This window comes from Corvus kubaryi, unplaced genomic scaffold (assembly GCF_017639235.1).
Source record: "Corvus kubaryi isolate FWS band 111438036 unplaced genomic scaffold, C.kubaryi_AGA036_p1.0 37385, whole genome shotgun sequence".
Lineage (NCBI taxonomy): Eukaryota > Metazoa > Chordata > Aves > Passeriformes > Corvidae > Corvus > Corvus kubaryi.
The window spans coordinates 30456572-30600750 of NW_024581127.1; the positions used below are offsets into that span (position 1 = coordinate 30456572).

General features: G+C 38.5%; 1 protein-coding gene across 3 annotated transcripts; it reads left to right on the plus strand.

Annotated features, from left to right (window-relative positions):
- Nucleotides 1–20716: 20716 nt before the first annotated feature.
- KHDRBS3 (KH RNA binding domain containing, signal transduction associated 3) lies at nucleotides 20717–112640 on the plus strand. Of its 3 annotated transcripts, none has more exons than XM_042035915.1 (12): nucleotides 20717–21232; nucleotides 46959–47077; nucleotides 58218–58334; nucleotides 60437–60583; nucleotides 66754–66893; nucleotides 75853–75963; nucleotides 77347–77539; nucleotides 89986–90068; nucleotides 104902–104960; nucleotides 108307–109417; nucleotides 109829–109885; nucleotides 111899–112640. In XM_042035915.1, exons 1-10 carry the CDS (start codon nucleotides 21145–21147, stop codon nucleotides 108396–108398), a joined length of 1149 nt encoding a protein of 382 aa, XP_041891849.1. In that variant the 5' UTR covers nucleotides 20717–21144; the 3' UTR covers nucleotides 108399–109417; nucleotides 109829–109885; nucleotides 111899–112640. The 3 variants fall into 3 exon arrangements, with proteins under 3 accessions (XP_041891849.1, XP_041891850.1, XP_041891851.1); XM_042035916.1 differs by having other exon boundaries at nucleotides 108307–108456; XM_042035917.1 differs by lacking the exon at nucleotides 75853–75963 and having other exon boundaries at nucleotides 20718–21232.
- The last annotated feature ends 31539 nt before the right edge of the window (nucleotides 112641–144179 follow it).

Sequence of the window (144179 nt, forward strand, 5' to 3'; positions counted from 1 at the left end):
AGTCACTGCTCGTACAGATTCCCCTCAAGGCCCTTTGCTATCTCTGCAGCCCTCCTTTGGACACCCCTTAATAGCTTTTTATCCTTATATGCTTAAGAACATGAAATAAACATCATTATATAACAATAGGTATTTAACACTGTGGGAAAGCTGTCACCAGGGACAGTTCCAGTGAAAGAAAACACAACAAAGGGCCCTGCCCTGGCAATATTCACACATCTTCATAGCACAGGATAGATGCATGCACACATACTGACATAGAGAGATCAGAATGAGCCTGTATCCAGCTGAACCACCCACAGCTTCAGGATATTGACATCAGCACTATCTGAGGAGACAAAACAGTGCAAACAGTTCAGGACTCCCACATTCCTATGCTTGTAACTGTCATCTACCTCTGAAACTGCTGCTGATACAGACTCACACTGCCTCACATTTGTTTCCTGTCTTTAAAGCTGCTCCTAAAGCCATAGTTACCTGTTGATGCTCAGTCATGAGTCATTCAGACAAAAGCCACCAGCAATTCTGGGCTCTTCAGTTTCTGAAACCCAACCTGAGACATGCTACAACCTACAACATCTCTACTCACCTCTGCAAACCTCTGCTAATTGGAGGACACAGGGGCTCGGCCATATTTTTTGACAGAGGTCCACCCAGAAAAAGAAGATGCAGCCAATAATGGGTACAAGGCAGCCACGGATTTTAGACTTCCATGCGCAAAATGGCTTCCTAAAATCTGTAACTATTTAAAACAAATGTTGCCTGTAACTTTTATAGGGCCTGGAGCATTCAGGGCAGGTACATTCTCATGGTCATATGAGATCCCAGGTGCAGTACTAAGGTGAGAAAGAAAAAAACCCATCAAAGCAACCCCCAAAACTACACCTCCAAAGTGAAATACACTTTAATTTCAATTGAAAACTAAAATACTAATATAAAAATTCATAATTAATTATCTTGTTTATTTCACTTTCAATAAAAGGGAATTGTTTCACAGTCAGAAAAACAGACATTTAATTAGGCTTTGCAATTCACATACAATTGAATAAAATACATGGAAAAAAGGAATAACTGCCTCAGCTCATTATACACTATTGTTTGAATGAATACAGCTTGGCCCCATAGCCCCTGAACAGTGACTTTCCTCGAATCATCTCTCTGAGGGCTGAGGGATTGAGTGGGCTTTGTGAAGACAGGTCAAGTGGACCTGTGTATTCTTGGAGAGTCATAAACAACACAAAAATCTAGTGCACGTAATTAAGTTAAAGGACACAGACTCATTAAGTCATTTCTGCAAAACGATGAGAAATTTCCAGCAGATTGCCCAGAATGCTGTAAAAGGAATTGCTCTGGATGCAAATTTGACTTGAGGAATAGAATGCTTAGTGCATCTTCCTTCAGAATCTTGCCAAGGCAGAATGAGAAGAAAACAGTGTGTTGAGGTTTCCAGTCTGTCTCAATTACTGCAACTATAGTAAAATAATCATACGAAAAAGTCAGGAAAAAGCATCCTGCAAATGCAGGTAGGGAGGTGGCTGCAGCTTATTGCACACAATAAAAGGAGGGTATTTGTGTGCATTTAGCATTCAAAATACAAAAGGAACAATATGATTTATTTCAGCCGAAAACCAGCTGTAAGATGCAAAGGCATCGGGGATGAATGAGACGGGAAGCCACCGGGAGGCACTGTTGCCACTCAGCAAGTGCGCGATCAAAGCCTCTCCTGCTGCCGCCGGTCCTCGGCCATCAGCGGAACAGCCTCGCGAGCAGGTCAACTTAGGAGCGACAGCATCACTATGCAGACAATGCACTTATTTAGAGGCTGGTGCATTTTAACCTACCTTGAATGGTGCTGAAAATGTATGCGATAAAAGTGATGTGCGAGCTTTGCTAGTTACCGGAGACTAAAATGGTTGTGGGGTTTTTTTTGTTTGTTTTCTTGTATACCACCATCTAACTTTATCCTGAAGAAAAAAGAGGGCTATAATGAACAAACCAAAATCTTAAGGGATTATGAACAAACTTCTTTGTAAATTAGAAATCTAGGAATGTCTGCAGAATGAATACTTACCTTTCCAAACTGCAAATTGCTATGAAAATAAAGGAAAATGAAAGTAATGATAATATGACTCTCAGTTGAAAAAACCCTCTAATTTTGCATTTTACTAATTTTTTACTGTATCAGCCACTTTGATTTTAATCGCAGAAGAAAAATACAAAGCTGAGTGCAGTACAGATGAAAAATCAGAAACCACAGAAGTCTGAGACAACCTGTTCTTATACTGCCACTCATCAGAATAAAATTCCACAAAATCCAATTTCTTTTTTCTCCCAGGTACAACTAAGTAAAACCTTATTTTTCATGTAATTAACAATCCTTTGGCAATTTGATGGATATTATACATCTTTTTAAACTCTGCATTCAAATACTTTGAAGGAACTTCATAAAAAGATTTGACTCTCACTTATATAGTATCACAGTCAGGGAAGGGCTTACTTAGTATTCTTGTCATGCATTTACTGTATGTTTAAAAGTTGCCATAATCTGGAAAAATACAGCATTATTTAGGATTTTTGCCATTTTATAATGAAAATAGCATATGAAAAATGCCATTTAAAAGTAATGCTTAATTATGTCTATTGATTCATATGTACAAGAGTTTAATTCCTGAAGAAGATCATGCACATCAAATTTTCCTTTTCTGCTGTTATCCACAATATTTCAGATGCAAGATATTTCCCCATTTTCACTTCAAGGTAGAAACACATCTTTAATTATTGATAAATGTGATATCAGCTGCCTTGACTGCCCAACAAGAATTAACCCAGAAAGATCTGCTGATAGCATGAAGTATAGAAATACTTACAATGCAAAGAACACAAAATGAAAAATTTTAAGGCACATTATACTTTGAATTATTTAATTCACCACACAGAACTCATTCAGAGAAACACAATGTACATCTCAACTAAAACTCCTCCTTAGTGCAGAGGTTTAATGTTAAAGTGAGTCTGGTAGGTTAATCCACGGGAATATCAGATCTTGTCTGGCAAATTTGCCTGTGCCAAGAGCATGTACTCAGGCAGGTGGAAACATCTGGCTTAAATTTACTTTGACTCAAAGCTAGAAGAATGAAAATCAGCTCCAGGTTTGATAGCTGTAGTCCTGTGAGAGTGGGTCACCTGAGATGATGGTGACAGCAGAAACCAGAGTCAATGACACTGAACAGTTTTGATTTTATGGCACAGCCACACACCTGGCTTGTGCTCTGCTGTGCACACAGCAGTTAGCCCAGATCAGAGGATGATGGGCACCAGAGGAAGGTGGTTTGCTCCATGAGGTGCCAACAGAAAACTAATTGTTGCTCTGTCATAGCTTATCTTTGGACAATTTTCTGTGCCTTGGATCTTCATCTCCAAAAGATTAATTCTCTAATTATCACAATATTGTACAGATAATACAATTTATGACTGCCATGCTCTTCAATACTGTTGCAATGAGGCTCATATAAAATACTTCATAGAGGTCCTTGGAGCTATCCTTTACATAAGCTGGAAAAGCAGAGGTTACATGCCTCAGGCACAAGATAACCAGCAGCTTCAAGAAGAGCAAAAATATCTGTTTATTTGAGGTATTTATTTAGTTCTTATTACTGGACAAAGGAAACAAAGAGCAATCATTTAGTTCTACTCCAGGGAGAGAGAAAAAAATGCCAAGTTCAAGAATTTATTCACTGAAAGAGTGGTCAGGCATTGGAACACGCTACCCAGGGAAATGGAATCATCATCCCTGGAAATGTTCAAAAAATATGGCGATGTGGCATTTGGGGACATGGTTTAGTGCTGGACTTGGCAGTGCTGAGTTAATGGTTGGCCTCGATGATCTCAGAGGTCTTTTGCAACCTTCAGAATTCTATGAATCTATGATAATATTCTGCCTGTTTTCTTCTACCTTTATTAAAAACACTTGTGAAATTATAGTCAAGTTAAATGTGGGATTCAGACCCACTTGTCTTTATGGGAGATTTCAACTTCCCAGACAAAACTGGGAATATCATTCTGCTGTGACAAACTGACAGCTCTTGAAAATTCTTGAAGTTTGTTGTTCTTGTCACAGGTACTCAGTGAGCCAGCCAGGAAAGGTGCCCTCCTAGACTTGTTGTTTGTGAATAGAGAAGGATTCATGGGGGTGTGATGGGAGGTGGCTGTTGGCCACAGAGATCACAACATGGTTGTGTTTAAAATTTTCAGTGCAATGAGAAAAAAGGGACAGGAAAGTTGCTACCGTGCACTTCAGGAGAGAAAACTTTTAAGCTATTCAGCAGCTATTTAGCTGATTACCCTGGGAATCTGCTTTTGAGGACACTTGGAAGTCCTCAAGTGCTGATCAGTCTTTAAGAAAAACCTTTTTTGAAGCACAAGAGCCGGCAATTCCACTGCATCCTAAGTTAAGCAAGTGGGAAAGAAATCCAGCTTGGCTGAACAGGGAACTCCTCGTGGAGCTCAGGAGGGAAAATAAACTGTATGATCTCAGAAGTGAGGTCAGGCTTTTCTGGAAGAATACAGAATTTTTGATAGTGTCTATCACAGCATCTTCTGGACAAGTTGTCCAGCTGTGGAAAGATCAGGTACATGGTGCACTGGGTGAAGAACTGGCTGAAGGACAGATCTGGAAGGGTTGTCACCAATGGTGTTCCTCTGGGTTTGTTTCTAGGGCCAGTCCTTTTGAATAAATTTATCAATAGTCTGGATGTAGGAGTTGGATGCACCATTAGCAAGCTTGCTGATGATACTAAAATGGGAGGGGTGGTTTGCTTTTTTGAGAGACAGGAAGCCTTGTAGAGGGATCTAGACAGATTGGGGAATTGGGTTATCATTAACAGGATGAAATTTAGAAGCTGGAATGTTGGATTCTGCACCTAGGATGGAGTAATTCCCAGCAAAAGTCTAAATGGGGAGAGGAGTAGATGGAGATCAGCCCTGGAGATCAGCTCTCCAGGAGCCAGCAGTGAGTCCTGGCAGCCCAGAGGGAAAATCCCATCCTGGGGTGTGTCAAACATGGCACAGCCAGCTGGGAAAAATGAGGATTATCCTGCTGTGCTCAGTGTTGGAGCCCTGAGTGCAGGGCTGGGACCCATCAGGTGAGGATGTGAAGGTTCATGACTGTATCCAGAGGGAAACAAAGCTGGTGACGGGACTGGAAGTCATGTCCTGTGAGGAGCAGCTGAGGGTTCTGGGCTTGTCTGGTTTGGAGAAGAGGAGGCTGAGGGGTGACCTCATTGCTCTCTAACAGCTTCCTGAGGGGGGAGAGGGGAGAGGGAGCTCTTCTCCCAGGGATCCAGTGATAGGACACATGGGAATGGTTCAAAACCGTGCCTGGGAGGCTTAGACTGGACATTAGGAAGGACTCCATTACTGAGAACGTAGTCAAAAAGTGGAACAGATTTCCCAGAGAAGTGGTCAATGTTCCATACCCATCAATGTTTAATAGGCATTAGGGCAATGCCCTTAACAACATGCTTTAACTTTTGGTCAGCCCTAAATTGGTCAGGCAGTTGGATTAGATGGTCTTGTAAGTCCCCTCCAACTGAAATAGTCTATTTTGTTTAGTTCTATTCTTGTGATTTACAGACAGTGATTAAAAATCAGCTTTGCCCCCACACTGCTCGCTGTGCGGAGAGTCCCTTGGAGTCCGCTCAGGAACCTGTGATGACCTGTGTGTGTGCTTTCATCCCTGTGCTAATGAGAGTTAACAAAATTACAGAATCCATTTTAAAAGCTGCCATTTTCAATGCTGATGTCAGAGGTAACCTGCAGGTAGGAAATAGTTTCATTTGTTTTATTTAACAATTTAGTTGTTCACTTAGCCTAAGCCTTCTGGGGTTACAGGCAACCAGAACAGATTTCTTGAACCAGTTGCACCCAGTACATCACCAGAGAGCATTTAGAAGATTATATTTCCCATGTTGTTATTACAAATTAAGCCATTCAGGGCAGACAGTTCCAGAAAAATCTAAAATTTGACCAAATGAAAATCACCTACTTTCATTATTTGGAAGATCAATTTGTACAGGACTGAGGATTCTTTTTTCTTTTTCCCTAAAGGATAATATTTTTTCTACAAGCCAGTAGGAGTGGAAAGCTATAAACAACTGCTGATGGGTTGTGAATAGAATAGAATAATCATCATAATTAATAACTTAGTAATATTCACTACAATGTCATGACCTGGCAGAAACTTGCATCTATAATTAATTACAGTCCTCATTTTGGATAAGCTTCTTTTTTTTTTTTTAGAAAAAGGAATGACAGTACTTGTGCTTATCTGTTTAACTGCTGACATGAGTCTAATTTCATCCACAGTGAAATTTTGGGTTTGATTTGCAACAATGAAAACTCAGATGCATAAGCCCTGAAAATTACCTTAAAACTAACTAAAGCTTTTCTTGCTTTTACCGAGGTACAGAAATAGAATTTTTTCATAGAAAAATAAGTTAAGAAAATGTTCACTTACTTACCCTTATTGTCTGGAAATTGCTGTCCATTTTTTACCATTTCAATAATGTAGTAGCTGTTAGAGCTAAAAGATAGGCTTGGAGGACATTTGTTTTAAAATTTACTCCATGGAGAGTCTCTGGATTAATATGCTTTTATATGGGATAGGGCAAAACAAAAACAATGTTGAAAACTAGGTTATATAAATAGACCATGCACCTAGTTATGTACTATAAATCATGCACATGAGTATTTTTAACTGGGGGAAGGAGACAGAAGAACAATGAAGAAATATAGCTGTTCCTAAAGCCTAAGGTGATGATACTGTCTTGTTCTGGAGACACCAGAAATGCACGTAGCCATTGAGCTTATTTCTCAAAGAGAACTGATAAATGAGGGAAGGCATCCCAGAGGGTTTCCTAGGTTCCCCAAGTTCAACAAAACCAAAAGTACTCTTCAGTACAATGCTTTTTCCTCACGTCTTTCCTCAAATAAAATGAATTATTCACACAGATTGTTTATTTCAGTTTGGATGCTTTGGAATTTCTGTTGTAGTAAACAGGGCTCTGAGGACTTCTCTGTAAATGCTTTTCCTGTTTATTCACGTTGTTTTTATCAACACAAACACTTATCTCAACCCCAATATCTTATCTCCCCCCCAAAAAAACCCCACAAACCCAAACATTATTAAGTTGGAGATGCTGAGATATGTTTAAGTTGCTGCCTTTCTGCATCTTTCCATCTACAGAACAAATGGAATAGGAAAGTTTACATCCCTGAAGGATCGATAGTAAGATTTTTTTTTACATTCATTATATACTTAGAAAATAGATTCTCTGGCTGTTTAAGTTAATTTTATAACATATTAGTAGTAGGATTTAGGAATAATCATGCACAATTAAAAAGAAAAGTGCATATAAAAAATCAACCTTAGGATATTTTTTATGGTAACTCCATTCTTTATACAAGTATGGCATTTTTTTTTTTTCAAACAGATGTAATTCTGTCTTCTTTCCCTCACAGCCCAAAGCATGAGCTCTGTCAGGATCCAGGAAATATGTAGAGCAATGCCTAACACTCAGACACCCAGTCTGGAAGATTTCTTCTGAGAACAGTCAGGACACATTCTCAGAAGGACAAATGCTGCCAAAATACACTTGTAACTTTTTTCTGTATAAAAACTGAGCTGCAGAAGTATCTGTCCTTATATTAGCCCAGTAGCTGCAATATTTACACAGAAACTCTTGAGGACTAAGTTGTATGCTTTGGGAAGATTTTCCTCTCTTGGAATGCTGCTCTAGTCAGCAATCCAGTCTTTCACATCCATTCTCCTCTTGCCATATGAATCTTTCCTCCTTTTCAACACAGGCAAGCACTTTGAATGTACCCACAGGCTCCTATGTTTTGCATTCAGTAGACATTGTACTTAAACAAGAAATAATCTTGAGGGCAAGCTGAGACTCCAGGACTCCACACTCTTAATTCAAGGCATCAGGCACTGGTGTCAAAGGATTTCTGAGTGTTAAACCCAGCAGGTTATTTTGCACAAGGGTATCACAATGATTTTAGCACAATTTTTTTTCCATTTTTCAGATTAGACATCATACCTCAAAACTGGTTTTGACTCTGGACTCTGAGAAGGTTGTCTAGGATCTCCTTAACAGAACTCTGTGTGGTGCCTAAATTGCAGAGGACACAAAAAATGGATTTCTCCCACACTCAGAGTTTTCCTCTGGAAACTGCTGCTGCGGTACCAGCAGCTCCCTAGTGAATCTGATTGTCTCCTCAAGGGAACTAGTTCTTCTCAGAGCATTGCAGAGAAAGCATATGGTAGGCTCTGGCTTCCATTTCTTGAGACTAGGCATCTAAAAAAATAACCATTGCAAAAAATCACTGCAGTCCTTTATCCATCTGTCTTTAGTGTGCTGGTGTGAGACAAGTTCACGCCAAGTTGTTCATACTGAAGGAGCTCTACTTAACTGAAGTACTGCCGTAGAAAATAGCTGAGCAGGTCAGCTCTTCTTGGAGGAAGTCTTTGCTCACCGAAGCAGATGATAGTCCTTCACAGACTTACACAATCTTGAAAAAAGCAGGAAGATGCAGAAGGTTCATTTCAGCTAAAGTTTTGGTGGCTCTTTGTTCCCATTGTAAATGTGCTCATTAGAGTTCATCATAAGAGGTCTTCACATATGTTTGAAGTTAAACACCTGCACAACCTTTTGCACAATGAAGTCATAGCTATTACCAGTTATGCTGGTACTTATTTTTATCTGCTCTTATCCTAGTTTGTTCTTAAGAGGTTACCAAAGAACTGTAATGTCATTAAATACCATCCAGACATGAAAAGCTTGGTGAAGAACTTAAATTCCTACAGGAAAGAAAAATTGTTAAACCACAGAGGAGCAAGTATTTATATTTTTTAAACATTTTTTAAATCACTATTCTTACAGAGTAGACTTAATCTGTGAAAACAAATCAGATTATGATAGATTTCTTTGGGGTTAACATCAAGGAAACGTCGTGTTGCTATTGGATACACCTCAGCCATTTAGAGGAGAAAAAATATTGTCTGAAGTCAATATATTTGTGTCCTTAACCGAGATGAGAAATCCCAAACATTCCAATCATTTTTGTCTGTAAAAAGAGATGGTGTTTTTCAAGGGCTTTCCATAAGCTACGAAGAAATTCTCCACGGATGGGAAAGGGTTCAATTCAGTTGTATAAGCACAAGCATCCAGTGCTACTAAATGCTAAGGTGTAGATAGATAGATAGAGAGATAGAGAGAGAGAGAGAGATCTAGATATATATGTGTGTGTGTGTGTATATATATATATATATAGACACACCTTAGGGAATATGTATAAATTATATGTATATATTCTATATATACATACAGCTGGGGGTCAGGTGTGCTATTCCAGATTTGCCATGTCACATCAGACACGTGTTTCCTCCCTGCCTCCCTGCCAAGTGAATATTGTGCCACCTTTCTGCTGAAAGAGAGCTCAGTCCTTGGTGTGGACTCAGTGCTGAATCACAGGTGGTGGCCTAACTGCCCACCTTTACTGATGGTCAGTAATTTAAACAAAGAAGCCAGAACTACACTCATGGTTTTCAGCAATTCTAATTCGCCCTCTATTGTCCCTCCTTCACCTCTATAAGATGTGTTAAGATCTTAGCTAGAGGTAATTATTTTTCATACACGAAATTTAAGCTATACATTCTTATTTCTTAGACACAGTTCATGCAAAAACCAGTTTAGGAATGAGTGTTTTGATTTAAACATCCATTAGTAGGCTCAGATTGATAGCATAAAGAATTCATTGAGAATTTCTAAAAAAAAGTCACACAGTTCTGATGACCCCGTTATAAAAATGTAGGAGATTGCTGTTTCACTAAGTAAATAGCAAGCCTCATTTTCCAAGAAATTCTCCTCTCTTCAGATTCAAGGCACTAAAAATGTTCTCCAGTGGTAGAGCAACACCTGCCTGCAGGGGGGCATTGCAAGAAACTGACTTCTACAGTGTAGAAGACTACATCTACATCCTGCAGATAACAGAGGGGTATAAACAAAAGCCATGTCACCCCACTGAATATTGAAATAGTGTCATAAAACTGAGGATTCCAACTACTACTACCAAAAAAAAAAAAAAAAAAACCAAAAAAAAAAAAAACCAAACCCCACCAAAACCCAAAAAAGCCACTGATCTTAACAGATGATTTATTGCATGTTGCTCTCAGACCCTATTATGAAGGAAATAATGAAACCCAAACAAAATGGTCCTAAAATATGTTAATAAAAAACATGTCTTCTTTGAAGAAAGAAATCAAAACACAGGCTCTAGACCCATCAGATAACCCAGACCAAATAGAGCACAAACGAGGTTACAGACCCTTGTTGCACTCTAACACTCCCTTGCTTGCACCACGGTGCCTTTAACTGTAAGATACAGTTTTACCACACACTACCAACTCTTCACCCCCTTTTCCCCAGGGTGTTAATAAGGTTTAATTAGCAAAATAAGCATTTTCGGAGTGGTTTTTTTTTTTTGTTTTTTTGCAAAGAAGTTATTTTTCAATACCTGTCAAGATCCATATAACAGAGAACTTTCTTCTTGAACCTTTGTAAGAGAATGGATTTTAAGACCCGATTAAATCAGTCAATACAACTGTTACTGTAGAGTTGTTCTCAGTTCAGGGTTTTCAGGTATTGGTAAACAAAGACAAAAGATTAAGTTTTTACAGGGGCCCTATCTTGTCTCAGCTTACTTCACTGTTGCATCTGCACAATGTTTGATATTATAACTCATTTCTTCATAACAAAATTTAAAAGAAGAATAAAATTTTCTAAGAATTTCCTCCGCCCAGGAAGTGTTAGATGACATGTGGCACAGGAAACATCTAGGGCTAGATTGTGAGCTTTCTTTTTGGGGACTTAAAAAATTTTAAAACATACAAAATATTTTTTAATATGAGATAATATGATTTTTCACATTTTTAATGCACATTTATTTTTATTTGTTTCAAAATTTCGTATATTGTAGCCAATGCCCTTTTTGGTGGGTTGGTTCTAAGACTCTGGAGGATCAGAAATGGATTCAGAATTCCAGGGCTGCTTTTTCCTAAATTTGGATAAAGAAACACTTTATAAATAGCAATAGCTGTGTGTGAGGCCTTAGGGTTTTGTGGATTTTAAGGGTGGACATTGATGGCTTTTGTTAAACCAGGTTAGAAATTATTCCAGTAAAGACTCCTGCTGTGTCAGCAGATCTGGAAAAAAGTAATCAGTACAAAGTGATGTATGGGTTTCTTTTCTTTAATAAAAAACCTATACCAAACCAAACCAAGCCCCAAAAGGAAACAGAAGTTGAGAGCTCAATGTAAATAAGTAAAAGCTAGCTGCTGCTGCCATGAATGAGTGGTTTAGGTTGCTTAAAGAATCACCAGCAAGGGATCAGAAAAAGCAGGTTTGATATAAATTTGCAAAAGCACAACCAAGTTTGATGGCAAGGTTCACTCTACTACTTACTATATAAATAAAGCACACACACACACACACACACAAATGTTTGAGGAGTAACATACAAAGACTTTTGCTGAGACCAGGGACACAAAAAGGTAAGGAGGGAAATGAGTAAGGGGTAACAGAGACCCTTCTATTTATTCCCAAGGTTCAGAGTGGACCCCCTTGCCAAACTTAGCCTCAGACTGGATCAGCAGTTTAGGTCTAAAGGATTTAGCATCACTTTATCATAATAATACCACAGAAAATATTTTCCATATAGAGTGAGGGGTACTGCAGTGGGGGGTAAATTTAGCCTTTTATCTTTTGTTTAATATAAGAAAGGGTAACTGGACACTTTATAGAGACTAAGGTTTGAAAAATGTCACATCATTATTCACATTCTTTAGGTTGGATGAATATTACCAAGCATAGGATCACCCTGCACAACCTGAACAAGTGGGATAAACTGTCTATACATTGTCTTACAGTTTCAGGGCAGAAGCTCAGGTCCTGCAGCAAGCTCTCTCCTGGCACACTTGCAGCCCACCATGCTTTACATCAACTGAGGTGTCTGAACCTATGAGAAAAGGCCATTACTGGGGGCATGGTATCCAATTTTTGGCAAGGCAGTTCAGCAGATATTAGTGTTCCCTGGACTCTTTCCTTGGGCAAACTGTTGGATTAGATGACCTTGTGGAGTCTGTCCTCCTTTTCTTTGGTTTGTATCATGCAGCTCACTGTAAGATTGTGCTGTCTGTGCTATCAAGAAAAAAAATTCATGTTGATATTTTTTCCTGCATGTAGAGGATAACAGTATCTGGCAAAGAAATCTTTAATAAAGCTGCACTTGACCACTAACCTGTTGTGTTAAGGAAATTTGAATATTCTTCCATATTGTAAAACCAGCAAGACTTAAACACTGCTATAGATAAATACCATAAATCTTGAAATGAAAGCATATGTTTCTTTCACACATTCCCACTTTTCTGCTTTAATTTGTCCCAGCCTACCTGAAGTGTTTTTACTGAAATTAGATCTGTTACTAGTATAAATTTATAGCTGTTCTATTTCTGTGATATAAAAACAAAGAAATAGAAATGTATCTGGTTAGACGTAGCATTGGATATTTTTAGTATTGTTTCCTAATCTTGCTGTGGAAATCTAATGTAATATAGAACATAAGAGATCACATTATTATACTTATAGCTATAATATAAGCAATCAGGAATTACAAAAAACCCAACAAACAGTAATGGATATTAAAAATCTAATTATTTGTGTCATTTAGAGCATAGTATTTGTTTTGTAATACAACCATGAATATGGCACATTTGTGTAACACATTCTGTTTATTGAAAAACAAATGAAGATGAGATAATTTTAACTGCATATTGTATCATGGGAACAGGAGATCTGTGGCAAAAAAGAAGTAACAGAAAGGAATGAAAAGAACAGTAGGTGAGAAACATACAGCAAGGGACCCATTTCTTCTTTAGGATGGGTATGCTAATTTTTGGGACTTGCTGGAGCAGCAAAGTAGAGATTTTAGGATGAAGGCATCAATTACTAAATACTAATGCTATAAAGATATCATTAACTTCTCAAGGTAATTTCAAACACCCATTCATACCCTACTTTTCAAGTGCTGCACTTTTACTTGAACTCTGTAAGAGGTAAAACTCTTTGAAAGTCAATAAAACTTAACAGTTTCCTTAAGAAAACAAAAGTGGTTTCCTTGGGAAATATTATGTTCTAATCCTCCACTAATTTGAAAAAAGATAATAAACTATCTAGAGGCCCCTAAATAAGACCCAGAATTGAGATATTAGACTACTGATGTACTATTTTTAAGGAAGTGTATGCTTGGATGCATTTTAAGCCTTACTAAGCACTTCTTACCTGAGCTTAGGTTTGCGGCTGTTCCCTGACAAAATAAGGCAGTGCATGAATAAAATTCAAACTATTGATTTTTAGTAACTTATTTTTGACAAAAACATACTTCTCAATTTAAGTCACATAACTGCATGAAGTCAGAATCCCAAATTATTAAGGAAAATGACTGGGTGAGAGAGGGACACTGCATCTAATGAAAACATTCTAGCAGGAAAGCAGACGTATTTTTGCCTTAACATTTCACTTTATACATTGATCTATAATGAAATAGTCCTGCTTCTTACTTTCCCTCATTTTGCTGAAACTTAATACATAGATGGAAGTGCAGCAGTACTTGTGAATGTATGGTCAGGACTATTTTCTTTCCATTTGAGTTCTAAATTAAAAATCTGAAATCAGGCCATTATCACCCATTGAATTCTCAGGCATAGCTTACAGAAACAGGTGTTTGGGGGTTTTGTTGCTTGTTTGTTTGTTTGTTTTGTTTTGTTTTGTTTTCCTAGTGACTTTTCTTTCTCTTCTCACAGCCACATTTCCTTTAACATCCCCCAAAGCAGCAGCTCTCCCAACTCTTCTTGCAGTGTCTTGCAGTGTCAGCTCTTCTTGGGGTGTCCTGTGCAGGGCCAGGAGTTGGACTCAATGATCCTTTTGGGTCCCTTCCAGCTCTGAATATTCTGTGATTCTATGATTCTGTCTGCCTTGCTATCTGAGGTATTTTTTTTATTATTGATAATTATCAATATATACACAGCTGAAATATTTTTTAAAACAATTGTTTTGCATATATCATCATATATCATCATATATATCATATATCATCATATGGCTTTGTGATATTAAAGAATTAAGCAATGAGATACACATGCAACAGTCACATCAACATTGTGGAGGTGGTATTCATGGGTGGGTTGAAAGCACCAGACTTCAGAAAACAGACCTACTTTGTGTTATAAGTGCAAATGAAATTATTTGGAGCTGGACATAAAGACACAACAGCCTTCTCAGCAACTGCTGTTGTACTGAGCAAACCTCTGAAGGCAAAGGTTGATGATTCTCCTTCTTTTCCTTAACTCTCTGCATCACAGCAGATACCAAGAACAGGATGCAGAGAACATTTTGCACTGCTTGATCCTTCCATTGTGGCCTGGCAGAGTGGGAACATGTATAAAATCCATGTTTCACAGACTGATTTGCCTGTGTGCTTTGAGCAGGAGCTGAGTCTTCCTGTCTTACATGGTGAGTTCCTCTTTCACCTGTTGCCTTGTAGAAGGTACAGAAGGAGCATGGTTCCATTCCCAAACAGAAAATAAGTTAAAATGTTTTATGCCTTTTTTTGTTTGTTCCTCCCCCCCTCCCATCAGTTCCTTTTGGGCTCTCGTACAGCTGCTGCTTTGCTTCATAATCTCACTTCAGGTATGCAGACTCTTGAAGGTCACTTAACAGCAGCATGACTTTTGCATAAACATAGTCTGTGAAGTTTTCATGAACTGTGTTCTGGCTTACCCTCCAGCATTTTAAATAAGATTTTTTATTCCAAGAGAAAAATGGATATTTTACTGCTATCCCTTCTCCCTCTTAAGAGAAGCTTAAGAAATGCTTTCTATAAGACTGCTTTATTATTACTGTTTAGAGTTAAAGTTTAAAAGCAAATGCAATAAACCACCATCACCAAATGGCCTCTATTATATAATAACTTTAATTTACTCTGACTCTCTGAGGATCTGAGCAGTCTGAATAATGTTATTTTCTGATATATTATCAGAAGAAAAGAAACTGTGGTTTTCATGCAGAATAATGAAAGAAATGGGCCATGGGTAAATCAGAAATGAAATATCGCAGAAAACAGTGGTATATAGGAGATATTAATGCAGCAGATTTATTTCAGAGTTGGAGTAGCTAATATTCTTCACCTTGGTTCCACCAGGTGACAAGGAAAACAGCACTGATATTTTCAAAGATCAAGTATCCAGTAAACTCATACAAGCAGACAGAAAAACACAGATTGTAATTTTGAATGGAGTTCCGTTTCTTTTTCAAGAAAACATTACCATACAAAGATAAATGTTGTGAGACACATCATGGTCTTACCAAGACAACTGATAACTTATGGCTGATGAAGCCTTGGTAGTTAGGAAAGACAGTCTGTGAAAGACAAGTTTTTAATGGATTGAATATAAGAGGAAAAAATTAGCAACAAACAATTTCACTCTGTAAAAAGCTGTCTTAAGAACAAAAGAGAACATTCATTAGCACACAACACAATGTGCTAAAAGATGTGAAAGCAGGAAGAGGACAGGTGCAACAGAGATAAGGGTATACGGATTTGGCATCACCCACGTTCAGAGCAATAAAAGAGGCATGTGGGAGGACCAGATGCATCAAGGTTTGTAATACACATTGATTGTCCCAGCACTAGAGAAGGCAGTCACAAAGTACTCAAAGCAAACCACTTTTGTAAGCATACTAGGCAGGAATATAGGAAATTAAAGAGCATACAATTTTGCAAAAGCTCCTAGCAGAGGAATTTAGCAATAGTACAACATTCCTTTATAGCTACAATATAAGGTCAAGAAAGGAGTACTAAAAAGTTATTTATATTCAAATATGACACAAGAGAAAAAGAATAACCAGAAAAAGTTTTTTGCCATGATAATATCTTTTGCATCATTGGAACTATAGGAAGTGTGTATTAGCAAGTACATAATAGAAATTACAAAATCTAGATTTTTAACAAATACTTGTACAAAGCAAATAACAGGCTATAAAATCATTGTGCCTTATTCAAAACAAGATTAGAAAAGACTCTTTTAATATGACAAAATGCTTCAGAGCAGAGAATACAAAGTTCATCAAGATGCCTACAGGCACATCATATGACCGAGGCACATGTGTGTGCAGCTCCAGGACTGTGCACACTGCTACAACTGCCATTAGCAAAATGCCTACAGGAAACAAAAAAACCCTTCAGATCATGGCATACATGAATATAGTGACAAAGGTGGTGAGTTCACTGCAATGTATTGCCTCAATTACTGCACTAGAAATGGGAGACACTGTTCTGATACAGTGTGCTAGCCTTTAAGACCTAGAAAGAAAATAAAGTGGAATAAAGTGGATAAAATTTACCTGCTACAGATGATGTAATAATTTTGTTTTACAGGTCTCGTACATTCTATGTACTATGTTCTACCTTAACTTGCCTGATTACCTTGATTAGGTCCAAAAAGAGCCTAAACTTTGAACTATGAGGCAAAGGGTATAAAAGAGAAAGCTGGGAATTTTTAGAGAAAAGCTTTTGAAAACAATTTCTTATGGACGTCTTGTATGACAGTATACTCTTATCTATTTTTTTTTTTTCATATTTTAAAACACATGCATGTTAAAAAAAAAAGAAAAATAAAAGCCAGAGGAATATTGGAGAAAAGAGCACAATGTTACTTTCGTCATGCCTAATAGAACTTGGCAAGTAACACACATATTAGGGAAGCCAGAACCTACTTAGCAACATGCTAGTCAGAACTGTGGTGAGTCACATCAATCACTAGATGTGGTATTTGTGACAAACTATTTCCCAAACAGACCCTGCTTCTACAGGTCTTCAGCTATGTGCATTTTAATGAGTTGAAGTCTCAAATAAATAACGATTCTGTAACAGTCTGTTGTGGTTTGCGATTTAAGTCAGGAGCCCAGGAGTTAATCAGAGGAAAGAACTACATTAGAGGCATGTAAAGTCTACCACAGAATTGTAAACAACCCCAGCAGGATGACAGCCTGTGAGTGTGATGCCTTCTGTATCTGGAGTGAGGGTGCTGTGTCAACAGACTCGCGTTGATCGGGCGCCTTGTTGTAGATCCCAACCACAAGGTTGATTTTGCCTAAATTACCATCCACTCAGCTGGGTTCTTCTCCTGTGACAAGTGTTCCATCTATTCACTGATCACACCAAGCTGCCACTGACTGTGGTGCACTTGTATCCCACAAACCCAACCCTTCCCTGGGCAAAGCCCCGTGGGCAGCAGGTCTAGGGAGGGAATTCTGCCCCTCTGCTCTGCTCTCGTGAGAGCCCACCTGCAGTGCTTCATCCAGCTTTGGGGTCCACAGCACAGGAAAGACATGGATCTATTGGAGCAGGTCCAGAGGAGGCCACAAAGATGGTCAGAGGTCTGAAACACCTTGCCTTTGATGACAGGCTCAGTGAGTTGGGGCAGTTCAGCCTGCAGGAGAGAAGGCTCTGGGGAGACCTTATAGCAGCATTTTGGTACTTAAAGAAAAGAACAAACATTTTAGCAGAACATGTTGTGATAAGACAATAATGGTTTTTAAGTAAAAGAGAGTAGACTCAGACTAGATTTAAAGAAGAAATTCTTTACAATGAGGGTGGTGAAACGCTAGACCAGGTTGCCCAGAGATGTGGTAGATGCCCCACCCTTGAAAACATTAAAGGTCAGTTTTGATGGGGCTCTGAGCTACCTGACCTAGTTGAAGATGTCCCTGCTCATTGCAGTGACAGAGTTAAACTGGATGACTTTTAAGGCCCCTTTCAACTCAAACCATTTGATGGGTCCATGGAAATGACAAATATTTAGCTGTAATTACAGTATTAGGAACAAAGACTTAATGGTGAAATTACTGCTTGTTACGTTGATCCAACAAATAAATAAAATGTAAGTTCATTAATTTGTACAGAACCCATATTCCAGTGAGAGGACATAGTTCAGTTTCTGCCTCTTTACAGATGGTCCCCTCACATCCTGTTGGCACAAGAAAGTGAATCTCACTCCTGAGAGTGAAGATACCAACACAGCCTAATGGTTCTAACACATGAGTATTAATTTTGGCACCTACAATTTTAGCTTATAGATATGCAGGCACACTGTCAGGTCAGATAACTGGTGCCTTAAAAGGAGCAATGGATATTAGTCTGACATGGTTCCTGACTGATGTCCACCTAACAAACCAACTTCCTGAGGCTACCACATGCATTAAACAGCAAAGCAGACGTGTACTGTTAGAGAGCAAACACATTTAAGTCATGAGTTTTAGAAGTTTAAAGTCATGGCTTTTCAATATTCATGAATCCCACAGCTAATACTTACTGGGCAGTTCCTTGAGCAAGCTGCTTTTCAAGCTTTGTATAGATTTTGGCAGTAAGAAAGCAATCAATCCTTAAGAAGATGGTGTTTCCTGCCTTTCCTGGACAGTAAAAATGATGCTCAGCAGACTTTTCCCAGCTAACCACATCCTGGGCTGCTTTCTAGGGCCCAATGCTCGTCATTTCCCATCCTTTCTGCTCTCCTCTTGTTTTATTGCACTGTAGTGAATTTCATTGGAGAAAACAATATCCTGCACTTGTTATGTGCAGGTTTGAGTTTGAACAATAGGGTACAATGTGGATAATTTTATAATTCCTATATTATTACAGACCTGGAGAGAACCAAGTCTTCAGACTTCCAGTAAGTCTTTCTCTGTTGAAAGCCAGAGGGAATTGGTATAATTTGGGAAGAAATACTGTGGTTTCTTGAAACACCAAATGTTTATTTAATCAGTTACCAGGGAGAATATGATTCTTTCCAAGAAAGGTACATTGTGTTTTACACAATTTGTAATAACAGAGCTACCTTTCTGTCTGAGGTCCTTGATGCTTTAGTGGGACTTTAAGTACATTTAGGCTTTAGCGGCAAACATAGGGATTATTTTGCTCCAGGTCATTCAATAAAGATTACACTCCTACACATTGTTCTGTGTCAGAGTTGTATGTGCCTGCCTGTTTCACAACAGATGGCTGCATTTCAGTACTTTTATATAGAAGATGTATATGGAAGGTTGAAAAAAACATTTGTTTTTAATTCAACTTCTTCCAGCTGCTTGTATGCTTTAGTTGTATCCATCAAGCTTGATGTCATGCAAGAGAATTTTTTAAATAGAACTTTGCAAATTTGTTTCTGCTCATTCTGGATCAAGATTTATTTGGAATGGTTGTACAGAGAGTGTACATCGAGTATGTTTCATGTTGTAGCATACCAGGCATTGTTTCATGGGATATTGCAATCTGTGAAATACAACAAGGAGTAAGATACCTTAAAATATGGTCTTTTGGTTTTCAGGGTGAAAGAGCACTTGCAGTTCTGAGAAGGGAGCCTTAACCTCTGCTTCCAGGCTTTGAGTGAGCATTTCTCATGCTGGTTTACCTTTTCAGAGCTTTTTTCCTCCCTGTATTGCAAGGATATCAGTAAGATACGTTGCAGGTTTGTTTTTTTTTTTTCCTAATACAAAAGTAAATGTATGGCTGTTCAATTTACAGATAGAAGAGTGTTTTCAGTGGCCTTTTAAGTCTAGATCATCAAAGTTTCTTACTGGATTTTCCAGTAAATGTTGATTTAAAATGCTACTTTATGTGTTCGGCTTCAGTGATTTAGTAATTTTCCTCTACTTTGCCCTTGTGCTCTGTGACAGAGAAGAGCTGGTCTGGCTTCCTCCGGGCTTTTGTCACCCAAGATTCATTGATGAGACACCTAAGGACGAATAAGGAACCGATGTAAAGTCTCAAAGCTAAATATCGGAGTGAATCATGATCTAATATAACAAATGCATCCCCTGAAAAAATAGGAAAATAGGCTAGAGCAAGGTCTTCTAAACTTTGCTTCTCTTTCCTGTTTTAGAACAGGGTGAACCCCAAATCCACTTACAGCCGCACATCAGGGCAACTCATCAGAAATATGGTTTTCTGACTGGTATTTATGAAGTGGCTTGTATTACTAGAGGTGCAAGTACAGAACGCGGGATAGAGGATACCGCTGTTTGGGGCAGTGGAAAAAAAAAAAATCCCCTTTGCACTCCTTTCAACACAGTACTTGTCTTTCTCCGCAAGGTCTGACAGGGACGAAGAGGACGCCGTCCTGGATCTCCAACCCCTCTCACAGATCCTACACCCCGGGGAAGGCCCCGAAGGGAATCGTGTGTCGGAAGGGTCGCTGGGGGGGGGGGGGGGGGGGGGGGGGTCTACGATCCTCGCTGGCCCGAACTCAGCGCGGCTCCCACTCCGCTGCCGGCACAGAGCCGCTCTGGGAGCGCTCCCTCAGACCGGCCCCGCACCGACCGCGGGGAGGCGGGGCCAGCAGCACCCACCAATGAGAAGCTGCGATCCGCACTGACTGACAGGCCACGCCATCCAATAGGAGCCTTCACTTTGGCAAGGGCGCGGCGCTAGGGGAGCTCTGCTGTCCCCGCCCATTGGCAGGGGTCGGGGTGGGGCATGGCTCCTGGGCGGGGCTAAGCGCCGGCGGGGCGGGCTCTAAGGCCCGTATATGAGCCTGGCGCGGCGCAGCTCCCCCGCTCAGTCGGCGCAGCGTCGCCGCGGGGCTTGTGCGTGCTGCGGGTCTGTGCGCCGCGCCCGCCGCCACCGCCTTACGGTTCCCCTTTTATTGTGTGCGGGGCCGCCGTCCTGCCTGGGTCAGCGGCTCCCGGGACGCCTCTCTTCCCCCTTTCCTCCTTGTGCGCCTCCGCAGAGTGATTTCTCAGCGCCCCTTCCCCGCTGAGAGGGGGTGTCTCCCCGGCCCGCGCCCCTTTTCTCCCCGCTCCTGGCCGGGGGCTTGCGGCGCTTCCTTCTGGATGCGTCCCCGCAGCCCCGGGCGGGAGGCGGCCAGGGGGAAGCGCTGCCTCCGAGGATTTACCGCCGCCTGGGACTCGGACCCGCTCCTTCCCCGCGGGTGCGCCCGGCACCCCGGCTCCGTTGCCGCTCCGGGCCGCTGCCATGGACGAGAAGTACCTGCCCGAGCTGATGGCGGAGAAGGACTCGCTGGACCCGTCCTTCACCCACGCCTTGCGGCTGGTCAACCAAGGTGAGGGGCGGCGGGGCACGGCGGGGCGGAGCGGGGTCGCCTCATCCCGCGGTGGGGTCCGGCCGGAGTGAGCGGCGGCCACCGAGGGTGCTCAGCCGGAGGTTCACCCCTCCCACTGCACCGCTTGGAGGGGTTTGTTGTTCTCAGGCTGTCGGTGTTTGTCGGCGCCCGGCGCCTTCCCCTTTCTCTGCCGGGCAGCATCGCCCCGGGCAGCCGCGCACGCTGGATGCCTTCTCTCATTGCTCCTCTTCCATCGGTGTTTTCTCTGCCATCGCTCTCTGCTCGAGTTACAGATTATTCCGAGTTGAATGGCCGTGTAGGACCGCTGGGTCTGCTGTCCTCTGCTCGGGCTGCGCGTCATTTAAAACCCCAGAAGGTCTTGTGTTGTACCCCGTTTCTGAACAATGAACAACCGATTGTTTACATGTGCGTGAGCCTTCTTAAGAATGAGCCGACTACCGATGTTCTTCCTGAGAAACTTTGGGCTCTGCAGCTAAAATATTAAGGAGCCAACAGTACATTTTAGTAAACCTTTAAAAAAGCCACAAAGCATATTTTGTTTTGCAATTATATAACTCCAGCTAATAAATTACTCTCACCCCTTCTGCATCTGTCATGTCAGATGTGCTTTAAAGTGCTGGCTTTTTGTTTCAGTGATGCAATACTGGCTAAAAAAGTCATTCTGTGTGAATTAAAGTATGAATTACTGTACATTTGGAGATACAGTATAATTGGCAGGTGACTTTCAAGTACAGCTCTGGAGAGCTAAATGCTTGATCCAGTCCTTAGGATGCTGAAGTGAAATAAGTTATGAAGCGATCCTCTTAATATAACACAGTGACAGCTAAAATTATTTTCTGCTTCAATTGCAGTGATTACAAAGCTGTGCTTGATGTACTTTACATCCTATAACAGGAACAGGTTTAAATTGATGTGGCTTCTTCTAATGTGTTGTAGATTTTGATGTGTAATAGATGCAAATGCCCGTTGCAGAATCGGGAGAATTACTGTTGTCTGAAATACTCTGGAGTTAGGGGTTGCTGTCACAGCTTCAGCTGTGGAATGCATATGCCAAGTGCGTTGTAGCTGCATGTCCATGGGTGGTTGAGGTTTTGCATATTTTTCCTAACTTTGAATCCATAAAAATGCCACTGTTGATAATGGGAAAAGGAGAATTATGTTAAAGACCAATTATTTGTTCTGTTTGCTGTAAATAAAAAAACTTACAGAAATTCAACTTGATGGCTGCATATAATGAAGTTCCTCTCTAGGTAGTGAAGAATCTTCTTGCATGTGTAAATTATTCCAGGGAGTTAGAGAAGTATGTGATTTACTATTTTGTAAACAGTGTTAAAGGAAGTATACCTGACTTTTTGACTTTTATGAAAATAGTGCTTTTTTGAATTTGATACTTTTTGAGGTTCTCATTGGAGTGAGAAATTGGAGGACTGAAACTTTTGCCTTTCATCATGGTATCTGCATGCGTACATTCAGCTCAAAAAAACCATTGTCAGTGAAAAAATGTAAAAGTATGTGAATCCAATCTCTGTAGTCTAGTAGGTATCTTGATTTTTTTTTGTTTACTTTGAAAGTGAAGTGTTTCACATGTTAGAGATGGGAAAAAGAAAGATTGAGGGTGACTTACCAACTGGTTAACTCTAGTTGAGAATGGAAATTTGTATAATACCTATGTAAAATAGATACTTTAGTTGTAGAATCACCAAAAAGCCAAATAAAATGAAGTAACTGTGTAATACAGGTAGGAAATGTGACTTCAGGAGGGGGTGTTTTACAAACCTATCCTGCCATGACACTAACTTTATCAGGGGCTGTTGGTTTTTTTCCTCAATTGTAATAATTCTATGCACTTAAGTGAATGGAAATTATTACTGGAAATATATATGGAAATGTTCTGGCTTGGATTTTGTGTGCCAGGTCCACTGAGTATTTTCTATGTTAGTTCATCTGGAGGCAAATGAAATGGCTTGTCTAATTTTTTTAACTGGATTTGTTTGTCTTTTAATTTTAGAATGAAACAGGTTTCCAAGTTTGGCTTCTTTTTGGTGTCTCTGAGAATGTCTTAGCAGAGGTTTTAAGTGCTTTAAATAACCATCTTAATTATGTAATAGCATTTTGGTGTCTTAGTAGTATTAAATTTGCTATCTGTATTTACTTGAACTGAAATACTGTACATCAGCCAGATTTCTTCAGAAACTCAAGATTAATTTGTAAGAGTTGTATGGATGAAGCAGAATCTTTCTGAGATCCTGAAGTAATTCAGGTGTGTTTATTGCTCAGACAGAAGAGCCAAATTGCTAACAAATTCCCAGGCATGTTGAAATTCGGTTTCTAGGGAAAATCCTGGGTCTAGACTTCTGAAATTTGGTAATTATAGTTTTCAAATGGAAGTGGACAAATTTGCGTATTATGCTTATAATTACACATTTACACAAATTACATAATTTTAAATTTAAAAAGTGGAGCTTGACCTGCTTCAAGTTCCTGGGTAACATTTCATTTAAAAAAGAACAGTGTGGAAGTAACTAAGGTGCTGTAGGAATACTTTATTGAGCAGTATTATTAACCTGTCTTTCTAAATTAAGATATGACAGAAATTTCTCTGCCTTGAAACCTTGTTTTGAAAGCACTAAAATCAAATATCAATATCCTTCAATGTTCCTGCATAGTACCTGTAAGTGCTGATTTTTCTTGTTGAGAACTCTGCTCAAGGATTTGATGCTTTGTCTCCTTGGGACACAAATACAATACCCATTGCTTAAATATTGTTTTAAAGAGTCATTGAAACATTTAGCTGCTGCTTAAATTTTAGAACAGTGGGAGTCTTTTCCAGGAGACTAGACTTTATCCGCTTGATCTAATTAAGAAGATTTATTTGTATACCTGAAGATTAAGCCATCCTAAAAAGGGGATTTTTTTGCCTGTAAACCATTAAACACGTTATAGATTGGAAGCAGACTTATTTGCATGTGTAGTAAGATGACCATGCTAATAAGATTAATTTGTAGCTGGTACCAGACAGTGGGAACTGGAACATTTTGTCCAGTTATTAGCTTATAGTAAGTTCTGTAAATGAAGAACCTTGAGAAAGATGAGGTTCTGTGAAGAAGCAAGAGCTTAATACATTTGTATTTGTGTTTTTCCTATTTTCAACTCTCATGTGCTCATCTTTATACAAAATCTGAAAAATATTTCTGTCTGTGGAAGTGATGCTAGTCATGAAATCAAGCCTTATTTCGAAGGCTGACTTTGCAGTAGTGGTTGTATGTAAATGTTGGTAAATGTGCAAGTGTAGTGTTGATTGTCACAACTTGGTTCATGAGTGATGCTCTAAAAATACTGAAAGATCTGTGAGAAAGTTACCTTTTTTCACATATATTTATAGTAGTGATTCAAGACGAGTGGTTAGTGAATGTTGAATGAAGTATGTGAAACTGCAGATGGAAGAAGCTAACTGTAAATAAAACATGTTGATACCAGACTCATTTTGTAACAGGGGAGACATGGAAGTGTGCTTGGCAGTTGCTTGGTTTGTGTAAAATAAAATGTGTAGGTAATGAAAGTTAGGGCTGCTGAAATCCTTATGTCAGAAGGTGATGAGTCCTGCTGCCGTTGCTGAAAGACAACTCTCTTGTGCAGACTGGAGCTCTGGAATTCTTCCTTACAAGCTCATTTTAGTGGCTTTGAGATTTGGGGTAATGTCAGAAGTTGGCAAGGCTTCCTTTAAAATGTCAATGAGATGATGTACAGGAATACCAAGCCTTCCTATCAGTAGATGGCTGTATGTGCTAACTGTGTGTTGAATGGTCTCCCTGAGCCACATGTCTAGTAGTGATCAGCAGGAGCTTGCTGTTTGTTGTGTCAAATTTTGCTTAGGAGTTCAATAATCAGAGCAGTATCTCCCTAAATTTCAGGAGAATGGAGCGTGAGGAAGTGTACTCACTTTCTGCTTTGTAGAGGATATTAGTGGTCTAATTTTTTTTTTCAGCAGGTAAGGGATGGCTTTGTAAAAATGGTTGAAGTAGGAGTTCAGTAATAAATTAGGGTTCCATATATATTACTGACTTTTCATGCTTTAAGCTCAGCTTGGTTGGTAGGTACTGTGCAGCCACTTGTTTCCTGTCCCCCGGTAGAATGTGGGGGGAATTGAATAAAGGTACTACCTGTGGGTTTAATGACTGAAATAATGTAAAATATAATATTTGTATTGAAAAGGAAAAAGACAAATAAAACCCAAGAGAAATAAGTGGTGCAAAATACAGTTGTTCTTCATCTGCTGACTGATGCCAGGCTGTCCCTGAGCTGCGATCAGTAGCTCTGAGTCAACTCCCCCCAGTTTATATACTGGGCATGCATCCTGTGGTGTAGAATATTCCTTTGTCCAGTTCAGGTCACCTCTCCTGGCCGTGCTCCCTCTGGGCTTCTTGTGCACCTGCTCCCCGGCAGAGCATGAGACACTGCAAAGTCCTTGATTTAGAGTAAGCACTACTTAGCAACAGCCGAAACATCAGTCTGTTATCAACTCTCATACTGAATCTGAAGCACAGCACTGTACCAGGCACTAAGAAGAAAATTAACTCTATTCCGGAGAAAACCAAAACAACTTCCAATAAATCCATCTAGGTATGCCAGGGGTTTTGTGCTTTTCTTTAATATATCAAAAATAAAGTTGATTATTTGTAGTGACATACATATGCTGTAATGTAAGCAAGCATTTTGCTGCTGAAGCATCCACTTTCCTGTGTGGACAAGTTTCATGGCATGGCACAGACACATGGTGCTGTTTGTTCCCAGTTTCTGATGGTGTTAAGTGTACTCCATCAGTGCAACCTCAGACTCTCCTTTTTCCGATTGTAGTCTCAATCACAGGAACAATAATTGTTTCAAGTGTCCTACTCTTTGAGGATTTCAAAGCACTTCATGAAGGTCATAGGTGTTTTGAAAATGAGATATAACTGTAGAAAGCTGACAGCGTTTTAAAATTACTTGGAGCATACTATTAAATATAGTAAATTTTGTGCTCCTCATATTTTTTCAGACAGCAGGTCACTTTTAGTTGTTGTTCTTAGAGGTTAACCAGAAATAAATTATTCTGGTTTTAGTCTGATTACTAGAAGACAGCAGCGTAAGAAAAACATGTTGGTGGAATTGGATATTTTCCAGGCCAAGTGTGATGAGAAATTTAAGTGGCAGTACTGGGAATGGATATGATACAATGGTTGCACCATCAAACCAGGGAAGGCTGACTTAGGTTCTATTTCTGTCTTATTAAAGCAGCATGAAAAGTAGTAAGTCTTGGAGGGGAGAAGGGATATAGCAGAGTCTGTCCCTTATCTCAGCTATCTGTATTTGGTAAAACTTCAGAAGTTCACATTTTTGTCATAGTTGCTCTTTGCTTTTACTGCAGTGAAACCATTTTGGGACAGTCATAGGGCTAACTAAAAATTAGATTTCAGTCTTGCTCTCTTAAAAGGCTGGGGAAGTGATTTATCAGATATTCCAGTCATGTTAACAGGGCTTCTGTGAAATGCAGCTCAATATAATCATACTTTCTTCAGCCCTGGGCTCATCTGCTCTGAAGCCTGACTGAGCCTAGAGCCACTCACCGCGATCACAGTTGGTCTAAAGCTGACTCGTAATTCACTTGCGCACTCACTTTGGCAGTCAATGAGAGAGATCGAACTTAAAGGTTTCAAATGCAGGCTGACATGGTTTGTCACTTTCAATCCTTTTTGACACCAGCCATGCAAATTAAAACTGTAACCTTCTGAGTACTTATTTACTGGAGGAATCAGAAAGGAGGTCACAGCACTGTTCTTCTGGCCTGTGGCTTGTTTGACTTTACTTGCATGTACTTAAAATTTATGTACATGACCTTTCTGCCCTCTGACTTTATTCCCCTCTCTGTCTTCAAATATAATTAAGAAACAAAAGAATTTAGGATGTGCTTTTGTTTGAAAGAATTGGATATCAAAGTTCGGAGTTGAAAAGCCTCTGTAAAGTATTCAGTGTGGCGCTGCATGAGTTTTTAATTACTATTTAGCAGGGTTCAGTGAAAAGCATGTTTAAATAGATTACCTGGTAACTGACACACCTAATATTTTATGGTGAATTAACTGACTGTTCTTAGCTGAACTCTGCAGGAATCTTGCAAGCTTAATGTTTACATTATTAATACTCTTTTTCAAATAGAAGATGATGAAGAACAGGGCTTTTATACTGGGCATGTGGAATATCTTCACAAAGTGGGATTGTCTGCCCCTGAATCCTGGGAAGGCAAGTCTCACCTGTGCCATGGGAGCTACTGGGTAGGGGTGGTGATAGTTCTGGGAATTATTTTAGAGCCATATATTTCTAGCCAAGTGTGATTTTGTTTTTTTTTTTTTTTCCCCCAAGTATAACACTAGCTAGAAAATGAGTATCTTCATGGCCTTAAGCTAAGGCCATAAGGGCATATGGACTCGGGAATTTAATTTTCTTGTGACATTCTAGATACAGAAGTCTGTATGTCTTAATCTTTGAGGAAATCATGGAAAGAAATACAATGCTTTGGAAGCTTGAGATGGTCTGTAGGCTTCTTGCTAGTCTGATTGGTTTGTGAAAGTGATCTTTAGCTTGTGATTTGAGAGCCTGACTGCCTTCAGGGATGAATAAAGGTGCTAAGAGGCCCTTGAAACTGGGATGGTGGAATGTGTGGCCAAGAAGTAAAAATGAAAAAATGCACAGTGCTTTAGCAATGGATGATTAACTCTTAAACCAAGTATAAGGACTGGTAGATTTGAGTGTCTTGACATCTTTGATTCAAAATGAGGTGCATTTATGGACATTTGATCTCTGCTAAATTGTAGAGCTCTTTGAAGTGTCAATGACTTGGGCTGTACAGTACCTGTAGGTTGGCTGTTTATGACAAGGAACAAATTAAAGAGCAGTAACTGGAGAGGTAGCACTGTTTGACTGACTGATGCATTTTTGTGCCTCAACAGCTGAGCAGTGCATGTTTTATTCTTTGTGTGCTTATCCTATCTTAAAATTTTCCTTTGCTTGAACTCACCTTTGTCATGTTTATCACTTATTGTTCTTCTATGTTGTGTTGTTGTTTTTCAGCATTTTACCTTATTGTCAAGGTAAACTTATTAAGAAACTAGGCAGTTAAATGGATTTCCTTTCTATTCTCCATCTCCAGTTGCTATTTGCTGGCTGCCTTTCATTTCTTATTTTGATGTGTTTATCAGACTTTTGGCTTCAGGTAGCAGCTCAACTTCAACAAAGTTGCAAGGCAGCAAAAAAATGTCAGCTTAATTCTTGTAGATGGTAAATCTTTCACTTTTTTGGCTTGTATAGGTGTTCTTTTATAGATCTTTATTTTCTAGGAAGAATTTGTTGACAAAGTGGTTGGAAACCTAAAAGATTAGAAATCATTTCAGTAAACCCATTGTACTTGATCCAACAGAAAATTTGATGTAACAACTGCTGCTGTGCTGTTCTTGGTATAATACAGTGGCAGTAAAAACCTGAAGTTGCAAATCCTTTGAGGATTTACTGATATTCTTTGACTTTAATAATCCATCAGGATTGTTCAATAGGAATAGTCTTAGGAAGATGCCTTTATGTGGACAAGACAGACAATATAGGAAAATGTCTTGAGTATTGGGTGCGGTTTCAGACACCACAATATAAATCACAATATAAGAAAGATATAAAACTCTTAGAGTTTTGGTGTCCAAAGGAGGACTATGAAGATGAAGGGTCTGGAGGAGAAGCGTTATGAGATGCAGGTGAAGTCACTTGGTGTGTTCAGCCTGGAGAAGAAGAGACTGAGGAGAGCTCATTGCAGTCTGCAACATCCTTGTGAGGGGAAGAGGAGGGGCAGGCGCTGATCTCTTCTCTCTGGTGACCAGTGACAGGAGCCAAGGGAATGGCCTAAAGCTGTGTCAGGGGAGGTTTAGATTGGATATTGGCAAATCCAATCCCAGAGGGTGTTTGAGCACTGGAACAGGCTCCCCAGGGAAGTGGTCACAGCACCAAGCTTGACACAGCTCAAGGAGCATTTGGACGATGCTTTCAGCCACATGGTGGGATTCTTGAGCTCATCTTGTGCAGGGCCAGGAGCTGGACTTCAGTCCTTGTGGATCCCTTCCAACTCAGGATATTCTGTGATTCTATAAATTGAAATTGCTTCTCCTCTAACTGCTGCTGCATTTGTTGAATGCTTGGAGAGTGAATATATCTGTAGCCTTTTACTGCCTCAGATTATTCAGTAGCAGTACTCTGGGAAGCAGATGTGTTTGAAACCAAAAGGTTTTAGATGTTCTCAGCCAATTTATCCACTGCTTTGGGATAAAAATGATGGTTTTCAGATGTAGAAATGGAAGGACTGCTTTTAATGTCATTCTTCCTTTCATGTGTGCTTTCCTGGTTGCTGGTAGTGGACAAAGGTTTTTATTACTGGTTCATTTTGATCCATGTCCTAATTAACTAGAGGTGGTCAAGTACCAATCCTGATGTCTCTGGTCAGCAGCCCAGTTTCTGCTCCCTGCAATCACATCCACAGTATCTGAGTCTGAGGGTCAAGGAGATTTTTGTTGCCTTACTTCTGCTACCAGGCACAAATGCTGTGGTGCCCTGTATGCAGACTTCAGTGATACAGCTCCATGGGGTAAAAAATTCACCCTTTCCTTCTCTACCCACCATCCAGACTAATGCTAAATGATAAATTTCGCTTTTGTGAAAGGGACTATGGTTCCTCATGTCTGTTTGGTTGTTTGACTTTTTATTGTGCTTAACTGTCCCCTGTCTCCCTTTCTGAGCTTGAAGGAAAGCAAATTTTTCTCAGCGAAACACAGTTTGGGTATGATGTTCTTGATCCATTTGTAGAGTCATGAAAGTTCAGAAAATATTTTTGCACTTCACTAGGTATTAAACTGCTTCATGACCACTTCTAGTCTGTTACTTTAGGCTGAAGAAGTCCTAATTTTGAGTAAACTTCGTCACAGATCAGTTTTCTGCCTTCCTTAAAAGGGTTCCCCAAAATCTTTGTGGTAGTTGGAGGTGTTTCTCAAAGCAAAACAGTTTGTTCTTACTGATTGATTCAGTTTCTCCATGTAAAGCCTGGTGTGTCTGGGGGAGCTAAGCTGCTTCGCAGCAGGTAGGCTGCAGTGATACCTTTAGCCCTAGTTAACACTTGCTCCTTATCTAGAGTTATCCCAGTAATATCCTAGGCTGGATAGTCTGCAAGGTGAAGTGCAGCATCTTTGTACTACATCTTAAGGACTTAGGGTCCAATTTGTCTTGTGTTACTCAAATGGGTCTTAAAGATTCTCTTCACTTATCATATACCCTTGACCTTTTTATTACACCATGTATCCATGGTCTGGAAAAATGATTAGGTTTTTATTGGCCTACTGTATAAAAGCATACAACAAAAGATTTATCATGTTTTTAAGGCTTACTGTATCTGTTCTTTAGACCTTTTTGTTTCTGCAGGCACCTGAGTCTTCACAGAAGCCTGTTAACACTATGTGAAACATGCTGGGAATGATATAAGTGTAGTCATATAAAGTGCTTGTGGGGGATGTGGTGTTTTTGGCTGGGGTTAATTTTTGTGTTCCTAGTAGCCAGTGTGGGGTTGTGTTTTAGATTTGTGATGAAAGCGGTGTTGATAACACAGGGATGTTTTCATTACTGCTTAGCAGAGCTTACATGGAGACTCTACTGATGAGGAGGCTGAGGCTGGAACAAGGAGTGGGAGAAGACACAGCTGGGACAGCTGACCCCAGCTGACCCAAGAGATGTTCCAGACCATATGGCATCATGCCCACCATATAAAGCTGGGGTGAAGAAGGGAGAGAGAGGAAGTTTGGAGTGATTGTGTTTGTTTTCCCAAGTCACCATTATTATGTGTGATGGAACTCTGCTTTCCTGGGAATGTCTGAGCACCTGCCTGGGCATGGCAAGTGGTGAATGAATTCCTTGTTTTGCTTTGCTTAGGTGCATGGATTTTGCTTTACATACTATTAAACATTCTTTATCTCAATCCACGAAGTTTCTTAATTTTGCCTTGATGATTCTCTCCCACATATGCCTGGGGGAAGGGAGCACCTATGTGGGGCTCAGCTGCAAGCTGGGGTTAAACCATGACAGAATTAATGACCTCTGTGAATTTGAGGATCTCGAGCTATTAAGAACTAATAATATGGGCACTTTGGAAAGAGTGGAAGTCTCCCACAGTGGGTTTTTCTACAAGAGTCTAATACAGCATCTTACATGTAGTGATGCAGAAAGCCTGACGATGTAGCCTGTGCAGGAACGTTTTTGAATGCATCTTTGTCAAGCAACTCAATTATTATTAGGACACTAGATGTTAGAGAAGGCATTAGGCATGTTTCATTTTTGGGGGAGCTGTCTCGGTAGGGCTTTAGAGCGTTTCGGGAATTACTTCGGAAGCCGTGCCGCAGCACCGCGCGGTGCCAGGAGGGGGCGACAGCGGCCCGGCCCTGCGGGGCTCCCGGGCTCGGGTGTGGGCCCCCGGGAGAGCCGGGACCGGGGCTCCCGGGCTCGGGTGGGAGCCCCCGGGAGAGCCGGGACCGGGGCTCCCGGGATCGCGTGTGAGCGTATCGGGAGAGCCGGGACCGGGGCTCCCGGGATCTCCCCGCGGGAGAGCGGGGATCGGGATCGGGTGTCATCCCCGTGGGAGCATCGGGATTGGGGCTCCCAGGATCGGGTCTGAGCCCCTGGGGGAGCCGGGATCTGGGACCGTCGGGATAGGGCTCCTGGGAACGTTGTGAGTCCGCCGGGAGCGACTGTCAGCCCCTCGGGAGAGCGGAATCAGGGCCGCGCGGGCACATGCGGGTGCTGGGTGCCATCGGTGTTCGCCTGTCACAGCAGCTCTCGCAGCCAGATGTGTTCCGTCTGTTCTGCGTCTCCAGGCACAGGTGTGTCCCTGTCCTGCTGTAACCCCAGCCCGCAGCTCAGCCCCCGTAGCCGCTCGCTCCCTCCCCCGCGAGGGGATGGGGGAGGGAATCGGAAGCGTAAAAACTACAAAACTCCGGTTTAAGATAGAACACTTTGATAAGCAAGGTAAAAGCTGTGCACACAAGCAAAGGAAAACAAGGAATCTGTTCACCACTTCCCATGAGCTGGCAGATGTTCAGCTGTCTCCAGCAAGGCAGGATTCCATCTCGCCTGATTGTGGCTCAGGGAGACAAACGCCTCTACTTTGAGCATCCTCCCCCTTCCTTCTTTCTCCCGCTCTGAATGTCCACCTCTTCTGTCTGCCCCACACTTTGTATATCGAGGATGACACCGTATCATACACGGGGATGATTTTAAACTAAGAGGAGAAATTTAGATTAGACATTAGGAAGAAATTCTCTGTGAGTGTGCTGAGGCACTGCCATAGGTTGCCCAGAGAAGCTGTGGAAGCCCCATTCTTGGAGTGTTCAAGATCAGGTTGGATGGGGTTTGGAGCAACCTGGTCTAGGGGAAGATGTCCCTGCCCATGGCAGGGGGTATGGAACTGGATGATCTTTAAGGTTGCTTCCACTCCAAACCCTTCCATGACCTGAAGTAGCTTTGGCCTGTGGTCTTTTCTTCATGTATGCTTGTACTAGTCAGACTTCTGTCAGTCAAATTTGATAATGTTGGATGAAAATTTAAAAGAAACTTTCCCAGACTTTTAAACTTCAAGCTTTGAATATTCCTTTATTATCAGCTGATTAAATGGAGAGTACAGGGAAATTACCATAATGTTATTTATAAATTATTTATTTATAGATGCACTTATATAGTTTGCAGACCTGAAATAATAGGCCTTGTTTGGAACCCTAAGTAATAGTTCACATAGTTCAATATAAGGTTAATTAAAGATGCTGATGTGTATTTCATTATGGCATAAGTGGAAAGTAGCTGGATGTGGGATCAGCTCTATAAAGAACTCTAGGCAAATTATCTTTTAGATTAATGCCCTGACAGTGGAAAACAGATGTGATTTGCTTTCTTAACTGGTAGATCATAGTTTCTTTAGACTTCAGTGGTGTGCTGAGCATTGTGCTAACATAATGTATTTTCTGCCTCTGAGTAGGTTGTAGGTCCTGAAGGCACCAATCCCTTATTCCTGTTCATGTGTTCAAAGCAATGACCAAAGCTTCCAATGACTGCCTGGGCGAAGGCTGCCTGCTATGATGCCTTGCATGAGGTTGATGCTGAGTATTTATTTACTTATAAATCTGGGCAATAGCTAAAGTACTCAGCTTTCTGGATAGCCTCCTGCTTGGTCCTTTTTCTATGGAAAGCAGTGAAATGGATAAGAAATAATTGAATCCAAAGTTTCTTTCTCACTTGGATAAAGTATAAGGTAAAACTGTAGGCTTAATTCTTTAAAGTCCTTTCAGAATATTTTATACTATTGCACTGGAGTAGTAACTGACTAGAGCTCAATGCTGTAGCTTGTGTTTCAATAAATTTTTTCAGCAGTAACTATTCATGATTTCTGAGTCTGTGCAAATGATGCTCATCTTGTAGGTATGTCTTGTCAGCATCTGTTTGAGGTATTTTTTGGCTCCTCATTTGGAAGGTTTTGTTGCTGTTATCAAAGCTGAGATTTGAAGCTTTTCTGCAGAGTCATCGGAAAAGAGCTGAGTGTAGGGAACACAGAAAGCAAGCATAGTTCCTTTATTCTGGTTTAGTACCTTAAACATGGCTGTGCATACTGTTAGTAATGGATGTCAAGCTATGCTGTAATAAAACAAATGTTAGCATTATTTTTCTTTCATTTTATTGATGACTAATCAGCTGTTTGAGCTGTATCAATTATAGTCAATCAGTTTTTGATAATAACCCTTTTTCCCCATACACTATTTCATTCTCAAGACAACCATCCTGACATGAGAGAAATTTTTTACATGTACCTAATTGAAATACTAACAGAATAGTGAAAGCAATTTCAAGCTAAGCCACAAAATGAAGAAGTGAGAGCAGATGGCCCCTTCAGAAAAATAGATTAAAGAGAATAGATGCTCCTGGCCAGCTACATAGTTAATCTCATGCTTCTTGTCAAGGGGTACTGCCAATAGATAGTTATTATGCAAGAGTAAAGTAAAAGCTGTATGAATTTAGTGAAAAAAGCTTTTCTTCATTCCCAGCTCTTTCTGATAATTTAGTGTTATGTTTGTATTTTTTAAGTTACAGTTATAGCAAGTATGAATAGTAACTTATTAAATTAGTTTTGTCTTGCCTTAGAAAGGGATCCTGCAAAAAGAGTGGCTCTGGGAATGTAGTTCCATTTATGATCAACCAAGACGCATTGTAGCATTTCTGGTATTTTCTGTCTCTGTGACACACTGGTGATTGGGTCTTCAAAACCATATGTCAGATTTGGTAGAGGGATTTGTGAGTGTGTTTCTCTGTCGGCATGAGGAAGAGTTTACCTTCCCTGTGGTTAAATGTTCTTTTCAGATTTATTAGCCCATAGTCAGATTTTTCGGATCAGTGAAGCACCTTTATTTCTTGGGTGTATGCAAATTAACCCATTCCAGCCTTTTAGGTGGTTATTCTGTGTGGAGCTGGACATGTCATTCCTGTGCTTGCTCTGAGGTCAGTGAATCCAGACGGGGAAGTGAGATTTGAAACTTGGTAACATGTGAGAGTTTCTTTAGGAAGACTTCTTTATGGGTGCACAAGTATCCATTGTGACTGGTTGGGTTTCTTCTTTATCCAAAATGCACTTTTCTGCTTTGTTTCTCTCTAGCAGCAAGGAGCAATAGAAAAATCTACTATATTAATTGGTTATTGTTATCTCAGCTGTCCTTCATCTTTTAGGCACACAGACTCTAAATTTCTAAAGCAGCTGTATTTTTTAAAATGCATTGCCTTTGTCCTCTGCCACAGCTAGAAGGTAACTTCATTCTGTAATTTTGGAAAGTGGAGCATCAACATTTTCTTTCCCATATAAAAGCAATTTAAACATCACTGAATCAAGAAGTAATGGCACCTCAGGTAGTTTGCATTGGCACTTTTCTTACTGTTTCTTGGCAGACAGAAGTGATGAAGGAGCAGAAACTTGAATATATGGGGCTGTGAAGGCAGGTGGGGACAGGCAGGGCAGGTGTCTGGTTAGAAGGAGCTTCTGCAGGTTCCCAGCACTACTGTTATAAATATGACCACTTTTGTTTTTGGTGTCTCACCTTAAATGTAGGTGAACTTCCCTTGGCTGTGAATTGTTCCACTGCACTTAAATGTGTCAGCTGCCTTGTGCCTGTGACACTTCGTAGTAGTTGATTTTCTGTATATAATCTGTAGAAATGTACTGAAATCTGCTATTTAAACTATTGAATGTAGGGATTACTCCCCTAAGAAAGTTCATAACAGACACGCAGTCCGTCACTGGGAAAAAGTTGTGTTCAGTGAAAGTTGGCATTTTGAAATTAGCTGGATTAAAACTAAAACAGTAACATGTCTAAAGTTAATTCATCACATAACTACATGACATAATGTGGTTGCAGTAAAACTCAGGCATCACATTTTCAATTTCTATGTATGCATTTGATTTTAAACTGTCTTCAAAACAAATTAGTAAGAGAAATGAATTTGAAATATCTTGACTGCTGAGTGGTTGCACAGAACATGCTGTTTTCCTGCTTCTTACAGCTATACCATAACCATGTCTGTTGGAAAGAAACTTGGACATTTAAAAATACTTTTTACTGAAGAAAGATGCTTTTTGTAAACAAATTTACTAACCCAAAGTATAACTTACTCAGCAGGAACTCCTTAGTTCTGTTTCAGGTAAACATGAAGATACTTTCTTTAGAGAAAGGTTTTGAGTCAGAGTTGTTTCTTATGGCAAGTAAAACCATACCATAAATGCTGCTAAACCTGTAGTATATTTTAGCTTTGTAAGGTGTGTTTCAGCAAAAGCTTACTGGTATAATTTGGTAGTTGCTTCACATATTTATGCAGGTATAGAACCTGGTCTGTTTCATTTTTTTTAAGTTTGGAAAGATGAGTAGTGTTCTATTAGGTGAATGCTAGAAATACTAACTTAAGAAAAAAACCTTTCTTCGAGAGATGCCATGAAGGTTGGAAGATTACCTTCCTCAGGGAAGGTGCTACGTGGACAGGCACATGGTCTAACAGAGCAGAGGTCTATTGCAGCTGTAGATGTGGCTGCTCTCCTGCAGAAGCTGGTCTGTTGAAAGATGTTTGGTCCTTTCCTTGTGAGTTGCAGCTGGAAGGAGTCCATAAGCTGGGCTTTCAAGTTTTATAACACTTCTAGGGAAGTCTGATCTGGGTCTACAGTTTGTGAAGTGATGCAACTAATTTCATGGGAATAAGTTTAACAGCATCATATTTGGAAAAAAAAATTGAATGTTGTAGCAATATGCATTAATTCTGTGTAATATGTGTCTTCATACACAGAAGATAATTTGGATTCACCTGCTATTGAGCATGTGGAAGGGATTGTAATTAATGTTATCCCTCTGCTAGTTAATTTTTGACTTGGATGCTAAAGGTTTTTAAGATCCAATTTATGTTGAAGCTCATACATAAAATTACCATACAAATTTCTTTAAGCTGCACTTTCCCATAGGACAGTAGATATACAAGCTGCCTCTGTATATTTTCCCTGCCAAGGTACATTACTGCAACCAAGGATTGTAATGGGTGACGAAAAACCAAAGTACTGCCCACAATAGTTTTGTCAAAAGTGGTGCTTTGCCTCTTTTATCTTCCGGCAGTGCCAATGATGGCCTTCTGAAGAGATCATGAAGTGGTTTGGGTTGGAAGGACCTTAAAGGTCATCTAGTTCTGTAGTTCTGACCCCCCCCTGCTGTGGGCTGGGACACCTTCCACAGGACCAGCTTTCTCAAAGCCCATCCAACCTGGTTTTGAGATTAGAGGATTAGAGATTAGGGTTGTGTTAACCTAATCCAGGATGGTGTGCTGGAATTAGTCCCTTTTCTTTTACATGTGCCAACTAATATCTATATGTTTGTTTTCTACATCTGTAGATCAGAATGCACAAGTGCTTTAGGTTGTTACCTTCTTCATAAATATTCTGAAAGCATTTTTTTAGATTTGTGATTTTTTTTTTTTGTTTTACAGATTAATGGACAACCCATCCATGTTATGACCTGGGACATCCACCTGTTTTTGTGGTTTTGTGTTCTTTCTGTACAATATTACCTTTTCACACCTTAATTGCACATCAATAGTTTGTGCTTTAGTAAACAAAGTTTCAGACATGGAAGTCTCAGGATTCTGAGAAATTTACATCAAAGGACGAGGAGGCTTGTGTTAAAATCAGCAAGATGAGAAAATTATGAACAGTGGATTGAAACGAGATTATGAATGAAGCATATACTGTTTTCAGTGGCTGATCTTTTAGAGGCTCTAAGCAGTGATTACATTCACTTTCCTAGTTCATTTGATCAGTGCAATGCCACAGAATGTATAGATGTTTTTATCAGTTCTGGAGTAAGATTGAGGTTATACTTCTTGGTAGAGGTTATGTAGGATCAGTGGGTATGAGTTTAAGTCATAGCAGTGTCTGTTGCTAACTCTGAATTTCACTGAATTAAGTATAAGAATTTAGAAACGTTATAGATACTTGCAGTAGCTTCATCTTTCCCTAACTCTGTGTGAAATATGGACAATGACAAGTTTTTATTGGACAGAAAAAGCATTTTGGACAATGTGGTGTTCTGGGAAGCAGTGGGAAGAGCTGCCTGCTGTGTGCGTTGTCAGCCATGCAGAGTAGGGTAATGGTGGGACAATGGAAAGAGAAAACAGAAGACTACTGTACCCTGGGTCTGTCTATATCTGTTTCTCTGGATTGTCTTAGCATTCCTATGATGAATGAATAACATTAATTTCTAGCATGCTTTCAGGTAACAAATCATGGCTTTCTCTGCTCCCGTATTTCATGACAAATAAATCTTGGGCTGGGGGAAGAATTTTTAAGAACTAGTATTTTTTTAAAAGTACCAAAGATGGAACAAATCTTTTCTTAAAAAAAGTAATTTCAAAACTCTTCAGCAAAACAGCAGAAATCAAGATGCTTGCTGAAACTTGCATGAGTGCTGAGAGGAAGCATCACCAAAGTGCTGGCAGTGCTGTTCTGGTGCAGCCCAGGTGCTGGTGGCCTTTGCAAGTGCACCTTCCTGGCTGATGTTCAGCCTGTTTGAGCTTCAGGTCCTGTTCTGCAAAGCTGCTTTCTGGCTGTTTCATTTCCAGGCTGTTCTCTTTTATGAGGTTATTCCTCCACAGGCACAGGACTTAGCACTTCCCTTTGAACTGCATGAGACTGCTGTCAGCCCATTCCTCCACCTCTTTGAGGTACTTCTGAGTGTCATCACAACCCTCTGGTATTTGAATTGCTCCCAGTTTTCTGTTATGTGTGAACCTGCTTAAACTGCTCTCTGTGCCGTCAGCCAGGACATTGATGAAGATGTTAAACATCATTGAGTGTTCCACTGATGTCTGGCCCCTGGCTGGCCTGGTTGTGATGCCACTGACAGAACCCTTTGAGCCAGGCAGGTCAGTTTTCAGTCCTCCTCATGGTCCATGTCTCTATCCTGTGCCTCATCAGTCTACATGAGGATGGTGTGGGAGGCTTATCAAAAACCCTTCTTCAGATGGGGTGGACACATCAGTTCTTGTCTCATCTCATATTGTTGATGGCTCTGTTTAGTACAGTGTGACTTCCCTGCCATAAATTTGTTCGGACTGCTCTCATCTTGTCCTTCTATGCCTGGAAAAGGTGTTTACTATATCGCCTTCCAAGAGATCATGGTGAGTTTTACCATCCTGTGATGCCCCAGATCCTCCTCCCTGCTCTTGAAGATAGGACTGATATTTGCTTTGCCTCAGTCATCAGTGATGTTTCCTGATGACCATGACCTTACAAAACAGTGGCCTGTCGATGACATCAGCCAGCTCCCTCAGTATGTGTGGATGTTTCCTGAAACTTCTGCTTTAGTGATGATTTCAAGTAAATTGCGACTTACAGAAGGTGTTAGTTGTGTTTTATTGGTATTTATCAGTGGGATATGACACATTACTGAATTAAGGATTGCCAGACTGTGAGGCTCTACCCTGGCCTTCTGTTAGTGGAATGGAGGGTGCTGGCAAAGCTCTAGTTGCCTAAAAATGATTTTTAGAGAAGTAGAAGATAACACTACTTTGTCTTGCTGATGGCTACATAAATCATGCATAATGCTAAGTAAACAGCTGTACACGTATTTGTGTAACTATCAATTATACAAAACACAGCGATGTGTTTTGTTAGCACAGCTATCTTCCAGTATTAAATATGGTTTGTTTCAATCTGCTGGCCGATTTTTAGACTGCAGTCTTTGCCAGTGCCTTAAAGTGTGGTCTTTAATAGTGCTCAAGTCTGTCTGTTTTAAGGGTCAACAGCTGAATGTGCTATGGCTACTTCTTTACCGTGGCAATGGTTTAAAATGTAACATTTGTATATTAAGAACTGTAGGTTGTATCCATTTTTCGATTGAGATCTGACTTGTGCTTTTTCTTGTGAAAGTTGTCAAAGGAGCCATAGAAAGTTTGTAGTACTATGCAGTGCTATGTACATGATAAGGAAGAAAGATTATAGACCCTTCCTGATGACTCACCAAAATGTCAAGTGAAATCTTTTGTAAGAGCTACCTGGCTGTGTGTGTTTGCATAAATGAAAAAGGTGGAACAGCTGCTTGTAAAGGACTCTTGATAGAGAATATTAACTTCATTTTGCCTGAGTCATATGCTCCTAGTAGTGTAAGATGCTCTGTATACTGGATTTTATTTTTAAGTAACAGAACAAATGAGTTGACTTTTTGTGGTTAGTGGATGCCTGACGTTGCTAATTTAAAAATATTCATGCCTAAAGAAAGCTGTAAGCAATAGGTACATCATTCAGCTGATTTTAGCATTTTGTTATAAGTTATCTTCACAATGAGATAAATAATTTTCAGTGAAGTAGGTTGGGTATATGGGACTATGTCTAAGTCTATGTCTACATCTTGTTTTCTTCCAGGGCAAGACTGACTAAACATCTATTAATACCTTATACGTGATTTTGACAGTTCCTACTGTGGTACTTCCTGTATTACTGCTAGTATTAATCAGTCTAAACAAATTTTAGTGGAGTCATTTTTGATGTGAAGGTAATGGGTGTTCAATCAGTTTTTAATTGCTTAGATAAAAAAGCCCATTCAAAATATTTGTCATATTGGTGACTGAAATGTGTTTTCATGTCAGTGCAGACAGTAGTACTTAGACTGTAAAATAGAACTAATAATGCCTGTGAATGCAATTTAAATACAGATTGGTTTGAGTCCTGCAACAGGGATATTATTATTAATTTGAGGATTCTGAATGTTGTAGACATCATTCTAGCATGAACTGCTTATTTTATTGTAAATTGAAATGAGATTCATTGTCAGTTGCTTTTACAAAATTAAGGTGGCATGTGAAAGACAGTTATTCGGAATTCAACTATTGTAATAATGCACATTAGTTGAAACAAATTACTGTGGTTTTTTATGCACAATTCACTTTCTTAATGCTTTACTTTCTATGCCAGCTCAGAATTAGGACGTATTATGGATGCAAAACTTGTGATTTTTAAAAAGACTTTTTAAAGGATTAAAATGTTGGCTAAGGAGGGTAGGTGAAGTTTTCTGAGGTTCTTAAAGGAATGGAGTTGGGTGCAGTAATAGAGCAGCAGCATTAAAAATTGAAAATTCTGTTGCATTTTTTATTTGTGTTTTAGACCCATTCATGATGAGTCTAAATGTTGCCATTCCACATATATTTAGTTTCCTTATTTTAAATATTTTGACGCTGTTTTTGTTTGCTTGATTACTTTAGTTCTCTAATTTGCCTTTTTTTTTCTAATAAAGATACACTAATTAGTATTTACTTTGGAAATATCTTGGAGGGTCGAAAAGGGGATATTTGTCTAAGCATTTACTCATATCAGAAAATGTTTAGTTGCTGAACTTAATTGTGTGTGTTTCTGGGAGATTGGGATGCTACATACAGTGGAAATTGGGAAATTCTGCATTTTTTTGTGAATGTCTACACAGAGAAATTGCTTTGAAGCAAACTAGACTATGCTAGACATGTTTTAAGATACTCAAAAGTAGGAGGCTAAGGTTGCCTCTTCTGTTTAGTGCAAAAATTGGGAGGGTTGTCCAGCTTCATGCTGATCAAGAGAACAGGGAGTGAGTAGTAGATCTCTCAGAGGCTGTTGTGAGGAAATCTGTGGGGTTTATTTCAGCAAGCCTTTTGAAATGTATTAAAACCTTAGTGTGGTGATTCTAGTTCGAGTTCATGCTGTGCAGTACTGTTTTCAGCTCAAAAGATGAGAAATATTGGTTGGAGAGGTGCTGATTCAAAGAACTTTTAATCATTCCCTAGTAGGACAGGGAATAAAGGAATCCAGGGTAAAAATTGTATAATCTGAAGCAGAATCAACACCATTTTACTACAACAATAATGAGATTAAGCTCTCATCAGTTTAATCAAAACCAGACTTGTAATTGGGTTCACCATCCTGTGTTAATGTACTCTGGATTTACACAACTCATGGAAGGACTCTGGGCATTAAGTCAGCATCCGGCACAGCAGACTTCCTATGACTTGGCTCCATTGGGAAAACTGTAATTTTTTTTTTTAAGAATTGGGAAAGTTGTAATTTTTTTTTTTTTTTAAGAATAGGTATTCTTAAAATGTGTCTTCTGAGATAAATTATGGGTTTTGCCACAGTGAAAATTTTAAAATAAACAGTATGGAATGCTGATATTGTCAGTTTTTTGTCCGTTAAGGAAAAACTACTTTTTTTTCTGAAATTCTGCTACAGCTGACTTGGAGTCCCCTTTTTCCACTGGGAGCTTGTTGCTTACCAAAGCTTGAATGTGTTCCTTAAACAGGGTCTTGATAAAATGCAAACTAATAAATCAAGGTCTGTTTTATGTACTACCATCACTTTGATTTTTTCTGATGTGAAGCCAAAAGGAATCATGCTGTCAGAGGAGATGGCCATCCAGCTCAGTGTTCTGTCTCCAGAAATGGTCAATAGCAGGGATTTTTCAAGAACTAAAAGGACTGGGAAAGTATGTAAAGATACTTAGGCTTCAGTTCGATGTAAGAGCTTTCTGAATTGAGGAGGGTGTGATTTTTCTAAGTCAACTGTGAAGTCTTGAGAATTCACTGATAAATACTATTGCTATTGGGCTATGCTTCAGTATATGTTGTATGACATGCTTGACTGAGTCAGTCTAAATTTTGGTGTTTACTTAGAAATTCAATAAAATTGCCCAAATAAAGCAAAATCTATTGCTTTTATTGTATAATGTTAGTAATTTTCAAAACTACTTGATTTAGGAGTGTTTTTTAAAGGATAATGTGATTCTTAGAATATTTTCACTTTCAAAATTAATGTGGAAACTACTTCTAGTGCAATTGCAGTGCAGTTCTATCAATGCCCTGTTCTTGGAAGCCATGATCATTTGGATATCCTAGAATGGGCCTTGCATTTTTCACTTGTTCTTCCATCCCAAGTAGGAAAAAATTAGTATGAAATTATTTGGGTATAATGGGGTGTTTGGTAAAACATCTGAATCTAAGGAAATACAGTGAAAGTTTCTTAAGGATTTAAAGGTAAATTGACCTGGTTTCTGTTTTTCCTGTTCTTGTGTAAAGGAAATACTGCTTAAAGGACAAATGCAGTAATTTCTGTTTACTTTGAGTTTGACATTTGATCTTATATTTATTATATTGAATTACTGCAGACAAATAGGGCATCACTTTGCTCAGCATTTAACACAAGTATTTATATTGGCTTAGCAGAGGCAGCTGGAATCCTGGATTGTAGTTTCTCCCCAGGAAGATTAATTCTCACTGAAGAATAATGTGAAACAATTCTACTTAGTCATTATCTGATGTATCTACCACTGTTATTTGGAGAATTAACTGAGGACTAATCGTTGCTTAGATGTCTGCTATGATTAAATGTAAAGAAAAAAATCCATGCAGTTATTACTGCATGCAGTTTAAATTCCTGTTGCATTAGCTGCATCCATGGTCTGAGAACATGAGATTTTTATCTCTAGCATTATGGGAAGCTTTAATCACATGTTTATTTACTGTTAGTGATCTAGGAAATGGCATTGCTTCATATAGCTAAGCAGTGCAGAATGTAATCTAAGGATTAAGAAAAGGCAAATCATCCTATCCATTCGACCTTGAAAATCTGATTGGATTTCCTGTGTGATCGGGCATGATTTTTCCCTAATTATCTAAAGCTTGATGTATGTGAATGATATTGCAAGAGCTGTGCAGATATGGATAAAATTCTAATGCTTAGCTGTATTTCCTATTAATCTTCAATTTCAAGTGCAAAGAAATAAAAAAAGCAAAATCTGAGATAAAATGTGATCAGTGGACTCGACTTTGTTCATTCAAAACTAAAGTCTTTTACAATAGCAATGAACAGGCAGAAAGTCTTGAATCAGTTTGATTAACTTTAGACCATAACAGGAAAAAAAATTTAATCTTACTTTGTACTCCTGTGGCAGTGAGCTATGGCTGTTTGTTAGTAAAGTCATTTGTCTTTAAAACAAATGGGGAAAATGGTGATCCATTTTGCTGAGAGCTGATTTGCAGCCTCTTAACAGGTTTCAGTAGTTTCTTCAAGCAAAAGAAAGTTGTTTAAACAGTGCAAGTAAAAGAATAAAGGGTGTTTGCTTAAAATGGTCAATAAAGTATGTAGATATTTGGGGTAGGAAAACTGATTTTCTGAGTAATTAATGTGTTCCTTTTAACAATTACTTTAGCAACTTGAAGTTCAATATCTACTAGAGAAAGAAGAGAATGGTCTTTTTATGTTTTTTATTAGCTCAGAGTAGTCCCAAATTATGAACATATTTAGCATTAATCACATGGTTGCAACCAAGCCCTTCAAATAGCTAATTCAAATAACTTTTCTAAGCTAAAGTATTTAGGAAATACTATTAGCAATGTATTGATCTCTTAAGGGATTTATGCAGCTGGCTCAGCTGAAGAATGTTACTGAGGTGGAACTCTGTGCCTAACTCTTCAAGTACATTTTAACTGCGTCTGAAGTGTCTGAATGTTCCTGAAAGAACTCATTTCCAGGTGTAATATTTCTTGGCAATTTCTAGGAAGTTCCTTAAACCACTGTTGATTCATAAACTTGTGGTTCTCGTTTTCAGGTGGGCAAGGGGATTTGCAGTGTGTGCCATGCTGTGCATTTGGGAATAACAGCATATGACTCAACAAGAGAAAACAAATTTTTAGCTTTACCAGTTTATAAAAACTTGGTGGGCTTTAACATTGAAAGTACTTTTATTTTGCAAGTTTAGATTCTTCAGGAAAAAGTCATTTACTGTAACAGTAATTACAATGACTGAGGACTCCTAAATGTCTTGTATTAGGCCAGTATCAATTTAACTACCTGGGGCTCTTGGTGCATCGCTCTGTCACAAAAAATACAGCACAGTGCATTAATTGAATTTTAATATTATATAACTGTATATATAACTGTACTTTTCTGACTTTGAACAAATTTTAGTCCTAACATTTAAAATCAATATTAAATCAAATCATACCAGTTTTTTTTGTGACTGCATTTGCTTCAGTCATAAAAAATGGATGTATTTTTATTACAATTTTAATAATCAGCATTTTGTGGTGTAAAATATTGCTAAAGAGGAGCAGATTTCTGGTCAGTTTTAAGCTTTGAGTGTTTGTACTAATAGTGTAATACCAACCGCAGCCTTAAAAATTAGTGTTGTGTTCTTACTTTTAAAACATAAAAACTTCTAAGAATCTAATCTTGTTTTTCAAGAGAAATCACAGAGCTTTGTCACTCCTTGTTGTATGAGGAGCGAGGGGTGTTAGATGTATATCTGTATTTGAATGCTGTGATAGTACCATGCTTTTACATCTGAATGTGATACTTGGAAACTTTGACTTCTAAAAGATACCAGTCGATTTCTGAGTGGGAACATCACACCCTATAAAATTTTAGTCTTAATTTCACCGGGAAATAAGTTCCAAATCAAACTGATGTAACTTTACATCTGTTTAATTGCCCATAATTTCCTCGTCTATAATGTGGCATTTCCAAATTTCCATTTTTACCGGATTTTGACTATTAAAATATTCTTCATTAGCTGTTAGCTGGTGAGATAATGGTGCTGGAGGCTTTTTTTTACCGAGCATGCTGAAACAAAGGACATTCTGGAGCAAGGTTTCTTTGATAGGGATCTTCCAGAATGTTTGCATTGCTACAATCAATAGGAATCAAAAACTTCCTAGAGACTTGACAAGAAGTTTTGGAAGTACAGCTGGGGAAGACTTTTCCTTCAAGAAGCCTTCCTAGAGTCTGAGGTTTCAAACTGATAGTCTTGTTTGACTTTCTTAGTTTTCAGCCACTGTTCAGTAACTTGGGTAGATTGTGTTTACTTCCTGTTTTGTGGTAGTGAAGTTAAAACTTGCATGGAGGACAGGTTTCAGTTATTAAAAAAGAATTTGGCATCTTCATTTCTGTAGTGGAAAATGGAAATGGACGGGTATTCATTGAACAAATCTACTAACAATGCGTGGATTTTTTTCTGTAGTTAGAAATGTATTGGTTTAATTCTGTTTTTATTGGACCTTATTTCAAACTAGATTGTCTTTGAAAGTGTACTAAAGGGTGGTTTCTCCTATATTTTTGGTTGGTTTCTTTTCATTCAAGTTTTTATCTCTGTCTCCTGTTGGCATAAGATCACATTCCCATTAAAGAAACTGGGAGGTCTCGATAAATGTCCTTAACTTCTACTGGTTGAGTAGAGTGGAAGAGTGTTGTGAAGAATTAACAAGATATATGGGGATGCTTGTGGAGGACAAGTGCTAGATTCCCACAAAAGAACTTCTGTGGCACTTTTGAAATGGATTGGATTTTGGTGTGTGCCACCATGTTTAACACTGCAGCCCCCATCATGATGGACCCCATCCAGCAAATACCTCAAGCAGTGCTTCACTTTGTCTCCCAGTATGTTTCTCATGAATCCTCTCTAATGAAATGAAATCTGTAGTTTTTCATTAGCACACTGGAGAGTCAATATTTGGAGAAATTTATAATCAAGAGTCAGTTTGTGTGTATCTCTGGAATGAATAGAGTCACGCAAGCCAGGGTTTGAACTTCTAAATCCCATTCCTAATAATGTCATTGTTGGTATAACCCTAATCTCACTTTTTTGGGTATGATCTGTGTGCCTCAATTACATTCTGAAATTCTGAAAGATTAACTTGACATTTGTTCCTAAGTGCAGTGTAGAAAGCCACCGTTAAAACTGCATACTTTATTTATAGAAGTGCATATTAAACTATGCTGTGTGTTCTTTAATTTGAACATGCTCAAAGGTATCTAGGAATAATGTTCACTTCTTAAGCCATATAAAAAATGTAAGTGTTAAGTGAGTACAGTGTTTGCAATGCTTATTCAAGGTGCTGATATAAACATGAATATAAAACGGCAAAACATGCTTTACCCTATTGGCCTTGTATAACCAGTTACATGTGTTAATTACACAACATGACATATGTATGCCATACAGTATTAGCTCTGAAATTTATTTATATATATTTATTTTAGATTGTTGTATTAAACTGATAAAATAACTTTTTTCTTTAACAGAAATTGAAAAATTCCAAAAAGGGGAAGGAAAGGAAGAAGAAAAGTATATTGATGTAGTCATCAATAAGAATATGAAGTTGGGACAAAAAGTTCTGATTCCAGTAAAACAATTCCCTAAGGTAAGACAAATTTTCATATTTGATAAATTTAAGTTCTTCTAAAAGATATTTCACTAGTATCTTAACTGGTTTTTTTTATGTAACATTTAAAACTATTACCAGTCACTACTGTTGCTGTTCTGCAATCTGTTCTGTAGGAGCTCTAAGGTAGAAATTATTCTTGTTGGAATAAATGTGCAGGAAAGTGGTGCTGGTCACACAAAATAGTATGTTGAGAGCAAATAATTGAACCATATTTTTGGGATAGCAGGATCCTCCTCTTCAGACTATCAAAAGGAAAAACAAATGTTGAAGTTGAATCTGATGCCAGGCTTTGAAACTTTCTTATTGTAGCTAGAAGTGCAGCTTAAAATGCACCATTAAGGAACTAATTGTTTAAATTTTCTTCTCATCCTCCTAAGTTTCAGCCATTGTTATTCTTGAATGAATTATAGCTTGACTGCTAAATTATGCAGTCTGTTCTGGAGGGGTAGAGACTGTTTCATTAATATCTTTGCCCACCATGAATTCTTAACACTTCTTTACTGCCGAGTATTATCCTGCACTAAAATATTGCTGCCTGGAAGCATTTATGCAACATTCAGTAGGCTGTGGAACTTTATTATTTTGGTACTGCTTAAAATTTTAAGGTTAATGTTATGACAATAAAATTAGCATTTTTTTAATTTGTTTGAAATGGCTTTTTCTTCCTATTAGAAATTTCAAGACTTTCTATTCATGGAGGAAAAAATTCACCATTCTTTCCTCCTTCTGTTTAGGAAAACCTTTTATAATTTTTTTTTTTCTGCTCAGTATCAGTGTTTTTCTCACAAGCCTGTGCTGGGTGACTTGCAGGGATGTCTTTGCTGCTGTTCCAAGTTTCATGAAATACTTCTTGAGTGAATGCAAGGCTGCGCATCATGTGGGCACCTCTTCGGAACTCTGACTTAAGTTATCTTTATGACTAAGTAGAGCTATATACAAGCCTACAGACACAAAGATTGGTAAAATATAGGGGCTGCTTACTCCACAGTCAGTGTTTGTAAACAGGATGTTTTTCTTCTAAATGTTGAGATGTAGATACTTGGGCTCAGGGGCAAGAAAGGCAAAATGGCTATTAAAAAGGGAAACACTGCCCTCTGAAAGACACTTCTGCTTCTTTATCTAGTGTCTACTTTCTTTATAGGACTAAACACTGAAATTATTTAGGATAGCTAGTAGGGAAAAGCCCTTGCCATCTTTTGAATGGCTAGAGATGCTCTGCTGTTTGATCAGTACTTCTGACCCATAGAGACACTGAACTGGAATAAAGTCTGGTGTGTGATATGGAAAGAAGCCTGAACTTAGATCCAGGGGTGCAAATTAAAACAGACATGTCCTGTGAGTTCCTGCATTTCCACTAGGACTGCTCCACAGAAAGCAAAATACTGGTATCTCTATTCACATAAATCTTTCTTCTGCCAGAGTGAATAAAATCCTAGATACTTAATATTTAAGAATATTTTTACCCCAGTATTTGGGGGCTCAACTTCCCTTAAAAATTTCCATTTTATTACATATAGATGGATATTTGTTAAAGGTTGCTCATTAAAGATTCTGTACAGTCAAAATGAATTAAAATTTCTCACTAATAGGAGTAGTCTGGGAGGTGAGTATCAATTCAGAATTATAATAGGTACTCTTGATATTCTCTGAAAAGCACCTGCTCTAAACCACAAGCAGTTACTGCAATTTGCTCTCACTTGGTTACTAGAACCAGGCTCTTGGTTTGATTTCTGAGATCTAGTAAATTATGGTACATTTTATGAAGTGACACAGCTTGAACATGGCAAACTAAGAACCTTATTCTGGCATACTGTAGTCTGCAGTAAGTGACACAAGTTTTAAGTGCCTGTGTGTAGGAGAACAAAGTCTTTTTGCATCATAATTTTTGAAGTGCTAATCCTATTTATATTTCACGTGTTCAGAGAAGGGCTCAGAAGTTAGAGATGCTTTGTCAAGATTTTTGGGATAGATGTGGGGTTGTTCCAGTCATCTTGGTTCCTCTGAGCTGTATGTAGAATGTATGTGTTGAATATTTATCTGTATTGTCTGATTGGTGACAGCCAAGATGGCTTCACTAAGGGCAAGTTGTGCCTGAAAAAACTGGTGTAGTCCTTTGACAGGGTTACAGGGTTGGTAGATAAGGGAAAAGCAGCTGACGTTATTTACCTGTACTTGTGCAAAGCATTTGACACTGTCCCATGTGCCACTCCTGTCTCTCAACTGGAGAGACATGGACTTGATGGATGGACCACGTGGTGGATAAGGAATTGTCTGGATGGTAGCAGTCAGAGTTGTGGTCAACAGCTCAATGTCCAAGTGGTAACCAGTGACAAGTGCTATTCCTTGGGGGCTGGTACTGGGACCAGCAATGTTTGACATCTTTGTAGGTGACATGGACAGTGGCATTGAGGGCACCCTCAGCAAGTTCACTGACCCCCAGCTCTGCCGTGCAGTTGACACAGGCTGGAGGGACGTGATGGCATCCAGAGGGGCCTTGAGAGACTAAAGAGGTGGGGCTGTGCAATCCTCATGAAGTTCAGCAGGGCCACATGCAAGGTGATCCCTGTGGGTTGGGGCAAGCACGAATACAGGCTGGTCAGAGAATGGATCAAGAGCAGCCCTGAGGAGGACAGCTTGGGGTGTTGGTTGACAAGAAGCTCAACATGACCCCTAAATGTGCTCTCACAGCCCAGAAACCAAATGTGTCCTGGGCTGCATCCAAAGCCCCGTGGGCAGCAGGTGAGGGAGGGGATTCTTCCCCTGTGCTCTGGTGAGATCCTACCTGCAGTGCTACATCCAGCTCTGGGGTCCCCAACATAAGGACATGGACCTGTTGGAATGAGTTAGTGGAGGCCATGAGGATGACTGGAGCTGGAGCACCTCTGCTAGGAAGATGGGATGAGAGAGCTGGAGAAAAGAAGGCTCCAGGGAGACCTTCCAGTACCTAAAGGGGGTTTACAAGAGAGCTGGAAAGAGGCTTCTTAAAAGGGCATGGAGTGATTGGACAAGTGGGGATGGCTTAAATTGAAAGAGGAGAGATTTAGATTAGATAGTAGGAAGAAATTCTTTACTGTAAGAGTAGTGAGGCATTTGGCAGATTGCCCAGAGAAGCTGTGGGTGCTCCATCCCTGGAAGTGTTCAAGACCAGGCTGGATGGGGCTTTGGGCAACGTGATCTAGTGGAAGGTGTCCCTGCCCATGGCAGGGGTGTTGGAACTGGATGATCTTCAAGGTCTCTTCCATCCTGTACTTTCTGTGATTCTCTTCTGCGGAACTTACAAAAAAATATTGTGATCCTCATAAAAACTTGAAATGGTGTTTCACATAAAGGCTTTGTGCCTCTGCACTGCTGTTCTCTGTGCATGTGTGCAGTTTCCTCGACCGTTTTACCTGTGGTAGGTGTTAGTATTGCAGCAGATATGTTGGTAGAAAATACCAAGGGAGAATTCCTCAGAAAAGTGGTTAAAAGACTTGTTTCTCATTTTTGAATTTTCTTTCCTGCTGATCAGTGTTGGTGACAAATGCTTCAGAAGAATGAAATTTAAGACTTAAATATGGATTAAATCTGTGCAAAAAGATCTTCTGCGTGTTAATATTGAATTTAGAGTTCTCCTATCAAGCAGGCCTGTTTGCCTGCAGTCCACACTAATGCTATTACCTGTTGTGCAAAATCCTGGACAGAGATACCTCCATTTTTTCATGAGATGCAGTCTTTATGGGGTTATTGACCTGAGAATCTGCTGTTTGAAGCTGGTAAAATCATTACAGTAATTTATAAATCTGTCAAACGAGCATTGCATTACCAGTTTCGGTTTAATCTAGCTAACTTCGGTAGTCAGGATATAGTGAGAAAAAATAAGTTTGCTTCAATTCCATCGACACCGTAGTCCCCTAAATAAACAATCATGATTTTAAACTGGATCAAAAACCCACCCAAGTTATTAAAATTGTTTATCTCTAACAGGGTTAAATATCTGTAAATGAAACTAACCACAGATAAAGTGATTTTGTCAGCAGAAACTATTTCTTTGTTTATACTTGCCAGGGGTGACTCTGGGAAGGAAAGATGCCTCTGCTATTCAGGTATATTGATATTTCATTAATCCTATCTTAATTTTTTCTTAAAAAAGATGTCCATGAACTGAAACAGCCCATCAGTGCCCTGCCCCATTCAGACAGCTTGCTAAGCCTGAAATGTGTATTATATTGCCTTCTCCTTCTTTAAAACTTTTCTGTAACTCTGACTCCTTGAATAAGTCATAATAGCCTCAACACAGGTCAGGCAGTCCAGGCTCTGATCAGACCAGCCTGGCATGGTAATGCTTGCTCACATTTCCTGTCAGATACATTCTCATGAGCCCATAGCTGGGTCCTGTGCAATTACCTCTGACAGCCCCGGAAGGTTACAGGTTAAGTGCAGGAGAAGCTCTTCAACTAAAGTGCAGAGCAGCTGGGTTTCTGTTGGAAGAGAATCTGGTAGACCTCACGTTCAAAAGTATGTATTGCACTTTTTTTGGTCTTCTTTGCTCATCCTGGAGCACCTTAAGAGTTTCTGGTCTTTCGCTTAGTGCACAAATAGTTGAGTGTTCCTGGTGATGTATTTAACTGGCCTCCTACCTAAGAGCTCTTGGTTCCTTCTATGGTACTCTCTAATTATATCCTTTAACTGGGAACTTTTGACTTGCTCAGCCCTTGGTAGTGTTAGTTAACAGGTTTAATCTCATGCTACAGATAGTTGGTCTAAATATTTTTGGTTTTGGTTTTTTTTTTTATATCTGGATCTTGATAGAATGTGATAGAATAACCAAGACAACCTGAATTTTGTCTGTGCTTTGAAATAATTCAAGATGGTTAGTCCCAGGAGTTATGTTCAGCTTCTCCTTGAGGCTGCTTATGCATTTGAATAAATTTCTTTGTGTTATCTACAGACTCCTGTAAAAAAAAGCCCCTGAATTAATATGTCTTGATATGGTGACAGCTAGTTTTACTGGGTAAGACAAAACCTCTACAGATTGCAGGCCCAGTCACATCTTTTCAAATATATGATTGTGCAGAGTCTTACAGTTTTTCGGTTTGGTCCAGCTCTGCAGATTTCTCCAAGAGGTCTGAATTGCTGTGATACAGAAATTAATCTGAGGTATTTAGGTGAAGCTTGAATAAGCTTTGGTAATGCTGTCTGCAATCCTGTTGTAACTGGGGCATCCACTACAAGTAAGGATTAGAGAGGTTAGGCTTTTATGCAACCTTATAGGAAAAAAGGCCAACTTTTTGAGGTAGCATTGAGTTCTAAATCAAGTTACCTGTAGTTGGGAGTCCATGTGGATGCTGGATGTCTAAACTGCAGGTAGTAGAATGAGATCTTGTCAGCTTAGGACACTGAGATTAGGGCGACTTGCTGTTTGATCAGCTGAATACCTCAACTGACTCTGGGCTGTGTGTGAAAATGTGACCCTTTGTCTCGGTTTGACACATGTGACAAATGTGTCACCCCAAGACACCCTTAAACCTGTATTTCTCTTGTGTTTCATGCTTGAAAATAATCTTCAAACTTGCACAGACTTAAAGGCAGAAAAGATGAGCTGGCCACACAAGGAAGGTCCTGATGTGGTTGTGTTGGTGAAGGGACTCTGTGGATCTGTCCTGACTCTGCTATGAGGAGCCATCACGTGTGAAAGGTGTTTTAGAGCTTTGTTGTGCACTGTGAGGCAGGAAGGTGTTATCCCCCTCTCATACATCTAATGAATATGCATTGTGAAGTAGTTTAGTCTCAGAAATCTGATTTTGCTTTGACAGTTTGCTGAACTTGGGTGTTCTGAATTAGGTGAAAAAAATAGCTTCCACGGATGGTAAATGGAACCGTGATGGTTTTCCATGAGATGGAGCAAAACTGTGGGGAACAATTATTTCCGTTTTGACAGGTTACCATTTTAAAAATTACTCATAGATCTACACTTAAATACTGGGTAAATCTCAGATTTCAGGCAGAAATGGTCTGTTGTTCCCTGAAGTGATACTTTAAATATATTTTCTCAAAAGTTACTGACTTGCGGAACTGGTATCCATTTAAGCCTTTTAGCTCAACTTTTAAAGAGACAAGATCTGTTTTAAAATGTTGTATTCATATACAATATATCTGCAGTTGTTATATAAAGTCATGGAGAGATTAGTATTTTAATCACATGACTAGTTAGAAAGCAATTTTTCATAATAACTAAGCTCTAAGGATTTCTTAGAGTAGAAATGAGAAAATGTGGTTGCGTAACCAGAAGTGATGTGGAAGAACAAGCATCAATTGTAATACCAAGGATAACTTTTGAGCAACTTTATAGTAAAATGGACCAAGCTTTCTGCTGTGAATAAATGTTTAAAGACCTCTTACCACGTTACATGAAGGAGAGTAGTTTGTGGTGTAACACAGATGCTTAAAGCACTTACCTTTCTATAGAAACTTTATCTTTCTGAGATGATTGGGAAAACCTTGAAGTTTTCCTTTTTTCAGGTCATTCTAAGGGAAAGTGCTCTGAATCTTAAATTAACTTTTTTTTTTTTTTCTAGTGACCCTGTCGCAGAGGAACCATTGCAGAAAACTAATATGTCAAGAAAGATTTCTATGGCTTTAATAACAATGGAGTGCTTAAAGCTTTACAGGAAAGCATTTGGTCAAGAATTTATACTTTCACTAAGTATTTTAAGCTGGATGAACCATTCTTAGCAGTCTTGCCTTGGTTGGGGATAAACAAGGATTACTTTTTCTATTATATCCCCTTTTCTGTAATATATACATTTTAAAAATGCGGTATCACTGGCATTAATTCTTTTTTTTTTTGTTATAATTCATATAGTAGATCAAATGGTTCTGAAGAGAATATCCTGTTCTATAAATGTTCTTCGTAACTGTGTTTCTCTGGAAATGTTTTCAGGGAATAGTTTCAAGCAGTGATTTGGTAAGACAACAAATCTCTAGATAACTGTTCAAGTCATGTTTTGATTCGGTGATTCTGAAGAAATAGGTGCTATGCAGTGATGCCCATAATCTCCATTGTATGATAACTGAAAAAATGCTTCTTAAAATGAGGATTTTTGAACATCTAAGAAAGGAAACAATTTTCAAGCAAAAACCTTATAATCAATTTTATTTTGTTGCTTCTATTGTGAAAGATGTTTTCTATTTAAGATGTATCTTAAATTGGAGATTTTTGTTACACACTTTAGGGTAATCTGTAAAAGGGGAACAGATACACTCTTTCAGTACAGTAAACCAGTACTTGCCAGCTAATAGACACTATGGTCAAGAGAAAACCCCATATCCCAGGAATTTGAGGAAGGGCTGTTGCACTGCATAGTATCTTTACCCACAAAGTAAACCAGAGGTCCAGGAGGATGTGCTTTCAATGATCAGAGATTTTAGGAATAAGAACACCCCTCAAATCTTGCATACTTTTGCTCAAACTGATGTATTATCTGATGATATTTTGTTCAGAGGGTACCATTTATCAATAGCAGAGTATTATTTGGTTAGAAATGTAGCTGAGGTGCTAATTTTTCCCATTTTATCAAATTGTTTCCTCCCAGGTCTGTTAATCTGAATCTTGATACTGTTTTTGCAAAGATGCCTGAAGTTTTGCTGTAATTTTGCTTGAGATGCCGTATTTGTATACTCTTCAGAGCTGGCCTAGAAGCAAATTTGAATTGGGGACTTTATCTCTTTTATATGCCATTGTCCATAGTTTACTGATACTTACCTAATACATTAGAATCTGTCTTAATGCAGAGACAATTCCTGATTTGACAAAAGTGATCCAGTGTAGAGTAACATTTATGGTTGGCTCTTTAGAGTTCATTTGTCCTGTAGAACTGAAAAGTTCACCAGCTTGCACTGGAAAGCAGTGTGACTGCTTTAATACAGTGTTAAACTGAAGCTGGTGAAGGTGAGGATTGTTTTTGGTATTTACACCAGTTTGGAGGTGATTGTGCTGTACTTGAGAGGTGCAAGTAAAGAGAGGAGTCAGGCATGTCTGATTCTGAGCCAAAACTAGTGATTGTGACTGGTCTGACTTGGGCAGAGCTGCTCGGATGTCTTTTTGTTACTATCCAATATGTCTAATTCAGAGATAGTTTATAAGCTTGAGTTCAGTAATGGACCTGAATTTTTTCTTTGTTCTTGTGCTCTTGGGGCAAATAAACCCTAAATGTGGAACATGGGAAGCACCTATGCAACTTGTGAGCAATTTTGTGTAAGGGCTAACCTGGATCTGCCAGGCTTACTTGCTTCTGTTACACCAGCAGATAAACAAGATTTGCTAGTTTTATAAGTAAAATTTGTTTGACTGTGTGCTGATTTTGTACCTTTAGGTTTGAGTCCTACTATTTGATTGAAAGCAGTATGTAAGTAATAATAGTAACTTAGTGACTGATAGATACTTTGAGTGTTTCTATATCTATGAAATATTTCAAAATAAACCTTTGATCAGATGTTTCCAATTTGATGTAAAAGGAAGATAAACCAATAGTTTGAAAAAAATGCAGTACCTGTTCAAAGTAAATAATCTGTTTTCTACTGAAAGGATTCCTTCAATATCATAAATGGATCTTATTTATGGAATAATCAACTGAAGTGTTACAAAGCCTTTTAGCTTTGTTATGTGGGAGCAAAAATGCTTTGTGACTACATTGTAAGCCATTTTTTACTAACCTTTGTTTGTGCTTTTAAGCTACACCTAGAAGTACTGTGCTTTCAAATCAGCAGAATTTCAGACTTGTAACACAAATTTCTTATGCTTCAGACTTGTCAAATCGAATATTTGGAGCCTCAGTGCACAGAAAAGAATAGTTCAGTGGATATCAGGATGCAGACAATGCATTTTCATGTTCATTAAATGTGTCTAGAACATGTCATCTGTGCAGTCCTTGTGTAAGCTGGTGCGATGTCTGGCTTTGGCACTAGAGATTTCATGGTTTTGAAAAGATGACAACTTTTGGAGGTATTGAAGTTTTGTTTGACAAGTTTTAGGTTTACACAACATTAAACTGTTTGGTTTTAACTAAAAGAATACATCTGCAGTAAAGAGTTAGTGCTTGTTTTTATTTCTAGTAGCATAAAAGGCTATTATAAACAGATGTAAGTAATCTTAAGTAATGCTTGAGAAACTGAGGTGGTTCTCTACATGAAAGCTTTACTTTGAGCTTAACTATGAACTTCCTTTAAGGAAACTCTTGAAAAGGAGTAATTGACTTCTGGAAGTTCAAATTTGTAACAAATTGTATCAATTTGTTTGCTTTTTTTAGTTATACCTTCAGAAACAGTAAAATCAGAAGTCTGAGTTAAAAGGAATCTCTAGAGAACATCTGTGCCTTCAGATGTTCAACCTTCTGTTGAAATAATGATTGTAAATTAAATTGCACAGGACCCCATCAGTGGCCCTGGGTCCTGAATATTCTCAGCAAGGGAGATTTCTACCTTTATCTGTTCAATCTTTGTGATTAATATTTTCCTTAATTGTATCTTAGGACCTATATGAAAACAAATGGACCTCTCTAATAAAAAAAAAATTAAAGAAATTGCCTGAGAATTTCTTGATGTGGCCTGATAATTTCAGAAAAGACTGGTTCATTCAAGGCCTTAAATTAAATAGGTTGTGTGGACTGTAGCCATGCATAAGCTATTTTCTCAATAGCATTATGTCAGGTCTACATTGGGAATTGAACTTGCAGCTAGTAAGGGGAATAAACTTACATTTTCATATTTAGTTGACTTTCAATACTTGCTTTCCTTTTTGTCTAAAGCTGAAAGAAATAAGCTGGAGCTGTAGACTTTCTGCACAGTAGGGTGAGTGCAGCTGCACCTTTCTTCCATCAGCACTTCCAGTGTAGCAACAAGAGATTTGGGACTGCCACTGCCCCATTGCCAAGTCCTTTCAAATTACTTCAGATGAACAGGGAGATCAGTGCTGCCCATCTTGGCTCTTCAGTGACTCAGTAGTAGAGGGACAAGCAAAGAACTTACAAACTGTTTCATAAATTTGAGGCCACAAAGCTTAAGCCCATTTGTTGTTCAGCATCACTATATTTTATTTCTACCTAAAACTATCTTTTTAACATGATTGTGTCACTTCAGTTGTTGAGTACCTCAACCTTCTTATCTGCTGTGACCAGTTTTCCATCATGGTTTATTGGTGGGAGTGGGGGATAACACCTTCTTTAATCTTCCTTTTCTGTTTGGGATACCTGGAGAAGCCCTTTCTGTTACTCTTTGTGTCCTTTGCCAGTTTCAGCTTCACTTGGGCCTTCCTCACCCCAGCTCTACACAACCAGACTTGATCTCTATACTCTTTCCCAGGTCACCTGTCTATGCATTTGTTTCTTGCCCTTTAGTTTGACCCGCTGGTCCCTACTCAGCCATGCTGGTCTCTTGCCTGAACTCTTGCTCCTGGAAATCGCTTGCTCTTGTGTTCAATGGAAGACTTCCTTAATGATCTGCCAGCTCTGTTCCACTCGCCTATCCCTGAGGGCAGTCTCTCAGGGGATCCCACTGACTAGCTCCCCAAAGAGCTGGAAGTCTGCTTTGCTAAAGTTCAGCAGCCCAACTTTACTCCTTACCTGATCCATATTCAGTGCATGATCACTGCCTTCAATCTTGATGTCCCCAGTGAGCTCATTGGTGTTGGTGGGAGTAACGCTCCCCTCTGGCAGGTCTGTCTATTACCTGGGTCAGGAAGTTATCCCACATGCATTCCAGGAGTCTCCAGGGTTACCTGCAGCTCACCGTGCCACTTTCCCAGCAGATGTTGGGGTGGTTGGAGTCCCTCAGCAGGACAAAAGCCTTGGGCACAATGCTTCCTGTAGCTGGAGCAAGAAGGCTTTGTCAGCAGGCTCCTCTTGATCTGGTAACCTGTAGTGGACACCAAGTTATCCTTGAGTTCAGATACTTCTGTGTTGCTGGAGCCACTGACATTCTAGTAATTGTACTATTTGGTTGTACTTAATGTTTTTTAATTTATGATCTAATCATTGTTTGCACCTAGGACTAAAAGTTGTTCCAGCAAAATATCCCACTGTGCTCATTAGTTTATGATTAAAAATCCAATGAGGTTAATGGGAGTTTTTTTGTTTTCTTACAGTTCAACTTTGTGGGAAAACTTTTGGGTCCACGTGGTAATTCCCTAAAGCGTTTACAGGAAGAAACACTGACAAAAATGTCTATTTTGGGAAAAGGTTCTATGAGGGACAAGACAAAGGTAAGGCCTGAGTATGTCAGTGGAGTTTTGTTACTTACTTTAAATTTCTGAGGAGGGGCGTAAACCTGGTAACAAAAATTGGGGCAAATAAAAAGCGTGGGAGATCCAATACTGTTTTTAGGTTAATGAATCTCCTTGGCTAACCAAGCCAAGAATCCACATGCACTGGGCAAACCAAGCCAACAGATGTCAAGTAATGGAAGACAGAGAGGATTTTATGGGAGCCAAATTGCTGTCAAAGAGGGATACTGGAATGAGAACAAGCTGTAGCTTTTGTGTTGGTCTTCATGGGAAATGAAAAAAAAAGCCTGAAATGCTTCATGTATGCCCAAGGTTGGAAGATGTGGGCCAGTGAGTGAGCTTATTTTCATTTGTGTGCTGTTGTAAGAGTTTTAGTGTGTAGTGTTTTCTTAGAATCACAGAATATCCCAAGTTAGAAGGCACCTACATGGATCATCGAAGTCCAACTCCTGGCCCTCCAAGTAATGGGGAAAGTAATGGAAGCATTGCCAAGTCATGTTACAGAAGTAAAAAAAAATACAATAATGAAAGTGAACTTTGCAAAAAAAAACACAGAGTGACTTCAAAAGCTTGTTTATGGGAATGATCTTAGAAAAACCTGCATTGAAATTCTGTATGTTTTGTTAAAGGTGCTGATTGAAATGCTTTTTTACCAGGTACTACACAGAAAATTGTGACTTTTCTATTGCTTGTTGCTGTTACCAGCCAACTTGATTGATAAACACAAAAAGCAAGATTCTTAGCACTCTATTTTCTGCATAAACTAGCTGCACAGTGATTATTTTTCCTCTTTAGGAAAAAGGGATGGGGAATGCTTTATGCCAGTGTATACTAAAAGCCAAAGTATATGGGGAACTCAACTAGCTTCCAGTGCTAGTGATGGCTCATACATTTTGAGTAACTGTGCTTAAAGTATTTAACTGAGAAACAGTTCCTATTAAAACTAAATATTTGAGCTGTGATGTTTATATTAGGTTAATTCTTATTTTTAAGATCTCTTATTTATATTGCAAAATAATGATCTTGCTGACAGTCTTATCCTGCTGAGTGACCTCTTAATATTCTTGCTGTGGGTGCTCTGACAGTGATCTAGACTATTTTTTTGTTTTTCTTTTAAACATCCTCGTAGTTAAACACAAATCATGTAGATAAGAATGTTACTCAGGAGAAGCAGAAATGGATTGCCACATATAAACCTCAACCCATAATTAAGGGGTGTGCAGGGGAGGAGATTTCAGCTATCATTGCAACTTACAATTTTAGTAATCTAAATGGTGAAGTGCTTGCCTGCTGCTTGCCAAGGACAGGAAGCTGCAGGGGAGCTTTAGTTTTTTAGACAGCAGAACTGCTAAGTATTTGATAAAATGTTATCTGGTAAAGCAATGAAATTATTTCTAGTGCTGGTTTCATCCCTTGGACCTGTCGATACACACGGGTGGGGGGCAGCCTGAGAAAAGCAAGTGCTGCCCTTTAGGTCTGTGAATATTTTGCATGTGAATGTCAGTTTTTGAGAACTGAGCTCTGCTTCACTACACTGAAATCAGCTTTGCAGTCATTGAAGTGGGTTGGGTGAAGGAGGATGAAAGACAAGCTTGCTTCTGAAATAGCTAGTGAACTCTTTTGGTTGATGTTCTCTTCCCTCATCTCAAATGCTGTTAGCTTTATGTCCAAATAGCACAGTTCTGTGAAGGATGCGCTCATTGGATACAAACTTCAGTGAGAACAGAAAATAAGTATCAAAGCGGTGTAGTAATACCAAGATTGAAATAGTATTGGTAAAAAAATCTTGCTCTTGTGGAATACTAGATCAAACCTGTTTCTGTAGACTTTACTTTCAAGGAAAGAGTGTCTTCTTCATGAAACTGGTGCACCTGGGAAAACTCTTGGAAGCATTCCCCCTTGTGCTACAGTTTCTGTATGTGAGCAGAAGCTGTTGGCTCTTATTTCATGTTACTTTCTTAGTTGCAGACATCTGAACACGAGTAAACAGTGTCTGCAGATTCCTCTGGAGCAACTTCAACACTTGCACTACAATGTTTAAAACAAGAATGTGTAAAACCAATCTTTTTCTTATCTCCTAGGAAGAAGAGTTGAGAAAAAGTGGAGAGGCAAAGTATTTCCACCTAAATGATGACCTGCATGTTTTAATTGAAGTATTTGCTCCGCCTGCAGAAGCATATGCCAGAATGGGACATGCATTGGAAGAAATCAAGAAGTTCCTCATCCCTGTTAGTATTTTTTTTTTTTTTTAATGAGAATTCTGATAGTCTTGAGTGAGAAATGTTATCTCTAAAACTGAGTAAGCTGGTTTAGTGGAAGGTGTCCTTGCCCATTGTAGGGAGTTTGGAACCAGATGATGTTCAAGGTCCCTTCCAGCCCAAACTGTTCTGTGATTCTGAACAGCGCACAGTATTGGTCAGGTCATGTTCCTTAATTTACTTTGTGAAAGAAATGATGATGTTGTCAAATACTTTGCATTTTGATACAGGCAGTAATTGGGTGAGTCTGTAACTGTCCACACCAATCTCATGATCTGACCTACAGTAAAAGCTAAACTTATTCTTGCTTAACTAGTCATGTGCAAAGTATCACAACAACTACAAACAGTTGTAAAAATCTGCAAAATGTGTGGCTTGTCTGTTTTCTTGGTATACGTGAAACATTAGTTTTGTTTAAGAATAAATACATTTGAAGTTGTATTATTTCTCTCACCTCCAATCCTGGTTTAGTGTTGAGTGCTGAGAATCAATACAGGTTTATCTTGTATCTTTATTTTCATCACAATACTAGTGATACATGAGCTATACTTGTCTTCTGGTGTATACTTCAGCTTCCATTATATGGATGTATAAAAAGAGATCTGGTTTCCAGTACAAGTTTATACTCCAGGTTTGGGATACGTCTAGGCAATGGGTTTCTAGTGTCTTCTATAGAGAGACAGCTTTATTTGCTTGTCATGTAAGAACCAACCTTACTGCTTTACAATATTAAACTCTCTTAGGAAGCTGGGGCACTTGAGGTGATGTTTGTGTGTGAAGTTCCCAACTGTTTTAGCTCTTGAGTGAACATTCTTCAATCTTTATTGGTAATCAAAGGAATGATTATAGAAAGCAAAGCATCCCCAAGGTGCACTGACTTCTGTTTATTTTTACTGCTAAAAATGCTACCCAAGTGTTAGTCTTTATTTGTGTCAGATCTGGGAAGTGGGGGGGCCTGGTTAAGGAAACTTTCCTGAGGCATGTATCTGCATGACAGCAGCTTGTAAATGTTTGAGTGGAGCCAGCGTGGCTGTATTGGGGACCAGTTGGGGATGTCTCTTGTACAGCAGTTGTTGCTGATGACCTGTCAGTGCTCCTGTATGTATTTTGGGGATTATAGTTGGTACCAAACCTAATCCACATCCATGAAATCACCCAGAGAGTGGTTGGGCATGGGAGCAGGCTCTCCAGGGAAGTGGTCACAGCACCAAGCCTGACAGAGTTAAAGAAGTGAACAGCACTCTCAGGCACGTGGTGGGATTCTTGGGATGTCCTGTACAGGGTGAGGATTCAGACTTAATGATCCCTGTGGGTCCCCTCCAGCTCAGGATATTTTATGAATCTAAGTCCCCAGGTGACTGGAGCTGTGTACTCCTTGACTATTTCTTCTGGCCTGGATTTGTTTGAATGGAGTGAGTTCATGTGCCCCAATAATGCACCATGGCATGAACCAAAACATGATAAACAACAGTGGTCAGGAGGTTTATTAGGAATATGTCCTGATGTGAAATAACCCTAATGTAGATGCATCTTAAGGCTGTTAAAAAACAAGGAGATGTCCTGGGCGTTATGTTCTTGTGTTACAAAGATCAAGCATCACATTATAAATTTGCGTGCAGGTTCCAAATGGCTTTTTCTTGATGTATGTGAAAAGAGGTGAATGAGCATACTGCTGTTCAGGCATCCTAACTGATCAGACAGGGGATACTCAGCAGAATATTTGTAGGAATTCTGGGCTGTCATAATGTCGAAGGTTACTGTACTTACATGATTCATGATTTAATGGTGTGAAGAGATAAGGGAGAATTAAGTTCTTGAGTATTCTAGACAGCAAACAGCTGCCTTCTTTTAGATGGGAATATGTTCAATTTGATAAATGCTTCTGGCATGTCCTGGAAGGAAGGATGTCTGATCCCTGTGCACCCTCCATCAGAGGTCTTGTTTTTCTTCACTGAGCTTGATTTCCCTAATGTTGCCATAAATGAAGTAAGCTTGTCAAAACCTGGTCATTAGTGTGTTAAGCCAGTAGAATTACAGACTGATAATGAGCAATTCCATTGACTGGTGGTTATACACTTTTCCATCTTGATTTTTGATCATTGCATCTTTATTATACTGAGCTGAACCGCTGCTACATAATCTTTCTTGAACTGTGGGATCAAGCCAACACTGTCTTAATTTCCCTTTGGCTTTTCAAATGTAATCTTATCAGAATTGCTCTAAATGCCGTAATCTCTTTTGCCTGCCCTCCCCTTGCAGCAGCCACTGAAGGAATAAGGAGCAGCTTTTTCTGCTCTACAACTAGTGTTTGGTTCACTGCTGCAAATGCAACTTGGTTTTTATTTTCTCCAAGGTCTGTTGTGGCTTTCTTAAGAAATGGTCTGTTTTATTTCAGGAAAGATTTCCTGCTATGAGTATATGATTATGATCATAATTTGCATTCTCCTTACAATGTAAGGTAACTATGCCTTCCTACAGTTTTAGATGCTGAACCCAATTTATGAATATGATTATTGTTCATTTTTCAGATCAGTGCTGAACATAAGATCACATTTGGTGCTAGAATGCAGAATACAAAATATCCTTGTGGTAGTTGACTGTAGCAAAAATACCTCAGCCTCTCTTATTGGATCTTCAAATCATGGGCAAGAATCCTTGAATGCAAGGATGTTTAACCTCAAGCAGCTGCAGTGGTGTAATTTTATTTAAACGATTGGCATAACTCAAACCAAAGCATAAAAACTGGTCTTGAGGGTATTTTTGGCTGTGCTTACATTGCCTTGACTCTTACCTTCTTCTGCAGTTAGAATTGTGGCTTCTGACTTTAAGTATATTCTTTTATCTTCCTTTAAATTAGCCAGCCCCTTTATTCTGGCCATACTCTCTGGTCAGCACTCTGAGTATTAGATTGGTGGGTGTTGTGCTTGGTAATAATTATCTCAGAATTACCTGTGTCAGGTCAAAAAGCCAGGTACTTCGAACCTCACCTGCCCCTGGTTGCTGCATTATACCGTGGTTTCAAGGCCAGGCTGGATGGGACCCTGAGATACCTGGTCTAATGGAAGGTGTCCCTGCCCATGGCTGAAGAGTTGGAACAAGATGGTCTTTAAGGTCCTTTCTATCCCAAACCACTCTGTGATTCTATGGTTATGGCAGTTTTAGCCATTAGAACTTAGTCTGTTTTGCTTAATTTTTGAGTAGTGGCAGTCATTTGTCTTCTGACAGATACAGCACTAATTACCCTTTGCCATTGCTTACCAGAGTTTCTTGTTTTCCTTGTCTTTAAAGCAAAGTATAGAAATGTCTTCAAGAGAACAATCTATAGCCGTTATATGACGATGTGAGCAGAATTCACAACCTTTTCCTGTAGCCTGTCTTACCTTCTGCATGTTTGGTTTGTAAGATGTGGTGATGAAATAGCATTTAATGGCATTTGGAAGAGCTTGGTGGCCTTTGGAAACTCTCAGACTTTTCCTTAAGTAAGCTGGGAAATAGCTGTAAGGTGTAAAAAAGTGGCTGGAAACATGAAAATAATGGATTGCTCACTGCCAGGATAAAGATCTACTTGAGTGTTTTGCAAAGCTGCAGAGGGTTTTGTAGGGATCTGTCCTAACATTATATAAATAAATAGCTTTGGTAATAGTTTGAGTGATAAATTGAAATAAGGTCTTAAGTCAGAGTGATCCCAAGAAGAGATGCTGCTAATGTGTTGTTCTGGCTGGATGAAAATCATAGATAAAATTTAAAAGAATGTTTAGTTAGATCATTTAAGTATGGGGACTTGTGGGGTGAAAATCTCTTGCATGGATCTTGATGTAAATGGACCCTCCATGTTTGGATAAGACTGTAGTTAGTCAGGACAGGGAATTTGTTCATAAAATGAGAGAACATCTGTTAAATTGAAATTCAGCAGCAGCATTTGACTGAAATTCAAGTGCTGCCACTGCCTAAGCTGTTCAGAGGAGGGATGCAGTCTAAAGGGCTTCTGTGTCCATCCTCTAGGTGAGGAAAAGATTATTGTCTGCTTAATTTGACTTGAAGTGTGCTGTTTCCAGCAGTGAGTATTCATACACTGACCATCTGGTACTTTAATTGAGGAATCCATTTCAGAGTCTCATAGATTTAACACTGCAGCTTATCGTGGCTGCCTTGTTCTGCCCCTTCACTCTGTATCCTCCGGCTGCCTCTGGCATGTGTGATAAGGGCCTTGTTTTCTGTTCTGTGCTGTGCACAGTGGAGCCCTTGTCTGTGACCTAAGGCTGCTGCTGTGTCTGGTAATGTGCTGCAGGAAAGTGAGAAAGCATCAAGGAGAAAAGAAAAGGGACTCAACATACACAGTGGCAACCAAGCACATCTTTGCTAAGGAATGAAATGAATTGAGTATAAAATGATCAAAGGTATTTTTCCGGGGGCCCAGTTCTGAAAATGATGTTTTGTGAAGAAATTATAAAGGGCATCTGATACAGGCTGTCAGAACTTTGATATTGTGTGTTGGTGTTACAGTTTCTTGGCATTTTGTGTAAAGATTGAAGTTTTATTCTACACAGTACATAGAATTTTGCATTTGTAGCCAGTTCTGATCCAGCAACAAATAAATATAAAGTGGGTTTCTGTCTAATAGCTGGCCAGAATAGTGTTCAGTTTCCTGTTTCTAGTCTACTCCCTGTGATGGATTGGTTATGTATTGGGTCTTGGCTGTTTAATAATGAAATCTGTTTCTCAAAAGCTTCATTTATGCCATTTGAAACAGTTATTTCAGTCTTCTAGACCTTTTTCATATTTGCTGTTTGGTTTCTGCTGATAAACAGAGGATGATCTCAGGTGGGCAGTTGGGAGTTAAATTTCAGAACCTATTTAAGTCAGTTTGGACAAAATGCTGGTATGATGCTTCTTTTAACACCAGTAACTTCAGCAATTGCATGTAAAAGAAAACTTTTTTATTTCCATTTGTAGAAGTCTAGGAGAAGCAGAATGTTTCAAGGATAATTGAGATATTTGAATTCTTGGAAGTTTTAATCTCCTTTCAATGCAAGGTTATGTTTCAAAGTCTGTAAGACTGCCTGATAATCTTTTGGTCCCTGTCTAGTGAATAAATGTAATAAATTCAGATTTGCAGTGAGATGCAGATTCTTTGTTTTGTCATTGAATTGTAAAATGGTTGATAGAACAAACCTTCCTTCTTGAAATGGGAGGATTTGCAGCTGTTGTATCAGAAGTATGCCTTTGTTCCTATGGGAGGACCTATTAATATTTTGATACTCAGTTTGTGCTTATGCACCTCGGGTAAAATAGTTATCTTTAATTCACCTTTATGGCTGCCTTCTGCTCAGCTCACTTTAAGTGGAGGAGAAATGATAGAAAAATACCTCAAGAGTTCAGTGCTGGCTCTGTTTTATTCCCGTGTACTCTGCTTGTTTTGGAGGTTGACTCAAGGTCCCTGAAAATGGTGCTTGAGAAGTACCATATTAATTCCATGTACAGAAACCTGAGCTTTCTTTTTGCTAGACCTTGAGAGTAGAGGATTTGTGCAGACAGAACTAAGCCATATGTCCTTGGCATTTTTACCATTGCATATTATCAAATTTAATTTTTTAAGCTCTTCTTATTAGATAACAGTGTATGTGAGTATTGAAAGAATTCCTGTGTTTATTCTATAATTTCTGATTTTAAAAGTGAGGATTCCTAATCTATTCCTTCATTTTCATGTCTTGCTCTCAACAGTGTATTTATTCTCTACTCGTTTGCAACTCTCTCTCTCTCTCTCCTCTTTGTCCTGTTTTTAACACACAATCATTCTACAGCTGGAACTAAAAACTGGATCTCAGTTCAGAATATGGGACCTTGATTTTTTTTTTTTTTTTCTGGTTTCCTCCTATCTCTGCAGCATTTTAGCACTGGCAATGTTCTATGGCTAAAGCTACATAGAAATAATATGCAAAGGGAAAGAAAAACATGCCTGAGTAAAAATGGCAGTTATTAGATAGAATTTTAAAATAATTTTTGGACTGAATATTATTATGCATGTTAAACTTTTTCAGTGGAATGTTCAACTTTTTAAGAGGAAACTTTCAGGAGCAGTGTTTGCTGAGAGCAGTGGATAAACAGTTTGATTTCTCTCTTATGCCTCCCTGCTGTTTCAGGACTACAATGATGAAATCAGACAGGCACAGCTTCAAGAATTAACATATTTAAATGGTGGCTCAGAAACTGCAGAGGTTCCAGTTGTCCGTGGAAAAGCATCGATTCGAGCAAGAGGAGTACCTGTTCCTGCTTTGTCCAGGTACATGGAATTTCATTTGAATGTACATATTTCAAGCTTCTCCCTTCAAACACAATTTCCCTCCAGAGTACAGCAGTAAAATACATGAAGGATTCCCAAAAGAAGAGCAAAAGATCGGGGAAACAACTTTCATTTATTGATGAAAGTTTAGTTCATTTGGACTGAATTAACAATGGTGCTGAATTTTGTCTTGTGGAACTTGAATGCTGCCTTTGTAAAGAAGCAATGCACACCATAGGAGATGTTCAGTCCTACTGTGAGCAACTTGATTTCTAGCTGTGAGTTGCTCCTTAGGTGCAGTCTGTGTTTGGGCCCTGTGGAGTTCACAGCTTTGCAAAACTGGTAAATCTGTCTTTCCTCGATTGATGTGAATTTCAGGCAGTATCTCCAATTTACACAGTATGTTTTTCTTTTTTTATGGTACTACTAAGTTTTCGTAGTCATGACTAAATGATACAGAAGTGCTCTGGAAGTAGAATTTGGATTTTCTTGTCTGAGTGGCACTTGCATTGTAAAAGTGGCTTTTGTTTGATTTGGGAGTAGGCAAAGTCTACTGCTTTTGCTGTTTTTCTTTGTCACAGAAGATGTTTGATTTTTACTCTAGCATCCCCTGTCTTCCTTGCAGTACTGAGATGACAGTTTCAACTCCTTCAAGTTCTGAAGTGTGAAAACAAAACCTAAATAAAGTTCATAACTGTTTATGTTAGAGTACAGAGATTGTGGCTGTAGCACCTAAGTGTGACTGTTTACTGTGGTAAACTGTTTTCTTCTGTTTTATCCACAGTTCTTTTTAATGCAACTTGAAACTTGTATTTTAACTTGTAAAATAATTTCAGAATAAGACTCTGAAGCATTTTACCTCAGATGATAAAGCATGTTTGAAGAAGCAGCACTAAGGAAATACTCAATTTATATAGATCCTCTTAGTTACATGTATCCTGATAATGATCGCAAATGCAATACAGAGTGAATCTTAATTTAAAGAAATTATGTGGGTTGTGCCCTGTGAGGGAAAAAAAAAATTCTCAATCATCACATTGTTGTTCTTGTATTTTGTAATATTGTGTAAAAAATATATATTCTGCTTTTCTTGATTTAAATGTTCTGAGTAGTGGTTATTATATACCAAGGTTCACCCCTTGGCACTGTAATCAGCCATACAAGAATTCTTTCAAATTGGAGACCTCATTTGATTTTGGAGATTTTTTTTTTGCAAATTTTATTTCGGTTTTTAAACAGTTGTTTGTAACTTTGCCACAGATGCCTGTAATTATTCTGCTACAGATGCTCAGTACCGATACATTTGCAGTACTATTTCCACTTTATTTCATTTTCCATGTCCTTTAGCTAATATTTCTGGGATACAGAAGCTGTTGTTTGGTCAGATCCTATCATCAAAGTTTGATAACTAATTTACACTGTTAGTACCTAGTATGTGCATACGTAAATAGTTTTTTATAGTACTGCTTTCTAACATCACTAGTTCTATCCTCTGGATATTGGTAAATTATTTTTTCAAATCTGGATTTTATGCAAGAGATACACTATTACACAGCTCACAGAATCCTGTATAATCCTTCTACAACTATTGAAATGTCTTCAGGGTAAATTTAAATGTTATTAGTGTTTGATTTGGAGGTGACAGTAAAAGGTTGTGGTTTTGTCATCGCCATTTTTCACATATATTCTAAGGAAAGTGAAAGGGGGTCTGTTTGACTTGTCCTTACTTTAAGGCTTGTCTTAAACTCCAAGACTTTGTTGTCTCAAATTGAAGTGCTCTGTTAGCATATTCCTTAAGTGAAATTCAATTCTATTGCTGCTGAGATTCTACAGCCATTGAGCTGAAGATCTCAAACTCAGTTATAATGCTCTGTTTCTTTTTTAGCAGAAATGGATTTCCATGAATAATACTTTTGTTGAAGCAAAGCTTTAAAGGCTTTGTCTCAGTGTTGGATAAAACAGTTTCAATAGGTAGCATCCCTGAGATACCCAGAAGAAGTTGAAGCAAAGCCTCAAAAGACTTGTAAAACGAAGTCTAAAACCTTGATCCTAACCTTCCTTTGTAATCTGCAGAATGGTTTTATGATTCCAGCCTTGATACATGAAACATCCTTTTGGGTGTGTTTAAGTTCCCACTTTCGAAACCTTTATTACTCCTGAATAGTTTCGGTTAAAAAAAAAAAGTACTAATTTATGCCTTTTTTGCTCCTTATGAGATATGTGGGAACTGGATATAATACATCTTATCAAATCTACTTTTAGCTCTATAACAAAATTTTATTTTGTAGAAACCAATACATTTGGGTTTGCATAAAAAAGTCCTAGCTTATGTACAGGCATTCCTGTATGTGATAAGTAATTTCCTAATAGTTGTGGTTTGGTAACTTTTTACTCTTTTTCTGGATTGTTCCAGCTTTTCTTAAGTAAATTTTTGTTCCTCTAGAGCGAAGTAAGGTTTTGTGGTTGACTGGATGGAATTTGTTCTGGAAGAGTTGTGTGTGCATTGTAAGCTTTGCCTTCAGGAATGTTCTTTTCTCATCATTGATCTTGGAGGATATAGCTGCTTCCTATAGCTGCTTCTTTCTCCCCCACTTTGCTCCCAGTTTTTGTCCCTAATACTGTTAAAGACAACCTTCAGAGGTAATCACAGCACTTCTATTTTCTGTAGTGTTCATGCTGAGCACTTAAACTATTTTGTCATAACCCCTCTTCTGTACAACAAGAAGGGAAAATGGTGGAAGTCTGCCTTTCATTCCTTTGTTTTTATTATGATGTTCTTAAATTCTTTTTTGAAAACAACTATATAAAATGATCATACCAGTTGCTTTCTAATTTATTGTGCTAGCAAGCTTAGAGGATCCATGGTGTTTAATGTGATGCTGTTATGGTGAGAAGCTAGAATATGTAACTCTTTAGGAATCAGTGTTTCTTCAGTGCATTTGTATTCCCGTCCTGAATCAGTGCATCATAAATTATACCAACCAAAATGTGAATTTTGGCTTCCGATTAACTAAAAACTTAAAATATACGTATGTTAACATTCTAGTGGAAGGTGTCCCTGCCCATGGCAGCTGGGTTGGAATTAGATGTTCTTTAAGGTCCCTTCCAACCCAAACCTGTCTATGACTCTGTACATGTTAATGTACACCTCTAAGGAGGTTTTGCAACTAAAGCAGCATTTCCTCTCTAAAACCTCACACTATTTTAAGAATAAAAATAAGATTCAAAGATCGCTCAATTGTGACTCCAACTAAGATGTTTTAGAAAAGTGAAATTCTAGAGGATGATGTTAGTAAGTCTAAGAACATGGCTCAAAGTTCCTTGATACCTTGTGGTGGCATAGGTGGAACCACTTCATGTGGTTATGGTTATAGCAGAAAATCAGTGCTAGAATCACAGAATGCTTTACATGGGGACCTTTAAAGACCATCTTATTTCACTCCCTGCCATGGGCAGGACACCTTCCACTAGACCAAGTTGTTCAAAGTCCCAGCCTGGCCTTGAACACTTCCAGGGATGTGGCATCTGCAACTTCTTTGGGCAACCTGTTCCAGTGTTGTCTGAGCACCCTCCTCATAGATTTCTTCCTTACATCCGATCTCAACCTGCCCTCTTCAATTGAAAGCTGTTGTCCCTTATCCTATCAGTACAGACCCTGATAAAATTACTGTCCTTTTCTTATAAGCACCTCCACTTAGGTATTGAAAGGCCACAGTAAGGGAGGGCTGGCTAAGTTCACACCCCAGATTGAGAGATTGTATTTGAAAACAGGTATTTGGTTTCATTAAGGTGAGGGAAGAAAAAACGTAATTTGTCATAAAGCCAATATCTATCAATAGTCTCATTAAAGAAATGGCAGATTTCTGGTTTATGCTTTCGAGAGGATGTGGAGGTTTTTTTTTTTACTTTTCACATTTATTATTTGTATTTCAGTCTACGCATGGTTGAGATCCTAATGGTTGAATGATTGTCACTCTGTCTGGGGAAAGGTAAAACTGCTACAGAAGTTGTGAGTTAGAACTTGTTCTCTTATATGTTAGAAGTAAAATGAGCTGATGTGGATCACTGCTGCAGTGTGTTCACAACTTCCAGCTGTTTTCCTACCGTATATCTGGAATCAACTAGATTTTTTTTTTTGAAGAATAACTTTCTGTTGAAAACATGTAGGTAGTGAAGTGCAGAAGATTCTATAGCACAAAAGAAATATTTGACAAAGCCAGTTCAGGATCCAGGCCAAAGGCAGGTATAGTTAATGTTCATTGTGTTTTGTTTTAGTTTTGTGATCTCCCATTTTTCACAAAATTGAAACATGAACATATACATTACTGTTCTAAAATGGAAATACAAACCAAAGCTTGTGTAAGAGTGTTAACTCAATGGTGACTTTCTGTTTTTTCAAAAAGGATGAAAAGGCAGAAATCTCAGTTCTGAGTTGTATCCAGATATGAGTGTTTTAGTATTTTAAAATGTCACCACCGAAATAACAGGTCTGTTATTTTTCAGATGTCTAATATAAAACAAAAATATTTACTGTTTGAGGAACATTGAGTGTAGCTGGCTGTGCTCAAATGAAGAAAATATATCAACATCTGGTAAACAAATTTGTTTGATCTGTATATTGAACATTGTAAATCCCTGCAGATATATAGAACTGTGAATGCTAAAATTAAAGAATTCCAGGTGTTTCCTCATTGAATAATATAGTGTTTGAGAACCGGTCCTAAATTTTACAAGTATTTTTATTTTAAAACTATTCTTCCATTTAATGTTTTTGGGGGGAGATAAGGAAAAAGATCTCCATACCATAAACTGTTTTAATTTTTGTGTTACTAAAAGTGAAGGAAAGCTGTGAACTGACTCTAGTTGTGGTTTCATGATCAGAATAATTTTACTGACTCAGACATCCAGTGATGGGTGAAACTTGAAATAAAAATCAGTGTGATTCTAGAGCAGAGAAAGTTCTAAATGAAATTATGGAAGTGGCTATTGCCGAGGGCAGCTGGAGATGAGTGTTAGTGAGATGCTGTGCCTGCTACTGTGGTCAAGGGCAGTAACTTAGTTTGCTGGAAATAAATCCTAGAAACACTAAGGGACTACCGTAAAGTAGAAAGGTCGAATATTATTGCTAACAAAGGCCAAAGAGGAAGTATCTAAGTTGTATGAGCTCGTAAAATACTATTTTAGTGGGAATCAATTATTACATTAGTACCTATGAATTCCTTCTGAACATTCATGAATGTTTTGAGTCTAACATTGTGTAGTGTAGCTCTAAGTGGTATTAGATTTTCTTGAGAATGTTTTTACACATATTAAAGCCTTGATTCAAATAATGAGATGTTAATCACAAAATTCAGTACTTTAGTAATACTGCAACTGGACACAGTAAGGTAGACTGTACATTTTTAGACATTAACCATCTTCTGTCTTTACTCCACAGTGTTTACAAATCACCTTAGCACCTTCTGACACTTTTGTTAGACACTTTTCCCCCCCTTCTCTAGTGTGTTTATAGTTTTATAGAAATTGTGCTTCATGTTGTATTTTCTTTTTCCTCATATACTGAATTGCAAGTATAAGTAATGAGATCACATCATGGGAGGAGAGTTAGATTCCAAGAAAAACAGCTTTCATGACAGTATTTTCAAGAGATGATGTGATATGTGAGTTAAATTAGATTATTCCTCCCATTTTGTAGTGAAACAAAAGATACTAAATTTTCTTTACTTAGTCTAGTCCATGGTACCCAGATTTAAAAGCCTTTTTAAAGCAAAGCCTACAAGTTAATTACCCAACTTTGGGAGTAAAATTATTCAGAATTTAATGATCTAAATTACTTCTGTGTTTAATGGGGAAGGGTTAACTTCCTTCACTGGGTTTACTACTGCCAGATTAATAAATTTAGGAAAATCAAACCTGAAGTGACTATAAAGATGAAACAAATATTTCAGATTTTCTGAAGCAATAATTATCTGGCAATAAAGTGTTTCTTTGAGAGCAGGGCACAATGGACTCAAGTTCATAGATGATCATTTTGTTGCTAAAGCCTGTCTGGAAGTGACGATAGCAGCACCTGGCTAGGAGGTGGGATTTGCTGAGTATGTTTACTGCCAATAATTAAGTACGAGTGTGTGTTTGATAGAAATTACAGTTAATAGGTACTTGAGTTTTTCTTAAAAATGTACCAAAAAGGAGACCAAACACTAGTGTCCTGTGTGACGCTCACTTGTGTACTGTAGTGTCATCCTCTGAGGGGGTTGCTAGCAAGGACCTTTTTATTTCGCCTGTCCTGAACATAAGACACTTGAACCCTGTTTTAAAGTATTTGCATAATCAAAGTACTCAGAAAGTTTGGAGACAGATCTGTGGGAGGTTCAGGGCTTACTTTGTGCGCACCATCAGGCTGGATATATGGACTCAACTTCGTAAGAAGTTTTTACGTGTTCTTATTCATAAGGGGTTCTTACTGAGAACATTCAAAAGATTTCTCACAGGGACAGAAGTGACACCATGGCAGAGAGGAGGGAAAATAAAAAAATACCTTTCTTGTACTTCAGAATATAAGCTGGTAGTCAAAGCTGACAATGGGCTGACAAGTTTTGGTAATGTGTAGCTTGTTATAAAGGTTTTATAAAGAAAATAAAACTAATCAGCAGAGCGTTAGCAAAGACTGGGAGAGTTAGCGGCACTTGAAATTGGGCCTGCAGAATGATGTCCTTGGGCAAAGAAGCAAGCAGTGTAAGTGGTCCAGGAGCCATAAGAAGTTTGATTTGATTATAAGCTATCTCTGAGTGCAATAGCACAGAGCTGAGATGTCTTGATTTGGATGAATTATGTAGAAGAATTATTGTAATTATTAGCAGTTGCACAAAGGTTTTTTAATTAATAAGTTAGATAGTTGTAGAAGAGAAGAGAGAGAACACACCCTCTGTGTAGATTCTTCAGAGGCCTTGGAAGCAGAGGGATACCCCTCAAAAGCAGTTGATTAGGAGACGGAAAGCCCAGGAAAGTGAAAGAACAAAATTTTAAAATCACCTCAATTCAGTTTTTTTTAGTCCTGTTGCTGGTCACCAGAGAGGAGCCCAGCACCTCCTGTTGCACTGCTCTCCTTGAGGAAGGTGTGGACTGTGCTGAGGGCACCCCTCAACCTTCTCCATTCCTTTGATGCATCTGTTGGATCCATCAGATAAGCCTCAGTTGTCACTGGTAGTATGAAGTGCCTTAATCTACTTAATTGTTCTTGGTATGTGAATGGTTCTAGACTGCTTGTCATCTTGACGTAGTTTCTGATGCACTTCCAGTTACTTTATGTTTGGGTTTTTTTTAATTAGGAAAGAAGTTGAATTAGGAAACAAGTCTGTGAATACACACAGTTGAGTAGCAAAGTTTTGTATGTACTCTTATGTTTTCTAAAATTATTTTTTTTAGTATCCTTACCTCTGGACCAATCTTAATTCTAGGTGTTCTATAGGCAGTCATAGTGCAGAACCCGTTGGTTTGTATAATGATAGGATATATAAATTTATATGTGTGTATGTATTAACTCCCACATGTCCCCTCCTGTAAGCTGGATTTTTTTAGCTATTTTCTTTTCTAAAACGTTCAGGTTGGGATTCAGCTACAGATTAGAGTAGGCATCTGATCCTCTGTTGCAGTTCATAGAAAAATAGTGCATGTACTTCTATTTGTTCCTTCTGTTCTGTAATTTGTCTCTAAAGCATTGGCAGCAGTATCCAGTGGATTACTGTAAGAACAGCTCTACTGTGAGAAACTTCCTCAGTCTTTCTTGACTGTGTAGCAAAAAACTTAATATGCATGTACATGTATACGTTCATATATACAAATTGGTCTGCACTGGTGATTGAGGCTCACTCTGGGAGGTTTCCTGATTCTGGGAGGATTGAAGGGCTTCAGTTACTGTGGACCTGCTTTTCTGAGTATTTTGTTTTATTAGGATTTTTCCTTTGAGGTTAGAGTTGGGTTCAGCCTTTCAAGTGATACCTCTTTTAAAACCTGTTCTAGCCTTACTGAGCTCCTAGTGCCCTTTCTCAAGCTTTTTCTTTTTTTGATGATTGTTGTGTATTTGTCTGCCTTCCTGTAGAATTTCTGTCTTCCCATATCATGTGTATATGTACCTTTTACTCTTTTAAGCATTTTCAAACACAATTTGTATAGCTGCCCTTTTCAAATTAAGCAATACCTGAACAGATCTGTTGTTTTTGCAAAGGTGTGCAAAGGTTCTTGTTCAAGTTGTCCCTCAGTATTTTGAGTCTCTTCAGTGTAAATGTCCATCAAGCTTCTTTAGTTCCCTGGTAACTTCTTAAAGAAATAACAATTTACAGTTTCTAAAAATTTCATCTTAGCATCATAACCTGATACAACTCAAATATGTGTGGTGGTGATTGAACTCTCCTGTCACTGGGTTTTCTATCTTGGTGCCTTTCCAGTCTCATCCAGCCTGGTGCAGTAACCATGAGAACCATACATCTCACATTAAGTGTTCCTGTAGGAGGAATGGACAAAGTTATGAAAAGTTAAGATCATAAATGATCTTGTAATACAAGAGAAATACTATTTCCCACTCATCACCATTCCATTCCTATAAACTGTTTTTTGAAATGCAGAAAAGACCTCATCACATGGATCTGCTGTTCTAATTCCTTCTCAAGAATAAATCTATGCTAGCTTGAAAAGCTGTACCTTTTTTCTTCTCTTAAATGTTTTTCCATGTTTTTCAGAATGTCCCATTTCCTGCTTTCACTTGCACCCTGCCTGAAGGATGCTGTCATGATTATGCCTAGTGATTCTTGAATCTTTTTACTGATGTTTTTCTTTTTTTTTTTTTTTTTTTTTTTTTTTTTTTGACTTGGTGTTGACTATCGTCTGTGCCACTAGGTTCATTTCCCTTTATCTGGCTTCTCTTGGAAAGTATCACATTTGCTATTTCTTTATATTACTTCAGCAGGCTGTGTCTGGGAACTTCACTGCTCACCCCTGCCCCCACTACAATGAAGTCAAATAAGCAGCTGGTACCCTGTCCTGAGGAGGCATTCTACAGATTAGCCAAAACCAAGTAATAAGCACAGTTTTAAATCACTTACTGTCTAGGCTTGTTTAAAATACTTTGTGACTGTGTTTTCATCAGTAATTAAAATTAATAAAATCTATCCTGGTTGTATCTTTACATTTTTTGCATTCCTCGTTCAGTGATGCAGTTTTTGAAATACTACTTATTTGTGATAAACTGATTGTCTTGTTTTCTGATTAGTTTATTGACGTGAAGTTACCTGACTTGTATGAAATAGGATAGAAAATCTTAAGGCCAAATCTGGATCTTTATAATACTGTTCAAGTTGGAAATTTCTACTGAAATCAGGACAGAGTATTTCTACTCCATTACTACTCTTGAAATTAATTAGATAATGGCTTGATAGGTAGAAAGATAAGGTAGTGCTTGTGCCTTGTTTCCTTCTATGTATCTGTTAGAGTGTATGATAAGGGTTTGCCTTCTTTGGAACAATTCTATTTGCCCACAGCAGTCATTCAGACTCAGCTGTAGTCTATGGGGTGAAATGATGTCCTTTAAAAAGGAGATGTCTATTAGAAGTGTTTTAGATGTCATCTTTAAAAGAGTAAATGATGCAAATTTCTCACAGATTGTACCTCTAAGTCTCTCCCTTTACTACAGGGAGGCAGGAGGAAAAGCCACCTCTAAATGGATCAATTGGTTTTTGAAAACTGGTTCAACTGAAGTCTCATATTTTTCATCCATATGTTAAGTGTCCAGAGTAATGGAATGCAAGTTAATGCTTATCACACTTTCAGAATTTTTAGACCAAATATACTGTTATTTAGTTTTCTTAAATACATGCAGGACGTCAGGTTATATCCTATAATCACCCTGCACGTTTTATTACATTTGGATGTTTCCTGAAACAGATGGAAATCTCTTCAGAAGCAGAAGAAAATGTATTTCTTGTGACCCAATCAGTATATCACACACAGTGTGATTTTTGGGTTGTGTTCAGAAGCTTTCACAGGATCGGAAGGGAGTGGCAACTGATTTCTTGGTGCAGGATTTGAGTACGATATAGCCTGACACCTTCAAAGGAAGCTGTTGTTCTGTGGTTGTGATTTCGCACACTAAAAGTCACATTCTAGTGAAGTTGACTGATTCCAGCAGATTGTTTTGGGTGTGTCTGCATATGTGAGAATGACTCAAGTCAGTGCAAGGTTCATCACTGAATCCCATGTCTTGTTTGTATCTATCTTCCAGCTTTTTTTTGCATAATACGTGTAATCAGATTTAAGTTTACAGAGAAATTACGAACTTTAAATCTCCTTTAGATTTTTTCTGACTGTAGCAAAGCAAAACTGTCATGATGTGGGAGAGGGAGGTGTTGGAAGGGAGGCGCTGGGTATAGTGTTTAATGGTGAGTGATCCGTGTGTTCACAGGGGCCGTGGGGGAGTGCCTCCACCACCAGCAGGAGTGCCCAGAGGGGCACCAGCTCCCAGGGGAGTCCCTCCCAGCAGAGGTCCAGTCAGTCGGAGCCGGGGACTTCTGGCACCCAGAGCACGAGGAGTTCCTCCCCCTGCAGGGTACCGGCCCCTGCCACCGCCCCCGGCACAGGAGACCTATGGGGAATATGTAAGTGGAGCTGTGGATGTGCTGTGCATGCAGTGTGTGTCATTCTGGAGAGGTGACATCCCTTCAGAACTCTGTACAGTCTCTGTAATTAGCACCTAATTAAGTCCTACACCCAGCAAGTATGAAAAATTGTGGTCATCTCTCTTTACCCATTTAGACTTGAACTGCTTAATTTAAAAAAAAATTCAGCATATATGTATGCACCATCATAAAGACATTTACAGTGCATTTGGCAAAGTAGTTATGTACCTCTTAAATGTTTTATATCAGGTTTTTGCTTTCCAAAAAATCCGAAAAATCACAATGTTGTAGACTTTTAATTCTCAACTAAAACAGAATAATATTCTAATCTTCCTTCCTAAGCCTATCTTTGTGGTCATGTAGTTGTTTAATGATTAGACAAGTAAAATATTTTTATGAAGGCTTCAGAACTAATCCTAAAATTTTAACAATGCACAGTGTATCTCAATAAGCCATACATACTCATCTTGATTTTATTGTATTAAACATTAGAATCATATCAAAATACTTTCTATGTTGTATATGACAAAATTACGCAGTTATGAATTGTTAGGGAAAACTTAAATTGAACTTACAGAGCAGTAAGATAGAGAAAAAAGATCATTAAATCAAAACTATAGTGATAAAAATGAATTTAGTCTTATAGAAAAACAATACCTTCAAGGACAATGCTTTTAATGCCTTATATATACTAAAGCTTTTAGTGTACCCTCTTTACAGCCAAATGTGTCTGGACTTTGTTGTCTGTGTTGTTTAGATAAGCAAAAAAGAAGATCCTGCATTTCTGAAAATGGTTTTTCTATTTAGAGCTTCTTTGCTTTTCTCTTAACCCTTCTTTCACCTACCTTCTCCTCTCTTCTTCCAAAGATTCCCACCAAAACCCGCTAAATCAAATACCAGCTTTTGTTCTTTTGATAGAAATCCAGTTTTCTATATGACACTACAGCTTTATTCAGAAAGAAGTTTAGTGTTGTTAATGTCAATATTTATGCATATAACTGAACAATTCAGAAGAAGTTTATGTACCTCTTTAATTTTGAGGAAGAATACTTAACAACATGCCTAAATTTCCCCTGGCTATACTTGACTAGTCAGAGTGGGCACTGCAAATAAGTGGATCTGTCACAATGCTTTCAAAGGCATCAGTCCTCATTGAACAGCCTGTTTCCAGGACATGCATTCTCGAACACATAGAGAGATGGTAGAATATAAACCTCTTTGAGTAACTTCATATTTATATATAATCTGCTATTTACAGCATGTGTCTATAAAAGTGGCATGGAAGTAGCTGTTTGACTCAGTATCCTGATGTATGCTTCACTTCTGAGAGAATAATTAGAAAATAGCACTGTACAGAAAAATAGTGCTGTGCTAAATAACTTCTAAAAAGAATGTTCTTTAGAAATGGATTGCTTATCTTCTAAACAAGATACCTTAACTGGGATAGATATAGATAGATAGATATAGTACTTAAAGCTGTAGTTGATAAAGCGCAGCTGGATGGACCATTTCTTCTTCAGGAGAATGTTTAGCAGGGACATGAGCCATTGGTGTGTTGCATGTTCAGTACTAAATTTGATGCTTGGTATTTTTTTACCTGTCCATTTGTGGTACATTATCAAAGTGCCTTAGCTGTGTCTTTTACTGGTTAAGGGAGCACAGTAGGAGTCATGATCAGTATTTCTGCCCCTTCTTTACTAATTCCTGTTTAGTTATATCTAATATTAAAGCATTAGTTTGCCAACCTGAGCAGAATAAGGTCTTGTTGATTGAGAAGTGTCTGTAGAATGAGAATGTCAGAAAGTCTGGTGGATACCGTAAGTTATTTTAAGCACCATCAAAGCTTTGGAGACTGAGATATCCAGAGAGGTTACAGTGCAGCCTTTGTGAGTGTATTGGGTTTGTGTGGCCAGGTTTTGGTACCAGAGGGGTGCAGGGGTGGCTTCTGTGAGAAGCTTCTGGCAGCTTCCCTCATGTCCAGCAGAGCTAGTGCCAGCCAGCTCCAATGTGGACCTGCTGCTGGCCAAGGCAAAGCCCAGCAGCAATGGTGGTACTGCCTCTGGGGTAATGTATTTAAGAGGGGAGAAAAAGCCCAGTCTGGAGCAGTCTGTTCCTAAAGGGCTTCACCCCATGGAAGGGACCCACACTGAAGCAGTTCATGAAGAGCTGCAGCCAAGGGAAGGGCTCACATTGGAGAAGTTTGCATTGGTCTGTCTCCGTGGGAGGGAACTGATGCTGGAGCAGGTGAAGAGTGTGAGGTATCCTGTCCCTGGAGAGAAATGAGCAGAGACAACATGTGGGGAGCTTAGCACAGCCCCCATTTCCATCCCCCTGCATTGCTGTGAGGAAGGAAGTAGAGAATTTTGGAGTGAAGTTGAGACTGAGAAAGAAGGGAAGAGTGCAGGGGAAGGTGTTGCCAAATTTAGTTTTTATCTCTCATCATCCTACTCTGATTTAATTGGTAATAAGATCATTTCCCCCAGATGGGTCTGTTTTGCCTGTGTCAGTAACTGGTGAGTGATCTCTCTGCTCTTATCTTGAGCCGTAAGACTTCTTTGGCATGGTTTCTCTCCCCTGTCTGCCTGAGGAAGGGAGTGGTACAGAGCAGCTTTGGTGGGCACCTGGTGTCCAGTCAGGGTCAACCCACCACAGGAAGGCTTTCCATTGAGGATTGGAAAGTCCTAAGGATTCATGGGGCTTTTCATTCCCTTAGGTTTACAAGCCTTTGCTGCTGTATACTCATTAAACTAATGTCAAACTGCAGGTTCAGGAGGAAGCAAACTGTGTGCAAATGGAAGCTTTGAACCACTCACTCCTGTAACTCTGTGAATATCTCAAAGGTGATTTAGGGCTTTCAGTATGTAATGTCCTTGCCTATTTCCTCTGTTGAGTGCTATTAAATCTACCTTGTTACAGACAATGAATTACAGACAGCTTCCCTTTTTCTTCACTCCCTTTGCTTAACTCTGTGTAGTCCTTGACACAAATGAATTTTTAACACCTGTGAGTAACTCAGTTCTGCCTCCTGCTTATCCTCATATCTCTCCTTCCTCTTCTTGATTAAGTAGCTGTGGTTTGTTTGGTTTTTTTAATAGTTATCATTAAAATGGGAAGGGGAATGGCTACTTCATTCTGAAGAATTGGAAAGATTACTTCTGGAGGCAGTATTTCACATGGGAAAAATATCATAGGCAAAAAAGTCATTAATTTGAGATGCATTTTAATGTGGGCTCAAGATCAAGAAAACTGTGAACGTTGCTGTGCTGTGTTTAGAGCCCACAGGGAAGTGTTCCAGAACCTTGCCCATTACAGAAAGCTCTACTCAGTGTGAGCTGCCTCTGTCTTCTGTCATCTTTCTGGGGTCTTTGCATTGGTGGCCTTTGAATACTTTGCCTTTCTCTGCAGCAGTCACACAACATACTGGACTAATAGCAGTATTTGCACATTTCCCCAGTTCAATATAAGCAGTTTTCCCACTCCACTGTTGCCAGTCTCACTTACTTATGAGTCTCAGCCCCAGAACTCATTCCTCCTGAGACCCCACACTGTTAGTACCATGATTGAGCTCTTGAAGCCACTAAATAATGGTTCCTTATCATTTTCTCTGAAGACTGACTCTTTAATAGCTCTGGTTGCTGTGATAAACTTTCTCTGAAGACTAACAGGGCTCTCATTTTTATTTCCTCAACTGCTCAGGTCAGGAGAAAACCTTTTGTGACGTGTGAAGCATGGCCAGGTTTATTTTTGTAATAGTTGACTAAGGGAAACCATACTAGGTGGAGGCTACATTTATTGAAGCACTTACAGATGGTTTCAGGAAAATTTTTCTCATAATTAAATGTGAGTTTTTCTCTACTTATTGAACTGTATTGTGTAATAGATAAAAATATTTATATGTTTTTAAGCTGACAACTTACTCCACTAAGATAAGAAATAGAAACTTTATTTAACTACTAGCTGAAAATTTTAAGCTTTTCCACAATTTTCCAATAGGCAGGAAATTAATAACAGTGTAAGGTCAATTCCTCAGTGAATGTTCAGTCAAACATAGGTTAGAACAGAGCTGCTTAGCCTCAGTTACTGTCTCGTAACGTTTGCTGCTCTTGGCCTCGTCTTGCTGTCATCTTCTTAGCAGCTTCCAACCTCTGAGACTTTTTTCCAAATTAGCAACACAGCAGTGGGGCTGAATCTTTTTCAGAGTATATTTTTATTTGATGCTATTTTCATTTTACAAAGGCAAATATTTTGCAAATATTCTGCCAGTATTTCACTTCTGTACTTCGCATGAATGTATTTGTGATGATGCCATGTCAAGTCCTGTTTTGGCTGCTTAAGTGTGTTAAATGCAAAGTGAGTTTTATCTGAGTTCATAATCAGATTTTGAGGCATTACGAACTTTAAACATGGATTTAAAACCTGTTGCTCTGGCAGTGTGGAATGTCTACATTGAAAAAATAACTCATCAGTCTAGCATGTTATGGCCAAGACTTGCTTCAACACTACTTTGAAAGGCAGTCAGATCTAAATATTCCTCCCAGTTGTGGGGAAAATTTGTGGCAGAGCCTTATTTCTTTTTGTGGCTATTTACTGATGTTTTCTGGTCTTCAGACAGGGGTTAACTCAGTGGCAGAGTTCTCTAATGCACTGACCACATGTATAATTTCTAGCAGCTAATGCTTCAATGACATTGCTTTGTGTGTTAAGAAATGGAACAAAGATGAAATGTCTGCCAGTAAGAGACCAAGGGAGCCTTTCTAATGTTAAGTAAATTGTAACTTGAAAAAGAGCCTTGTGAATTACTTCCAATTAGATGTCAAGTTTATTTTAACTTGGATACAGATACAGGCTACTCAGAAGGATGTACAGAACAGCTGGATACAAAAAAGTTTCTGATAACAACAAACTTCAAAATCTACTTCTTAAAATCTACGTTTAGTTATTTCTGCTTTCTGCAAAACCATAAATGTTAGGGATGTTTTAAAGCTTCATCATTCCTGAAGCATTAATTTCTGGATATTTCCAGAAACACATTGCTTTAACTGATCAACAAAGCAGACTTCAGATTTAAGATTGTAATTCTCACACTAAGTCTGTATTGTGAGACTATAATTAACACTATATGTGTACTGTGAAGTACATGTGTATTACAGATATTACAATAGCATGAGACTGTGCTTGTTCTGTGTCCCATGAGAAATGGGGATGACCCAAAACATTACCATAACCTGCTGTCTAACAAGACCTCTCCCAAAATAAAGAGCAGATGATGTGTTGCTCTGTCTCTCTTTGTAAAGTGAAATCTCAGTATTTTTCTGGTAGTGGAAGGCCTGTGGTTTGAATTCCTGTTGCAGGTATTCATTTTCCCTTGGTTCTCTCTGGAGATGATATGCTGAGCACCAGGGTACTGTCCCAGCATATGCAGTGCTTTCTGTCCTTTTGGTTTTGCAAGAAATCCTACAAGTTTGTGGTAAGCCTTAGGGAGAGTGGATTCGCAAATAATATTTGGCTGGATGGCTAAGAAATTAATTTCATAACCAAGTTATTATTACAAAATATGAATGTAGGTATCAATTAGCGAAAAGAATGATTGCAAAGTCTTACTATTTACAGGGGAGAGCCCATTCCACTGAAAAACCTATAGCCTGTTATTTAGTTCACTTTCTTAGAAAGCCAGTGCAAATTCTGTTTTAATCTCTGGCCTTGAGCTTGAATTCCTTGTCTCCCTATTGAGATCATAATTAATTTAGATTTTGAAAAACTGAAAGTTAGGATTAATGTGGAAGCAATTTCTTGGAGCTATTCATACACTGCTGATTTGGTGTGGTGAACTGTTTTTAGAGTTTTCTCATTAATATTCACTTGCTGTTTGGGGTTGAAGAAGGTAAGACCTGTAGGAAAAAAGGAGAAAAAACTCTGTATACCATATAGAAAAATTCAATTTTTTTATTTACAAATAAAGGCTTCTTGAAGTTGAGGTGGCAAAATATTAGTGAAAGTAAGGGCTAGTCCAAATGACATGCAGTTTGCAAAGAATTTAAATTCTTGAATGGAGTTCAAGTATAATTTCAGTGTCACTTTGCAGGATTTACACCATGTTTTAATTTACTTTGGTCTTGTGAGTATTGATAGCTTTCTAATGACATGCAGCATTTTAAATCAGTGGTTTTATTTGCTTAGTTGTTTTGAATGTGAAGCTTTTTGTTTGGGTTCCTAGAAAAGGGCTTGAATTAGCTTCAGTCTCTAACAACTAGAGAAATTATCGTTTGTCCTTGCTGTCCCTCTTCCCCTTTGTGGAAAATGTTGTAGTTTCCATTTAGGTATCACACCATTTTTTGAGCAGTTTGTTTACTGAGTTCTGGCTTTTCAGAAGTGCTAACACTATTCTTAAATCAGGGGGAATTCGAGTAAGATTATGGAAAGCAAGTTCATAACATGAAAACATTTCTTAGTTTTTCCTTCCCAATCCAATGTTCTTTTTCATAGTAAATAGGACAAGCAAGAAGAGATAAATGTAAAAAAAAGGTTTCAAATTTGAAGCCCTTCAAATAATTGTTTTGTTTAATTTTGAGTCTCTTATCTTCTCTGGGGTTTTCAGGATGAGATGGAAAGAGAATGCAAAATGTTTCCATTTTCCCAGGAATTCGATGACATTGGCTGTGGAAACAGTGGAGTGTTTTGGAGAAAAGGCTGAAAAGGTTTTCCCCTTGCCTATCTCAAAATTCACGTATAAAGTTCCTATAAAATTCTTTCAAAGTATTTTAGTTTAAGCTGCTTATCTAAAGATTGATATTACTGAATGAGCATGAGTCTTCGTGATTCTGACACTGCTCCCTGCTGTTGTGTATAGAAAACCAGACTTGTTTTGGTCTGATAGTAATTTGGTTTAAATGTTGCTGTCTATATTCATTAGCAACTCCTCAGGGCTTTTTTGAGGTGCATGAAAAACAATCCACTCCTGTATCTCTTATTCCAGGAATACCTTATTTGTTCTGGTTGGATATGCATTAGGCTCCTTCTGGATGAAAACAGATAAAAATCTCCAAAATAAGAGCTTACAGTCTGTGCATGCTTGCTGCTAATGTCCTTGATGTTGGCACTCAGACTTTAGATGGTTGTAGCTACCCATATTTGTTTTGATTGCCCCATATTCCCTGTTGATTAAATGAAGGGGGGATGTTATTCCCACGTAACAAAATGTTTCTCCCTTCCCTTTACAGTTCTAATTTGCCGAGAAAAGTTCATTGCACTGCATTGATGTTGTTTTGTGTTTTCTCCTTCAAGTTAATCTCTGCACAAACTTTTTTTTTTAATTTGATAGTTTTTATCTAAAAGGAATATGTTCCTCCAGTATTCTGGGATAAAGTAGTTGTGTAAGTATTAATTTCAGAGACTGATAAGGAAAAAAACCAGTCTTTTACCTGTAGTGGTAATGGCCCTTATTTTTTTCCCTTGGATGGATTTCTGTAGATGAGAACAGCTGGAAAATTGATTTCTTATTGATTTCATTATTTTTTTTTCCCCCAGTGCTGCAAATGGCCTTTTTGTTAAAGGCCACTTTTACCCTGTTCTTTCTTCCTGTTTTTCTGTCTTGTTCTTTGAAACGTTGTTCATTTTCCTTAAAGAGGATCCAAACAGTAGTCTGTCATTGTCACTGCCAGCAGATTACAATTTAAAACCACCATTTCCTGTTCTCCACTACGAGGGGTTTGTTTAGAATACTGTTGTAATTAAAAAGCACTGATGAGCAAGGCTTAGCATGATTTATAATGTTTTGGGGAGTGCAGAGGTTTTGGCAAAGATTGCTTTTATAATTTTTTGACCCATTATAGTAACTTAATATATTTGAAGGATGCATATTTACACTTTGCCTTTGATTCTATTAATGAAAAATGTCTGTACTTTACACAAACCAATTAGAGCTACCAGTGCTGCTCTTTGGATTTATATCACCTGTGGGCACTATCATTGAGACCACTGCAGGCAGGAGCTTTTTTAAGTAGAAATGCTTACAAGTTGGCTTAATAAAGGACTTTATTAATAAGCTTTGAGATTTTAGAGTAATTTCATATTCTTTTTGGATGATCTGTGTTGTAACTCCAGCTGTTCTGTTACTTTGGGGGAAGATTCTTAAGGCTGAAATCAAGACAGTTGTACCTTCCTGGTGGATACTTCAAATGTTGAGTGATAAATACCTGTAGTTTAGGAGGACTTCAGCATTTTCAGCTCTTTTTTGCCTGCATTTCTGTTGTAAGCACAGACTGTTCATCACAATTGCTGCCTTTTGATCAGACTAATCTGTTAGGACAAGCTAGAAAACTTAACTCTTGAAAAGTAGAATAATGAATAACAAAGAAAAGGCTTCTGTTCATGGAATCAAGACATGATCTGGTGTGGGTTTTTCAGTTTTGTTGTGGGAGATGAACTATGGGTTTGCCAGTAAACTTTCTGATATCTGAGTACATTTAGTAAAAGCTATTTATAGACATATGTAGTATGAATACAGAGGGAAGTCCATTGTATTACATTTAGTAGGTAGAAGGAATGCAGACCCTGTCATCCATGCGAAGAAGAATAATGGCTTTAAATATAAAAGTGAATGCTTTTATAAGTACCTGAAAGATGCCCTAAAATCAGCAGGAAAAATGTAATGAGAAGATCCTTATGAAGGTGTAATTCTTTTGTTATTGCATATAAAGAAATATGTATAGCAATGCTTGGGCTTGGTAGAATGTATTTAGTACAAAGATGTACTTTAGTACAGGATTTCTGTGCATATAAGTTCAGTCCTGTCCATTTTCGTTATATATGTGTAAAAATGATAGTTACTTTCATTTAAGTTAACATGGTATTTTATAGTGCTGAAACATGCCAGATGGTCAAGGGTATTTCACCTAAATACTAAATAAAGTTAAAGAAAACATTTGCTGAAGCCACTAGAGGTCTGATTCAGAAAGAAAATACTCAAGTAGCGTGGATTTAATTTAAAATGTAAAAATTTCTGTCTTGGTTGACCTTATTTGTAACCTCCTGAAAGAGAAAGTTTTCAAATACTGACTAAGAGCAAATACTGTCAGACCTAGTTCAGGCAAAGCTCTGAGACATACTTCAGCTGCTCCTGCCTAATTGCTACTTCAAAGGAGTCATGCAGAGCAAACACATATTTTGGAATTTGAATCTCTTCAGGCTATTGAGACCAAACCCGTTCTATTTTTTTAGCATGTTGCATATGTTTATCTTGTTTTTAGTGTAAACTTCGAGGTTTATACCTGTAAATATTAGGGAAAATTTCTTTACTGTGAGGGTGGTGAGGCACTGGCACAGGCTGCCCAGAGAAGTTGTGGATGCCCCATCCCTGGAAGTGTTCAAGGCCAGGTTGGACAGGGCTTGGAGCAGCCTGGTCTAGTTTGGACACATGGAAGGTGTCCCTGTCCATGACAGGGAATGGAACAAGATGATCATTAAGGTCCCTTCCGACCCAAACCATACTGTGATTCTATGAAATACATCAATAAAAGATAATTGATCTGTTTAAGCAGATTATAGTAATTTCAAAAGCACAGGTTGATGATTTTAATTCTAAGTGATAGGAGTCCCACATACAAACCACAAATCAGGTATCTTTCCATACAAGGCTTCTAGGAGCCACCTTCAACATCATAATGCAGGGCTTAATTTCAGGAGTTGTCAACTTACTAACGCACAAAGTGGTGAACAGTAATGAATCCTGGGCAAAAATTCTCTGGAAGACAAATTCTAGTAAAAGAAATAATGCAGTCTGATACAGAATGGATCTCCCACAAATTTTCCTTCCGTTCTGTTAGACATCTTATGAAGGATCTTTTCATTTCAAATTTACTTCGTTCGTCTGTTTTCAAGAAGTCATAGAAACACGATAACTTCAGAGTAGTCTTTTATCACCTTTTCTTCATGATCCATTTTTTCAGTAAAATAGTTAACATAAATGAGAATGAGAAGACTTAATTGCTCAAGAGGTCTCTAATGATTCCTTAGTGGCAAAGCTTTCCCATCATGTTAAAAGGTTAATTTCAGTTCTCTGCTTTCATTTGTTGCCACTGCTGGATGTGCCTGGTTTGAAGTTTGGAAGCACATCTTAGGGATGGCTGGTTCACAGCTGGGAGAGTCTATGTGAGGAGACCAAATGTCGTGTAAATGTTCTGGAACAGAGCAAATAAATTGGCTCAGGCAGCTTCTGCTGTTGGTCAGGGTCCGTATTGTTAACAGATGTCTGTGTATTGCATCAATAAGTAATAAAATGCCTGTTTGAAATAACTGCCAGGAGGCAGTAGGGTTGGGGGTTAGTCTGTGGCTTATCAAGAAAAATCCATACCTGATGGGCAAGAAAATCCTAAGAGTCTGGTTTAGTTTTTAGTTTCAGGGCAGTGAATTACTGAAAGAGAAAATGCATTTCCTTTTAACTGTGATTATTTATCCATGGATCTCCACACAACTGACAGATGAAAGAATCCTGGTTTCTTCTTCCAAACCAACGGATAAACTTACTCAACTGTGCTGGCAAATATGCAGAGACACCTTTCTCCTAATCACTGCTGAGAAACAATCACGTGTACTGTTCTAGCAGTGGTGAAGTTCTATTGATGGACAGGTTGCCTGTTTTCCATAGAAGCAATTTCAAAAGACTGGAAAACTTGCTAAAAACTCATAGGAAATTAGGTTTCCTATCAGTTGTTTTGAGGATGTCACTAGCTTCTGCTATAGAAAGCTGTCAGATTCCCATCATTGGAGATGTTTTCTACTTGAGTTGGACAATCCACCCATCATTTGTCATCCCTATCTAATTGATGCTGCTTGTTGCTTTTCTTTTGTCATTGCTGAAAGATCCTTAAACATTCTTTTTTGTAAAAATGTTGGTTCTTTCATGAGGCTTTATCCTTTGGTTGCCAGCACCACTAAATTTGTTCCGGTTTGGCCAAATTTAGAAATATATATCCTCTGAGAGAAGGCACAACCACCCCTCCCCCCACCAGGTTCGGGAAAAAATAAATTTTCCTCGAAGGACAGTGAAGAAGATAAAACTATGTATTTAACAAACACACGGGAAAGGAAAATAATGTTAAATGGTAAAATCTTCCGCTGTAGAGGAAAAACCTGGGAAAGTGTTCGAGTCCTCCCTTTGGTCTCCTCGGAGCTGGGGCTTGGCCCAGGGCCAGGCCCTCTGTGCCCGGTGGAAAGTCCTCCCGATGTGCTTTGATGTTACAGAAATCAAGCAGTGCAGTAGAAAAGGGAGAAAATCCGAAATTCCAGAGAAGGAAAAGTTCAACTCTCAGCCTCTCTCCGGAGAACAAGAAACTGGAAAAACTGGCCAAAAGCTGACTGGAAAAGCCGCAAGCCGGGTGCTTCCTCGCCAGGGTTGGATACACACTTATCCAGAAAACACAATTTTTATTTATTTGTACACACACATATATACGTATTTATATTAAACATGATCCCCCAGTCTTCACAGTGTCTTGTCGTTAGGTCTTTCTCATCTGACAAGCCTGGACAAGATACTCCTAAATATCCATCGAGGTCTTTGACGTATTTAGATAGGATTTAGATATTAGGATTTCCTAGGAATCAATGCAGTGGATGTGCCATTTCTACTTTTACTGTGTTTAGTTCAGATAGGTGTATTACTGGACAAAACAGTAAATTGATGACAGTTCTTCGGATTTCTATAGCTCATCCCTCTCTGTGAAAACACAACATCACTGTCACTTGTTTTTATCTTAAACTTCTGTATGGCTGGGGTTAGGGGTTTGTTCAAATTGGTATTCAAATACAGTGTTGTTTTGAGAAGAGTGTTACAGTGTGTATTTAAATCATGTATATAATGTGGAGAGGAGTAAGAAGTCCTTACTTCTAGTTTCTTGTTCACTGTTAAACTCCCACAGGTTGAAGAGTATTCACAGGACATTCAGGGGAGTAAAACTGTCATTCTTACTAGTCTTAGCTCTAGGAAAGTTCTTTCCTATCCAAATTCTACACAGAATATTGAATTTATTGTTCAGAAATAAGTCAGATACCTAAGTCAATTGCACAATATTTATTCAGATGTTTTGGTTCCTGAGATGCCTCCTAGAGGTTTCCTGAAGATCAGTAGCTCACTCAAGAACATGGAGACATGAAATGTTTGTACTCTCTCTGCACAAGCCAATGTTAACTAAAAAAAGAAATCTTTTTGAAGTGCATTGCCAATAGCTCAAAGTACCTTTAAAGGAATTATGGTCTAAAATTTGTAGGTAGAATTGGTCTCTATTAATACTAAGATCTTGCCACTCCATTGTGTACATATGTTATGCATACATTTCAGGAGAGTGTTCTCTCTCACATATAGAACTAGGTTACTGCTCTCTTTCTGGGGTGTGCTTGAAGTTAATATTGCATCTTATATATCATTTCAGGAGTATGATGATGGCTATGGAGCTGCTTATGATGAACAAAGCTATGATTCCTATGATAACAGCTATAGCACTCAAGCACAAAGGTAAGCCTCCAAATCAGCTGTAACAACAATTGAAAAATTCTGTGGTTGGCCAGTTAGTTCTGCTTAGAGTTTTTCAATTTCATCTTAAACAGCAAAAAGTTTATGAGAGGATTTTAGAAAAAACCCCCATGTTACTTGTCTTTACTATCACATAAGTATAAAAGTTAAATTTCTGAGTGACTGAAAAGAAACAGAACTGAGAACTTGTAACAGTTTTAGTGATGCCAAACCTTAAATCAAAGTTCTCAAGAGTTCAGGGAGTTCAGGAAAATTTTATTCAGATTCATTGTGTGAGGGAGGAGTGGGTAAGGAGGGGAGAGGAGAAAAAAGACAACTTTATGAAAGGTACTAAATTGTCTGAAACACAACTGATTAATTTTTCTTACAATGTTAACAAAGTTATATTCCAGTATTTTACCTGTATTTGACCGTAAGAAAAGTACGCCCTTCCGTTTGTTTTACTCCTCTGTGGAATTCCTTGTGACAAATTTGATTCTCTTGCCATTTGTTTTCCTTCTCTTGCTTCATTTTCAGCAGTATTTTTAAGCACTTTTGATATTTTTCTTTCTTTTTAAATTTTGCTTTCTTTGGAGGAGTCAGTATTTGGAAACTCCATGAATAACACTGGGTCACAGTGTGACCCAATAATGGGAAATATGCTGTGAAGTACAAACTGCTTCCTTTAAGTGGTAGTTTGAACTTCATGGCAAAAATCCCATTACAAATTTAGCAGCTTGGCTGATCATCTCCACTTCTGGGTATTTTCAATGTGCCTGTCTGGAAAGAGAACTTCTGTGCATTTTTCACTGAGTTGTAATTTATTTTCACTCTTTTTCTCTCAGACCAAGCATTCATAATTTGCTCAGTAGTAGATGTTTGAGTGTATTTGACAATGTCTTGAAATTTTATGGCAAAGTTATGACCTGCCTTGGAGGTAGGGTTACTGAGGTTCCTGTTAATAAATCTCATGTGGGGAATTGGAGTTAAACTGAATATATATGAGGCAGATTTGTTCTATCTTCTGCTAAATATGTAAGATTTACAATGCAGCTTTATCTGAAATAATACAGAACTGTTCACAGCAAAGTTGAGAACAAGCTGTTTACCCGTGGCATCTGCTTTGCTGTAGTGTTGTCACACCCAACTTCAGTTTTGTTGTGTAAATGAATATTTTTCTGTGCTCAACAACTTAGTCAATGTGAAAAAGCATAGTGGAAAGCTCAAGTGTCATTATTGTTGAGAACTAAAATAATGAAATTGCCTTTGTGTCTGATACTTGGCTCCTACAGACTCTAAGCTTGATAAAAATATGACTTAAGAAATCAGCAGTGTAGAATCTTCAAAATATGAGACTGTGTAGAGGGTTACATTTTGAGAGCAGTTACTAGTAATGGATTTTTTTTTCCCAAAAGACAATTGCCAAAGTAGTCCTCAACTTTTATGTTTGTAATTTTGTTCTGGCTTCCTGCTTGTAGTGTTGGTAAATGGGTTTATTGCACACAAACGTTTAGACTTCATTACAAAGTCATTTGCCTGAGCCAAAATTAAACATTACTTGGATTTGGGTTTTTTTCCACATTAAGGTTTTCATTGAGATTTTCTTCCTTTGAACTAAAATTAGGAAAAAAGCAAATCTCCCAAGGAATGAAATTGCTCCTGTAAAGGATTAATACATAAGAATATGTATAATATTCTTAGATACATGTGCACGTGCTTAGTTGTCTAGAATGAAATACTTCATAAAATGATTGTTCTACTTTCTACTTTTTATTTTCCCTGTAGTCTCACAATATATATATTGTTAGATTTTAATGAATTTGTTATCTTTTTAATGATTGCTTGACTTTTTTCCCCTAATTTTATTAAGTGCTCTGTGGTAAGACAAAACAAGAAATTATTCACTTGCACGTTTCTCACAGGATATCAACACTCATTTTCTGGCATATTTTCTGGCTTGGCAGAAAGATTTTTAGGATAGTATTGGCAGGAAAGAAGTAATAACTATAAACAGCCATCTGAGCTACCTAGACCAGCATTCCTGTCTTTAATCTGAATATCAAGTAGTAGCCCATATTGCAAAATCATTGTGTAACCACTATGAGATACTTACCATATTTAGGTGCATTACAATGCTGTTACTATGAAGGAAATTAGGGAAAAGTGCATTGTTTTCATAGTTTAGCCTTATTTCATTCTTGATATTTTTTGCCCTCATAAAACATGGAAAGAAACTGCATTTGCACATGGAGAGCAGTCATGTGTTTAAAATTCATCATTTAGTGACCAGTATATGGAAGTACTCTTTCCTTTTCTAAGATGAAAATAGTAATCTTGAAATAATAGCATTTCTAGTAAGTCTTCTGATACTGATTTCTCTAGAAATATTGTGATATTAATGATACTGTGTAATAAGAGGAAATTTGAGAAATACCTAGTTAACTGCAACTGAGTTCTCTCACTAAATTACTTGCAGTAGTTTTTAGTATATGGCTAAGTTTGAGTGCAAGAACAGGGCTTAATGCTCACAAGTGTACATTGTGTGATACGGTGGAAATAGTGAAAATGCTCATTTTTGTTTTAAACATTTTGCTTATTTAGTGATTCCTTTGTTAAAGATGGAAACTTTCAGTAGAGTTTTAAAAATCTTTAGGAATTTTGGAGATCTGTAAGAGGTTGCATGACAGCAGATCTTCTGGTATAGGTGCACAGGAGTGCATTCTCCAGATTCAACCTTCAGCACTACACAGTGTGACTCTCCTTTATTGCTCTTTTAATTCGGATATTTCAAGTGTATTTCCCAGAAATGGCAAAATCTGAGAGGGGTTAGGATGGATGACATGTTTAGATATGAAGAATAGGACACTGTGTATTTCTGTTTGCATTAAGGTAGTTGAGACTTCGTTTGTTCCACAGATAAATTATTCCTTTCTATATACTAACTGCTTGCTGATAGCAAATTGTGAGTGGTTAGAAGTTTAATGGTATTTTATTTGACATTGTGTGAGACTGTATCCTTCCTTGTGCCTGGCAATCTGAAGTTTGAGTTAAAACCTGCCACAGCACTAACAGAGAGAGAAACATGAGAGTTTTCTGATAGTTTCATCTATCTTAATGCCCTGTAATCCTATAAAAAAATGTTGTTTTCCTTTAGAACATTTTATTATCCACTCTTGATTGTTCATGCAACAAAGCCCCAAATAATGCTTCAGGATGTCCTTTAACAGAATTATTTTTTATGGTCAAAACGACTTAAAATATCCCTTGAAGCTGTACTGTGCTTTGCTAGATCCTTAATTGATTTTTAGAAGATTAAATTATATATATAGTTTTTGCAGAGGGATTGTTAGATGATATTTTTATCAGTATAAACTGGAATGTTTAATCAACTGGACTGCTTAGTCTTGTTATAAAAAACCAAAACAATCTAAAATTAATAAAAAATAGTTTGCAATTTCTGAAAATCAGAGGATAGCAAGTATTTCATAGAATCATAGAATGGTTTGGGTTGGAATGGACCCCAAAAATCATTCTGTTCCAAGCTTCCTGCCATGGGCTGGGACACCTTCCACCAGACCAAGTTGCTTCAAGCCCCATCCAACCTGGCCTTGAACACTTCCAGAGATGGAGCATTCACAAATTTTCTGGGCAGCTTGTGCCAGTGCCCCACCACCTTCCCAGTAAAGAATTTCTTTATAATATCTAATCTAAATCTCTCCTCTTTTAGTTTAAAGCCATAACCTCTTTTCCTATCACTACATGCCCAATATGCAATCAGGCTTTAGGGTTGTATGATATGCAGTCAAGGGCATGTTATGCAGTCAGGAATTCCTTCATAGAATTTTTTTCTGTATATTAGAAATTTATCAATTTTTTCTATATATTAGAAATTTACTCATGTCACATGTGCAGTGGTGTGCCAAAAACCTTTTCAGGATCTTATGGTAAATGTTAATTGTAATTTGGAAAGCCAAACTCATGACTTCTGGTGCTGATTGCCTATGTCAGAGACATGGAGACTTGTCACCAGCATGTATGAATCCTTACACAACTTAGCTCACTCTAAAAGGGCTTCCCCAGCCTGTCTAGAATTGTATTTATTTCCTTGGATTTATTGCAGAAAGCAGTGGGTGCTTTGATGGCCTCGTGTTAATGCTAGACCAATTTTATTATGAAAATTCACCTAATAGTGTTGTGGAGGAATCATGAGGATTTAGTTGAATCTTCATTTAAAATTGTAGTTTAAACATTTTCAGCATGAAAAAATCTAGTTATTTTAAATCTCTGAAAGAGATTTCAAATTGAGCCAAAGTGCTTTTGGTCCCTTAGTGACTCCATACATGATCTGCACAAGTGCTTGCGAGGACAATAATATGGCAAAGGGAAAGGGATGCTAATAAATCAATTGTCACTGTCAACTCACTGTTTAATGTTCTCTAGAATACATAAGATTTATCACTGAGGAATTATGGAATAATGGTGGTGTATGGAAACAAAGTCCACCAGGGAGATGTACTACATCATTTGGATTTAGCACTGCCATCTGCTTAATGGCATTGAGATGACTACAGAGGTACTTATGATCAACCATTCATAGCAGTGACAGATGCTGCAGAGAGTTAACATGCCAGGGAACAAGGTTTGGTGCTGAAGTCCAGATTATGTGGCAAGGTTGCTGAGAAAGGGGGCTGGGTTTGTTACCTTCCCAGTAGCGTTAGAGGGTTTACTGTGTGCTTTTAAGTTTACTGTCGAGAGAGAATGGCTAACACAGTTACTGTAGTGCAAAAAAAAGAAAAAGTGGAAAAACCCCATCTGTGTGCTTCAGGCACTCAGAAGTTTCAAAGAATTTCTTTAGGCTTGTCAGGTAGCATTTAAAATGGGATACTTTTCCTAGGGGAAAAAGAAAAGCTTTTGTCTAGCTTTATTTTTTAGCCTACAACAGAGATCAGCAGCCTAAACTATGTGAGGAGCACTTTGTTTAGCTGTATGCCAGTGTCTGTTGAGGGACAAGAATGAGTCATTTATGTAGTAATGTCATTTTATGTTTAATTATAATTTATAATTTTATAAGTATTTTAGATCTTCAGTCGAGGTGATCTCACCTTCACTCTGTTGCAGAATTTAATCTAAACCCATGCATAAAAGTGGAAAAATTAGGACTCGGAGAAATTGCTGGCTTTGTTTACAGTTTTCTGCATTGTTTTCTGGTTTCCACTTTTACCTAACAATGCTATAGATTTCTCTTGGCAACAATCATTTTGCCATTGGCTTAAATAGCATTTCTCAATTGCTCTTTGTGCATATCTAACAGTAATTACTATCACTTCAAATCATACCATAATGTGATAAAATCAAATCCCTGCAAGTTCCCTGTGAGCCTTGGAGCCACCCAGTTAACCTAATCTGAGCTGAGGGAATTGGCATATTCTCTTTAGTACACCTACATTTATTCAGTGCCACTAAATCATTCTTTGGTTGTTGTTTATGTGTTGGGAAGTAAGAATTACATGCTGAAACTTAGATCATTTGCTTAAATGCATAAAAACATAACTGCCTCTATGGTCAGTCCTAGGCACATTAAAAACATGATGTTATGAATCATGTAATTGTTAAGGTTGGAAAAGACCTCCAAGATCAAATCCAGTTGTTAACCCAACTCTACCATGTTCACCACCAAACCATGTCCCCAGTTGCCACATCCACACATTTTTTAAGCCTTTCAGGATGGCGTTTCTTGGGCAGTGTGTTCCAGTGCCTGACCACCCTTTCAGTGAAGAAATTTTTCCCAATATCTAGTATTTCCTCACATGGGAGACCTTTCCACATCCTCCTTTCAGGTCATTGTAGGGAATGATAAGGTTCCCCCTGAGCCTCCTTTATCATCCATTACATTCTTTACCATTGATTTCAAAAGTGACTGAGTCAAGACAGAAAATTTCTTTGTAATAGGGAATACTATGCACAAAGACCCTGTGGGGTGAAAGGTTTGAGGAATTTTGTGTTGGTAGCTTGTGGTAGTTACCTAAGAACGGAGAAACTAGTTGTTTGGTTGAAAAGGACTGAAAAAAACACCTTAAAGTCCGGCAGTGGTCATTGTTAAACTGATGCCTGAAGAATACAACTAAATTGGTTTGGTAAAATCCTTCAAATCTCTAAATACTGCTTTTTATGTTATTCCAGAAGCACTTCAGTTACAAGAGAAGCTGATTCCTAGTATGTAGCTCTCAGAAATACCCTCCTCATTTTCCACTAGGAACTCAAATTTTCAGGTGTTTTTTGGAACTGTGCTTAGTAGTCACAAAAGATGATGACATTCCTGTTTAATAGGAGGATTTTCATGAAGAACTGAGCATATGGATTTGAAATTGGCTTATGGAGATGTTGCTATTGGTATTTGAAAGTTAATTGCTAGCAGTTTGTTTGTGATGCTCAGTGTTTTAAATTTACATTGTTGAGTTTGTCAGCAATCATGCATTTCCAGGATGTATAAATATGCATTATATGCAAACGAGTGTCTGTTACTGTAGTTTTCCAAGATGTAATTCTCTCCATTTTAATGCTTGTAGCTGTTTGTATTTCATGCTTTGGCTTATAAATCAAATCAATCCACAGCAGTTTGATTTCTGGGGATTGTGCAAAGGGTTGGCATCTTGTGTTGCTGTTGCTTATGAACGCCTGGTATGTACCAGAGTGTACTGGAGGTTATAATTCTGCAAAATAAAGCCTTAAGGCATTAGCATAAATAAGCTAATGTAGCTTTTAACTGAAAATCCTGCCATGTGTTTTCTTGCTTAATTTTTGCACTTATATTATTGAAAGACATTATTTACTGCAGTTTTTCAGATCTAATTTTTCAGGTTTAGATAGATGTTTTTTTATTACATGTTGAGATGTGACAAGGTAAACTATTCAGAAGTGCCTCAGTAGCATAGATAGTTTTAATTGTGATCTGGTGTATTTTAATTTTTTTTAATTGATTTACAGAAATCTGGTCTGAAATGACAGTAAAAAGGAATAAGACTAAGATCATTCAACTGTAGGGCTGGAAAAAACAAGCATATCTCATGGTGCACTCAAACTGGAAAAGATTTTTTTGAGTCCTCATGGTGATATTGGTAGATGGCTTCACTGTTTAATAAACGTTAGGTTTACTCTTCATCTGTACTAATTAATTTACTCAGTAAAATTCATTTGGTTCTCTTCATGATTTTTCTATTAAATTTAACTGTGACTGTGCCTCCATATTTAGGAAACAAGTAAAAATGCATTTGAAAATAAATTTAGAAAGCTGCTACAGGAAACTAATATGCAGGTGTTATAGTAGTACAGAAAGTAGTAACATCAAATTAAAAGTATTGAGGAATCAAGAAAAAAGTCATTATTTCATAAAATTATATCAATTTTGCATGATTGGTTTAATTTTACTTAGGTGATTTTACAGCACCTTAAACTGGGTGGTTGAATTCCACAATGCAACTAAAGAGTATTAGTATTTGATAGGATTTTGATTTTTTTTCCTTTAACTGATTACACAAGTGAAAACATGAGGAAAGGGAAGGTCAAAATGGATCTTCCAAGTCCAAAATAGGGAAAAAATTAATTAACAGGGAATATTTTTTAAATATTAAGTGCTGTTTTGTAGTTAGTAGTAACTTGTGGAATTAATCATAGTTAAAAAAATCTTAGTTATATGAAGGCTTCACATGAATTACAGGGTGGTTTTTTTTATTTTAAATAAGGTGTTTTAAGCTTGGAGGATGGAGATAACAAAGAGGAGTGGAGAGTTTCCAGTTGTCAGGCATCAGCAGGATGCTGTAGAAATGGTGCTGGATATACCGGCTTTGGAGACAGAACATGGATAATCAATCTTACAAATTAAAGTTATTCATTTAGAAAGGACTTCTCAGATGTCTCACATTATAATTAACTTTCCACCAGTTTGATTAACAGATACAAGGAAGAAAGACTACATAGTCCCTCTAGACTAGAGGAAGGACATCTTAAATTTACATTTGCAGTAGACAGAGAATGACATATATATAGAGAGAGAGAGATACATATAGGGAAGACTTTTTTTCCCTGGTGTGAGGTAAAGAAGGAACTGGTAACTCACACTTGGAAGCCAGTGCCTATTAGTTGAAAGAGAAATCAGGCTGCATCAGCTCAGAGCATATTTTTGTCACAGAACATGTTTTTGTAGATGAAGATTTGACACTGTTTTGCTGGTAGATAGTCAACACACTTTGTCTGCTTACTAGCAGTAATTGAAAGTTGCAATTTTCTCTTTGACTACCCTGTTGTATTCAGTTTGCTTCCAAGGGAAGAAAAATGTTCCTTCTTTCTGTTGGTAAGGAAATACTTAATTGGGCAACTTAAAAATGGGAGATGGTTGCAGGAAAACTTTATAACGGCTTTATTGTTTCTCCTTGTATTTTATTTCAGTAGAAATATTGAGGGCTGTAAATTGTGCTTTTAAGCACAATTCTGATATAGTCCAGGTATAGATGGTGAAAAATATTGTATTAGTAACCATTGCAACCACATTTATCTTAGTGTAATTGTATCGTGAGTGCTGTATGTGAACCACCTGAAACACATACATGGATAGAAGTAGTGGAGCTCAGATGAGGCCAGGAAATGAGTCTTTGCACTTAAATGGGTTGAATTGTCCTTAGGAGGAAGAGTCCTGCCTTACTCTACTTGGAGGGGCAAGGTTTGGATCCTGCTGGTGCAAAGGACATTAGGGAAGTACTGGAAAGATCTTGAACATGGTAAAGCTTATGATTATGCAGCCCTGAAAACAATTAATCTTTCTTTTACTAAATGTATGCCTTGATGGCACACTCATTATTTTTGAAGTACATAAAGCCAGGATGGACTGATACCTTTTTTCTCAAATGTTCTTCAATTTCAACGGGTGAGTAACGCCTCACATTTTTAGAAAGGTGTTGAAAGTTGTACTGTTCCTTCAGTAAATTAAAAAGATAAGAAGGTATGGTGTGTTATCTTGTGGAGCAATATTTGTGATGATGGAATGGTGACAAACTGCCTGTGCAGTTTTTGGGGACGGTGTTTTCGAGGCAGTGTTGTCTTGTACTCCACTCTGTGACAAGTGACATCATTTTGGATCTCTGACAACAACATATGCAAGACTTGGGGGATAACCAAGAATTCGCTGGAATAATACCCAGATCTTTCCAGTATCGCAATGAATAGTCTAAGGATTTTTTGACTGATATCCCTCAGATCTTCACTGTTCTCTGCTGCTTCCACTGTCCAGGGTAATCTTGTCTGTTTGGAGAGAAAGGGAAGAAAACACATCTTTTTCTGATGTTAATGTTGTTTCATGTCTTTTTTCTCCATTTAGCAGCTGGAATATGATTGGTACACACCAGGTATAGTGTGTGTTAACACATAGTTAAAGGGTTCAAGTTTAGCTTCCTCTGGTAGCAGTTCACACCCTGCCTTGCAAACCAGACAGATGTGGTGTGGGGTGGCTGGGGCTTGGTTCTAATTCACCAGCCAAAATGCTGAATTTATGCAACCTTAGCTTTTAGTTTTTCTGCTGGTGCTTTATTTGATGCAGCAAATTTTTGACATTAATATGGTTAACATTTCTCATGTTCGGGGATGTATTGTTGCTGTATTCATACAGCATAGTTTCAAGGTAAAGCTGTAGCTCCTGCTGCTGCTGCGGTTCCCGAGAAGCCTTGTTTGAACCATGTGCTCCAGTCACCTCTTTTAATTGCCATTTTCCTTTCCTTTTTGAGAGGTGGGACATGAGAATGTAGTGGGCCTGGGGGGAAAGACTAATTGAGACAGCAGTAACTGTACATTTCAGATGGTAAAACTGTTTTAGGCAACTGTACAGTTCTGCGAGAAATACCTAGATCGTTCCGTGCCTGGTAGGTAGCACCAGAATGCAGATACCTCTGAGGATATTTCACTATTCAGAACTGAAATGTCTCACCATTTCTGCCATAAAAAGTAATTCCTAAATAGTGATAGCTAAGGGGATCCTTGAGAGGGCACTCCGGTCACCTTTTAGGTAACAGATAACAGATCTGACCAGTAACAGATCTGCTGTTTGTAGGTTCCATTTGAGAGTACGATAGACTATAATTCAAGGAAGATTGCATCATTTTTCTGTATTTTATAAAACTTTCACATAGGGGTCTAAATTGTTTTCTGAGATCATTATCTGTTTTACAGACATAAACTGAGCTGCAGGGATAATAATATGTACTAAAGAAATCTTTACTAAGTAGCAGCAGAACTGGGTATTAACTAAAAATTTATCTACAAGATACAAGCAAAGATGTGGGTCTCCTCTTGATATCCTGGATTTCTGCTGCCCTGCTGTAAGCTGGGTTCCAGAATAGGGCATTCTAGTGATTTACAGAAGCATTGAGAGCAGCTACTCAATGTTCAAGACAATTACAGAGTTATGAGAAGCTTCACTGCAGTGATTGTTGTCTTGGACACTCTTCTGTTGACAGATGTTTTTTGTTATCAAAAGTAGCTGAGCGTGAAGATCTGACAGGAATGATGGAAAGAGGCTTATCCTTATGGAAGAGTTCTCTTCACATGTGATCATATCAGTCAGGGTCTATCATGTAAGAACTCTGGCTAGAGAGATCCTCATTTGTTTTCTCTGCTTTGCTATTCTGTGCAACTCTGTAGAAGCACAAAGGGTGGTGCTTGTGGAGCTTCCCTTGGCACAAAAGGAAACCGTAGTTCTTCTAAGGGTTTTATTGTCACCTTCTGAAACTGTCCTGGTTTCTGTCTAAAGGGATCAAAGTTACTTGTGATACTCATGTAAAAAAAGAAAAAGCAGAAATTTTGGTCAGTTTTTCCCTAATAAGCATTACTGGAAGCGGAACTGTGTTGCAAAGGCTGTTTTTCATCAGACGCCAAAGAAAGTTTCAGATCACTCGGTTCTTATACCAGGGTTATCAGTGCTTAAGTCTGGGATTTTCAGTAAACTGGAAGCTTTCAGTCAGAGACCTTTTAATCTTTCCTGAGCAGCCAGGCTCCCTGCCACACGGCTTCTCTTTCAAGCACAGAAATGTGTTAATGACCATTCTAAAAGATGTCTGTATCACATATAAAGAGCTGTGGCCATCACATGAATTAATTGCAATATATTTTTGCTACCTTTGTGCATTTTTAGAAGTAGACTCGGATTGTGTGGTTGATCTGCCTCTTTTAGGATTGTCCCAAAATGGCCTGGTGAGCTCTTCTGATACGGAGCCACAGAATCATTGAGGTTGAAAAAGACCTCCAAGTCAAGTCCAACCTTTGACCAAACACCACCATGTCAACTAAACCACAGCACTCAGTGGTTCATCAATATTTTCAGCAACAAATCTGCTTAGTAGAAAAGCCTGAGAAATTGAGGTCGTTTTTCATAGAGCCTTTGAAGGCTTATGTTGAATACCTCTAAATTAAAGTATTTAAGATACTTCTCGTAGTGATTCTAGAGCAATGGCAGGAAGCTTCCCAGTCCTCTAGTTTACTAAATAAAGTCTTAGAGAAGCATTTCTACTTCATCAGTGATGCTGTGCTAAAATCTGAGCTTGCTCCTTTCTGTGTGAAGCTTTTTCTCTTAACACAGAAAACAGGCACTTCCCCCAGCCTTATTTAAACTATTTAAGCCTCACTTCACACTTCCTCTGAACATTGTAGGATTACTGCCCAGCCCTCAGCAATTAGAAACAAAATACTTAAATTTATTGTTGTTTTCTAATCCTTCCATAGTATTAAGTGGTTCCAATTTTTTATGCTGACATGGAAAATCAAAGCATTTTTTATTTGCTATCTCTGTCTTCTCTCTTGTCAGTCCAAAGCCATTACTCTGGAATGGGAATACAAAAGAAGTTAAAAAGAGAGGGACATAAGCAAAGTGTCTGTGTGTACAAAAGATCTGAATCACATCTAATACTCCAGTGTTAATTGAACTTGTACCATTTACTTGATGGTTATGAAGATGCTTGAAAACTCAGCTGGCTATAGCATGTAATTATATTAATTATTTATTTAAAAAGAAGAGTCATAGGAAACGAGGAAAAATAAAGAAAGTGGTTTTATGAAGACAATTCACATCTGAAAACAAAAGAACTCCAAGCAGAGTCTGTGTTTTAGTCTTGCTGGGTTAAAAAGGAAAGAATCCGTGGCATATTTTATCCTTTTTTTGTGAAAGGAGGGAGTCACATGAGGTAAAGAAGAAAATGAACTGGGGTCGTGGATGGTTTTTTTTTCCTTTCTATGAGACAAAATGAAAGGAAGAGGAGCAACCTGAGCTACCTGGTCCTAGGGAAGGTGTCCCTGCCCATGGAGTTAAGTGATGTTTAAGGTCCTTTCCAACTCAAGTCTTTCTGTGATTCTATGAAAAGGCCTTTCTTTGCAGAATAAATCCATTAAGGGAAATAAAAAGTATAATAGCCTTCAGTCAGAATGCTAAGATGTCAGAGAATATATATATAAAGAGTCTAAATGTAAAGGATTATTTTGAAGCAAAAATGTGTATCATATCTTCTGTCCAAAGGAAGAATTATTTAATATAGCTACTTTAGTCCTCGAGCAGAATTGACCTCAACTATCTCAGTTATCTCAGTTGATGAGTTAAAATGTACAATTTAGAAATTTGGTATCGTTGTAGGCTGTTTTGACTAGGTTTCCTTTTGCAGGCAATTGCTTTGAAACAAAATACAATTCTATAAGCTGTAAGTTCATATACAGTACTAGGTTTTTCTGTAATTCTAAAAAAACTCAAAAAACCCATTACCGTCGGTCTTGATTGATAACGCCATGGAACATTCAGACTCTGTAAATTTTTTTTTTTTTTTTTTTCCACCCAGAACTCCTTACAACCATCTGTATGTCCCCTTTTCTTTGGGTCTTTAGGTTTTCTCATCTGGAGCTTTGGGTTTGTTTAACACAGAGTTGACTGGAGAACGTTGGCATTGTTCATAGAACATGAATGAAGTAAAGCTGGGAATACTGAATTGCACTGGGCATGGTTACTTCCCATTATAGTTGTGCTTTTCAGGCAGATTATTAATTTTGAAGGGTTTGTCTGTTAATAAAGATGAGTTGTGATACACTTGCAGTGTAAGTGAAAGGTTCCTTCCTTTCTGATGTTTGTTTTGCAGTATGTGTGCTGTAAAATCAGTCATTTTTTTGTTTAATAGATATATTAGATCTATGAAATGAGAGCCCGCAAAGTCATTCTGACAGGATTGACAGATACAGGGATGGGGCTCAGCTGCTTTAGGCTTGTATTCTAAACTTGATGACAGCCTTAAAATAAATAAGTGCTGTGTGGAAGGATAGTGAATGTCAGTTTTCAGTTCATTGTCAGAATACAGACTTTTATTACTGGCTGCTGCAGAGAAAAAATATTTCTTATTCAAACTTTACCCTTATTCTAGGGTCCTCATCACATGAGAAACCATAGAGAACAGGTTTTTTCAGTGATACTTTTTTGTGGGTCTTCACAGTGCATTCTGGTTAAGTTTTTGTTTAGGAAGCATTATACCAGCAATTAAAAATACTCACCCAGACTTTTTAGATATGCATTTGCACACACCAAAACTGTATTTTTTTCTGGCCTGGTTATTTTGTGGGATTTAAAAATTTTTAGTTTGGGAAAAAAAAAAAGAAACCCAAACTAAAACACAAACAACCCAAGCACAACAAATTATTTTGTCAGTTCGGAAGTAATTGTGATGTGTTGTTTGTTTTGTATAAATGCTTTACCTGCTAATTTGTGTTAAGGCTATAAATTTTTTATTTTCTCACTGTTGTTTATTTTGTTAGCAATCAATCTAATGTTAGGAACATTTTGTCAATATCAGTAATTACTTGCTAGTGATCATATATTAGTGATTTCCTTTTCACTCAGAAGGTAATGACTTGGTAGCATCAGTTTGTAGAGTATTTTCTGAATATTGTCAGCCCTGAGTCTGGCTATGGTTAGAAAGAAAAGGAAAAAAAAAATTATTTAGGCACTTGATTTTCATGTCCTACAAATTGTGTAAAAGACTACACATAGCTAGACTTACATGAAATCTGGAAGCATAATGGAATAGTGTGTACTAAGGATTGTTCTTCAGTTTCCATTCAAGGGTCTGAATACCAGTAAGATACCAAATATATATACCATTATATACCAAATATAAATACCATTATGAAATGGAAGACTGGTTTAGGCCATGGTTATGGTATTCATACACACTTTTGAATCCTAACAACTACAGATTTCAGCTTTTTACATAGTTCCTACTGTAATTTCTTATCTTCCTGTTAAAATGATAGCATTTATATTTGTGTTCTTCTGTTTTGTTTTGAAGACACTGGAAGTTGTACACACACAACAGCTGTATAACCCTCCCGTCAGCAAACTGTTTGCCTTTTATTGCAATCTTATCAGTGAATTTGAAGATACAAAGGCAAAATACTAGGCAGCAGTAGGTAATGAAAAAAGTTTATAAGACAAATTAATTGGTTCAGTACCTACATCTCCAGTTTTTTCATTAACACTTTTAAGATCTTTAACCTTCCGAACTGTAATTTTAAATGAAAAATTCCCACATCTGCATTTACAACGTGGATGAGTAGCTGAGTGATGAAAAAAAATCCTAAATGGAATTAAATATAGTTTCTAATTAATAAACAAGCAGGACCTCAGTTGTCACTGACACATGGATGCTCACCATTCTCAGGCCATGTCCTATATAATTTAAGCTTTCTTTTCAAGGATAGAATAAGTAATAAGTATTTCTTCTCATAACTGTTTCTTTCTTGTTCTCTCCACGTCCCTCCTGCCCTGCAGTGGAGCGGATTACTATGATTATGGCCACGGACTGAGTGAAGACACCTACGACTCCTACGGTGAGTGGCTTTATCAGCTCAATGATTGCAGCAGCAGACTCTTGAAAAAAAAAACTAATGAAAGGATAATTTCCATGAGGCAAGGCTCAGTCCTGCAGCAGGTAACGGCTGCTCAGGGATTCCTGAGCTGTCACAGAGCTCCTTGTGTGCTTATTGAGAAAAATGTCCTCTGTGGTCTGTTAGCTAACGCAGTCATGGGAAACTAAAACCAAAGAAGTAGAGAAAATAAAACTTAAATCATGATGCACGCAGCCTTTCCATGTCACATTCAATGAGTTTTAAGGAAAAAAAATGGGGGTGTAGGACCTTTTTCCAGGAACTTTTGTCTGCCAAAAGCAAATGCTTCTCATGTGGCACAGCTGGCACTGAGACTTGGTACAAGGTAAGAATATGGTGAAGCTCCCAGCTGAATTAGGGCCTAATTGAGTGTGTTTTAGCTTTGTATGGTCTTTTTGTATTAGTTCATTTTCTTGCATCAGTCTTGGGAAATCAAGCGGAGAGTCATTATGTAAAGGTTAGGGAAGTGCTTTAGGTAGCTAATAGACATGAGGGCAGTGGGTTACTCTGTATAGAGACAAAACAGTGCATAATGAAGCAAAAAACATACACCAGTGGTAAAGATCACTTTTTTTTATATATAGAAGTGTGGTAGTGACAGGTTTAATTAAAGAAATCTGTTACGGTTAGAAGCATAAAACATATTAAAAGGCACCTTTGCTTAAGGGATAAATGTTAAGTCTCTGGCTAGAGATCAGAGAAATACAGTCTAGGTCTCTCAAATCTCAGACATTTGAGGTTTCTTAGTAACCTGTGTAAAAGTTGTGATTCTGAGTATTGAATACTTCAATGATTTTAGAGCTCTACTTAAAATTCTCCAAGGTCTGTTTCTTTAGCTCCACTTGGAAGTGCTTCCTGCTGAAAACTAAAATGACCTTAACTAAGTTGTGATGAATGCACCTAATGCTGTAGTTTGCCCAACGTATCTGCTTAAACTGATTATTTTGCTTAAGGGAAGAGTCAGTTCATCAAAAGAAGAGGTCACTTGAAATTCCTCTGTCCCCCAGCATTTCCAGTTGCTGTTGATAGATATATAGCTTAAATCTTTACTTGAGCATTAAAATAAACTGTTTGCCATTATAAACCTTCTATTTCTAAAACTATTTCATTAATGCAAAATTGATGGGGGAAAAAATGTATGAAACTGCTTAATGTAGATGGATTGATGGGGAGAGATATTGATTGCAGTATTTAAGCTTGAAAATATGGATTTTTCATTGCTTTTGCATTTAAAATTGGTTTTCTATTTATCAAAGCACAGCCACTCAGAATATTAAGTGATGTATTTATTCAGGTTGAGAGAAAGACTATAAATACCTTAGAAGAATGATTATGGGTTGCAGCCACTGTAGTTTTTGCACATATAAACATGTATACACTTTATTTCTTAAGTATATCCCTTAAAAGCAGAGTTAGAGTTTAATAACCATCTTCGCTATATGTAAAGAACATTAGGTGCCTCAAAACTAAGTAGGACTGCCTAGTCAGCAGGTAGTTGTCAAGTGCTGGGCAGGAGGAAATTCAGATTCCCGGGAGGTATCTGAACTTTGCCTCTGAGAAACTCAGGTGACAATCCAGAGGATGTAGGAAGAATATCAGTGTTTTTAGGATTTGGAGCCCTGAACAGCACCAAATGAAAGCTGAGAAACAGTAAGGTAACTCTTTACCCTGCTGATTTGATCAGCTGCTTGAAAAAGAGGAAGTATTCCCCTGAAACTGTAATCAAGACTGCTCTTTTCATTTAAACAGTTCTTGCAGCAGTGTAAAAGCTTGGATATTTTTAGTTCCTACCCTTCAGTCACCTGCCCATACTCTTAGGCATTAGGCTCAGGGTCTTTTTTTAACGCAAGTCTTGCTTTCTGTGTGATGAAGAAGCACAAGAGGTTGTTACCATATACCCATGGAACTTGCCTGAGGTGCAAGTTTAATTCTTTCAGCCTTACACGGAATTGAACTTGTTCCTTTTACCTCCTAGGCAAATGTCCTGACCACCTGGGTATGATTTATAGCCTGGACTCTGTAGACAGCCACCTACCACCTACATTATTAAAAAGTTGTTAGGATGAGGCTTCTGCGAAGGGATTGTGAAACTGAACCCTTGACATATGGGATTCTTGTCATCTAATTTCAGATATCTCATGTCAGAGCAAGTTACCTCAGTATTCAAAGTGCAGGGGTTCTTTGGGTTTGTTTTATTTTTTTTAATGGACTAGAAAGACAAAGGGATGTTTACATTTTTTTTCGACCATAGATTTGGATTCCACCTTTAGTTTCTGATTGCATTGGGTTCACTGGGGCACCTGTTTAGGGCTATTCTGCAAAAATAGATATGGAAATACATACACTGTTTTAAGGTGGTTTTGCTTTTTGATTTGTTTTTTTGTTTGTTTGTTTGGGGGTTTTTTTGTTTGTTTTTTGGTTTGTTTTTTTTTTTTTTTTTTTTTGGTGCTCCTTTTTAAAGTTTTTTTCTCACAGATGTGACATAGTATTCTGATTTTTTTACATCATTAAAGTGTACCCAAGTACTGTTTCATTACACTGCATTTTAATCCTGTATGTTCCCTGGCATAGTAGGTCTGACTCTCATTTAAAATAATAAATTTTTGCTACTTCTTAAAAATATATATTACCATTAGAAGGTGGTAGGATCATGAATCGTTAAATATAGCATGAGCTTTTTTTACAAATTTATTTTATAGCCAAAATTCAAGCAACCAACGTTTCTTATCCTTTTAACTTTTTTTTTATAATCTGCCCTCCTATTTATTGCATTTCAGGGGAGGTGTATGTTTACCTCCAGAAAAATGGAATATTTGCCCTAGGATGTTAAAAACCACAGGTATTGGTAGTGATACTTGAGGCTTGGTTTGCGTGTTTGAATTAGGCCTAAATTGGTACTGATGCAGAGAAACTTATTTTTGAGGGCATTTTATTTCACTATACATAATTCATAGCCTCCATTCAATTCATCCCATTGCAATTATTGGTGTGTCTGCTACTGGAGCTGAAATTTCTGGCCATGTCCAACAAGCAGGTCCAGCTGAACTTCCACAGTCCTAAATATTTTTGCCATTAGCCTGTCACAGTCCCTGCTCTTACATGCTGAGAAATCACCGTGGGATAGCTCAGATAGATGTGTTGTACCCAGATTTTTTGTTTCAAGTGTTAGACCTCACTTTGTAAACCTTGGTTTCTGTAAACAGAATGTGTCTGATTCACAGATAAGAAAAATTAAGTTCAGCATCTGAGAATGTTGGAAGGACTCTGACCATATTTTCTTTTCTTGTAGGGCAAGAAGAATGGACCAACTCACGACACAAGACACCTTCTGCAAGGACAACAAAAGGAGTCTACAGAGACCAGCCATATGCCAGATACTGATTGTACTGTCTGATGTTGTGAAATATCCAATCTCCACCAGTCCTGTATACTGTTCAAAGTAATTTTTTCTATGAACAATCCCTTTTTATTAACTCAAAGTGCATAAAAAATCTGAATGGATGGACTGAACTTAAAACATTTTGTTGAAAGAACAACCTGGGCAGAAAGATATGTAAAAAAAGGAACTTTGTTATTTCCAAACTGTGTTTGAAAAAATAGGTGATCAAAAAATAACCCTTGATTAACTAGTGTTAAACAAAAAATAGGTTTACTAAATACATTAGTCCATTCTTTTTAACATAAGCGTAACCTTTTATTTTAAAGGTTTTCAACAATTTAGTTTTTAGCTTTTATTTTCAGCCATTTGCTAGATTTTCTCTTTGCAAACATGAGTAAAAAGGGAAGCAAACTACAAATGCGAATAATGTGGTATTTTGTAACTCAAGTCTTGAAATGTTCTGTAGTGTTAAGCAAAGTTTTACCCTTGCTTGATACTAAATAAACTTTTGAAAGAAAATCAGTGTGTGTGAGATTAATTTTATGCTTTATCTTATAATAAAACTTCATAAATAGTAGTAAACAGGGAGAAATGTTTAACAGTGATCAGCATAAAAGGCTCATATTAAACATTGTGCAACTTCTTTTAAAACAAAATGGTTTAAACCTAAATGTATCTCTCTATATACTCACAGTAGATATAAATGCTGTTTAAAATATCCAAATGGTATGGATCTGCTTGAGTGCCACATTAAATCAAAATACTTTTTGTTAAAAAATGGTTTAAAATAGCTAATGAATTTTCTGGAAAAAAATGTGACTAGTTTTCACCTTGTTGAGCATTTTTTCACTAGTGCAACTTTGGAATTTTTATGAGAATTTTGGTACGTTAATGACCACCTCGCTCCGTGCTGGAAGCAATAAACACAAAGCTTTTAAAGACTTTCTGACTTGACTAATTGAGGTCGCTTTCGTCAGAGGCAGAGGATGTGTAACCCTTAAAACGGTCTTCATTTGCAAAGGTAAATAAATCAAATAAGATTTTAATCTCACTTAAGTTATCTTAATATAACCAATAAAAACAGGGAGGCTACAACTTAGAAAGTTTCATTTTAGAATGTAGGAAAGACTTGTGAGGACACCTAAATTCTCATTTTAAAACGTTTAATTTGTGTTAGTCATCTAAAAAGCCTTAGCCTAGCTAGTTAAATTTGGACAAACTATTCCCTATTAAACAACTGTAAAACCTCATAACCAATAGTTTGTAATATATTATTTTTCCATAAATTCTAGTAACTTAAACATTGCAAATGTTATCTAATGCTTTTTTTTAAGCATTGTTTCTATAGTTTGATTTACTTTGTTTTCTTTATTTTTTGTTTTAAATTCTTTGAAATTTAGTAATAATACCTTTTTTCTTTCCCTCTTGTCAGGAAACTCACCTCCTTGGACAGCCAAGAGAACAAAAACCCTAATCTTCTGATGCTTTGGTAAGTATGTTTACTCATCTGTGAAATTATTAGATAAATAATGGAACTTTTGATCAGGTCCTTAATTCTACACAAGGCTTTAATTTAGGTGTCACTGTCTGTGTTCAATTCTGGTTAGAAAAGTAATAGTTTTGAACTATCATTAATCAGGACCTTAAATTGTCACAATGTATGGACACTCCCCTGGCAGTTTATTGAAAGGTGTGCATAGCTTTGACAGCATCTCAACCCATTGGGTATTTGATTGGACAGAGGTAGCTGAAGAAACTGAATGTAATTTGATGCTTGTAGTTTTCAAAAGGGAATTTAAAACCCTAATCTGGTCAACAAAAATGTCTGAAGTTGAAAAATACATTTTGCAGACTGATTTTCAAAGTTAAGCATTTTTGCACAAGTAGCAGACTAACTTCTGGCATTAATTGAAGGAGAACAAATCCATTAAGAGGCATTAGCTGAAGAGTAGCTGGCTTTACTGTTTCTTGTCAATTCAATATATAAAATAAGAAATAACTTAATTGTATTTATGCTCAGATGGTGTATATTTTAAACAAAACAGATTTTTTTTCTACTAGGAATGGTAATTCTTCCTGCTAACCTCATGATCTCAGTGCCTTTAGTTGACAAGGCTCAGATAAATAGAGCTCTGTACTGTGAAATACTGCATAAGTTGCAGTGCCTCTGTGTACTGCAGTAAATTTAAGAGGCTGCTGTCACTGGCTAAAGGAACCTTTTGTACATATAAAATGGCTTTAGAACAGCTTTGAGCATTTTAAGGGCTTAAATCAAAGTACTGTTTAAGAGTAGGAGAGCTTGAAGAAGATTTCTCCCATTTGGGGCTCAGAGGGCAGAGATTTAATACCAGCTGCTAGAATTGTTATGGCAAAACTGAATATATAAATATCTTTTAAAAATATTTATAACAATTGGCCAAATCTCTCCTTCTGTTCACATCTTAAATCACATAATATGATGAATTACATAGGAAGTGTTCATCTGCAAACATCATGTATTGTATTAAACAGACAGAATGAAACTTGAAGGGTTGAAACTAAAATATCTAGGAGCAAGGGTGGCTAGTAGATAAATAAGTGAATCAGAAGTGGATTCAGTGTTCTGTAGTGTTTATCCAACTCTTTTATTTAATGCCTTATTTTCTTAGTGTCTCCAGTATGGAGGATGAATGTGTGATCAGCATGTGTGATTTGTGCCACTTGTCTGCTACTCTGCCCTGAAGTCCTAGAGAATCTTGAATTGCTTCAGGTTCCCTTTGAGGTGGAAAAATGTGACTCCCTGATAATAGAGGCTCTTTAAGTGCACCATTGAATGATTACCATATGAATTAAGTCTTCCTTCTTCCAATGCTCCACATTGATACATCTTACTTCTCCTATGAAAATGTTTCCATGCCTCTTAAAAAAATTCTGTATCAATTCTTACTGCTATGTCTGCACAATAAACTACATCCAATCAAACAACTGGTATTAGATACTCTTCAAAACTGTATTCTTGCAGTGCAAAACTTCTCTTGATATTTCCTAAAATAACATGCATTAGCATTGTTCTGCTATTGCATTTCTCTTGGGGGTGTTTTTTTTCTGTGGGGTAATCTTTTAAATTAAATCCATTAGATTTTGAGCAGAAGGAAAAATAATCTAAGAAGGTCTCTACATGAAAGAAAACCAATGTAGAATGCAGCCTTTCTTCCATTATGACAAACAACTTAGAAGTGTTTTTCCATTCTAGTAGAGTTTTGTACTCTGACACTGTTACTGTATGTTACCAGTCAAACAAGTAATTTTAATCATATCAACAATTGGCCTTTACTGAATCTTCTTACAACATTTTCACTGAATTTCAATGATAGCAGTTACTGCAATGCTTGCCTAGATCTACATACATTTTTTATATATGTAGTTGTCTGATTCCCCTACTTACAGTCTGACAGGCTTCAGAGAATTCATGATCTCTCCTCTCAAGATACATACAAATGAAGTGTATTTTGCTCTTTTTCAGGAACTTCTGCCATGTTAATTATGGACTGCTTAGAGCATTGTACTTACCCGTGTGCTCAGACACTGATGAGATGGAGTATGAAAATCTTGCTCAGCATTTCTTGTATGAAAGCCTTAAAGTGTATAACAGCATACACTTTTTAAAATAATTGTATATTGAAACTCTTAATTGTATAGTGATGCAACAATGTTTTATTTGGAGCTCAATAAAGAATTTCCATCCTAAGTTTCTGTTACAAAGCAATAACACAACCTCCCGTTCTTTAGTGACTCTTTTTAGCCTTATGCAGCAAGTGTAAGAGAGTGTGTGAAGTCTCATGACTAGAACTTAAATGCTTTTGGAAATAGCTTGTCTAATGTATGAACAACATGGATAAGTTAAAATGAAGATTGGTGTTTTCTGCTGAAGCTTTTTTTAATATCTAATTGTAAACAAGTCTGCTTCAAACAAGACTCTTAGGTAGAAATAATGCTCCAACTTTCCATTTCCTTCAAAAACTTGTATAACAAGGTGTTTAATCCCTGTCAATTATACTATGCTGCTTATTCTCTTTCACTTGGTGTTTGATGCATAGAAATCTTTTCCCTAATACACAGTCACAAGTTTTCTAGTAGTAGTCTTGGATGAGGCTTTTACACCTTGATAAATCTTGTATCCAAGTGTCATGTTTCCTCAGTGCTTTCTGTTTTATATTAGTTGTGTTTGTGATAATTTGTAACAGAAATAAAGTTCTGATAATTTATTTTCTTGTGTTCTTTTTCATAAATAGTGCTTGCAAAGCATGTGTGTCCCATTCCTCAGTTACGGTTCCATCAGATGCATTTTTTTCACTGAATCTCAATTTATTGCCAACAAAAGCATTATTTGGTTCTGTGTTGTTGCTATTTTGAACATAAACAATACCAGTTGATAGTTCCACACCACAATGCTGCCTCTTCAACAGGTTTTCATAACTTCTAATTCCATATACTGACTACTGAAATACAGCTTTGAAGTTGTGGGGATGTGGATAAAAATAAGATTTCCTATTAACTGTGGCACTGAACAAATTGAGTGAGACAGTTTTTAATAGATTTAAACAACTAACCATAAAAAAGTCTGTATTTTTAACCTCTGAATATTTAAGGTGATTTTCTCAGTTAATCTCACAGTATGGAGAGGTTTTCCCTGCCTTCATCTCTCACTGTGCTAAAACTGCATTTCTAAAATGTTTTCTACAGCCAGCAATAGTAATTATTTAAATAAGTGAAAGCAAAATTAAGAAAAAAACCCCTTTGAATAAGCACAAGAGATGTATAATAATGATTCCTTCAGACTGACTGGCAGGAGCCTCTGGTGTGGAACAGCACCTGACATCCTAAATGCAGGCCAAGTATAAGAACTTTATATAGATACTGTGTGGGGAATTTAGATAAGCAGAATGCAATTTCACTTTCTGTAATTTTGACACCAGGATTACCAACACAAGCTCATTTGAGGAGTGCTATGAACTGCTCAAGGAGTATCACCTTCCACTCTGGAGTCATGAACAACAGGGCTGCTTAATGGCAATACTGAAATATTTTGCTAGTATGACTTATGTGACTATCAAATCTATCTAGAAAATGTGATTTTCCTGGTGTCTTGTCTGATTGCTGAGTGGCCTAACAGGAACCGCTGGGGTCTGGTCAAAGCGGGCTGACTGTGGCCATCCAGCTGTTGGGGTTACAAGTACTTTGCTTTGTTTCACTAAAAACTTAAAGACTGGCTGGCTGTGGCCTTTGCAGCCTGGACTTCAGGCCCTTCCAACCCAAACCATACTCTGACTCTGTGGCTTCATTTCTGCTGGGTTTTATCATCACTAGGTAAAAATTTAAGTTCTTATGATTGTGTTTTGAGTGAAATTCTGGTCTCATTTGTCACTTCAAAAGCACACATGTACAGGGCTGTGCTGCCTCAGTGGTGTTACGCTGTGGGACAGTCCTGATGCTCTGTTCCCAGGTGCCAGTTCTAGGTGATGTCAGTTTACTTCAAAGGTTTTGAGCAAGGATGTGAGCCTGCTGCTTCAAACGAGTTGTCCAGTCAGCATCACAGCCTTTCCAGTTGTGTCTGCTCTTTTGGGGATGACCCCATCTTGAGGTCCTACATAGTAAATGTATGAAAAGATGTTCCATGGCTATGAATTAGAATGTACTTTGGCGTCAGACATCTTTCTAAATGATGTTGCAGAACATACATTTTGTGTTGGAACTTAATCCTTCTCGTAACAAAGGAACTGAAAACTTAAGGATCAAAATTCAAAGTTAAAATGTATATATAATGATTTGGGATAAATAAAACCAAATCTGATCTTGAGTGGTTCTGCTTCAATTTCCCCCCACAGAATTTTCCAATCTTTTTAAGACTATTTTAGCTGTTAGAATTGGATTTTTGTAGTACATTCACAAATCCATGCTAAAAGGCCAAAGTTGTAGTAGAATTTCCAGGTTACCAATGCCCAAGAACACCAGTACTGTTGGCAGCTGTAGTAAATGCACACCAAGAATCCAAATATCTTTGACTTTTTAACTTTATGAAAAAGACTAATTGGATGAAAGGGCTGAGAATTACTTTCTCAAGCTCAGCAGTTTTGTCCAAGACAGCTGCATTTGTTTAATGGGGAGAAAAACCCCTTTGGTAATGGAAATTATTGAAAGTGTTTAGTATTAAAGCAGATATTGTGAAGATAAATGTTTGTGTAGCCTCAGATGCTTCATTGTGCATTGACCCTTGTCTTCAAGCAGGCTTTCTACACAATTGCAAGTCAAGAGAACATCTCTGGCAAACCTGGATTTTAAAGATGTTTAAGCTGTAGCCAAGGGCCAAAATAAAGCTGCTTTGCTGCATAGGTTTTTTTTAGGTCTTTTTTCCATCATTGGGAAAGTATTAAAAAGTGTGAGATGTCGAAACTCCTAAAAATAGCAAATTAGGAAATTGGCTTAATGGAAACTTCCGCTTTTTCATCAAAGATATACTTGAAAAATATGAAATTAGTTTATATTTAATAAAGGTTTATGACAAAACTTCTCAGGAATCTATATATCTGGTAACCAGAATAACTCATGCTCTTTCAAGATAGCCACTGAGCCAGAATTCCTGACTAAACAAGATGCTGGTCTTATTACCCAGAGAAAAAACAAATCTAAATCGGTCCTTGGAGTATAGTTTCTGCTTTTGCAAAGCTAAATACTAAACCCATTCTTTATGCTTAGAACCATTTGGTATGAAATAGCATAAATGGTTTAATCTTTGTTATTACTGAAATTTAGAATAAAAGAAGTTTTCACCTGAAGTGAAATACTGGCCCCTTTGTGAAGACAATGGGAAGTTGTGGGGTTTTTTACTGACCTCCACAGAGTGATATTTTTTTGTCTCTCTTAGACAAAATGTAGTGAACTGTTCCAAATCCTTACTCAAGCAGTAACCCAGGAACTCAAGTTATTTGTCTTCTGTGGCAAACGAGTCAGTGGTGACTTGTGCTCTTGCTGTTGATCTGGTTGTGAAAGACCTGATGTCCTAAACATCTCAGGAGGGTGAAACACTTTTTAGTCATTTGAATACTTGCCCTGTTTTTTTTTTTTCCTTCTTCTATTACGAGTTTAAGTTTTTTAGTGTGGACGTATTTGTTTGTTGTCTTTCTTACTGAAAGAAAATATGTAGACTCCATCTCAGAATTAACTCTTATTAGGATATTTTAAAAGAAAGGAAATCACATTTGTCCTTAAGTTAATTCTTCTAACAGTGCAATTACTGGTTCAAAAATCCATGGATGAAGATGCTCTTGCTTCAGACAGTGAGATTGCTACAGGATTACACTGCTAAACCTGCATTCCTGGACTTTGGGCTTTTTGCTGAATCATTGTGCAATGTTTATATTACAATACAAATATTTAGAAAGTTTGAAAGACCTTCGAGGATAGGTAATTACAGTTTGAAATCAAATGAGAATGCTATATAGACTTCTGCCTGCATGTATATTGGAAATCATCTGACTGATGGTGATTTTCAGAATTATCCACATGTGGAAATTGACCTTAATCTGTTTAGTAGAAGTTGAGAGATTCACAGACTATTCTGAGTTGGAAGGGACCCACAAGAATCATGGAGTCCAGTGGCCCACACAAGGATTGAACCCACGACTTTGGTGTTATCAGCACCATGCTCTGACCAACTGAGCCAATCTCAATTATAAGCAACTAACAAGACTGCACAAACCTGCTTTCAATATTCAAAATTAGAGCATATACCATGTACAGTTTCACTTTTTTACAGCACTTGAGGCTCTAACTTCAAATGGTTTGAATAGAAAATTCCCTTAGATATTTAAAATATTTCAGTGATGATTTTCTCATTCAGCTTACTAGTAAGAAAAGTGTGTGTGGTTTTTTTTCATTATTAAGATTTTTTTTTTTTTTTTTTGCATCAGAAATAGGGTCCCTCTAAGATTGACAGAATTAATAAGTCAAGAAAGCGGAGGTAATCCTGAGGCAGTTCTCCTGAGAGAACTGCAGGATGAATGCATAAGGGATTTGGGTAAAGTTTTGTGGTGTGTTTGATGGTGGTGACCATGAAATGCATTTACCTTATTACACTAATTGCAGGCTTGAGGAAATGAAAATGTAAAAAAATAATACAAGCATATTATACAACAGGAGACTGAGGAGTGGTTGTTAAAAGGCAGGCTAAATTGTAAAAGACATTTTGAATTTCAAATTCTGGAATAGAGGAGGAAAACCTCCACGTTCCAGAGCATATCCTCCCCAAGCTAGTTTACGGCGCCATGTTACATTGGTTTGTTTGTTTGTTTGTTTTTTGTCTAGACTATTCCAGGTACTTTTCCCTGGAGCTCACTCTCAGTTTAGATGTATTTGATGGTAGGAAGCTGAAGTGATGTATCCTAGTCCAGAGGGGCAGGGTAAACACAGGTCCCAGTTATAGTCTCTGATAACTGATTTTTTTTTTTTTTTTTTACCTATGTATGTAACTGGTCTGACATTGAAATTCCTCACATAGTAGGAACAGCAGCACTAATTTTTGGTGATATACTTCAAAGATATAAGCATATAACTTTCATAAATGCCACAATCAATATTCCTTTGAAAGGTCACTTTGTGTACTGAATAATATTTATATGCATGTGTACATAATTTAACGGTTTTGGTAAGGGCCCTTCAGAAGAATAATTCAAAGGACAGAAGATGATATCTTACTGTGAGAGACTTAAAAAGCTTGATTATGGTTTATAATTGCTCGCACAGGGAGAAAATAACAAGTACTGAATGACTCTAATCTAGTAGTGAAAAAAGTAAGAACTAATGCTGAGTAAAAACCCTGCGGTCTTAAATGAGAAATTAGGCTCTAATGAGAGTGATTAACCACAGCAGCAAGCTACATGCAGAAGAATGGGCTTCTCTTGGTTTTCCTATGTAGCAGGTAGATCAGATGATCTAATAACTGTGTCTGAGCTTGAGAGTCATGGATCAATGACTGTCGTATTATAATTCTCACTTCCTTTAACTGATTTTCAGACTAGTAATATGTGAGAGTGAGGATGATCAAAATTCCTTTCATTATCAAGGATGAATTCTCCAATTCTGTGTGTTATCTATGTATTGCACATCCTACTGCCTTTGCAAACTGAAATGGATATGAGTTGGTATTTACCAGAGTACCAACACAACTCTTGTTCCTCATGCAGGCTGCACCTAGAAATTTTGGGTATTGCTGTGGTTTCCTCACAAATTAGGCTTTTTGAAAAACACCATCTACTTTTTAAATTAACAGAAGGCTCTAAATTTTGTTAAAGAAATGGGCTGGATGTTTTTAGTTCTGGCTTGTGTATGTACGACTCAGATGACAAACTCTTGACTGTTTGGCCAGGCTTCCCTTATCATCGACCAAGAGAAACAAGCTCAAAGGATAAATCAACTTTTTGTGAGACAAGTGCATTAAGCTCAGGGGACTGACCCTCTGAAAGCACCTGGCTCTTCCCCCTTGATTCATGTGGGTGATTAAACTTGTTTGGATGTTTAAACCTTAGATGTCTGAAGTAAAGCATGATAAATCCCACTCATATTTCTGTTCCAAAACCAGTTTTATTGATACCTTAAAAAAACAGCGAAGAACAAAGAAAGGTAGACTCTTTTTTGATGGCTTCTGCTCCAAATATTTCTCTAACAGCCTTCTTAGCATATGCATTGATCAGGAGGTTTTCACACTCAATGTTTATTTCCAGAGCCTTCTGTTGAACACAGCCACATGCTTTTGTTTGTAAGCATCTGAAATATCAGGATTAGGTAGAATATTGGCTGAGTCGACTTGTAGAAGAGGGAATTTCCCTTCCAATTCAGGATATTCTATGTGTCTTTATTCTTGGGGCTATCCTGTGCAGGGGCAGGAGTTGGACTTTGGTGATCCTTGTGAGTCTCTTCCAGCTCTGGATATTCAATGATTCTATGAATTTATGGTTATGCTGTAAATGTTAGTTGCTGCTTAAGAGAAAGCTTTAAATTCTGAAGGAAAGCTTAGAGATTAATTTCTGTGCATAATTACTTAGAACAATGTGAAGTAAAAGTTTTCCTGTTTCAGTCTAGTGTTTGAAGTAAGTATCCAGTCGCCACTAATAACCATTAGATGTTACACAGAAGGAAAATAAAAACCTTCAGTGTACTTATCCAGTTATTGAGAGCTGTTTAAATAGCATTATCTATCCTTTGGAATATGTGCAGGTTATCTTTTAACTAGGAAACAGAAAATATGCAACACTTCTGCTAATGAAAATCTAAGACTTTATACCTCTGTGGTTCATAACACTTAAGGAATTCACTAACTTTCAAACACTGTTCTGTTAAGGGAGTGGTGATGCAGGTAGATAATTTTGCATTGTACAGAGAAAGAGCCAAAGCAAGCCTGAAGTTTAGCATTGGTGAAATATTCCTTGGAAGCTGAAATTTTCTCAGAAAAACGTAGGTTTGCACAAAAACATGTATTGGGAGCAGAGACACTATTTAATTTTAAAATAAGTTATTTCAAAAAATGTATGTTTTTAAAGGGTGACTTTCTTTCAGGACAGTGTACAAGTCAGTATTTACCCAACACCCAAATGAAGGTATTTGAGAGGAACCTAAACCTATACAGGTCCTTCCTTCTTCCCCTTCTGTAAAAAAAATGCATGAAGAGGAGGTTAAAAATACTCTGCGTGCTTTCTTGCTGTTACTTTTTCTTCACAAGTCCATCAAGGTAAAAGAAACATGTTTGCATATCTTTATTTCCCTCTCAGCCAGCAGACCTTAGGACCATTACAAGTTTCATGCAGTAGCTTGGAAGCATCTGCACAGCGTCGGTGTCTATTGAGGTTTCTGTGTTTCATGTGTGTTGGACCCAAAAATGTCACCCTAAGTCTGGCCTGTAGCTGTTGTAGGCTCCTTTATAGCCGCTGGTAGAAAGCCATTGAAGAGAGGGGGGAGCAGAGTGCCAGGTATGATTTGGTTACCCTGGGAAACATCAGGCACTCTGCTCCTAGGCCAGAAGCCTCGTTTGGTTGCCTCAGGTTATCTCACACCTCCTTACTGACTCTCATGAATGGCTTTTGAAATAATTGCAGTCGGTAATAGAGTTATAGGATTAATTTAATAATGAATGAACACACTAAATATGAAGTCTGTGCTCCCTCCTCTGTCTTCTGTAGTGTGCAAACACAGGCTTTAAGTGAGCTGATTAGAAATAAGTTCACAGTGATCAGCAGGATAGAGTTGACTTCCTTATGCTTCTCTACCACCAGCCCTGTTATTGTCCTTCACTGCTGAAACCCTGTTCTGGTAATTCCAGTGAAGGACTGTGTAAGTGGAAATGCTGTTAATCAGATGGTGCTTGAGGAACAGTGCTACTGATTAATTATCCCTGTAGATCTTTTGTTCTACTACAGGTACATTTAGAGAACAGGCAAAATTTTCAATTATATGCAGGCATTTATTTTTCAAGGAGCTTCTCAGTATTAACGCATCAGAAAATCTAGCAGACTGCAATTTATTATTTATTTTCTTCTCAGCACCTTCTGAGTATTTCAGGTCTAGTGAGCAGAACACAACTCTGCATTAGTCTGTGTATCTGTGAATGTCTTTTTCCTATTAGCTCCATGTAAGAAGCATTCAAATTTAAAAAGCCTAAAATTTAAAAAGTATAGTTTATTACATGCCTCCTGATTGATTGGTATCTTTCAAAGGAACAATCAGAATTTCAATTCCCTGGCCACAATATATTTGGTTAGAATGGAGCAAGCCTTGAAAGGTTTACAGCTTTGATTTAGACAGCTACTCACAAGTAGTACAAGCCACTGGCCTTTAAGCAAAGAGAGTTCAAAATTTTGTCATTAGGGTCACATTTGCAAATCAGGGCTTCTATGGTTGTGTGTGTATATATATATTTTTAAAAAAGTGTATTTCTTAAGCTCATGGCTCAAGTGAAACATGGGCAGATGACTGGGGTGGGTTGGCCTTGGCTGACCACGAGGTGCCCACCAAACTGCAGCATCAGTCCCCCTCTTAACTGGGCAGGGGGAGAAAATGTACTCAAAGGCTCCTTTGTGGGTGGAGATGTGGAGAGGGAGAGATCACTCAGCAATTACTACCACGGTGTTGATTGAGGTAGATATGCATTGCTTACCACGAAAAGCTCCAGACGGATGGTGTGAATGCCTCAGTGCTTAGGGCTGATGGACCCTGGGTCCATATACAGTGAAGGGGAGGAGCAGATCTGACTCGCAAATTGCTGGAAATGGTGTTGTGGGTATAGATCAGGCCCCCAGTGGGACTTGGGAGCAGCTGTTCAGCTGTGTCTCCATCCTTCACTTCAAACTTAACTGGATATTAGGAAAAGTTTCTTCACTGGTGGTAAAGCATTGGAACAGGCTGCCCAGGGGAGTGGTGGAATCACTGTCCCTGGAAATGTTCAGAAAACATGTAGATGTGGCATTTGGGGACATGGTTTAGGGCTAGACCTGGCAGTGCTGGGTTAACGGTTGGACTCAATGACCTTGGAAGTCTTTTCCAACCTTTATGTTTTGATGATTCTTACTCTCCTGACCAGGCCTGTAGGTTAGTGACAGGGTGCCACACTCCTGCACCCAGTTGTGCAAAACAGGCACCTCTGATGACTTAAAACCGAAGGAAGGTTCTAACAGATCACCTGCTCTCCTCCTGGTTAGAGCAGCAATTTGTGAGCAGCACAAGAACTGCCTCAGTGTTCCTTCTTTGGGTACCTTTTACATTTACCAGTGCTTTAATTAGGTGTAGCAAAATTCCTTTAAGGGCAAATCCATCCCCACCTCCTAAGCCTCTGGTGAAGCTTGTAAAATGTTTGTCTCTTAGATTTCCAGCTACTGTGTTAATTTTCACCCGGCACTTCCCCCTTCAAGAAGCGAGGAAACCATATTGATGAGCTTCTAACATTCATCCAGAGCCAGGTATTTATTATCTCATTTCAGTTTCCCGTTGACTCAGTAGGTGGTACAGCTTTTGATTTATATTTGGATTGCTGCCTTTCCTGTTTTCAGGGTGTTTTTTCTGGTTTTTGGTTTTTTATTTCTTCTTCCTTTTTTTCCCCCACCCCCTTTTTGAAAACAGCCAAAGTTATTTGCACCAGCAAACTCTGTCTGTAACCAGAGATTGCTCATGAATGAACTCATATCTGCTGTTGTGACACCAGAACAGCACTCTCAGCAGCAGCAGCAGCAGAGCAAAGGGCCCTGTGAGGTGGTGGTTGCCAGGCTTCAAATAAGATATCAGACTTCAGGCTTTGCCACAGAGGAGTGTTTAAAAGCTCTGTGCTACAGGAAGCCTAATTTCCATCTCTGTCCCGATAATCTGAAAGGGTAATGACTGCATGGTTTGTCTAGCGAGGTTCTTGGTGCTGCTGTGCTTTCACGTGCAATTTTTCCTTTCCCGTCAAGTTCCTGTGTGGCATCACTGTGTGTTATTACACAGCTGCTTCTCTTTACCCCAGAGAGAGCGGCATTTCAGCAGAAGACAAAGCAATTGCTGTTCTTCAAGCATGTGAAATTCCCTGGGAGTAAAGAGCTCCTAATCTTCTGCCTTATTTGACTTTAAAATCTTTTTCAAACATCTGCAGACTTAAGATCCGCTGTTCAGATATTAGTAGGGTTGCATCCTTAAATTATTATATCCTTGCAGATGACTACTTCTTTTCACCTCCCCCCACCCAGAAAAAATATTTTACTGATCTCTTCTAGAAGAAACAGACTTTCAGGCTTACTAAATCAGACTAAATATTTGCAATTAATCAGTGTACTAGAGGTCATTTGTATTTGAAACTGGAAAAAAAAAAATAGCCTTAAGATTCTACCAGATGTGCTCCTTCTGCCTGTTCTTGGAATGATTTATATTTAATTTGAGTTTGTGTTTATTCCTACTGTAGTTTTTCAGCTGACTTCCTCCATTTATACCAGAAGATCTGACATAAGTGTTTTGGTAAAATTAGATAATAAGTAAACAATCTGTTACGCAAACAAGATGCTAAAAAACCCCACCACAAAACACATCCATACACCAAGAACCTATTTTTTTTTCAAGAAGGAAGATGGATCATCTTGGCAATTTCACATAACACAGAATGAGGACCGTGGAGTGACCCTGATGCAGCTCATTCAGATTAGCCATGTGTGGTGTGCAGGCTCCTTCCTGTCACAGAAAAAGTCTAGTCATGAGCTGCTTCTGGTTTTCAGTATCAGCCAAGCGAGGCTTAGAAATAATTCCTTCAAGGATATTAATTTTTCCAGATCCTGAGGATTGGTCTCTGTGTACAGAGACCTAAAAATAGTCTTCACACAAAGGTTCTCTGTGCATATATGAAATTCACTTTCCTGCTGCTCAAGCTCTGTAGCCCACCTTCATTTCAGCAACTTTACCTTTTTTAAATTAGAGGGTTGAAAGAATTTCCAGAATGTAGAGTAAGTATTTTACACGTTAAAAGGGTTGTGTGTCATGAACAGGACAAGTCATTGCCACACTGGCTGGGACGATGAGTTGGAGTGCTTCCCTAAATGGTGGACATCAGATAATGAATGCAAATGAAGCAAAGACATAAATTTAAATAGGTTAATTAAAAGTCATTAAGTTTTTTATGACATTCTCTGGTTCATAGAATCACAAAATGGTTTGGATTGGAAGGTACCTTAAAGATCATCTCATTCCAACACCCCTGCCATGGGCAGGGACACCTTCCACTAGACCAGGTTGCTCCAAGCCCCATCCAACCTGGCCTTGGACACTTCCAGGGATAGGCAGCCACAACCTCCCTGGGCAAAAGAGCTGAACAGGCTGTAAAGAAGTGGTGCTTCTCATGTGGGCATCTAACAAAGTTTCTTTTGGTTCTGATTTTCAATGGTTGATTCCACAAACCTCAGTTTCATACCTGGATATCAGCTTCTAAATCTCAGTGAGATGGTGCCTGGTTTGGACACTGATCTTGACTTGGAGTGAGAGTATTTTAGCTAGGAAAATTTAACGGTGACAACCCAAGCCAATTGCTTGTAGTAGCACTTCCATCCTATTTCCCACCTCTCGTATTAAGTATGTTGCTATGGGACATGCTATTGAATGTGTATGTCTGCAGTGTGTTCACCTACATTCAGAGAGACATATCCTGGGTTTATTTCCTCTCTAATAAAAGTTTAAAAGGTAATTCTAACTCCCATTTGTGCCAAGAGTAATTGCACTTTGCTCATTACCAACGGTAACAAACAAACACTGAAGGCAAGGGCCACACCAAGTGGAGCATAGAATACCTAAATCTGATGCCTTTTTTCTTCATATTTTATGTATGTAGTGAAATCCCTCTGGACATTATAAGCGATAATCTGATAACATTAAGTTGTCCTGCAAGAAATTGTTAAGCCTTAGCTAAATTACTGTGCTATGATTGCATTGAGTACCGCACAAGGAATCCCAGTCTTGATGCTGGTGTTTGTATTCATTCAGCAGAATAGGCTCAAATGTCCTTTCCCCCTCAAAAAATGCAAATTCAACATTTTTTTTCTGGATAAAAGGATCTCAAACCTTGTTTAAAAGGCCAAGGAAGACATTTCCTGCCTTTCCTTTCCTTGTGTAAGTATTGTGCTTGTTCCAGCTCTTAACAATATTATTTCTAGGGAATCATCACTGATTTTAAGGTTGAATTTTGTAGTCTCCAGCTTCCAGCTCTTGTTAACAATACCAAAATAAATGTTAGGGTGTTTGCATGCAATCCTGTGGAGTGAATTAGCCCAGACCTGCTACCAAGTATTTTTATTTTACACTAGAAAAGCATAGGTGATGAGAATATTACATTCTGTTTGACTAGGAGATGCAAGTCTAGAAGGTGGAACAGTGATATCTTTTCTAAAGTTTCATATCATGTCACTTCACAAGTGCCAGAACACAGCAGAGAAAGTCTGAGGAAGGCAAGTAGAATCTGTCCCCAACAACACAAACACCACAGGGAGAATGGCTATTAGGAGAGTACACTGTTGGGATAATACATAGGAAGGCTTCAGGGGGAAAAAAACAAACAACAAACCAGTCAAAACCCCCCAACAAAAACCTATCAAAACTCAAAGAGTGATATTCAGATTATAGATGTCTTGGAATGTAAAATTCCCTGCCCTGTTCATTAGCCAGCACGTTCACAGAGCTGCCTGTGCAGACAGATGCAAATGCTGTGTTCCATCACAGAGAACAGCGTGGGGAAAGAGGGAGCAGCTCCACTGCTCTGGTGGGACTGGGAGATGTGCTTAGCAAAGCCAGAGCTTTTGGTCCTTTTAATAAAATGACAGTAATTTGACAGTAATAAACATTAGGTTGTCACTGTAATGTAGCAGTTTGCAAATAATGTTGACATTATCTTATGCTTCATGTCAGAATGTGGGTCTTCTGTATCAGCTGATTAATAGGGAAATTGGATGAAATTCTTTAAATCTGACAAAAAGGAGCTTGGATTGTGCTGGGAATGAATTTTGTTTTCACCTGTTCCTTTTAAGCACTCGTAGTGCTTTTTCATCTGCTTTTTGGTTGGTTTTTTTTGTTTTTGTTTTTGTTTTTTTCCTAATTTTGAGCATTTGTGCAAAGTTGTGACAAGTTCTACATAAATGGTAATGTTGTCTAAACTACTGAAAGTGCCATTTAAAGAGGTCCTGGAGGTGATTTTTTTTCTAGAAATAAACAGTTCTGAAGTAGTGAAGTTTTGCTTTTTGTAGATAGATCTTTTGGGGTTTTTTTGGTTGGTTGGTTGGGGTTTTTTGGTTGGTTTCTGTGGTTTTTTGGGGTTTTTTAAAGTGCTTTCGTCATTAACTTCTGTCTCCCTGCTGTCACAGATTGTTGCTGTTCCTCCATAGTAGTGATCTAATACAAATGATGATCAGCCTTCCAGAATTCATTTTAGAACTGAGGGAATTATGGACACAGAAATTTGCCAATGCCTTGCCAGGGATTCCCTTTGTCACAGCAGCCAATCATTGTGAGCCAGGCAATCTGTCACAGCACAGCCCTCCTAACCACCTATTTCCAAATCTTATACTTCTCTTTCTTTCAGGATTTCCTAGAAATGAATCTGACTCTAACTGACAGGCACCAGGAAGATTTGATCTTTGCATTCATAACTGTGTACAGCTCAAATGCATTTCTTGCCACTGAAGATGAGGGTCAGGAGCTGGCTAATGGACATTTATACAGATACCAGACAAAATTATCAGTTGTCTTCTTTTCAAAGAAGGCAAACTATCACCATGTAATATCCCCCTTCAGAGGTGTTTGAGCTTTGTGCTGGAAGCACATCTGGCTCATACTGGTTGCTGTGTGTGCTGAATGTGGAGAATGATGGATTCCCACCTGTCCATTCTCTCAGATCACTCCCAAAAATGGAACATCCAGCACCAGTGTGCCCATTTCATGGGGTCAACAGGTTAAATGGGACCCCAGGAGACCTCTATTGAAACTTCCTTCTCGAAACAAGGTCAGATATGGGATCCTGTAACACTGCTCAGTTTGATCCATTTGGGTCTTGAAAAGCTCTAAAGATGAGAAGGCACAAGGTAGCTGGACAATCTGTTCCACTGCCTGGCCATTCTCATAGGGAGAAAACCCTCTTTCTGTTCAATGTGGGACTCTGATATCCTTCCAGCACACACCACTGGGAAAAGCCTGGCTCTGTCTTCCTGAGGACCTTCCCATGGGAGCTGCTGTAAGGTCCCCCAAGGCCACCTCTTCTCCACGTTGGACACTGCCCATCCCTCAGACTCTCCTCTAGAGCATTCCACCCCTGATCACCTCAGAGTCTTCCACAGAACTTGTTCTGGATTGGTGATGTGTTTTCTGTATTGATCTATTCAACTCTTAGTTAAGTCAGAGGAAATACGAATTAATCACTTAAATCCCTGTGAACCTGATACCAAGTGCTCAGACCTGTTCTGTGAATGGTGATAACCTGCCCTTTCCATCTCTGAATCCCATGGGCAAGAGGACAGGATTATCTTGCTTTCAGGATGAGGGATACAAACATATTACTCAAGCTGGTGGTCTAGTCATTCAGTGACAAAGTCACTTAGTCCTTTCCTAGCTTTGCTGGACTGGACTCCAAAAATCCATTTGTTTTTGCTGGCATGAGTTGACAATGATGATTGAATTTGGAATGAAGTGCCTCCCAAGAGGCACTTGACATCCTCTACAGGAAAGTCAGCAGCCAGTATTAAAAATCAATTAGCATTTTCACAGCACAACCTTTGCCATACAATGTACGATGACCTTTATAGGCCAGAGAAGAGCCATTTTAATGTACTATATAATGCCAGGTGGTAATGTCTTCCCTCACTTAGGTGGCTCATGATTAAACTCAATTATCTCAGCCACCAATTGACCTTTATCCATCTCCCACAATTTATTGAATAGAAGTTGGTAAAAGCTAACAGGCTAGATACCTCATGTTATGACAACTTCTCCTTACAAGTGGGAGTAAGGCATTTCTGATATGCAGTGGCTTCAAGCAAATTTTGTATCCTTCCAGATAAAGGAGAACTTGTTGAGATGCAACCAGGTTACTTTTGCATCCTACGTGTACATTTTCCATTCCTCTTTTCACTGTCATGCTGTGTTGGAGGTGCTCAGTAGATAAACATTTTCCATTTAACAAGAGTAGGAAGAGACATTTATCATACCCAGCTGGTAGTCCAGTAAACAAGGGGGAAATTTATCCTCCTTATTCACCTTTGGAGGCTTTATTCAAAGTACATCCAGTAGTTGATACTATGCAGAGCCACAGTGCAAGAAATGGCCTTTGCAGTAGTTGTTTATCTCCTTGCTGATGCAGTAGCTTTCCATGATCCAGACATTTTCTAGCTCTGGAGGTCTGACAAAAAATGTTCTGAGGTTAGTAGTAAAGTGAAGTATCACAGTACACTCTCCTCTCATGTGCAAGTAGATTACTTCATCTCATTTACCCCACGTTTAAATCCATGCCGGGGGAAGACTAGTTGATAATTCTAAAACACATATTTTTCCAACCTCTTCAGTTCAACCTGAGGAGGGATTTATCATTTACAATTGCATTTTTACTGGGAAAGTTTGAATTTTACAAGGCCCTAGCACATATCATCCTGATAAGACTTCTTGACAAAGTGTTTCTGTTTCTTGTAAATGTTCCTCACATTACTGTGTCCAGGATACCAGAGTTTGAAATCTGGTTTAAATGAAAGCTGATTTGAGCTCTGCCTGTGGAACAGGGTGTGGTTAACTCTGCACTCCAGTAAAGCAAACACAGCATTTAAAGAGTATTTTTTTTTTTTTTAAGGAAACAGCACAACTTTGTAAATAATTGAGTATTTTGCTTCTCTGGTTCTTCACTATGTTTCCTTTCTATTGAAATACTCTGGAAGTAAGGGAAGGGCAGTTTTATCATACCCTGTTCCTATGGGCTCATCTTTTCTTCTCTTGCTGATTTTCGCTCTGCTCACAGTTTGGCAATGCCTAATAGTTTTTCCCTATTGCAATTGTCATTTGGAGCTCTCATTTGGCAAAGCTCTCCTTAAGATGTTTTCATTTCCTCTCCAGACCCCAAAGATGCCAGCATATGGCCGTGAAACACTGTCACTGAATTACTGTCTCTTTTCATGGTAATTAGTTTAGACTTTTGGACTACATCTATCCTGGTTAATTGAATGGCACCAGGGAATGTTCCCAGCAAGGGGAACTTGATAGACTGTCCTGTTAAATGGTTCTTGCTATGATTTTGGCCCCATCCAGTTGGCACTCTCCCAAATGCAGCCTGGACACAGTTGGGGAATCAGCACAGACCCGGGACCATTCCCAGAAAGCAGTTTGGATGCCCACCCTGTTTCCAAAGCTGGGAGAGTTTAACAGTACAGATATAGGCAAATCTGTGCCAAAGAATGATCCCAGACACATGCAGCATAATTATCTAGCCATATTGTAACCCAAAAGCTGGTTTGGAGTCTCCCTTTCTGTCTTTACCTAAAAAGAATCACGATTACCGACCTTAAAAAAAACCTATGTGTTCTTTTAACATGTATAAGACATAGCTTGGGAATCACTAGAACTATCATTTTCTGTGACAGCTGAATTGGTGCTGTTCATGAGTATCTCTGACTTTCCAGCCATTGATTGTACAAATACACACACATATTGCATCTGTGCATTGGACCTGCTCCACAGATAAATCAGGACTGAGCAGTGAAAGGGCTCCACTGCCCAGGCACGTGGCTTGTTGCAGCAATTAGGTGTTGTATGATGGATAAGATACAGAATATGGGGAAGGAAGAGAGGATTTCTTGCTTATCATGGTTGAATACTGAACTGAAGAACTAGATACTGTCCCTCCACCCAGTGCAGAGCTCCCAAGAGATGCTCCACAAGAGACTCAGAGCCAGTAGATTAGCCCAAGGTAGAAACTTTTATTTATGACAGCTCAGAAAAGTGGCCATTGTCTGTATCTGCTGGTTGTCGACAAATTCAGAGTGGGCTACAAAGAGGCAGCCATGACCTTTTTTCTTCCTTAGTCAAATGTGAGGAGGAGAAAGAGGCAGGAATTATGTTATTTTGAAACAATCATATATGGCTGTATCTAGATTGATCTTTTGGGGTATTCAAATAGATCTTGTGGGATTTTCTGACTAATCAGATAGCAGATGTTTTCTTGCCAAGACCTTTCCTTCTCTCAGAAGACCTTGAGGCAGCTCCTTTCCCATGGTTACAGCTCCACATATTGCTTTTCTAGGTGACCACATACTCCCTTGAATAGTGATCTCTTGCAGTAAAAGCCTTCCTGTGGTATGCATCAACCACACATCAACCACAGATGTTGTGGCCTTGACACCAAAAGTTGGTGTTGGCTTGGAATGATCTAAAGCTGATTGCAAACTATTCCATCTGCAGTAGCCTGACAGGAGATTTGCAACAATACCTAGAATTTCACATCAGAATTAGAATGATCCTGAAAATAATTCGCTTTTCATGGAATGTGCAGTTCTCTTTTACATCAAATGAAGAGAAATTCTTCTATCATTAAAAATAGTTTTTCAATTCAGCCTGCTATTAATATTAAAACATTGTAAAAGCAGCCCTGTGCTCCAGAGATGTACAATTCAGTGTCCCCAGAATGTAATATCAAGGATAGCAAGTATTATTGATTAATTTCATTATACAGGGTACAGTATTCACTTTGGAGAGTCACTCAATACTAGTTATCAAAATATATGCAGAGGACAGGTAAAGGTTACAAAACTGCCCGGAGAACAGAGCTAACAAACTGAACTCTCAGCTGTGAGTCCTGTGCATGACTTAGTACTACTAATAGCGCAAGTATGTGCATATTAGAAGCCCTATTGATCATCAGGAGCTACTCTTCAAGTCAGAAAGAACAAAGGTAGGAAGACAAACACAGAAAATAACAGCCCATTAATCTGGGTAACAGAAGTGAACTGTGAAGTTTGAAAGTCACTGATAGAGCATTTTTATTCTACTCATGTAGTAGCTACAGAGTGAAGAAGAAGGAAAAGTGGTATCTTTCTTATATGTCTGAGATTAGTACTGCAACAGGTACAACTGCAAACCCACATATTTACTTTTTAATGCTATTATTATTTTTCCCGATGTCCTTAACGTCTCTATACACATAGGTTTGTTTTCACCAATGGACAGTAACTTCCACTAAAAGCAATTTACTGACTGGAAGGCAAATATAAGGGTTCTTTCTCTGAAACAAAGATGCTCTCAAACCACAGGCCATTTGATTAATCCTTCTCTGCTTTTACCACCTTTCCATTGCATTAGAAACCTTTATCTGGAATGGTTACTTACCTCATCTTGCTCCAGCTGATCTTCCCGCTACAGCTGCAAGCTCTAATGATGAGCAATACAAATGAATAATAGCTCTTACACACCAACTAAGAATTTAAGATTAACTTCTGTTTTGGTAAAAAACAAGCCCCACCCTTAACAAACAACAAATAAATAAATAACAAAAAACATCCCTTCCCAAAAATCTTAGTACCTAATTTTTAAAGTTTCATACTTATGAAACTGCACAGAAAAAACAGACTATCTGGAAACTTTTTTATACGCTGTAATTTTAATCTGAACTATAGCAATTTCACTGACTTTGCATGGCCATTTTCAGTTATTTGAGGTGATGGGGACAGTGAGGGAGGTGAACCGTGTCACCTGGGTGATGAACATGTTGGACATCATTCAAGCTTCCCCTTGCCAGCTGAAATGAGAATCCCCTCCCCATATGGATGTGGTCAGCCAGCCCCCTGCAGCTGAGGGCTGTTGCACCCACCCAATCACACCAACTTGCACTACCCGTGAAGAATTAGAATTCCTTTTTTTATTGCTAAAGAGGAAAGGTAAGGAAAGACGGCCTAGGAAATGAAATGAGCACACTCAACTCTGTGGCCACCTGTGTCTGGGAGGCTTGCAGGTTCATTTAGCTGGTGGAAACACATGATGCACTTGATTACAGTGAGAAGATGGAAACTTGAACCCACCTGAATCCTGTAAAATTACTTTTCCTCATGATGTGGCAGCTTTGTCATCTTTTACAGTGACTTACAGGAGATAACAAACACCCTCTACAGGGAGGCTACTCTAACTCTCCTATTGATTTTTGCCAGTCCTGTGTGCTTGTTTAATAAGAAAAATGTTGCTCAAAACTGAGTCTGATAATCTTAAATATGTTATTTACTTTTTGAAAGGTGAGCTGGATTATGATTAATATGGTAAATAGCTCAAACCTAATAGAGTCAATGCTTCTTTATAGCTCACAGTGGTCCAGTCCTGGTGCAGAGGAGAAAGTAACAGTCAAGCCTGAATTAAACACTCTCAGCTTTCATGTTTGTGCAAGAGGTTTTGATTTATTTGTTGATATCTATGTATAGGCCTTCATTCAATCACAGGAACTAATGTCATCCTGCTGCATAGCTGGGGATAAAAACTCATCTATCTGCCAGGCACAACCTCCTTTCCCACTTCCCCTGTCCCTTTCTGGGATCAGTCTCAGCACTGGAACCCCTCCCTTTTGATGATCAGCTGAGAAACACCTATCTTGGTACATGTTTTCCTGGGATAGTATCAGACACACCTTTTACAGGGAATATGTGACAGTTCCTGTCTCTTGTTCCCACTGTGAGGCTGTGACAGGCACTCACAGCACCAGCATAGCCCAGGAGGAAGGGCACATGTGAACCACACCAACCTGGACTGATCCATGTCCCTCTCTCCTCTTCATTCCTTCTTCCTGCCCTTTTTAGCTGAAATCATGTCTCACCAGTACACCAAGACCGTCAGCAACTCCCTTAGGAGTCACCCCAGGATGTGACCAGGCCCCCATCAAATACCTCTTGCCTACCTCCACTGGAAATGGGGGATCTTTTATCACGAGTCTGCTGAAGATGCAGCTTCTCTTTGGCAGGGGAGGCACCATGGATCCCAGCCTGGCAGTCCTGCCCTTCCTTGCTGGTTCTCAGAAGGGTCTCCAAGGCCCCTGTCAGCCATGAACCTGTCGTAGGAGGCTTGTGTGGTGTCTCTCCTGTGGAATATACAGGAACAGGAGTTCCCCTTGCTATTGATCAGACACAGCTCAATATAAAAATGTTTTAGGGAGCAGAGCTTTACTGGAACTGCAGTTGCTCCTGGTGCTGCAGACTCCCAAAGACAGAGCACTGCTCATTACACTCCTCCTGAGCTCATCTTCCTTTCTCTTTAGATCACAATGCACATTTGTCATGTTGTGCAGGAGCCTACAAACACCCGTGCTTGCTTTGATTTTCCTCTTGGCATCCCAGATGGGCAGTGATAAGTTGTCTTGTCATGCTGAACTACCACTTTGTTCTGATATTTTTTTACACAGTGACACAATATTTTCCAACATCTTGCCTTGAAACTGGAGCTGAGCCTAAACGGATGAAAAAAAAAATTGGTAAAACTTTCTTGTTAAAATGGAAAAATAAATAAAAATAAGATATTGAATAAGACTTTATGTGTTAATTCTCATAATGGAATTTATCTACAATGCCGTGTGGTTTAAAGTTACAATTTTAAACTGGTGGTAACTTTTTACTGTCAAGATATAAAAAGTTACCTGCCAACATTACTTTAGTAACCATCTACTCAGAATAGCAACATTTCTACCATGTTCAAAATAGGATTGGAAAGAAACTCAGTCAGTCTAAAAGACCATTCAGTATTATTTTTTTTTTTTATTGATGCTGGTAGGGAATTCTGACGTGTTTTGTGAATTTGTACGAGAAATGTTTGGTTCTTCATTCAGGAGTCATTCTGTGGAAGGAAACAAGCACAATTAAGTTAGTAAGACACCAGTGACACTGCGTTGAAGTCATGAAGAATAACGGAAACCTAAAATAATTCAAGATTACTGGTCAACCTTCCCAGAAAACTGTGATTAAAAACATCAGATGCAGGGGTTTTTTTGTTTGCTTCAGTTATTTTGCTTTTCTGCTTTAAAAGGAATAAAATATACATAAGAAAGGCACCAATACAAAATGAAACTGAGGGATGTTTTAAGTAATTGACTATTGGTTTAGCAAGTGCTGCTGTGAGCAGTGAAATGTGTGTGGTGAAACTTACATTTTGGCTCTCATGTCAACACAATTGTTCTCATTAAGCGTGTTGCTATGGATGGAGAATCCACACCATGCCCTTCCATATGGATTATCTGGTGCCTAAATTACAGTTGAGGCTGAGGTTCACCATTCCTTGGGGATGACACTAGCTTGGGTTCTTTCATGTATTTCATCACAACATGAAGAAATCTGGTAATTTAAATTTAGGTTCCTTCCACCAGTCTGAGAGGTAGAAAAATTTAATCCACTTCCCTACTCTGTCTTTTCTTACCCCAGTGATGTTCCCATGTTGCAAGTATTTACCCTTTGACCTATTTGCTCCTTATCTCACATATCTTCAAAGAAAAAAAGGAAAAGAAAAATTAAATATAAACATGGATAAAAAAGCTATTTTCCTTCTCAATTTCTGCTGCTTGTCCATCTCCTGCTCTTACTAATGTCACTGCCTAAAATCCCAGTCTGAAATGTTTTGCTACAGATAATGCCACTGTTCTGTTGAGCTTTCAGTTCTTTAGCAATGTTCACATATAAGTCTCACTCTTTCCCAAATTAAAGGCCTTTGCAGCCATTCTGACATTCCTGCCCAGGTTTTGATCAGCCCTTGTTTTCATAAGCAAGAAACTTCCCTGTCATCCCAGCATGTACAAGCTGACCTTCCTTATCTCTGTGTAAGTCACTGCTGTCAGGAGTCATCTCCCAGGCTACTGAGACCACATCATCCCACCATGACGTCTTTCAGTTCTTCCCTCAGGATTCTCTTTTCTTATTACAAGAAAACCAAAACAAAGCACCTATTTGCCTGAACTGAACCAAATGAACTGAACTGAACTATCTCCCCAGCCTCTTTCAATCAGCATCACAATGTCAGCTCCTGCCTCTGCTCCACCCACGATCTGCCAGCTTCCACTAGTTGCCCTCTCCCTTAATGCTGTTTGTTTCCCATAACAAATGGCAAAATTCATGGGTTCATCCTCCTTAAATGCCCTCAAAGTCCATCCTCGTCATGAACCCTACAAAGAATTTAACTATGCAGCCATCCCCTCTGCAACTTGGATTTTTGCCTTTGTTTTCTTGGTTTCCCCACTTTTACCCAGGTGTTCAGTTTCAACTTCATTGGAAGCAGCTTTGGGGTAGAGCCTTCATTGGCTACCTCACTGGAAAGCAGTCTTTACTTCTCAGTGCAAGAATTTTTTTCCCCAGGTGTCCCAAGTCTAACTTGATGTGGCTTTGCATTTTATATTTTACAATGTTTTGTTGTATGAATTTAATTTCAGAACACTTAGCTTCAAAATAAATAGACTATAAAACTTCACAGTCACCCAACAGGCTGTTCTAGAAGTCTAGCAGAAGCAGCCCCACATTCATGTTTCTCTTGGACTCTTCCTCAAGCTCACTGGTGCTTTTCCATAACTCCCACCTTTGTGAGAAACTGCCTTGTCAAGACTCACAAGCCTTTTTCTTTTGACCTTCATTCTTTTTGTTATCGGATCCATTCAGCCGGTGCCTTTTCTTCTTATCCCTCCCTCTTCTGCCTGAATGACTCATCTGTTGTATCCCTTCTGGCATTTAACTTCAGGGGTGTCTGGGCAGGGACTCTGTTGCTGTGATTTAACTTTATAGCATCCAGTCCTAAGGGACTCAGATCCCCAGTGATGGTCTGACAGCACTCCTGTTTTCCCACAGATTCTGTCTCCTATAGCAGGCAGCTCAAGAACTACCTGAAAATATATTAAGCATATAGCACAATGACATATCCCAAAAGAATCTGATTTAAGGCCAAATCTTTGTATTTACTGTACATTTTCTTATTGAACAGTTCAATTTAAGGACAAAGTGTCAGCCTAAATTTACCATCTTTGGTTATCTCCTGTCACAGTCTTCATCTTATTTTAATGCAGCTTTCTTAGACATGCAACAAATAAAGGTAATTTCCTTCTACTTAGAAGAATTTGTATTTCTTTATTTTTAAGAATGACCTTATTGCTACTGAAGAGACAGACAGGCAGCTGAGGATTCTGGAATAGTTTCCGGAGTTTATCAAGCATGGTGGGTGTGCCGTTGACAGTGCTCACACAAATGCAAAAGGGACAAGGCACCTGGTGGTTTCTTCAGAGAGGTGTGTCTGAGCTGAGGGTATGTGTGCTTCTCTCCAAGGATCTGCTTGGTCATTAGCTGTTAAGGCACAAATTGGTGATGTACATGCAGAGGAAGCATTGGGATAGGAGTGATGGTTGCATGATGTTCGTGAAGATGTAGCTCTGTGCTCTTGATGGTGAGGGGCTTGGACTGAGGGCATAGAGTTTTGCTATATGGAAAGCGAATGAGGGTGCAGAAATAGGGGGATGACTCAGATGTACAAATTATCCAGAACAGAGCTCAAAATGGACCTAGAGCTGTGCTGGTGTCCAGGCAAGCCAGTTCTGAGAAACCCTTGTTTATGTGCATGTCATAGGTTAGCAAGCTGAGTCTCGGAAGTGATGTTCTCCTTACAGCTTCCTCTATGACCTGATAGAACCTATCAGCTGGCCAGTTTGAATATGGACAATTCTTTAAGCCACTTAAAGTTGTGACCACCTCTGGGATACACACTAAAGAATAGCCAAACTCCCCCCCGAAGCTCTCTCTCGTTTCCGGCGCTGGGACAGGTGGCTGCGGGCCCCCGGGCCCGGCCAGGCCCTGCTTGGGCCAGGCCAGGCCGGGCCACGGCCATCCTGGAGCCATGGACCTGTTCCACCTGCGGAACCACCCCCCACCCCCCACTGCCTTGCCGTGGGCAGCTGGAGCAGCTCGGCTCTCCCCCCTCTCCACTGCGATAAGCAACATTCAACATTCCAGCTGCAAAGCTGCAAGGCCCCGGTGAGATTAACCCTTTTACTGCTGTGAAGAGCTGAAAACCTGAGGGAAGAGAAAGAGGAGATGCTTAAAGCTGAAATTCTGTTGTGAAGCTATGATATATCAGAGTATCCTGTTGTAATTTCATGAAGATCTGGGGGGTGGAGTGTTCAACTCGTAAGCAAAAGCACCTGCGCTGAGATAGGCAGATGCTGACGCAGCCTTAATTTCATGAGAAGTTTGGGCAGGGAGAGATGAACCAGATGAGGACTTTTGCTCCAAACGGGAAAGGAGAAGACCTCAATTCCAAGAGATGCCCCCAGAGATAGTCCTAACGATGAAGATGAGAAAGACCTTTTGCTCCCAGGGAAGGAGAAGGGCCTCTGTTTTTGTTTCTGAATGGCTCAACCTTAAAATTGTACCCCAGAAGCTTCAAGAGTGGACCCTCGAAAGCAGTTGCGGGAAAAGCTGCAAGTCGGGGGAAAGGACTCACATGCAGGCAGAGAGACTCCTCTTCCTAAACGGACTGAACAATATTTGGAAGTGGGCGGCTGTCTCGTTGTGATAATGTTTTCATAGCACGAGCAAGAAGAGACTTCTCTTTCTAAATGGACTGAACAAGGTTATTATGGAAGTGGTAAACAGACTGAACATCTTAAGGGTTGTCTTTTTACATTGTCAGTGGGAGAAAGGAGGAAGGTGGGGGGAGGAGGAGAGTTCTGAAGGTGTGGTATAATTTTTTTTTTTTCCCTTCTTTTAGGTCTGTTGATAAACTTCTTTATATTCTTTCAAGTTTGGTGCCTGTTTTGCATTTCTCCTAATTCTTATCTCACAGAAGATAAACAGTAATGAATATCTTGGACCAAACCACTACAGTGCACTATTCCTTCAGACTACACCACACTCTCCAGTGTGACTGGAGAGTTCAAGGTGATTTATCCCCCAGCCTCTCTGTGCTGGCTTCACCAAGGTCCTGTTCTCTACCTTGCACAAGAGATGATGCTACTGCACAAGAATTTAGGGGAAGGCTGCTATCTGTCCCTGTACCATGAAGGTGGCATTACATTAATTCCAGGAAGGTAAACAAGAAGAGGAGGAGTTGTCACTGGGGAATTATAAGGCAATCTGGCATGAAAGCTGCCTCTCACTCCTGCAGGAAGTAGTTCTTCAGAAGTGCCAGGAGAATTTAAATAAGAGTGAGACAGAACAGCTAAAATATTTAACTCTAGACAACTTTTAAAAATAAGGAAAAAAGTATAGTCAAAGAAATGTTATGAAGACACACAAAAAGACAGCTATTTTTAAATATCCTTAGGAGCATGTGGGACAGTGAGTTTCATATAATGGTATTTTTCAGTGTCAAAACCAAAATGGAATGAATTAACTATTCAATGTCAGAAATTACTTCTTCTATCTTAGGTTTTTTTGACTTTGAAAGCTTTTTCGTCTTTGAAAGCTTTTTCTAAATAGCCTTTTTGCGATTGTAGTCTTTCCTCCCTCTAAAGCAGAGTTACATATAAAAGTTTGTTCTGCAGTTGTTCCCTTCAGCCCCAGCACTGTATGGGTGTATCCTGTAAAGACTGGCTCACTGTGTAATATCTGAAGTGCATTGAAATCAAAGTAAGCCAAAGGATGGGTTAGAGAAATTTACATCAAGGTTTTCATGTCCCCCAGGTCACCATCTGTGTGCTTGGTGACAGATTCAATGACTGCACCAGAAATGCATCACTTGCTATTTAATACCTGCACCATTGGCAGGGAAATTTCCTCTTTGTCTTTAGGGATTAGCCAGAATAATGGAATTACTATAACAGGATGAGTCTTCACAAGACAAAGTAAGGATGTGTTTCCCAAGTTATTACTTTTTAAAGTGGAAGATAGAAGTAATAATATTATTAATAATAATAATAATACTGTTTGCACAATAAGACTCTAGTGAATTATACAAGATGTGACCCCTTTATTAAAAGGCTCATATGAACCTTTTAAAAAAAAAAAAAAAAAAAAAAAAGCCAAAAAACCACCAAAACCCAAAACAAACCCAAACCAAACAGAAGTAAAGAAAAAACCCAATGTATTTCAAAATAATTATTCTGGAGTCAAGTGATATAACCTGCTGAACTGAAGCCTGGAAATGTCAGTGTAGTGTGAAAAGTGACACAATCCATACAAAGAAAATTTGATTGCTCAAATCAAATCAAATTGCTCTGCTCTGGTCATAGGCACATTCAAATTTGTTCTACAAGATACAGTAGAGGAGGTCCTGCAAAGCAGAATTTCTTTGCAATTTCCATGGCATTGAACCCAGCAGATTGATGACTTAAACAAGCTATCTAGATTTCCAACTAGATATGCAATCAGAATGTGAATGCACTGGAAATTTTTTTATTCATGCTACACTGGATTTATCTCTCCATGAAGACACTTTGCAATGTCCTTTTCTCAGGATCAGTGCTGAAATGTCATTCTTGCTAATGCTTTGCATAAAAAAGGGATATTCTACAAAATGTGAAGCTGGGTCCCCTAGCAGGTAAAAGAATCAGCCCTGATGGAGGATAAAATAATAAAGGATACAACACTGGAAATATCAATAATGTCTTTTGCTTTGTGTGTGTGAAAAGGAGTGGGAGAAGGAAGCTATTTTAAAATTACTTAATTAAACATAAAAAAAATGGACATGCTGGCAGCAGCTGTGAGGCAAGGATGTCATGTATGGGATTGCCTACTAATCTCAGTTCCTGCTCATACTGCATTTTGAGAACTATTGCCTTATAATGGCTAAGATCATAGAATCACAGAATGTTTTTGGGTTGGAAGGTACCTTAAAGATCACCAAGTTCCAAGCCCCCTGCCATGGGCAGGGACACCCTCCACTAGAGCTGATTGCTGAAGGATGGTATCTTGTAATTTCTGCTAGTAATTAGAGAAAGATTGCAGATGAAAAATATGCTGAAATTACAACAAGAGTAATAATATCGGGGGTTTTTGCCTTATCTTACCCTTAGGTGCCCTCTTGCAGTACTTGCAGCTATTGTTTAAGTGAAAGAGTGATGTCAATCAACATAACAAAAGTACTGCAAATCCCTACCTTGACAGTCCTACATCAGTTTCAATCAAACTTATTTTGCACTCAGGCAGCTAGGAATAGTATCTGGTGAGATGCTAAAGCTGCTACTTTGCAGTCCACAGAGAACTCTATGGGAGGTTGCACTGACTCAGCACCATCAGATGACGGGTGGTGCCAGATCTGTGCAGGGACTCCCACCTCAGGGGTGTGGGACAGTAGTGCCTGTTGGCTACAGGTTGGGGCCCTTTTACCTGAGATCTGTAATTCATTCTATGAAACCTCTGTGACTGTTACAGGGCAGAATAAACTAACAAACAAATAAATTACACACATACAGACAGCCCCTGGTTTAGTCCAACCCACTTTATACTGTATAGAAATGGACATGATAGGGCAGTAATTGGAAATTAAGAAATGACCATGTATGAGATCATGAGATGACACTTGTCTGGTAACATCCACAACAAAGTGATACCTGTATGCCAAAGCTGGTTCACCCTGGCCCCATGTTTGGGATTGAAGAGTCTGAGCAGGGAAGTCGGCCACCTAAGATCTGATATACAGAAATTTTGTTTCACTGCTTCTCAGGGGAAAATTAACAATTGAAAAGTATCTGTTGCAGGGTATTGAGCCCTGCCTCTGGAGCTGTGGAAATCGTGGAGGGCCCGAGAGCACAGTGGTCTTGTAGTTATCAGAGAAGAAGTTTTGGCCCCTGAGGATCCATCAAGCAGCTCTGTGCTCAGATCTTGTCCTCTCTGGCAGGTAAGCTGTCAAGAAATTATCAGAAACTTTGATAACCTGGTGGACAAGGAAGTGGGCTGAAAGGTTAGAATTAGAAAAACTTGTAGGGTACATATGAGAAGCCTGGAAAATTAACAATCTCCTCAAAATTGCACAATTTTGAGCAATTTCTAAATTCTGATAAGACAGAAATCTTCAGCCTTGCTTTGGTTGTATTCTTTTTTATCGATATTTCTACACAAGGGAAAAAAAAAAAAAGAATTCTTCTCCTTTTCTCCAGACATTGCCAAAGAAATAATATTAAATACCATTATTGCTCAGACTGGTGTCTTTGGTGTTAATGGAATAAAGCATCCATTGGCTTTAATGGAAGTAAGTTTGGATTCATCTGCCATTTTCCAATTTCTGTTCACTGATGTATCACCCACAGGAATTGCTAAAATGTTGCTAAGAGGTAGATTAGCAGAACGGAAATGGAGATGAGATCCCATATGGGTGAGCTTGACTCACCAGAATACATAATCAAGTGTTTATCTGCTTTTCCTGGCTACAGACCTTTTCCTAAGTCTTTAAAAGGTTCACCTAGGTCCTGATTAATCAAGGTAATCAAGGAAGATAAATCAATTAATCTATCAGATTTTTGTCGATGGCGATATTAATGGAAAAGAGGAATTGAAGGCATGAATCTTACTGACATAATTCTAATTTGGCCATAGATGTGTTTCAAACATCCTGACCCTGAGAAGATGCAAGAAATACCACTACTGCTTGTTACATACCAACTCTGAAAAGAGAGCTTTTGTCCTTCCCCCTAGAGACAGCTATGGCTCACTATTGACCATGAAATTTTATGGCCTTTGTACTTTTGTTCCCCTTTGCTTTTGCATCCAGATTACAGCCAAACTTCAAGGGCACGTAGGCAGATCAAACACAAACACTAGAATTCCTTTTCCTTTACATATGCAGTATCATAATAGAGCATACCAGAGTGCTCAATTCTGCACACCTGATTTTGAAGAAAATAGGAATGCCTGCAGAAGTTGGTGGTATTTTTTATAGTTTTATGGACACTCTCTGCAGGAGGCCCCACCTCTGCTGTTAGTTATGTTCAACTTTGATGATTCTCCACATTCTCCATGTACAAGATTAATTAGTTATCCCACAGAAGGTTCCTGTTTTCTTTAATTTGGTAATATATCCATCTGTCAATGCAGACTTTCTCTGAAATCCTCTGCATCTGTGAACTGTCCATTTTCAAATAACCTTTTTAACTGTAGATTATCAATCACTTTGTATTTTACTTCAGACACAGACTAAGACCTGATATCTTCCTTTTTTTTTTTTTTCTTTTTTTAAATCAAGTGTGGTTCAGGATAATCTAAAGATATTTCTAATCACACTTATGTTCTTTAAGTTTCCAAGATTTCTCAGCATTCCTAGAAATCCAAGTTACTTAGATATAGTAAAAGAATATGTTTGTATGTATACATGTATGTGTATATGTAACAACTTCTATATAATTACAACAACATTGTTGGTATTTATCAAACTTGTTTAATGAAATTTGCTCACATCTCTTTACACTTCAGGCTGGCATGAGTCAAAGCGATCTCCTTAGCCCTTCCTTTTGTCCAGAGAAAACCTCTCTGGTAGAATTTGCTGTGTTGCCTCACCTCCCCCTGCATGGGGAGCGGCTGAGGAGGCTGAGGGGCTGCTGATGGAGGCTCTGCGCAGCGGTACCCGGCCTTCCATCTGCTCAAGGTTGTTGCTAAGGAACGTTTGCTGCAAATAACAGCAGCACCTTCCCCCACCTGCTCCCACGCCAGCTCCAAGGGCTCTGCTCTCTCTCCTTGACTCCACAGACCGGGAAGCACCAGCTGCTGCAGGATTGTGTGGAAGTTTTCCTCTCACTTTTCCCCCCTCCCCAGTCACTCCTTAAAACCTCCAGAACTGAAGCACCTGCTGCCAGCCCAAGAGGAAGCCTTCCAGCCTGCTCCTTCCCAGCCATGCCAGTACTTACAGAGCTTTCCCTTGAGCTCCCTTTCTTGCCTACTTTTCCATGGTGTGGTGAAGCACATCACGATTCAGGCCTTCAGACTCAAATGCTTTGTGCGTGGATTTACAGTGGAAAGGTGAGAATTCATGCAGCAAGTTCCCTCCTCTCCACAAGTGCATGAACTAGTCCCTTACGAGAGCTGTGACTTGCATCTCATAATTCATATGTGCTTGGAGGGAAATAAAAAAGCATATCTTTGGCTATCCTCATATTTTAATGGTTATCAGCTTGAATTAATTATACCCTTTTTGGTATTTTTTGAAAGGTCTGTGGCTGATGGTGTGAGATATGATTTTATAAGAACAGAAGAGCCAACCACTCATGTGATTATGAAATGATATACAGTTGAACAAATATTCTTTATCTCTACTCAGAGCTAAGAAAAAGTTCATAGGCAGAGCACCCTACTATGAATAATCTTCTTATTTCTAATGCCACCCAGCCATGCAGACTTAAAGATAAGTACAGATGAACTAAGAGAGGCTGAAGTTATTAAATGTAATGGAAATGGACTTCAAATTTGGCGAATCAAAATTTTGGATTAACTTTTTCCTTTAATGCACTTAAAATGCCACCACAGCAGTTCCATTTTCCTCATCAAATTAGTTAAGTGGGAGATGAAGTGATGCAAGTTCTGTTCTATCAAGGAATCACAGCCTCCAAGAAAAAACAATTGAAATATGGAAATAGCTGTTGCAAAGCCAGGCCTTGTGCCAGGGTGAAATGGAGGCTTTTATTCTTTAGAAATTCTTTTGAAAGGAGGTTTTTACTCCCAGTGAAACCGTATTGCCTACCATAATCTGACATTTCTTTCAGTTTCAGGTCCTCCAGGCCATTTTATCCTTAAGTTTGGGCAGTGCAAAAGAGGTCTTGAGGCATCCAACAGCTGGGAGAGGAAGAGGTTTGGAGGGAACATGATCTAGGTCAGAGCTGTTGCAAGAAACTTCCCACAGCTGCTGATGTTTAAAGCAGCCCATTGTTTGGAGGGAGTGGGAAGGCTGGGAAGCTGCTTCTAAGGGATTCTGGGAAACCTGTGGACAACACGGACTTTGCATGAAAAGATGGTCTTGGGAGAGCCTGCCAGGTATCTGCCTGCTCCCCTGCCAGGGCTGGGGAGGCTGCAGCTCTGTCCTGGAGTTGGTGGTCTTTGTAGCCAGGATTGTGTCCAGAGACTCACAGCTCATGAGCAGCACCACACAGAGTGAGGGGAAATATGGGAGATCCCTGGCTAGGATGGATAACTCCATCCTGATCTCACACCTATCTGTGACACACGTGTTCATGAAAATCTTTTTTCTTTTTTTTTATACAGTTTTCAGTACCTTGGCAGTAACAAAAGAAACCAAACCAAACCACACAAAACACAACGTGTTTCCATCCAGCCACAAACCGATAATGTGCAAATTGCAATAATTCAAAATCAAATCATCTTCATGATACAGTCTCCACTAGAGGAATTACAAAGGTTGTTTTGTTTTTTTTTTTTTATTTCATTCCCATTTAATTTCCTTTCATTTTCAGTTATACTTCTGTTAAAAATATTCCCAATTAACATGGCAGTGCAAATTTAAATTATCATTGAAATCAGCAAAATTATCTGAAAGTTTTGGCCTTATATAAAAATGCTTCTCTATTTAAAATCAATTTGGTCTCATCTGTGCTGTCCAGAGTTATGATTCCATGATAAATAAAGTGTGTGAATAGCTTGCCTCTGGTTACTATCCTCATGAGTCAGATGTCCTCATGTGTAAGCACGATTGGGAGCTATAAACACTGTGATTCTTCCCTTAATTGGATCAATGGGAGTTCTGCTAGTAATTTCTGTGGGAAACGTTTTTTTCTAATGAAATGTTTTATATTTTTAGGGCCTCTTTAAGTCTGCATGAGGATTCTTTTCATCTTGGGTATAGGTTGAGCCCAGCTTTAGACTAGATAGGAGTAACAAGTCTCCTCTGTATGCAAATCCCTCAAGAAAGCTGATACTGTGTAGAACATCTCAGTTTAACCACTAAAAAAAGAGAAACAACCAAAGTGAAGAATCTCTGCCAAAGATTATGTCATGGGGTCACCCCACCTGCCCCCAAAGGGCTGAGACATTGATCCAGGGCTCTGGAGAATACTGTGAAGGGACCTCCAGGCTGGTTTGTACAGGTCATTTTTGCTCCCAGAGAAAGACAACAGCATTTGTGGTGCTGAGCCAAAGCAATTTTGCTTTCTTGGTCTCTGCCCCACACCATGAGGGTGCACTGCAGTCAGAGCAGCTTTCCAAATTCTCACCCTATTGCTTTGGGAAGGTCTGTGCTTTCTTAGTCACTGGGGACATGCTTTTCCTTCTTTCCTGTTTTGCTTATTGCAGCTTCTGTTATTTGACGTTATCAGAGAACGGGGGATCGGGGTGTTTGAGTTCGTTATAATTTTTTATTTATTT

Coding starts and splice junctions, on each gene's coding strand:
- KHDRBS3 (XM_042035915.1), top strand. CDS start 21,145: ATGGACGAGAAGTACCTGCCCGAGCTGATGGCGGAGAAGGACTCGCTG. Junction 66,894..75,852: donor CCTGTTCCTGCTTTGTCCAG/GTACATGGAATT, acceptor ATATTACTTCAG/CAGGCTGTGTCTGGGAACTT. Junction 90,069..104,901: donor TATAGCACTCAAGCACAAAG/GTAAGCCTCCAA, acceptor CCTGCCCTGCAG/TGGAGCGGATTACTATGATT.